At 39.8% G+C, this 144,179-nt stretch overlaps 1 protein-coding gene across 1 annotated transcript; it reads right to left on the bottom strand.

The window, feature by feature from the left end:
- Positions 1–52,274: 52,274 nt before the first annotated feature.
- OXCT1 (3-oxoacid CoA-transferase 1) lies at positions 52,275–137,862 on the bottom strand. The gene is made up of 17 exons (XM_058864832.1): positions 137,529–137,862; positions 133,897–134,005; positions 132,405–132,495; positions 121,526–121,661; positions 117,179–117,328; positions 115,369–115,475; positions 108,840–108,900; positions 93,230–93,337; positions 90,570–90,681; positions 90,011–90,105; positions 89,197–89,245; positions 85,918–85,990; positions 85,079–85,154; positions 70,173–70,262; positions 64,408–64,488; positions 62,249–62,350; positions 52,275–56,044 (listed from the first exon to the last, which is right to left on the bottom strand). Exons 1-17 carry the CDS (start codon positions 137,598–137,600, stop codon positions 56,009–56,011), a joined length of 1,548 nt encoding a protein of 515 aa, XP_058720815.1. The 5' UTR covers positions 137,601–137,862; the 3' UTR covers positions 52,275–56,008.
- Positions 137,863–144,179: the final 6,317 nt, after the last annotated feature.

The following is a 144,179-nucleotide window of genomic DNA, read 5'->3' as shown; positions in this document are numbered from 1 at the left end:
AGGCCCCATCTCCCGGGAGACGCAGCAGGCCCGGCCGGGCAGAGCCCGAGAGGCCGAAGCTCTGCTACCTTTCACAGCCAGAAAACAAAGAGAACCACAGACTTCTGGTTGTACACTTTAAGGTGGGGTTCACAAGCTGATTCTACTTTTCAATGGCTAAAACTGCTGTCAATTCTCAGCAATGACCGATAATTGGTCAGGAGAAAAGACTCCCAGCAGTCCCCAGCAACTTTAACTTTCTTAAAGGTAAAGTAACCCCATGACAGCTGCCTTGCTATCAAGCAGTATTCCATTTCTGTATTTTTTATATAAAATCACAGGCTTCATCATTAATAGCCAGTACTATGTTTTGTCAGAAATAAATCATCTTGAGACATTTCTTACTCTGCTGACTTTGCAGGTCTGATTCAACTCCTCCTGATCAGCGCTGGTAAGGCAACACCTGGAGTACTGTGCCCATTGCAGGACTTGCCCTCATGAGAGAGAGGTGGGTGTATGGGAGAGCACCAGTGAAAGTTCTCCAGGATAATGAAGGAACTAGAGCATCTCCCCTGTTAGGAACTGCTGAAAGCACTGCCTACAGACTCTTCAACCTGAAGAAGACTCTGAAAGAGGTAATTTTTTTAAAGTATATCCATACATGACAGGATGGTGCAGAGAAGACTGAGCCAGGCTTTTTTAAGGGATGCCCAGTGACAACAGGCACAAAACAAAACACTGCAAAGCAAAAGCCTTCCCTTTGAACATCAGAAAACCTCTTTTTTGCTGTCACAGTGACTGAGCAGTGACAGATCTAGCCCAGAGTGCTGATGAGATCTCCTTCTTTAGAGAAACTCAAAAGCCATGTGACTGTGATCCCTGGCCACCAACTTTCAGTGGCTCTGCTTGAGCAGGGGAAGTTGGACCAGCTGACCTCTGGTAGTTCTTTTTCACCTCATACTTAGGTGATTCTGTGACTCAAAGCATGCTTGTGCAAGCTAAGAAAGCATGTTTGGGCTGCCTGATGTGGGAAGATTTCAATGCTCTTTATGCTCGTGAAGAGTCATGTTTCCCTTGTAAAAGTCAATCATCCATGAATCTGCTACTTTTTCCCTCTGTGGGCTTTATCAGTGACTGCACAGAAAACTAACAAGCAAATTTCTAACAAGAAAGCATGTGGGCTGTAAAGAGTTAAACATCCCTCTAATGTTACTGGTAGGTTTTCATAGCATGCATTGCATGTGACCATAGTTTTCCCAGGTGCTCATCAAGGCACGGTTTACAACTAATTCAACTTGCTGCGTGTCAGTGCTATGAGTGAGAAAGCGGGCAGCTTGATCCTGATGTGAATTCCTTGATGACAGCATCCTAACCCTTCTGCTCTGTAAAAGTCCTAGTCGTGGAGTGACACAGAGAGTATAGAGTCAAGGACAACTGTAGTTCAGTACAAAAATTGATTACAGTTTGTATTCAATCAAAGTTTGGATCACCTCTATCTTTTGACAAAGCTCCTCTTCATACCAGTCTTACTGGAAAATAAAAGTTTTCAAGACTCCCAGTAATACTGTTGAAACCTTACCTCCACACACTTCAAAACTGAACCCTGTGTGGCCAGCAAATAGTTCTGTTTAGGCCTTTGTGGTCCCTCAAACAAGTGGAATTATCAGCACAGATTAATATCTGAAATTAAGCCTGCCTACTCATCATTGCTCAGCACATCTTGCGCAGGATGGTTTTCACTGTTCTGTGGACCAACCCTCACCACTCCAAAATGATCAAGGAGAGATGTGACTGGCATCCTGGAGACAGGATCAGGACTGCTATAGAGCATGAATGCTGAAGTCCTAGTAGACAAAATAAACTCAGTACCAAGTGTTTTATACCAATTGAAACCAATGGCTCTTATCAGGGATATTACCTCAATGGGAAAGAATTGATGAAAAGGATTTCCAGCTTGTATGATGACTGTTCTAGTTACTGCCTGTACCAATACCTATTAGTGGTATCCAAACTCAATTGTGGATACAACTTCCTGCAACAGCAATTATAAGAGAAGGCAATGTACCTTGCCAACTAAAATTCATAAAGTAATCTGGGATAATGCAAATAATTTCAAAGATAATTTCCATTTTGGTGGCATCTAGTTAATTTCACCTATGACCCAGTTAGTAAAGATTTTATTCTAATAATACACACTGCTTCAGCTTACATCACATACCAAATCATTGCACAAGGATTAAATAATTGTGGCATTATTCCCTACCTGATATAGCACAGAGTATGGGTCCAGCAAAATGGGAACAAATAGCAAACTGTTCATGTTGATGCATGTGTTGCATGGGAACAACAAGGATTTATTGGTGGAAATAACATGATTAAGGCACAAGACATTTCTCTTGACACTGAACAAAATGTTTCTTAGTTTGAAATCCATCCTGATGAAAACCTTGGAACTGTGCTTATATATGTTGGAAAGAGATGTTTTTGTGTGAGAATTATTCCTGACTCCATATTGAGAAATAACATCTCTACAGAAATAAGCAAACATTTCATAATTTTCCCTAAATTAGATTATTCTGTCACAACCCACAAATTGCTGCAATCTAGCAATCTAGCTACACATCCTGTCAAGATTTATTGCCTACCCCCATTGGAATGAACCTTGCACTGGTGAAAAAACTACTGCAGCACAACAACATGTGTTGACTGCTGGAACTTGTCTGAAGCAAAGGACAGTGGACACAGAATTTAATCACTGTTCATTCTGCTATAGAAGAGGTACACCACATCTTGGAAAGAATGAAGAAAGACTAGAAGATATAACTAGTGGGACATTTTGTTCATCTTGCCACCACCAACAGCTGAACAAATGTTGCACACCATCAATAATTTTGTTGTTTTCTGCCATGTTAAGCTTATTGTTAAATATTGTTTTATATGTTAGAGTTTGCATACTAGCACTATTGCATGCATCTCCTCACATAATATTGTTCTATCACATTCCACAAGGTCTTCAAAAAATCGGATCTGGTAACCTGATAAAAAATTTTCTTCCATTTATAATTGGAGCATAATATATATCTGTTTACAACCACAGAGGCAAGAGGGTGACCATTCACTGAAGCAAAAGAAAGGTACTTTAGTCATGGATTGTGCTGGTGCTGGGGGGAAACTCACTGCAGAATGACAGATAAATCCCTACCAGCCTTCCTTGCCTTCTCAGGTGCCCTAAAACAATTGATATAAGGCTCTGAAACGTGAGGGGCAGGCAAATGACACAGTAGATGAAGATCCTTATGGGGGGGGGCTAGTCAGTTAACCCCATGCATTACAACTGATTCAAGTTCAATTTTTGCCAAAGTCAAGTTTTTAGTAGCAAAAACTGGTTTTTTCCTTCCTTTGAAACTCCATAAACATTTGGTTGAGCAGCAGGCACTGCTCTGCAATTTTAAAAGCTTTTCAATAAGTTTATGGAATTTCATGCCCCAAATCCAGATTGTGTCTAATTATTTTTCTCTATCACACAACCTGTTCAAATTCTATGCTTCCAGTGATCATCTCCAGAAGAATGAAAATTCAGTATTTTTCCCCCAGGGAAGCTGTTACAGATGTGCATTACCTAGTTTCCTTTTTTTCTTTTTTTAAAATTAATGCAATATTTTAAATATCCTGAATATAAATTTCTCTTTTCTCACTTACTACTAGTTCTGAAGGAAAAACAGGAGATGGTCTTATTTCCTTAGCAACAGAGTCAGGTGTGATTTATGCCACTGTGTGTTCCTGCAGCTGTCTCCAAGCAACAAAACAAACTGCAATGCCAACTCCTGTAGGCACAATGTATGGAGAGGGCTGAGGGAAAACTTTGGAGCCCAAATACCTGTCCCTGGCATCAAACAGGAGGTAAGACTGAACAGATGTGGAGTTTTCCTGGAAAAAGAAATAAATTGAATAGTCTAAACATATCAGTTCAGCCTGACAAATTCTCAGTATGCAAAGAGTAGTCTATTTTAAATCAGTCAGTGTTTAAGAGACAGCTGTAGATGTGTCTTAACATTTTACCAAGGTTTTGCCTTAGCTTATGAAAGTGGTACCACTGTGCTCTCTCTGAGCTCAGAGGAGACTTCTCAGAGTCTCTGCACAGCAAGAGCTCTTGTGAAAAACAGTAATTGCATGGAAAAGAAATCAGTAATAATTCACTGTTAAAGTAGTTGCCAAAATTTGCCAAACTTAATTTGCCATTTCAAAGCTGTTTCCTCTTTGAAGTCAAGAGGCTTGCATCTACAATTGTATCATGTTGGCAAACACTGTGTCACTAAATAACAACTTTAAAGCTAGTGAGGCTTGCCAAATGCAATCATGACAGATAACACTATTTTCCTGAAAAGAATTACAGTTTTAGTTAAGGTGCAATTTGGTTTGGAATCTGAGATTTTATGAGCAAAAGCTGCAGTTTGTGCATCAGTCTCAGCAAGCCAATACCTTTTAGGTGCTTATCAGGTGCAGAGCTAAGACCTGGGTGGGTGGGTGAAAGCAAGAAAGCAAGCAACCCTCCCTTACTTAAACATTTCATCTCCACTACTATCTTACTCATACTGGAAACCCATAAAACCTCTGAAATACTGGGATTTCACTGGCACTGGAGGTAGGGCACCCACGTTTCATCCCCTGGGCACATGCTGTCCATTCCAGCCCGGATGCAGAGGAAGAGTGGGCAGAGAGCATCACCCCGCCCTGGAGTTTCCCTGCCATGTCACTGTGGACTTACTGTTTTCTTTTGGCCTTTGAGAAATGGAAAATGCCCACAGGCCAGGACCCACCACTTCCTGGATGCAGCACCAGCATCCATGGCTTGCAATACCAACAAGTAGAGGGAAAGGCTTTGCAAAGACCACTAGACCAGCCCTCACTTTTATGGATTGGCTTCAAAATGGCATGAAGATGTAAGAGCTGAGTTGCTGGGGCCAGGTTTGTATCTCTACTGGAAGCGCTGGTCAGGGTTCATCCCAGCCTGGTAACCAATTAGCTGCAGTTTCTGCCTTCCACAGAGAGAAATCAATTTACCATCATCATTCAAACTTTCAAGTTTTCAATTCCTGCACTTCTACCTAAGCCAACCTGCCTCATTTCAGCACATTAGGCAATAGCTATCTTGCCTGGTACTTGTGAAAATTTCTTGGGTTTTTTTTCAATATATTTGTGCTAAATGGTTTCTTCCTTTTTCTTTTCTTTTCTTTTCTTTTCTTTTCTTTTCTTTTCTTTTCTTTTCTTTTCTTTTCTTTTCTTTTCTTTTCTTTTCTTTTCTTTTCTTTTCTTTTCTTTTCTTTTCTTTTCTTTTCTTTTCTTTTCTTTTCTTTTCTTTTCTTTTCTTTTCTTTTCTTTTCTTTTCTTTTCTTTTCTTTTCTCCTCTCCTCTCCTCTCCTCTCCTCTCCTCTCCTCTCCTCTCCTCTCCTCTCCTCTCCTCTCCTCTCCTCTCCTCTCCGAACCTCTCCTCTCCTCTCCTCTCCGAACCTCTCCGAACCTCTCCTCTCCGAACCTCTCCTCTCCGAACCTCTCCTCTCCGAACCTCTCCTCTCCTCTCCTCTCCTCTCCTCTCCTCTCCTCTCCTCTCCTCTCCTCTCCTCTCCTCTCCTCTCCTCTCCTCTCCTCTCCTCTCCTCTCCTCTCCTCTCCTCTCCTCTCCTCTCCTCTCCTCTCCTCTCCTCTCCTCTCCTCTCCTCTCCTCTCCTCTCCTCTCCTCTCCTCTCCTCTCCTCTCCTCTCCTCTCCTCTCCTCTCCTCTCCTCTCCTCTCCTCTCCTCTCCTCTCCTCTCCTCTCCTCTCCGAACCTCTCCTCTCCTCTCCGAACCTCTCCTCTCCTCTCCGAACCTCTCCTCTCCTCTCCGAACCTCTCCTCTCCGAACCTCTCCTCTCCTCTCCTCTCCTCTCCTCTCCTCTCCTCTCCTCTCCTCTCCTCTCCTCTCCTCTCCTCTCCTCTCCTCTCCTCTCCTCTCCTCTCCTCTCCTCTCCTCTCCTCTCCTCTCCTCTCCTCTCCTCTCCTCTCCTCTCCTCTCCTCTCCTCTCCTCTCCTCTCCTCTCCTCTCCTCTCCTCTCCTCTCCTCTCCTCTCCTCTCCTCTCCTCTCCTCTCCTCTCCTCTCCTCTCCTCTCCTCTCCTCTCCTCTCCGAACCTCTCCTCTCCGAACCTCTCCTCTCCGAACCTCTCCTCTCCGAACCTCTCCTCTCCGAACCTCTCCTCTCCGAACCTCTCCTCTCCGAACCTCTCCTCTCCGAACCTCTCCTCTCCTCTCCTCTCCTCTCCTCTCCTCTCCTCTCCTCTCCTCTCCTCTCCTCTCCTCTCCTCTCCTCTCCTCTCCTCTCCTCTCCTCTCCTCTCCTCTCCTCTCCTCTCCTCTCCTCTCCTCTCCTCTCCTCTCCTCTCCTCTCCTCTCCTCTCCTCTCCTCTCCTCTCCGAACCTCTCCTCTCCGAACCTCTCCTCTCCGAACCTCTCCTCTCCGAACCTCTCCTCTCCGAACCTCTCCTCTCCGAACCTCTCCTCTCCGAACCTCTCCTCTCCTCTCCTCTCCTCTCCTCTCCTCTCCTCTCCTCTCCTCTCCTCTCCTCTCCTCTCCTCTCCTCTCCTCTCCTCTCCTCTCCTCTCCTCTCCTCTCCTCTCCTCTCCTCTCCTCTCCTCTCCTCTCCTCTCCTCTCCTCTCCTCTCCTCTCCTCTCCTCTCCTCTCCTCTCCTCTCCTCTCCTCTCCTCTCCTCTCCTCTCCTCTCCGAACCTCTCCTCTCCTCTCCTCTCCTCTCCGAACCTCTCCTCTCCTCTCCTCTCCGAACCTCTCCTCTCCGAACCTCTCCTCTCCGAACCTCTCCTCTCCGAACCTCTCCTCTCCTCTCCGAACCTCTCCTCTCCGAACCTCTCCTCTCCTCTCCTCTCCTCTCCTCTCCGAACCTCTCCCCTTCCCCTTCCCCTTCCCCTTCCCCTTCCCCTTCCCCTTCCCCTTCCCCTTCCCCTTCCCCTTCCCCTTCCCCTTCCCCTTTCCTTTTCCCTTTCCTTCTTCCTTCTTCCTTCTTCCTTCTTCCTTCTTCCTTCTTCCTTTTCCTTCTTCCTTTTTCCTTTTCCTTTTCCTTTTTTCTTTTTTATTTCCTTTTCCTTTTCCTTTTTTTCTTTTTTTTTCCCTTTTCCTTTTTTCTTTTTTTTCCCCTTTTGCTTGTCTTTAGGCCTCATCCTTTAGGAAAAGGAACAGCAGTCTTACAGCAGAACATTTAGAGCATTTCCTACTTTTTTAGACCATCCCCCTTCATATATTTCTCCTGAATTTCAATGTCACATTTCTGTAGACTTTCTCTAGGAGAGCTCTCACTGAAGCAATTTTATGATACTCTACCAAAATTCTCATCATCTGGCAGCTGTTCTGTAATTTAAAAAGAGCATAAAGCTGTAATGCATAATGTTGATTTTTTTTTTTAATAACATTTTGACCTGAAGTGATAGATCATATAAGCTTGGATTTATGCTGAATATTGGATGAAAAAAAAATTAAGGATTTCCTAGCTGTCTGCACATACACACTTGCATTGACACTGCTTCTGTAGATCAGGTCTCACTGCAAATTTCAATATTTAAAAAGAAAATATACTATATCCTTGAGACATGATGCAGTATCAAAATCAGACTTGTTCTCCCATTCCCTTTTTTTACCTAACATAATCAAATACAGAATTTTACATCAAAAAGCAGTCCCTAGGAGCTTCAAGAAATGCTAACTGGCCTTATCACTACAAAACAGTAAACATGAGAATTTTAATCATATGACTAGCATCACCAAATCTGTGGGACTACCTCTATGTCTGGTACTGTCAACAATCTCAACTAACTTTTTCTTTAATTTGAGATGCAAATTCTGATTCAGTTTTATAGCATGCACCTGTGTCCAACTCTCTGTGGTGAGGCAGATTGCTTCCCGTTGTAAAATGGCACAAGGTGAAAAAATTGAGAAGCTGATTCTCTCTAAAATACAAGGAAAACTACCTGGGTCTCCCAAATGGTCCCCAAAGTGTCTTTAGGTCCTTCAAGGAAAGTGAAAAACGTGAATGTATAAATATATAGACATGAAAAAGATTTTCTGGTATAAAACCTCTTCAAAAGGAGAACCTGTGGAAAATACAAACCCATTTCAGATGTTTTAATACTTATCTTCCTATTTTTTGTATATGTATTTTTACAAAAATTTATGTATTTGCAATATGAAGTTTGAGAGTATCAAAATGGAAATTAAACTCTCTTTTATTCTTTCCCTGGGTTGCAGTTTCTCATACATAAAAGAACGAAAGAAAATGCTTCAAGACACCCAATTTTTGGCTTGGATGGTTGGGTTTTTTGCTTTGATAATCCCTCCTGCAGGAATATTTAAAAGATGAGTTAAAAGTGTCAAAATTTTTACTATTCATCAGCAGGTTATCCTATTCATTAGCTATTATGTCTCATGCATACTTGTTTGCTTCTAGGAAGCTCATTTTAAATGGCATGTCTCTGGTTTTGTTCCTTACTTTAATTAAAATAAGCACCCTGCGATTGTTAGAGCTAAGTTTTTATCTTAATCTTTTCCCCTTTCATTTGTTTATAAATACCAATTTCTTCAGTGTCCTAGTGAGGCTTTTCAGTCAGTGTTTAGTGCTGTGTATCCAGAAGTCTGACTATGGGATAATAAAAGACTGATTTCTACACTGCCTTATAGAACTCATATAGAACTCATATAGAACTCTATACTGCCTTGTAGAACTCATTAAATTTGGAGATGAAACAGGCTGTCAGCAAGTCTGCTTGTTGCAGTTCTCTTAGAGAAGTTGGAGGTAGTCTTTTCTATCAGAATGCTCCAAATCACCTCAATTCTAGTAGCAAGTTGGTGCAAAAAAAAAATCCATCATCTGAGGAGCCTGGGAGGAAGATGAGTTAAAAGCAACTCAGACCCAGCTACAAAGTCTGTATGGAAATTGTGGCCCACAAGCCTGGACAGCAGCATTGGGGGATCCAAGAACCAGCCAGCAGGTCCAGATTGGTGGATGCCCACTCTAAAATACAATGATCTCCATATCCTTCCCTCTCCTCTCCTCAAAAGTCCTGAAGCAGACTTAAGGTCCACCAGGCACCTCCCCTCCCCATAAATCCACAAAGCTATGGTTTGTCATGAGAGGAAAGGTCAAGAAAAGAACACTGTCCTATATCCACTCTCTTTGTTGGACCAAAAAGATGGGATGATGGCAGACAAACACTTCCCCTTCCAGAGTGACCCAGTACACCTCAGGAAAGACACAGTGAGCAGGCTGTGCTTCTGAACACTTCAAGGCAGCTCAGCATTGGACTCTTTGTGTCCCGAAATCTACAGTTTCTGCTTTTCCTTCCTTTCCCATTGTTGTAGACATGAAAAAGCATCTGTGAAATGTCTGTGCTTTGACATTTCTGAGATAAGTTTCCAGCTCTTCTAGCGGCAGTTAGGTATGTATCTGGCAATTTGGACTGAGGGGAAGGTTTGAGATTGGTTTGATTTGGTTTTTTCTTTAACTTCCATTGAACTGTGCTGCAGGTTTGCAAATTTCTCTCAATGACATACACATTCTTTCCGGAACATTTTTCTCCAGCCTATGTGACTTGAAAAAGTGCCTAATGAAATAGTGTTCTGTGCCTGCACCATAAACACATGTTAGCCCTAAAGGTAACAATTCCCAGTTGATATGCAAAACCCATCTTTAAGCTCTTGCTTCTTTACTCACTCTCTAAAAGAGTAATTTCTCATTCCCTGATGAAGCTTTAACCAGTAAAGGATCACAATGGCTCCATTTAAAATTTCCCTAAACAGCAGTAAAACATTATTAATCCCTGCTCCCTCTCTGGTCCCAGATCAACTAACAGCCATCATAAACACAGCAAACTGGGCTATTTGTCTATGCTTCAGCTCATGTAGGAATAATTTTCTGTTTGTTTCTTCAATCAGATCTGCAGACTTTCCATCAGCTGCCTCTTTTATTCTCAGCCCACACAAGACAGTAAAATTGTCATCTTTTAAAAGCAAATATTGTACCTTCCCAGTTACATTTTCATTTTAAAAATAAATCAATAGTTTGCAACTGATAACCAGATTGTGATTGCTTTTAAGATTCTGCTATCTTTCCCATGAGATAATCAGACAGCACAACAAAATACATCTATTTATTATGAGGAACACTCACATATTCAATCAGCCTGTTTTAAAAGGGGCCATAAATGAGTTTAAGGATTTTAAACAGCCTGGGTAACTTTCCATCCTCTTAATTTCCAGTAACTTCCAGTTACTTCCAGTTAAGTCCTTTCCTGAGAAAGGTTTTTAAGAATGTTTCTAGACTTTTATTTATGTACTTCTTATGGATGTGCATATCCTGACACATATAATTAAGTAAGAAACTTCTTTTGGTGTTTCTTTTACAGAAACCATAAAGAGGTGAGCCACTTTGTTCTCTGCACAGCTTATCTCAAGACATCCCTCTCTGCATTGTTCCTCTCTACAACCTTCACCACCAGCCTAAATGCAGGCACTGATCTCTGCCTTGAAACACCTTTTCTGCAATCCACCCAAAAGCAGAAGCAAATAGCATCTCTAAAATAATTACCTCAAATATTGTCCTAGTATTCTTTGTCTTGCAACATAGGGCTGTTGTGCTTTCACAATACAAGGGAAGTATTGTTTTCACTCTGGGTTTGGAAAGGAAAATGGATTAAAAAGAAGACAGAAGATGCATGCAAATATATTTTCCATAGGTTTCTGTAACACTTCAAAACACTGTTCACTGGATGTTTCAGCTTAAGTCTGAGCAGATTCACTGGGAATTTTTGTCATTAAAGAAGAGTTAGGTCTGAAGTGCAATATTCTCATGCTTTAATGTTACAACATTTCATTGAAAAGATTCAGGTGCAGACATCCTATCTGTGATTATCTCCAGCTGTGGACATGAAGAAGCTGAGTGAAGGCATTTGGCATCCTCTCAGCATGTGGCCTGTGATTCTCCTCGTTTCTTGAGCGGACTAACCAACAGAGTCGTAACTGCCCTACAGCATGGCATAGCCCTCGGTGCTGGCAACAAAACTGAGTGCCAAATTCCTGCTTTCACTTGGTAACCTTGCTGGAAAGCCATAGTGCTTTAAACAATTAAAAACAGGAAAAATACAGTGATAGGAACTCTGATAGGTTTTCTTTCTTCTCTCCCCTACATTGTATTCTGTTTTCTTGACTGCTGATTTTACTACAGGCACCAAATCAGAATCAGACTAATCCCACTGCAGTGGAAGCAGCGCTTTAATGTCAGAAAAGACCAGAAAGCCCCCCTTCCGGAAGCAAGAATTTTCCCTGGAGTGAGACACAGCTTCAATGCAAAAGACCCCAGAGCTAAGCCACTTACATCCAACTCCCCAGATGGAACACGGGCAGTCAGAGTACACCCTCTGTTAGAAACATTACAAGCTGTATATGTTACAGCACTCCCGGTGCTGCTCGCTGGCCCAAGTCAGCCCTGCAGTGTTAAAACTCCAAGGAAGGCAAGAGGAGCGCTGCTGGCTCATCCCCTGCATCACTGCTTGGGGGCTGCATGGACTCTGGCCAAGCTCAGGGTTACAGCTACTTTTACATTCATGCTTTGTCAGAGCTGGTTTTGGCTTAATCTCTGTCAGAATCTCTGGCTTAACCAGAGATGCAGGTTTAAGTTTTTCAGCTTTAGAACTGCTTGTTCCAAGCAATTTGGTATTATTGTGGGCTCCGACCTGCAGTGGCTTTCAGCACAGCCGGTAATCCAGCTCTGCTCGGGGGCTGTGCACACCGTCCCATTGCTGCATGGCCACAGGTGCTGCTCTTGCAGTGCCACGGCTGGGAACAGCAGATCCCTGATGTGGGACGTCCTGGTGAAAGTAGACATGTGCTCAAGCTCCCTTAGCGTCTTTCTTCCCGCAATCCTCCAATGTTTGTTTCCCCTGTGGAGCTCTGGCTACTTAGGAGTGTTAAGTGCGTTTCATTGCTACTTAGCAAAGGCAAAGACACACCCCACTGTGCCAGTGTTATTGTATACAACATTCCATAATGCTCAAAGTACACCAGACCAAGTCAAAAGCCTGATCTGCATGGTATGTTCAGGATGAATTGATGTAAAATACCATAACAACACCACAAAAGAACTATTCATTCGTGTTGTTATGCATTTTATTCTTGTTCTCTTTTTCTTTTGCTAATGAAAAGTTGATTTGTGTTGTGAAGCTATAATTATATGTGAATTTTCATCTGCTATAGGTCTTTCACTTCTCTAGTTCCCTCACTAGATTTTATAATTCTAGTGAAAGGAACGATTCATACAATGTCTTCACAAGATTAAATAAGGCCACTTAACTATGCTAATCTAGTTCAATAGTGGCCTACACAAACGTAAACACAGTGTGCCCTGTCTCAAAGAAACTTCATATTTTTGTTACATCAAAGCAACATTTAAATGGAAATGGGAAATCAGACAAATTACATGTAGAAGAATTTAAGACTAGTTTTATTTGATAAATTACCTTTAATTTTCTGGGCACAAATTAAAAATATAGCTTATCAAATCATATCCCACATTAAAAGCTGGTTTATTATGAAATGAATATTACTATGAACTGAACAGATTGTTCCTGGTGACTATATCTTCCAAAAGTTTAGAACCAATAAATTTCTCTGAGTTCCCCTCCATCTTGGCGCTAACAGGGTAGAAGATCCATTGCTTCTTGAGATGTGGATAGTGGGTGTGCCTGTCTAGGGGATGGTACAGTATGGTTCCACCAGCCAGTCTTCTCAGACTCTCTTTTAGTACTTCTTGGCCTTTCTCCTCTTCCCCTCAGCTCTGCCACCAGTCTGAGCAGACTGGCTGTCTGGTTGCACCTCACACAGCTGGTGTTTCTGCAGCCACCGGGTCCGGCACATTTCGCTCTTTTGGGCAGTGCCCAGCTCTGTCCCTCCCTGCCCCGGCACCTGGAGTCCTGCTCATGTTTGCGGGCACTCACTCTGGGTCACCTCGTCCTTTCTGCTGTGCACAGGAGATGTGACTTCTGAGAAATGGACGAGTTTGGACTCGTGGAGTTTTGATGAGTGGAAACCAAGCCTGAGCTCCTTGGGTGGTGCTTGACCACCATCCGAGCTCAGTGCCAGGGCCCTGCACACTCTCTGGCTGCGGCAGCCTGCGCTGCTCCGCACCCCGGGGGCATCACGGTCCCCACGCGGTCACTGCACGGTCCCTGCGCTATCAGAGCTCCTCTGGCCCACGGCTCCACCATGTCCCGCTGGCACATTTGTCTCTTTTCCAGTATTGAGGCCTTGTCAGGTGGAAAAGCTCCACCTGCCCTGAGGCACAGGGATGTGACTCGCTCCTTTGAGCTCCAGGAGCTTTGAGGTCCAGGAGGGATCCCAGGCTGGGTAAATGCTGCTTTGTGATCTGTTCCTAAGCAAGCACCTGAGGAAATCTTCACAGCAGCATTTTGGGATAAGGATCAAGCTCTTAGAGAGTTCCAGTATCTTTCCCCCCCTCTGAAACAGAGAAATTGAGAATTAGGAATTAAGCATAAATAAATGCCTGACCAGAAGAGAGGGGGAGCTGACAAGAGCAAGAAAAGAGTGAGACTGCAAGATAAAGAGCTAGAATACACAAACAAGATGCAAAGACAAAGGCACCACAGGATAAGGGGATTCTTTGGACCTCTAAGCTGGAAAGAACGGTATCAAAATCCAAAAAGTGGTCAAAGGACTAAAAAGAGCATGTGTGAGAAGACAAGGTGAAAGTTCAGCCAAGGAGAAAATTGCTGACCTCATCCCAAAGACCCCCAGACAGCCACCAAACTGACCAAAAATGGCCAGTGTGCAGCCACAAAGGGGCGTGGAGCTAATTGTAATATGAAGTGAGGAGAGGCGGGGTTAGGAAATTAATATGTATTAGGTGTATTGTGCAACCCTAGTTTGTAAAGGATAAAAAGATAAAGCCAAAGCTCAAAAGTGTGCATGTTTTTCAGATGCTTTTCAGTGCTGAATAAATTCATTTAACTGTTATAACTATTCTGCAAGTTACAGAGTTTTTCTATCTGCATATCACCTCCTCTCCTCCTACTTCTCCTTGTCCCTCTCCTCTCGTCTTTCCTCCACTTTCCCCAGAAACTTTTGGGAACTTTGAAGCTGGCAGAGCAGAAGTGTAGCTCAAGAAGACAATGTTTAGAGTAGTTACAGTGTCAGGTGTACATGCTCCCTTCCCCTTTGTGAGAGGGGACACAGGTTATCACTCAAAATACGTGGCAGAGTTGCACATTTGAAATGTAACTTCACAGGATAGTTTTGGACTCTTTCTGTTTTGTACTCATTTATGCTCTATTCTTTCCCTTTCACTTCTCTGCTGCTCAAGACAACACCTCACAAACAGAGCTACAACATCACCATTTGCTTACAAAATGATCATGGTTCCCACCTTATCTCATAAATTCAGATGCAGCTCAGAGTCCAACAAAGGTGTCATCAGATTAACTAAAATCAAAATTGCCCTGCATGGGTCTTAAAAGCAATTGTTGATGTCACTTCATCTGAAGGGGAAGTATTTTCTCTGAAGGTTATTTAGCAGTCATTGCCCAAATACAGGAACTCACAACATTTCTCATACCTTTGATTGCAGTAGTTTATCCCCTGTCAAGAACAAACTATTAAGAACAAACTATCACAATAACATCTTATGATTTGATTTTTAACTCTGGTAGCATCTCTGTGTTTGCTTATGCATAAATAACGAAGATGTTCTCTGCAGTTTAGTGTGAGGAACCCCACTGGTACCTTATGCTTCTCAAGCTGTAGGAAAAAAAACATGACCTTGTTCTCAAGCATACAACCAAGAGAGCTGCAGCTAAGACATTTATTGGTCTTAAAGAATCCTTCACTGTATAAAGCTAGGCAGATAGGAGTGTTGGTCCAGATCAAATAACCCTTTCAAAAAATATCTGATTTAAATGTGAGACAAAAGTCCCTTTAAGTTCTTGATAATCTTCAGAAATTTCCAGAAGAATGGATGAAAATCACACTATCTCTGACCTGACCCAGTAGGGTGTCATAGTCATGTACAGCCCAGACTGTAGACTTCTAGAAAAGATGAGAAGTAGAAACAGTTTTCAATGTGGCTGGAGAAATCGTATGGTTACCAGGTTGTTGGTAAGACAACTACCAAGAAACTTGTCTGTGAAGAAGTAAAACTCAGTTAACAGCTCAGGACATTACCAAATGGGCATCCTTTCCTGTCAGTGGCTCAAGAGTAGCATAGTGTATGCAGTCTCTTTGGAGGAGAAAAGCACAGATGCTGACTCTTTTACTTGAGCTCCAGGAACTAGACAGGACAATGAAGACATACAGAAAAACACAGCTAGTGATGGTCCACTCTGGGACCAAGATGATATCAAACCAAACTAGACAGATGGGAGAAAAAAAAGCTTGTCTCCATGTTTTCTGTCCCCAAGAGGGTGACAGGCTATAATAGAGACATGATAGAAATAATGGAGACACATCATTAGTCATATTAATAGAGTGAAATGGGTTTTCCCAGGGTACTAAACAGAAAGATTTTTTTAAAGACTGGGTGACCAGTATTCACTGTGTTGCAGCAGTAATTATTGGGAATGGAGGGAAGTGGAACACTAAGGAAAGGGGTGGTGTAAAAATAGGAATATGTAAATGAGACAAATGTAACACAGACATTAACTCAGCAAATCACAAACAAATTGACCTGCAGTGACAGAAAAAGTGCAAAGAAATAGCTTTCCAATTGATAGAAATTGCAGCAAGAAGCAAAAAAAATTGGAAATTTCTTATTTTAGGGAAGATACTTAATATAATTGACATTACAGACAACTAGTGGGAGGAATTGCATGTCTAGAATGTTAAAAGCATTGCTTTTAACCTGGGTAAGAGAAATAAAACAGGTGGAACGCGGGTAGAACAACTACAGTATGTGTCACAGGAACCATTGCTCACCTTAGAGACTTTAAATTACAGCCCAGAGTACGCACACACACACACACACACACACACACACACACACACACACACACACACACACAGAAGGACTGGACATTAGTTATATCACCTATGAATTGGTTTGATTTTCCTTTTTTATGTCTTTTTTTTTTTGTGTTTGACACATAAAAAAGATTGAACTTTGCAAACCAATGAGAAGAGTACGTATGTAGACAATAAGACCATCTACTCTGAAATTTGCATCTTTGACTTGAACGCTACCTGATGCTGCTGGATCCTGTGTGTTCTGTTCTTATCCCATCTGTTCATCCCTTCAGACTGCTAAGTGGTATTTCTCTGGATTTGCTTTGTTTGGTTGTTTTTTTGGTTTTTTCTTTGGTGGGGGGTGGTGGTGTTAAGCTTTCTGTAAATGTTCACACACTTTATTTCATGTTAAAAGGTAACTGAGAAAAAGTTGGGTTTTGTCTCCCCAAAGTTTCATTGCATACATTCCCATTTGGAAGTATTCAAGGTCTTACAGTTTTAACTGTTCTAGTTCTTTCTGAATTTTGCAAGACAAGAATCATGGATTTGTGACAGTGATAAAAAGGAGACAGTTCTACTGTCACATATGAGGATAGTTTTAGGCAGCTTCATTTGAAAGAAAGGACCAGACAAAAGAGAAGGGACAAGAATGGGTATTGTCATTCTTTGAGAAAAGTTTTAGATGGTCAAAAAGCTACAATTGAGGCAGAGAAAATTTTTTGGTCAAATAGTCCTGTTAAATAAATACAAACCAGATAGAAGTTATATATACAAGAAAGGAGACAAGGAGGAATAGGTACAATTAATATGTAGTCTAGCTTAGAGTATAGGAAGGTGTAATAAGAGAACTTAATATGTTACATAAGACAGGCTTGGCAGAGAATGTTTAAATATTTTAAGAAAAAAATAAATTAAATCAAGTTGGGCACCTGTTTAATTAATGCTACTTTCTATCTCATTAGGAGCAACCTTTATAAAATAATTCACAACTTTGCACCTGGAAAAAGGCAAGATAAAGTACTTGAAGTATTTTCCTGAGAAGGATGAAAAGGTCAGCAGAAAAACCACACTGATCTTATAGCAGATAAACACTTGAGACAATACAGCCAGGTAACTTTTTCCTTCATGAAGTGAATCTTCTGTGGAATGTTCTGGACAGTTGATTTTATATAGAAAATAAGTTCTAGCAGAGGCCAGAACAAATGTCTGATGCCTGGAAGATCTGCAACATTGTCCACACTTCAGCCAGAGCAAACAGAATGACAGATGGTGGCTTAATTTGATAGCAATCTCAGGCAAAATAGTGGAAAATCAAATAATCAATTGTAGGAGATTCAGCCGACAGAAAATGAACCATCTTGCATCTACCATGGCAACACATCTGCCACGGCTGTTCTTTAATCTGCCAAAATGCTTAGTGAAGGTTTTTTGCTCTCCAGACAAGAGGAAGATACAGCTAATCTCAAAGGTTAAGGTCTTCGTGGTGTTAACCCCAGCTTTCTGTATTCTCCATGTTTCTTTCTCCCTTTCTTCCATTTCCCACAGTAAATGCTCTTTAGTTGTAGCTGGAGAAAGAGCTTATCCATTGAACTTGGAAAACAAGTTTTGCCAGACGGAGGATTTAATTATTGAGTGGCAGAAGGTAAAGATAACTTGAAGTCTTGAATGGTGGTGGCAAATTTTGCTTGGCTCTTCATTGTAAAGTCACAATTGAAAAATGAGTGCTCTAAAATATCTTCCAAGTGCTGGCTAATGTGTTGGAATATTTCTTCGAAGACAATAGGAAAAATGTTGCCTGAAGTCTAAAAAATCATCATCAGCTGCAGTTGCTAGAGCTCCAGTGCACAGCAGCTTGCTTGTAACCTAAGCAATGAGCTAAAGCATGAAACAGACTCAATTACAGAGTAAGTTTGCATGATAGCAGCACAAGACTGTAAACAAGATACAGTGCATTTGAGAAATCAGCAGAGAGCAGAAATACACAGAAGAATCCTCACTGAGGTAATCCCCAAGCTGTGAAAATTCAGTCACAGAAGAAACACTCTTTTGACCCAACTACAAATGCAAATACATACTGCACCAACCTTACAGTGTGAGCTCTATGGCTCCAAGGGACCCAGTTGAGTTTTGAAGACTGATCATTCTGATCAGATAAAAGAAAGCAGATCATGTTAGTCAGAGGGGTGTGTGTATATGTGCATATATATATAGATATAGATATATATGTGATATATATGTGTGTGTGTTTATATATATATATATGTATATATATATAAAAAGACTGTTTGCAGTGCCTGATAAAACATCTTGAGTTTCTTAGCTTTTTAGAGAGAACTGTTTCTTAAGGAAGTTTTGAGATACTGAAAAGCATGACATGAGTGTGTCACAGCATGAGTCAGACATTGAGTGGAAAATGGGCTAGCAAGGTTTTCAAACTATAAATTGGTTTAAAAACCAGAGTGAATAAATATAAAAGAATCTTACATGGATAGGACTGGAAGAGATTGCATGGCTTTAAGCAAATAGTCATGGCACAGAGTTGTCCCTTTTCTCTTTTCTAAAGGGCTTTTGTAGCCCAGTCTGGAAGAGATGATGGTACCCAGTGCAGCCATCTGCTCAGAACAGCAGCAGCAAGAAGGTCAGATCATGTGGCTCAGGGCTTTCTTCAGACCAATTCTGAAAGTTCCAAGAAAACAGACCCCACTGCTTCTCTTTGCAATCTGCTATACACTGGATTGTCCCTACAGTGAAAAATGTTTCCCTTTGTATATAATGTGGACTCCTCCTGTTTCAGCTTAGACATACAGTCTCATCCTGCTGCCTTGCACTGTTGCAGAAAGCATGTTTCCATCTTCTCAGTGACCTGCCCAGAGGCAGAAGGGGGTTCGGAGGTGCCTTCCCATCTCCAGTCCTGTCTGTCAGGCTCCCCTTGCCAGGCTCACTCTCCCTACTCAACCTCTTCTTCAGGTTTTGTTATTCCATAAAAAAAGAAAAAAAGGTGCTCCCATCAATTTCAGAGATCTATAACTTAAAACAGACTACTGTTGATCTGATAGTATTAGGAGAGAGATATTGTATTCATTGCTTATATAAACTTGTAACAGCTCCATTGGTCAGGCAACATCTGTAAGGGAATAATTTATATTTCAGGATGCTGACAATTGTTGGTCTTGGTATCTTGTAAAAGACCCTTTTAATAATAAAACTGATTGGGCTTCTACTAATTATGGATAGAGGCAATTTTGGCTGGACATAAATTCATCAAACTTTTTCAGAGTAATGAGTAGAAACTGTTTTATAACTTGGGAAGTTAATTAGTTAATCTACTGCTGAGGAGAAGAAAATCCCAGCAAAACAAAATAAAAACAACCACCACCACCACCTCCACCATCAGCCTATGTGTGAATATTCATTTAAGATTGTACAATAATTTCACCTGATCACAATGGGGTCTCTTTGTATTTATGAATAAAATATTTGTGAGCATTCTGTTCAATTTATTTACTCTATGGTCTGACAGGAAATGCACTGATGTTAAGGTGCTTGGAGTGGTAAAACCTTTGGCCTGGACTTAGAAGCTTAGACTTATATGCCATGCAACATATGCATTATATTAAAACAACTCAAGACAATTACATTTCAGAACTATTTACTCTTCAAAAAAACTATTTCAAAAATACATTTGGTAGTCAATAGGAACTTAGTAGTCCATACTAAACCAAATAGATCTCCATTTCTGGACAACAGAAAGTGAAAATACGTTGTTCCAAACGTATCATCTTCTTCAAGTCTCACATGCAAATCTCTTACTCTGAAATACCAATTTTCTCCTTCAGCTCTATTTTTTTATGCTCAAACCAAAACACTGGGCCCAATGTAAGCTGCTTCTTAAAATTTTGCTTCATATTAAAATAATTCATAATAATCACTGTCTTGTATTTTTGAAGTATTGGAGACAACAGAAACATTACAATAGAGATATTACATCTTCTTAAATGGGAATCAGATTCACCCAGAATGAATAAACCCATGATAGATGCAGTGCACATTGTGCTCAGAGAAAGCAGTTCTCTTCCACTTTGAAAGGGGACTTATTAACTAATTACACAGTAATAATCAGAACATACTGATCCCAGTGAGTGAAGACCAGAAGGGTGTGATTTTGTCTGTGCACACCTTGACCCAGCAAGCTCTGAGTCATCCATCCTCAGGAAACTGCATCATTCTTATTGGAAAATTAAACTGCATATAGGAGCAGAGCCTGCAGGTGTATGGACAGCTTAGTATTACTGGCTACTGTGGAAATAGTTGTGTGTACAGCAAAGGGAATGAATATCATGTATGTCAAACGTTATGTATGTCAAATTAATTGAGAATAATCCCCAGACATTCTAGTCGCTTAATAATCACAACAAAATTTCCAGTAATAACACAACTGATTTCATTGCACACCACGGTACTTATTACAGTAGGGTTGGTTTTGGTTTTTTTTAATAACAGTGGTCTATATGAAACCTGAAATCTTTGGTGCTTACTGATCTCAAAATAGCAATTGCAGTCATTCATGAAATTACAAAACTTTGAAGAAGGAAAGAGCAAAAAGGGAATTTTCTGAATTTTTCCTGCTGCTAGCAGGACTTGCTTTCACAGAGGACCATCTCCCATTAATTAACAGCAATTAGAACCATGATCCAAAGTTCCTGGAGAGCTGTGGAATGGCAAGTCCTTGCAGAAAACAGCCTCTTTCCTGAGGGAAATAACCATTAGGCAAGGGCACAGTCTCTTTCCTGCTGAATATGTTTTTCCTTCAACATGATTTTCCACAACATAAAATATAATAGAACTGCTTTGTTAAACCTCAGCTAGACTAAGTAATTTCTTGCAACACGGTTTTCTAAGACAAAATAAAAGGAGCTGAACATATTCCCAGACTTGAAATACAGTGCTAGTGCTATTGCATCTAAAACTCGATCTAATGGCTTGTTTTGTGAGAAGCAGCTTTAGCATGTGGTTTCTTCAGCTCTGCATTTTTCAGCGGCAGTTATTACTGGCAGTTTAACCAAGGCATGGATTGTTACTGGCAGCAATGGCTTGGTCACATTTGTCAGCACAGTGTGACACACACCATTGTGGTAACCTTTCAGACAAACACAAGTGGAACATATGCTCTGGACTTGTGCCATTTTTTAGAAATGATGGTCTTATTGTTTATGAAAGAAACAGTATCTAAGCTTTGGACGTGCCTTCTTGAGAAAGGCAGGCTCAATGAGAAAAATGGGATAGCTGTTACTCCCTAATCTAGTATAGAAATATGAGAATGAACAATTCTACAGTGACATTCAGCCAAGGTGCTCCAAGGGGTTTAATTAAACATATCTTGAATTCTTTACTTGTCCAACATTTGTAATTTTAGAAAACAATCTTTGATATTCATGTATTAAGTTTGATTTTATCTGAGTAGCCTATAGATTCAAAAGCTATTAGTATTTTTTCCCATCATTATGTTATCCCAGTCCCTAACAATCATTCATTGACATAATTTAATTTCCTGTGAATAAAAGACAAAAGCAATATTTCAAGCTGTAATTTTACAAATGAGGTAGCAAGGTCCAGACAGATTTTGAAAAATGGACAAGAAAAGCCTGGGGACAGCAAACTGATCACAAGATCTGCTTCCTGCTTGCCTGGCCTGTTTCCTTCCCTACAGCAGGGTGTGAACATAGATAAAAGGAGGTTTGGTGTCTTGGCTTTTTTTTATTGTTGTTGTTGTTATTGTTTTTTGTTGTTTTTTTTCATGTGTTATAACCACAGAATGGTTTGGGTTGGAAGCAACCTTAGAGATCATGTAGTTCCAACCCTTTTACCATAGTATTGGTTTTCATACCAATCCCTGGTTTTAAAGAGGAATGTGCTATACACTTCACAGCAAGGCTCATGGTCAGCTCACTCCTCCCTCTTCTACAGGGATACTCAACTGAAGATTTCCTGTGCACCTCAAGAACCTGTCCCAGAAGTATCATCTTGCCTGGAGCATGGAATTTTCTGGATGATGGAGAAGTCCCTCAAGCAGAAAGCTTATGATTATTCTGGCAGTGATTTTGTCAATGAAGATGAGGATTTTTGAACTCTGAAATGAAATTGTGAATTGTGAATTGCACACCTCATATATCATTGTTTTTGAGACACATTAGCTGTATGCTATACAATCATGGCCTCTCATAGCATTCATATTAAGAAGAGGAAAAAAGGAGTTGTGAGAACCTGTACTAGATGTGACAGGAATAAGGATCAATAGAGATGTTTCTTTGCTGGAAAAACAAAATAAGAAGTTTCTGGACTATTTGAAAACTTCCTGACCAAAACATGAACACAATGCTATACTTACTTTGCTAGCCTGGTTTGAGGTGCTCAAAACAAGTGAGTGAGACAAAAAGATGAATTTGGGTCCCTAGGTGTTTCCTAACACTGGTACACTAATGCTTGTGTATGTCTTGACTAGGTAAAAACTCCATCAACTGCTCTCTGCCCATAGGTTTAGAATTTCCAAGTGCTGGGGTTTCTGCCAAAAGGAAAGGATAGAAAACTATTTCTAATCTCTACAGAAGTATGACATAAATGTCTTGCTTCACATCCCTGAGGATGCATGGTGGGAGGGAGGGAACGGAGTGGGGAAAATAGAGCCTGAGTGACTCAACGAATATACAGACCTATATAAACAGAAGTGTCTGTCTAATGAGGATCCAGAAAGTTTTCTCTCTGTGCATGGAGATCTTCAAGTCCTCACTTATGGTCTATTACACACCTTGATATTACAGGTTCGCTGATGGAGGTGAGGCACAGCTTTCCACAGATGCATAGGTACTCCTGATCTCCTGTGCTGTGAACAGAGATTCAGCAGACCATGAACAGCCTTCTGCATTTCTGTTGGGAGATGGCAGATCTAAGTTTCAATAAGGCTATTTCTTGAGTTTGTTACATCTAAGCAAAAATCATTGTAGTTTTGCCTTAGAAACAGGAAGAGAGCCTTAACAGTACAACTGTCAGGCAGGACTTTTCACTTGTGTGCTGCATAGAGCTGTTAGAGTAATTAGAATTTCCCTGATAGCTGTGCCTGAGAGAGAGATTATTTATATACCTGTTGGAATGGCAACACAGAAAGACATCAAGAGTTTTCAGCTGTGCTGATTTTGAGTCAGAATGAGTTTTCTTCAGGGATGCTGATCTTCATTTTTTTTGCCCCCTACTTTTAATATACTTATGACAAAACAATGAAGAATTGTGGGGCCATTGAAGTGTAGTGGGTTAACCTGGGCCAGATGCCAGGCCCCCACCTAAGCTGCTCACTCCCTCCCCTCTCCAGCTGGACAGGGGAGAGAAAATTTAATTAAGAGTTCATGGGTTGAGATAAGAACTGGGAGAGATCAGTCACCAAATACCATGACAAAACAGGCTCAACTTAGAGACTTGAAGTGAATTTATTACTAAAAAAATCAGAGCAGGTTAATGAGAAGTAAAATAAGTCCTTAGAAACACCTTCCCCCACCGTATTCCCTCCTTCCCCAGCAGCACAAGGAGACAGGGAGTGGGGGTTGTGGTCAGTTCATCACCTGGTGCTTCTCTCACTGCTGAGGGAGAGGAGACATTCCCCTGCCGCACTGTAGAGTCCCTCCCACAGGAGACAGTTCTCCATGAACTTCTCCAATGTGAGTCCATCCCATGGGCACCAGCTCCCTGCAAACTGCTGCAATGTGAGTCCATCCTATAGGCACCAGCACCCCTCAAACCGCTGCAGTAGTGGGTCACTCTTCTGTGAGGCGCAGTCCTTCAAGGACAGGCTGCTCCAGCCTGGGAGCAGGGCCCTCTTCCCACAGGTCTCCCCCAGGCTCCTCTCAGGCACCCACCTGCTCTGGTGTGGGCTCCTCCAGGGGCTGCAGGTGGATCTCTGCATCCCTGTGGACCTCCCTGTGCTGCAGGGGCACAGCTGCTGCACCAGGGGATGCACCAGGGGCTGCTCCAGGGGCTGCACCAGGGGAATCTCTGTTCAGGTGCCTGGAGCACCTCCTGCCCCTCCTCCTTCACTGACCCTGTGTCTGCAGGGCTGTTCCTCTCATATGTACTCACCCCGCTCTGCTCTCACTGAAATTAAACCTGCACAACTTTTTGTTTTGATTTCTTCTTAAACACATTCTCACAGAGGCGTTACCACCATCTCTGATTGGACCAGCCTTGGCCAGTGGCACCTACATCGTTGAAGCCACCAGGGATTTGCTCTGCTGGACATAGTGGAAGCTTCTGGCAACTTCTCACAGAAGCCACCTCTGCTTCCCCCTTCCCCCCCCCACCCCACACCCTCCCCACCTCCTCAAAACAAAGCTGTGCAAAACCAATACATGAAGAAATGCAGCTGGGTTTGGTCTGACATGGTCAGGTTCTGTGGTATTTCTTCGGTGTATCAACATGTTCATCTCTCTGGTAGTGAATTTTCTCCTGTGTTTGAATTATTCTCAGATTATGTTTTTCCTCCAAAGCACTGTCTCAAGACTTTCAAATAAAGGTCAATTATCTGATTTGTCCTTTACTAGGTGACAGATCTGCTTCTGAGGTTTAATCTTCAGTCAAAAATAAGGGGCAAACTTCTAATTGCAGCTAGATTGTCTTAGCATAATATATTCATTATATAATTTAAAAATTGCTATGTATTTTTGGACTGGATAAACAACATAGGGTTTTGTAGAACTACAGAGCTCAAAAGGTGCATAAGGGGTCCCTTTGCCATCTGCTGAAATACAACCATCGGTAAAGAAGAGCCATCTCAGTCACAGACCAGAGTAAAATAGGAATGGTTGTCAGACATCTCCACCTTAGAGTGATGATAGCTCCAAGCCTGGCAGGTGAGGATGCTGACAGCTGGAACAAAGCACCAAGAGACACTGATGTTCAGCCGTCACTTGGTCTCGCTAAATCAAGACTGGGTATTCTTCTGGAAGATAAATCATTTATAGATCAATGAGTCAGGGTGAAGCTTTATAACATGTGGCATATGGGTTGGACTAAGTAGCTAAAGGTGTCCTCCAGCATTTATGTTGATCAGTCAGCTGACCAGAGGAGTGAATGACAGATCACGTGTTCAGTGAGAACCACAGGAAGGAGCCAAGGCAGGCAGGGCGAATGAACTCTGACCTTCCACTGTGCAAATCACTGCCCCTTAAACAAGTAAAGCCATAACATTTTATATAGAAAGGTACACAGGATCCTGATTTCACCCCTGTGTGGTAGGGCTTTTTTCCTTAGGAAACTCTCTGTTTTTCTCCATGCTTTTTGTTTGTTTATTTGTTTCATTATGAGACAAAGCATAGGAGCAGTATGCGACTTTCTTTTGCAGCTCATGATTTTATATCCTACATCTGAAAATGAAATGTAGCATGAAATTTACTTTTTGTAGTAATGTGAAATTGGATCAAGTAAAAGCAATTTCTGTACTATTAGCAGAGAGAGCCCCTTAAAAAGGCTGAAAAGGCCTTCATTCAGTTTAAAAAAAATAACCATCAGATTTGTACCTTGTTTCACAGTGATTTTATTACCATCTGATATATGACTGATATTGAATTACAGATGGATCACCATATCAAGCCACAAAATTATGAGATTTTCCTTTTTCTCTAATGTATTGTTCAAATTCTTGCTCTCTCTGACTCAATAAAAAGCATCAGGCTCTACACAGCTGCAGCTAAAAGAACTTCCACCATAAAACATTGGCTCTGTTTGCAGCAACTTGGACAATGGTTTTTATTTTAATAACAGTGTTCAGTGATTCATGTTAATAAAAAGATCCTCAAGAAGTATAAGCCTTCAAAGCTTGGATTTTATTTTTTTTAATTAATTATTCTCCTGTTTGATTATGATAGTACAGTTCAGAAATCTCTGGAGAAAGTGTCATATTATGACAATTATTGTTATTCACCCTCAGGTTAGCAAAGCAGATGACCTGTTTGGGAAGTTGCAGCAAAGTAAGGAGGAAGCATTGTAGCCTCTTACCCAGTGGCTTCCATTTGCCCTTGGTCCTGCTGTGCAAGCTAGGTGACAAAACAGGAGCTGTCACAGCACTGCCCAGCTCCCCTCACACATCTGCCTGGCAGCACCACGCAGCAGCATATGCTCTGCCACAGCCCACAAGGTACAAAACAGCCCCGGGGTACAACAAGAGAAGCTCTTGAACGAGCTTCTGATAAGATGCTATTTACCAACCCCATCAAAAAGAAACACAACAGACCAGACCTCATCAAATAAAACAGCTCTGAGACTAAACTGATCCCTAGAAGTCCTCCAAAATATCCTCCTCACAGTGAATATTAAATAGCACTAATACACACAAGTTGGCAGAATAAGTGAAGTGTGGGTTCCACTACGCATCTGTAATGTTGGCAGCCTGTGCATGGGGAAAACGAGCCCACTCAGAGAGCAACTCTCTTCTTTGCATTTCACATTGCCATGCAGAGTACCTAGCAATACTGCTGAGCCCCTGTGGTTTGAGTAAATAAACAGTTCCACTTTGTAATTAGCATGAAGCAGAATGATAAAATATAATGAAAAATGAGACCTTCACCAGGCCATAAATAATTGTTTCTGATACAGGACTGAAGAGTGATTTGTCCATGTACAAGAACAATGCAGGACAAACAGCAAACTGTGAGAGCTTTTATACATGAAGAAATTAAAATTATCTGGTTGGAAATACACACACACTCATAGTATACACAGAGATTTCACTGACAAAATTGATGTTCCTCTGAAACCACAGTGGTGGAATGACCAAACCCAGACAAGTACTCAGATGCTTGTCTTCACCTGCTCAGGCAGCCTTACCACAGGAAAGGGATTAGCAACCAGTAACTGCTTAAGCAGGTGCAGAACGAGCTCCCAGACAGCAAAGCTGCTATTAATTTTGAGCAAGTCTGTTTCCATGGTTTCTACAAAAATATTCCAGGTAACATCAAACCACCTGCTCATCTTCTTTCAGTGATATTCCCCCTCATGATGGTAATGGTGCAACAAAAATCCTTGCCCTAGCGTTCATGCCTTTCAACTGGAGATTGTCCATTCCATGTCAGGAAGCCACAGGCAGAGCTCCCTGCACTCTGCCATTTTGCAGAAAAAGTGGGTGATGGTGCCTAGGTCACTATGACTGGCCTGGTGTCCATGAGCCCCAGGAATGGCTCAAGGCATCACTGCATCACTGGAGCCCTAAAACTTTCCAGTTGTCACTCCAGGATGCAGTGACCTGTTTAAACCCTGTGATTCCCTCCTCACCTGCCATATTTGGTCATCACAGGGACTCTGTGTCCCTGCTCTCAGCTGGAAAGACCCTGTGGACCCCAAGGGCCTGCCCAGATCCCCATAGCACTAGGAAACCTCACCTAGAAGGGTGTGAACACCTGCCTGAGTGCTCAAGCCACCAGCTATGGGCTATCCTGGAACATCACTTTGTACAGAATAATGAAATACTCCTGAGACTGGAGAGAAGGGGAGTATAACCATGCTTCAGAATTGTGGTTGGAGCTCACATCCATTGGGCTATGGTCTTACCGCATCCAGGGGCTAATATTAAACAGTATTATTACAAAAGAGAAAAAACTGTTGCTAACATACTTTGAATTAATTTTTTTTTTTTTTTTTAGAATTTTGTTTTGTTTTGCTTTCTTGGGGTTTTTTTGGGGGGGGGAAGGTATTTTTGGGTTGGGTTTTTTTTGTTTGTTTTTTTAGATTACAACAAAAGCAATTTGCCTGCAGTATGAATTGATGTGGATTAGAGTAGGCACACATCAAAATGGGTGTCTGGTCCGTGTGAGGACACGAAACATCCTGGAGCAGTTAGCCATTGGAAACTATTGGCAAAGAGCAGTGGAATTTATCTCTTGAAATATAGATAAACTGAAAAACAGAAAGAAGAATTTTTAAGGCTAAGAGGTGTGTGTTTGGCACTACAGCAAAAGGTGAAAACTGCCATAATAGTGTCAGGAAGACAGTGGTCAGCCACAAGAGTCTCTGGAGCAGTCTCTCAGCCTGGACAATGGGCAAGATGACATGCAGAAGTGGGCTTGGTAGACATGTGAATAGGAAAACAAGAAGTGACAGACAGGGATAGTGGGAGACTTTATTTAATAGCTCAGGAAGGCTTGATTTCTATTTGCGCATCTGCAGGCAGACAAAGTTCAGTCTGAACTTTGCCTTGTTTTTCATGGTGCTGATGCTGAGTGGCACAAAAGGACAGTGCTTTTATCCTTGTTGTCTCTGCAAGAGGTTCATTCCCATCATCACATACGACTCAGCCTCAGCTTCACAGCTTTTTATTAAGGCCACCAGAACTGTAGCCATTAATAGAACCCATAACTCAAAACGGTTCATGTCTAAACAAAGCAAAATGCTTTTCTGCAACTGCATTTTTCTATCTGATGACATACTACAGAATGACCCATACCTGGGTGAAGCACCATGGAAACTCTTCAGACACTACACTGGTGGGGGTTCTGTAAATGCCTATGTAAAATCTGCACAATCCTGTTTAGAAATGTGTACACAGAAGGGAGACAGTAATGCTGTGCATTAGAGTCTCTGCAGGAACACACTGTGAATTGCTTTGTGAAGTGCTTTCTAAAGTTTATTCTTTGGTGTAAATCTAAATCTGGTGAAAGAAAAAAATCTCTGTTCAGATCATCTGGGAAAATATTATATGTTAATGTCATTAATATTATAAAAGAATTAATTACAAGCCCACTGTTTCTTGTACAAAGCAGTCCAACTCTCTATACTCAAGGGCTTTTTGAAATATCCTTGTAGCCACATCACTGGAAGAGCCTGGTGGTGTCTCATAGCACTCTCTCCACAGCCTGCTTTGGCCCAGCACTGGGCACTATGCGGACTTTGCTGCATTGGTGTCCACAAAGAGTCAGGGTGTTCAGTGCAAAACCTGTGTCTTTATAACAAGGCAGAAGGCTGTTGCTCAGCCACGGTCTCTAAGGCTTGAAAGCATCAGCAGCAGAGAGTGCATGCGTTCATGCATGACTAGTGTGTGAGACTAAACATCCATGAACATTGCATGATTTTGAAGAATAAACAAGTAACATTGGGTGCATTCACTGCCTGGATAGTCCAGAGAAGCCTTCATTTTTCACTTTGAGTGATGGCATGGGTCATGTTCTGAGTAGAAAGAGGGAATTGCATCTTAGGGGTTACTAGCATACATACCTTAATTGCTATTTAATGAAAGGCTGCCCTCAAAGGACAAGGCAATTTGATTTGATTTTGTTTATGGACAATGACAAAGCTGTCCCAAAAACCCCACCTAACACAGCAACTCCTGCTGTTTCAAGACACGAGAGTTGCATGCACACATGAAAGTGTGGTACACCCCTGAAGAAGATGCTGACATTACAGATCCACATTCTTCTCATTTAGGGAGATGGCAGGATGTTAAATGGGAAGCTTTTAATAATCCTTGGTCACAATTTCTATGCAGACTCTTTGTAAAGCATCCCTAAACCATGTGCCAGACTCCCATGGCTACTGTTAGAGATGGTCCTATGGACATCTACAATTATAGGTAATTATTAGCCATAGTTATGAAGAATTTATTGACCTTTTGGATTTGTTTATTAAGTTAGCTATGATTATTTTACTAGCTTAGCCATGGTAAAGTGCTTAAAATCAAAAATGTAATGTTAAGTAAATATATTTCTTTCAAAACTGTGTTTTTCAAACAAAAACAAGAATTCCCTACTGAAAGATAAAAATGTCAGTAAGATGTATTGTTGTGAAAAAAGGACAACTGCTGCCCCTGACACACTACATCTAGCTGCCTGCATGTACACAGACATGCCTGTTCAGTTCCAGGCTTTGGAATTTCCCAGAGACTTGCATCCTTGCTGGGCCATTGCTCTCACTTTCTGTCTGACCCTGCTGGCATTTCCAAAAGAAATCTCCCTGACAGATGAACTGGTTTGGTCTTTTATCTTCTATTAACCAAAACCGGTCACTAGAGTACCCTGCAACAGAGGAGGACAGAGCTAGGCAGAGCTGAAGACCTATTGACTGACCTGATATTCAGATACTGAATCAATGCTTTCACAATATTTTTCCTCACAGTTAAGCTTTTCCTTTCACCCTCCTGCCATGCACAAAAAAAAAAAAAAAAACGAACAAAAAAAAAAAAGAAAAGAAAAAAGCACGGTTTCATGCTGCTAATGCCACATGGGAAGCTTCACAGCTTCCCTGTGTCTGCTTTCCATGCAGAGCAAGCAAATCATACACAGCAGCAGCATAAGTAGTAGGAAAATGGACATTCTGTCTCATTTAACATTCCTTCATGGTTCTAGAAGTTGTAGGTGCTGCACCCTCAGTCTGTAGTGGGTTATTTATGAAGTTTTCAGAAGACATTCAAGCAGTTAGTGCAGAAGTAAACAAAAAGAACATGTTTTTTTAGAACAGACCATACTCTCAGACAATGCTGCATCACGTTCTCACAGAAACCCTTAACTATCAAAAAATTCAGCATTGTTTCAGTGTGTACACATTCTTCTCAAAATTCCCAATTTTTTTTTTATTTTTGGCAAAATTGTTTATTCAGTAGCATTTGCCTACCCTTGAAGAATATAACAGAAGAAGATAGCTAAAACTTGTTTGTCTGCTCCCAAGGACTGAGCTTCCACTTTTTATGGAATTTTTAACTTCCACTAGTCAATGCTACACACACTGCACCCAGCAGCTCCTTTGACTTACTGTGGGAGCAGTCTAAAATCCAGAATTCCATCCCAGGCAAAGACAGCCTGCTGAACATTAGAGAGACAATTAAACAAGAAGCTTTTTTGCAAACAATTCCCTCTTGGTGGATGTTATATTTTGAGCTATCACAGGCCTGGTTGATAAGAGTTAGCATGTTCAAAGAGAAAGGTCTTTCTAAGCAAAAAAACTTCATTTATATAGAACGTTGTGGTTTCATGAAGGAAGGCTAGAAAAAAGTGCACAGCAGATGGATACAGGAGGGCAATTTTATGTGAAGATTCAGCCTGGAATAAAAACCTCACAAAGTATCATGTCCTGCTTTTCAGAGGTATCAGCAGGGCAATGGACAGTGGTACTCAGTTCAGACAGGAATGCCAAGCCAGGGGGACTGTCATGATGACGAAGGGCAAGGCAGCGAGTGTCAAACTTAGAGGAACCCCAGGACATCCACCCATCTGCCAAGATTTTCTCAGGCCACAACCTCAAGACCTATGATGATAAACCAAGATTCACCCATAGGAAGAGAACAAGAGACAAGGGGGCATCAGGGGCCCTCCAGTAACTGCAAACTGCTGTGCTATTGAAGCTGTTACTATTTCCTGCTGTTGTTTAAACCACTACAGAGTTTTAAGCAGAACGAGACAAGAAAACCTGCACTGAGACTCACTGAATGGCCCAGCAGCAGCACTGCATGATACCAGTGCCCTGGTTCTCCAGTCACTGTCTTGGGTAAAGCCAAAGAGAAATTACTTTTCAGAACCCCAGAGAGCTCAAACACGAGTAATGACATTACAAAAACTGTGTCAGCAGTGGCACAAACCTCATCGCTTTTCTCTGAGAGCTCCTCCCTTCATCTGTTCTGCCCCTCACATGGGACCATGATGCTCCATCTTATAACAAGCCCAAGCCCTCCACTTCTGTGACCAAATGAGCTCCTCACAACTTGCCTCTTCAGATACCCAGAAACTGTGTATGAAAGTATAAATTTATCCATAACCAACACATAGTCATTTGATCCTGAGTTAATAATATGTGTCAGCTCAGAAAGCTATTTTCCTCTCCTCAGCATTTACCTCCCAGCATATTTATTAAGAGATATTATATCTCCTCTGACCTTTGTTTGACCTGGCTAAAGGAGCTAAGCTCATCAGAGGAAATGTTGTCATTATTTCAAAATACAATTACCAGTTCTGCTAACAAGAGAGAATAGAGTGACTACAAAGTTATGGGACTTCAGTAATAACAATTAAAATGGGAAGGTGCCTTAGAGGTTTTAGCTGGAGACAATCATTAATTTCCCAAATACATGTTTCCCCATGAGACACAGAAATGAATAAGTCTTCTGCTAAAGATAAGGATAATTCACTTTACACTTCACAGTATGAAACCTGTCCAGCATCCAGCCAGCCTCCAGCTGGAACAGCTCTTTGCACGTCTTCTGGTCTTTGCCAGCCTGGATCTCAGGAGGTGCCTCCAGCCATGGGGCAGGCAGTGCATGCATGAACTGTGGCAGGAGGCAGAATATTGGCAGTGCCAAGGAGCCCTGTTCCACAGGTTATTAGTGAATTTGTTTTCCACTGACACAGACCATTAGACCCACTTGGCTTTAGGTCCAATCAAGTATCTTTTCAATCTTTTTTGAAAGAAAAATCAACTCCCAATTTCTTTTCTTTATCCAAGCTGTGATTTTAAGACACTTACATTTTCACTTTGACATGTCAGAAGTTGTATGGCAGCTAAAAATTAGCTGGGAAATCTGCCCCCACACTGGGGAAGGGGCCTGTCATTAAATCAGAAGCAGTCCATATGCCAAAAACTCCATTTCCAAGAAAGAACAGCAGGAAAAAAGTTTCTGAATTAAATGACAGTCTCCTCCAAGAGGTCACTGGCTGAACTAACTGGACATGAAGCTATGCCTGGGGCATGACACTGCTCACCAGTGCAATGGGAAAAGGTGCTCTGGAAGGACACCCTGGAGACATTTGCCTCCTTGTTCAAATTAGAGTTCTTCAGAGGTGGTGGGCACATCACTAATACAAACCTACTCCAACAAGAAGGATTAATCAGCTGCTGAACCCTCTACCCTCTCTGTCCCACTGTGCTTAAATCATGGAACATCTCCATGTGTCCAATAAATGTATTATATGTAGATAGATAAAATGTGTGAAACCATGTCTTGGGTTAAGCTCACCTGGCAACTACGCACCACACAGCCACTTGCTCACCCTCCACACCCCAGCCCCTCCCTGGTGGAATGAGAAGTAGAATCAAAAGTAAAACTTGTAAGTTGAGATAACTAAAAAGGAGCAAAATATAACAATAATAAAACGAGATATAACTCAAGAAGAGAATAAGTGATGCACAATAAATTGCTCACCACCTGCTGACCGATGCCAAACCCTGTCCCCAATACCTGGCTGACCCTTTTTCAGGTAATTCCCAGTGTTTATGTGCTGGCCATGTTGGTCTGTGTGTGGAATATCCCTCTGGCCAGGTTGGGTCAGCTCTCCTGGCCGTGCTCCCACAGGCTCTTGGGCACCTGATCACTGCAGAGCACAGGACACTGAAATGTCCTTGACGCTGGGTGAGCATTAATTACAACAATCAATACAGCACTGTGCCTCTAACATTATTCTCATACTGAATCCAAAGCACAGCACTGTACCAACGAAGAAGAAATTATCCCAGTTAAAGCCAGGACAAAGTTTCTTCTATAAATGCTAGAGAAACTGCTTCTATTTGCATAGAGGAAGAAAAATATCTTTGCCTTGCAGTCTGATAAAGCTTGTAAAAGCTGTAGGAGATTACTTCTCTTCCTCATCTGTACTTCATTTTTCCCAAACTGTTACATGGCCTTATGGGCCTTTGGCCTAGTCCTGGTACATCTCAGGGAGGTTATAAGAAAGGACACAGCTTAGAGTTCCTGGCAGAAGCTGGAGGTGAGTAAATGGCTCCAGATGACAATTAGGCTGTCTGCAGGAGATACTGAGACACCTGAATCACACAGGAGCCTAGGGCATCACCACAGAGCTGACTCATTGATTACTTGCCCCACTTTCTGCCCAGACTGCACTCCAGAAAAGGGAGATAGGGAAAGGAAAAAACGCTTGTGTACTCATGGATACTGCCTGCATTCATATGTGTGGCAAGTGCTTCTCCTGTTGCTCAGGATGATTTAAGCCTAGTCTCTCCTAGCTTTCCAGAAAGCATGATTCTTTTGATTAATGGTCTATGAAAGAGATGCATATGTGCTCAGGGACAGTGCCTGTTCCAGTGCTGGAGCTTCTGGACACAGCCTTGGTGGCAGCCAGAGCTGAGGACACAGGTTTGGTCTGAACAAGCGATGGAGCACTTTGCTGCATGCCGAAGCATCGTACAGGATTCAAGGCAGACTGCAGGGATGTGGTGTCCATCCCCATGGCATCAGCTGCCTCTTTCATTGCAACTGCAATAGAATCAGAAATTCAAGCAACTTCATTACTTTCCTACCTGCTTCAGCTGTGTAGGGACAGCTTTAGATGGTGTAGATAATGCCACAAGAATAAAATCCTGACATAACATAATGTCTCTTGGTGGTATATAAATGTCAAGACATTCATGGAAGAGAAGTGTTGCAGCAAAACAAATGCAGTATTTTCATTTAGTGAGTGATAGATGAAGATGCAAATGTCACCAGATGGCTGAAGGGTGCTGTGCAGATAAGTGGAGGTGGCTCACTGTAGCATGCTGCCCAAGCTGATGTGCACCATTGCTCCTGGGAAGGGGACACCCCAGGAAATTTGTACTAGAGCTGCCCAGGAGGACAGGCTTTGGTCATTCATCATACACTCACTGAATAGTTTGGTTTGCTAGGGGACCTTAAAGACTGTCTATTTGCAACCCTCTTGCCATGGCCAGGGAGCCTTCCACTTGGCCAGGTTTCTCAGAGCCCCATCCAGCATGATTTGGACTGATTTTGATTTTGAGGGATGGAACACTCACAGCTTCTCTGGGCAACTTGTGCCAGTGACTCACCAACCCCACAGTGAAGAAAGTCTTCCTAATATCTAATCTAAACTTAGCTCCTTTGAGTTTAAAGCCATTACCTTGATTCCCTTTTTACCTGCCCTTGTAAAAGTCCCTCTCCAGCTTTCTTGTAGATGACCTCCATAGATACTGGAAGATATTCTACAGTACCCTCAGAGCCTTTCCTACTCCAGGCTGAAAACCCCTAACTTTTTCAGCCTCTTTGGCCTACATGTTGCGGGATACATCCCTGCAGCTCTTTCCTCACTGGATTAATCCTGCTCCAGCTGATGTGATATCTGTCTTGCACACAAATCACACATAGGCAAAAGAAAACACAGGTCCTTGAGGAAGAAATGGGCAGAGAGGACCCTTTTCCCAAAGTCCTTCACACAGTAAAGATTTGGGCACCTTGACAGTATAAGCAATGAGTAGTAACAAGATATAATCTGGTCACAGGACTTCAGTTTGAAGACGATATGACTTTAAATTAAATTAGCCTTTATGTTCTACTCAAATCATAATCTAATTTCACTGACATTTTTAGTAGTCTCCAACAATATACACAGCACAAATAATGCATTAAAAATTCAAATGGCAAATCAGGAATAAGCTCATAAATGAAGACTATAAATACTTTTCTAAAAGGGAACAACCTCTTTCTTCCTTTTGCCTCAGTTTTACTGTTGGCATTGAATGATATTTTCCATTTCAGGGTTTTTAAATATGGACCCAGGTTTCATCAGAATGCGTAGCTACAACCACTGAACACCACCAGGTCCCCAGGTCATGATCACAGCTCTGTGCAGCCTCCCAGCACCTCATCACAACAGGAGCAGCCTGAGCCTGCCAGACACAGCACAAGAACATGTGCAAGAGTTTCATATGCACCATTTACTGTGTAGCTGAGGATGATTCTCATCCCCTTCCTTCACTCCTGCTGAAAAAGAACCCAACAGCAGTAAGAAAGGCCAACTAAGACCTTGCAGCTGGAGGAACTTTTAATTTTATGCATCTCCTGAATCCCTGAGGAAATGTCCTTGTCGTGGTTTTAAACCAGTAACAAAAAAAATTACTTATTTCTTGCTGTGAGATATGGATTAGAACAAGAGCAAAACAGGCTTAAAACTTAAAAGGAATAAAGACAGTTTATTAACAAACTACAAGAATAAGAACACCAGAATAAACTTTCAGAAAACCCTTTTACCTCCGACCACTTGACCACTTGACCTTAGCTCTCAAAGCTGTCTTAAAGGTAAAGCTACCCCATCACAGTCCTGGAGTAGCAAAAAGATTATCTGCCTTTTATTCAGCCACAAAGGGATTTATCTGAGAGAGGTGCTACAACAGAGGAATTCCCTCATGTGATGATGCCAAGAAAAATTTTGATATATAATTTAGAGAAAACAGGCCAAAACTCCACATTATTCAAAGTGAGTTCCTGTTAAAAGCAGGGTTTTCATAAGCAGGCAGCTTAGGTGAAAAATCAATCATTAAAAATATCAGTTGATGGTCATCATTTAAGAAATAACAGAAACTACCAGAAAACACTGTAATTTAGACATGTTTAAACAGGCTCTAGAAAAAAATCAATCAAACTGTTTTCTCTCTACACATTAATGACATCCTTTCCTTCAGCAAAGAATTTTTCCAGCAGTGCCCTACACTGTGGGAAAATTGCAATGCATTAATTTATTTTCCAAGTAGGTGATTTAAAACAATATTAAAGCAAGACAGAGCCAAATTTTTACATTTCTTCCCTCTGAGGGACTGAAGGTCAATCTTCCCTACTGTCAGTATTTTAGTCTTTAATGCATCTATTTTCTTAAGATTTTTGTTTTCTTTTTAAATCAGTTAATCCCTTAGATAGGATAGCCTGATTTTTGCAGCTAATGCTTCAGAAGGCAGGTGTCCTTTGCCCCTTTCCCCTGTTTCTGTAGGTCTCCTGTCATGAGCACCCTCCTGCAGCACCTGCCCACAAACATGCCTGCAGGCTGTGGCTGAGAGACAGCAATGTGATTAATGGAAACAGTTTTCTTGTATTCCATGTGCAATGGCAGACATCCTGCCAGACAGGAATACAGCTCCAGTTTTGCCCACTTCCAAAAACAAAACTGCATACAGTCCTGTCCTCAGTAGAAAAGTTCTTGTCAAGCTGATGACATCCCATCAAAGGGGAGGGCAGGCCACATTTGGGGGATGTATGTGGCCACTAAAGCTACTACAGAGTGAACAGAGCCTTGGAAGGAAGAACCAGACTGCAGGGTGCAGCAGGGACTAAAGGGATTTTGGTGGAGGTTTTGTTTGGTTGTTTTTTTCTTTTAACCCTCATTTCCATTCTGTCTCACTTTGAGGTTTTTCGTCAATCTTTCTGTTTTCTGCTCAGGCCCTGGGGTTCAAAACATTTTGGCATCTCTCTCAACTGTGGCAAGGGAGTGGTGCTGCAGCTGCCCTCAGAGCTGGCACTGGCTGGAGGCCCATCAAGAAAGGGGGATCTATCTATGGGCCATTCCATTTTCATTCAAAGGCAATATGAAATAGAAAGAATGCAAAAGGTTCTAAAAGGTCATTATTTGCAATATTGTAGGCTGTGTGACTTGGAAAGGCATCTTTGGAGGTCAGCTTATCTAAACGCCCTGCTCAAGCAGGTCACCCAGGGCAGGTTGCTCAGAGCAGCACCCACTCAGGGATGGAGACTGCACACCCTCTCTGGACTGCCCAAGGCATGAGGAAGGAGCTGATAGGCATGGTATCACCGTAAGTATTTCATTTTCAGCTTTTCTAACATGTGGCAATGTAGAAAGTAATTTCTCTCTCTCAACTCATGCTTAGCACAACTAAAAAAGTCAGTTTTCACCAACTTCTGATGTGTCCAGTAAAATATATTTCCCACTAAACTAGTGAATCAGAGAAATTTTTAGCTTGGAAAAGACCTTTAAAATCAAGTCCAACTGTAAGAGGCATGGATGAAAGACGACAAAGAAATAGAAATGCCTGTTGCTGTGAGCAATTCACAATTCCTCTGGTGTGAAGGTACTTTCAGCAGCGTTTGACTCCTGTGCCAGGCCCTAGAGCAAGAAGGAAAGGCTGTTTCTGCCTGTGCAGGCTCTGCAGTGCCTGAGCATGTCATCCTGACCAGTTGATATTCTGGTTGTAGGTTTATTAGCAGATCATACACACAACACCTTGTCTTTTGCTCAGGCTTGCTCTTTCCAAATATGAATGCCTCTGTGAATTACCTTACAATAAGTCTTCAATGCCAGCAAACACTTGTCATAATACCAAGCACAGAGAACCAGTTAACCATTGACCTCCACTACAGGGTCTCTTTCCACCCCAGGGACTAACAGGAACACTCAAACACTGTTCCCTTCCACTGCCACTCCTGGCAGTGTGCTTGGTGGCTGCAGCCTCATTGTTCTCCCCAATAAATCTGTACCTACAGTGGAACAGAGCCTGTCAGCTTCCCCACAGCACCCCACTGTCCCTGGTGCCACTGTCTTGGTTTGAAAAGATAGGCGTCTGCTAAGGAAGGCAGAAACCTCCTCTGAAACAGAAAAACGTAAACAACCCCCCACCCCTTCTGAATTATTATAATCTCAGAATCAAGGGGCTTTCAGGCAAAGATATGGGAATAGGAATAACTGTTCTGTACTAGGAAAATAAAAATAAAAATGCAGTAGTACAAAAAAAGCCCCAAAACAACCAAATAAACAACCCACTGACAGAATCAGAATACAACCTGACACCCTGTTGGTCAGGGTGTTGGCAGCAGTCTGATTATGTGGTGGCTGCAGTCCTCCTGGTGTGACAGATGAGGTTCTGTTGAAGCAATGATCCTGTAGAAATGCTGTAGTTTTCCTCTGAAGATCCAGTGGTGGTGTAGATGGTGTTTCCTCTGGGAAGCCAGTGGAGAAAGACTGCCTGTGTTGTTCCAGGTTTCAGATTACATCCAGGTAGGAATGCTTGGCTCCTCCACCTGGGTGGAGCATCTGACAATGGGATGATGGAATTTTATCAGTCATGCAGTGAGACTCAATGGCCCATAACAGAAGATATCTCCCTGGAGGGAGGATGGAAGAGATAAAGAACCCACCTGGTTTTTACAGATGGCAATAGAACACATACTTCTGGTTACATCTTGCATTGTAACCTAAGACAGCCACACAGAGCAGCCCCATGGGGAACCACTGGCTGAGGTTTCACAGTTTGCTGCAGCAGCACTCCCCCAAACACTGGCAAAGGCATCTAACAGTGTTCCCAGCAGGTGCCCGCCATTGTGCCCCATCCTCACCAGTCTGTTCAGCACTTGGGAGCAGCTGCTTGGACCATGCAGTCTGGGAGGTCAGTGGGAAGTCATTTGCAGCCTGGATGTCAGTGCAGAGTCTGGTCATGGCCCTGGCAAAGTGTGCTGCCCAGTGAAGGCAAGCCCCTCAGATGCTGAGTTTAGGTTAATCTTTGCTTCCCTCTCCTTGGCTTTTTCACCTGCAGAGGAAGGGATGCTTGCAGGAAGTACAGCAGGGCTTGACCCATTCATCTTTCTATACCTCACCCTGGGCCATTCCTAATCAGCCCTACTGCACCCACTCAGTGTCATCACCACCCTCATGTTATACAGCTGGTCTGCTCGAAATCCTCTTCTGCATTCATTTATTTCACTGATAACACTGTCTAACTCCGTGGGTGCACCTGTGAGCCCCTTTAGGAGTACACCAGAGAACAGCACCATCTCCTTGCTGTTTCACCATTCCTGGATGTGCAGGAGTGTGCAACTCCTGATTTGGGGAATAAAGTTGCTGAGGTTTAGGTCAAAGTTTAAAGAAGGATCTTTTTTCTGCCTGACACAAAGCGCAGCAGATGCCTTCTGCAAGGGACCCCTGCAAGACCTGGAACGATCAGTTTCCCTGGAGAAACTCCTGCTGTTTTGGCTTGCCAAGCAGTCCCTTCCAGGGACTGGGGGGTGGAGGCTGGTGGGGAGCAGTAAAATCTGGGACAGTTTGCCTCTCTTTACAGGCCACTAAGGTTGAGGCAAGCCCAGCACCTCCATTAGATCCCAGCACAGTTCAGCCTCCATCTGATGCCTAACCTTTGCTGTGGTTTTACTTGCTCCCCTGATGTTCCAGAGATGTTTCAATTCCATACCAGGTGCAGTGATGAGTAGAAGTGGCAGAAGGCAACACACAAAGAGACGAAGGACAGAAAGAATTTCTGTCTCTTAATTTGAAGATACCAGGACAATGCCTGGTAGCTGACCCTCAAGTTATTCATGTGCCTGTCCTGTTTCCCTCAGGGAAGTTCTATGGCATCCCTTTGAAGAAGGCTATTTGGATGTATTAAAATAAAGGAAGCATTTGCCCAGTCCCTTCTGCTCTTTCTCATCCAGCAATTGCAGGCTGACATCCAGAGCTGGGCTTGAATTCCTCTAGGATCTAAAACTTATGGTTTCAGCTTCCACATTTGCAAAGCTGGTTCCACAAGTGTGTTACTGTGCTTGCTTCTCCTAGAAACATTTCTGAGCCCACAAAGGGCATGAAATCACAGATAAACCTTCTGATTGCTGGCTTTTATGAACTGAAAAAAGAGTAGTAAAAATCACCCATGCCCCCAGAGATAAATGAAGATTGAGAATGTAAAGAAGAGGGGCTGAGTCTCCTCTAGCAAGTATTCAGTGAGAAGCAGCCAGTTACCTTCACCAGGTGCCTGGGATTTTGTGTCCTGGGGCCAGGATCACTACCCAGCTGTGGAGTCAGAGAAAAGACCAGGTGAAATTCAGCAGTGAGATCTGAAAGGGAGTGAAACCAACACTGCAAAATCAGCCTGGTGTGTCAAGAGATTAAGATAGAAAGGGAGCAGCTAAGAAAGCCATGAATATTCCATAAAGCTTTGATTTACTTCCATCAGTCATTGTTACAGTGGATGCCATCCTACACGTCACCAGATGACATTTTTTGTGCTCTGGCTGTAACATGCATTACTGCAGGATAGCGCCTACCACTGTGAGGTGCTGATAAGCTGTGCTGAACTCCATATACCTTCACAGGAGAACAGTGTTTTACGGAGTTTTACATCCCGTGGTGCCCATCAGCAGCTACATCCCTCCCAAACTCCATGCTTCCCCAAGTGTTAAGCTGTGCTACTTTGATATTGTGAAAGTGCATTAAGCTTCATCAGGCAATCACGGCCCTGTTCATATTACTTCACTGATCCTGTGATAAAAAGATTTCCCTTTACTCCACCCACAAATGAAGTATTCACAGGCATCATTGTCTGCTCAGCTTGGACAAGTCCGCTCTCCACCCTGGTGATGGTTTCCAACATCCTGGGCCTGGTTAATATGTTAAGACGTGGAAAAATATGAGTTTGGTGAAGAAATAGCATTATCTTGTACACTCCAATGGTCTCCTCACACATCTGGGTTTGGCAGTGAATTTCTGAGTTCTATTCCATTAGGGTGTTGACAGTGCTCCCAGGAAGGAAAAACTCAACATGAAAAATCAAGCCTGTAAGAAAAAGGCAAAAAACTGCCTGTGGGGTGTCCAGGTAATGATGTGATGTTGACCCCTTTGGGTGTCTAAACACTATCCAAAGTGTTGAAACCCAGTGCAGAGTGTTCAGCCAAGACCCCAAACCTTGGAACACATCACTTCTGGGAGTGTTTTACTGAGTGGGATGCACACTTCAAAGAGAGTCAAGGCAAAGCAGGCAGGAAGGCAAGGGGCCAACAGGTACCCAAGCAGTTTTTCTGTCCTACCACCTCAGCATGCTGTCCAGCACAGGCTGTCCATCTGGAAAGCCCCATTGTCCAGAAATAAGCTGCTTTTCAAGCTTCAAAACCTCAGCTACTGAATCAGCTACTTTCAAAAACCCAAAAGGCTGGCTCTTTGTCAATGTGAAAAGAAACTTCTTAAAAGCATTTGTTCCCCTGCCTTGTAAGAGTTGATCAAAACCTCACCAGCACTGGAGATGGACAACTTCAGCATTTTTTGCCCAGTTATGTGCATCTTGAAAGCTGCTGTCTGGTCAGCCTTTGAAAACAACTTCCCAGAGAACATCTAGAAGCTGCTTATTTTGTTTTGCAAATACATTGAAAATAAATGCTTCTGTTGCACTACAGAATATTTTTATTTTTTTCAGTTTTAAGTGTAATTTTATTCTGAACTGTTTTATTTTGCATTTCACTGGAACAAAATGTTCTAAATAGTGGATTTGAAATTAATATTTATCTCATTTTGCAAAGGAAATTTCACGCTTTGAGCTTCCTTTTCATTTTGCTGTGAAAACAAATAGCAACAATCTGTGGCTTTCCCACAAAAAGGAATATTGAATTTCAACCAGATCTGGTTAAAAAATCTCAATTGTTATACTCTCAAGCATATGAATTGCAGAGTTTTCTTAATATCTTTACAAACAGTGATTTTTTTCCCCCCGTTTTTCCTGAACTTAACAAAGATTGGTGAGCTAGCAGAAGAGGCTAGGGAAGAGTCTAATTTGTAGCTTCTTAATGGTACAGATGTAAAACATTATCTAGATCCCTATTTACAGCTAATAGCAAGATAACATACCCGAGAGACAAATCATAGGCTCTGTAAAGTGCATGATAGCTCTGAAACACAGCACCCCACAGCATTCAGCAAATAACAAAGACTTGCAAAGGCATTATTAAGTTTATTGTTAGAGAGTAATGATGATGTGAATGGACACAGGACTATATATAATATAATTTCATGAAAGGCTGCCAAGATAAAAAATTGAAACCAGCACCATTGCGGCACGACGGCAGAAGTGAACAGGGGTGAAGCCCTGCTGAGGGTGATGGAGGAGGGTCCTGGACCAGCTGCTCTGAAAGCTGGTGGGAGGGTGCTTAGCCACTCCAGTGACCCTTACTTAAAGGGAAAAAAAATGGTCTGAAATCCCATTTGTTTTCCTTCAGTTCTTGTTCCCAGGCTTTTGCCAGTGCTGCAGTTTCCCTGAGGGGGAACATTTCTTTTGCTGAAGTGTTGCCTGGAGTGGTGTGACATGCCAGGGTGGAGGGGCCTCAGGCATGCTGAGGTGGGTGGGTACCCAAAACCAGGCAGTACAGCTTCTGCAGCAAAGCTTTCAGCTTTGATAAAAGCTAAAAAATCATGGGGTTTTTTTTGGTTTTTTGTTTTGTTTTGGTTTTTTTTTTTTTTTGCATTTCCTGCTGAGAGCAGTCTCGTTTGCCAGACGAATGCACTTTCCTCTCATGTTATCTTGTGGCAGAGCAGGAAACTTGCCCTGCTGATAATTCAGGAACAGGCGCCTCTCCCCATGTTCCATGCAGGACTTCCCTCTGGCCCCGCAATACTCTACACAGCATGATAAATCCCAAGAAGTAGTCATGTAATATCCTCATCTTTTTCTAGGGTTACTTGAGGACTTCCATTGTGAGCAATCTGGGAAACTTCCTTGAGCAACAGTATCCTCTAAGTCCCTTTAGCCACAAACGTCAGAGAAATGACCCCAGTGTAGGGGCATGAGTGAAGCTTGCACTGTCCCTTGTGCCTGCTCTCTTGGAGCAGGCTTACCCTCATCGAAAGAATGTTTGCATTGTTATACACCATAATTTTCCAGACTTACCACCCTGTGAGATTGACTGTATATTTAATTATGAAAAGGACATTTAACAGGGGGACATACAGATGGTCAAACCTGCTTTACACTCGGTAACAGCTGACATGCAGGTTCAGGGAAAGGATGAGCTTCTAATGATGCTGTCAGATGGCAGGAAAAATAAAAACTTTTCTGGTAAGAGGAAAACTACCACTATTGGCCAAAAGTTTCTGTTTAACACAAGTTTCACAAGACTTTTCCCAGCCATGGGCATAGGCAAGGAACAAATTATTCTCCTGTGTTTGGGAGTACAGCAACTGCTCCTCTCCAAAACATGTGAATTTTAAAATGAGCTGGTTCCTCTAGATAGTATTATATTTTGCTTTGTCTTTCCTTGTACCAAGATCCTCTGGGGACTATTCCAGAGCCTGAATAAAAGGCAGACTCCAAACTGAACACACACAGAACACCCTTATCCCAAGCCCTGGCCCCAGCAGGTCCTTGCCTGGAGCCTCAGCAGCCCCAAGGGCAGCAGTGACCTCAGGCTCACATCGGTACCCTGGGTCTGCCATCAGACACATTCCCCATTTTGTAATCAGATATTTATTTTCACCTGTTAAAGAATAATAATGGGAAGTAATACACATCTTCACTACTGAGGTCAGATCTTGTCCTGACAGCACTTCATGTGATTTGTCAGTTCTAACACTGTCCAAAATACAAGTTGGTGAACTTTATGCTCTTCTGTGATCTAAAAAGCTCTCAGGCTCTGAAAGCTGAACTTTCACTACTTGTTGTCTCACTCTTCTCTCTTTTTAAGTGGTCACAGGATTTTCAGGCACTACAGCTTTTAATAAGATGCACAGTGGCTTGACCAGGACAGGCAACAAGACAGTGACTTGGCCAAAGAGATTTTAAATTATCCTTAAATGATTCTGTGGCATTTCTAGTCCCATGCCACTTAATATCACTGCAACATGTTTGCACACCATCTTTTTCCCCTTTATCTTACACTCATACAGATGTTCATATGCTGAGAGGATCCTGTTAGGATCATGTGGGATAAGTGGTATTTAAAAAACTCTTGTTATAAGGAAAAAACCATTTTATTCCTCCACACAGGGAAAAGGGTGAAAAAATACTGTGTACATGACTGGGGGGGGGGGAAAAAATCAGTGGAAGAACAACGTGGGTGAGCCAACCCTGCCTGTGCTTTCTGGAGATGGTTCTTAGCTGCAGGGATTTTTTTGTTTACTAGGATTAGCAAACACCTCTGCAATCTTACTGTGAACACTCAAAAAGCAGTAAGAGCCCTCTTCTTTGAATAATATCTCAGCCACAGCTCCATGTCATGCTTAAGAACCTCTAATGTTTTGTGATGCCTTAAAAATTAGTAACAGCAACAAAGCTGGTAGAAGGTGCTAGTGGGGGCTGGCTGGCACCCTGCCACCCAGAGCCTCACAGCTGAGGCAGCAACCAAAACCTGGGGCTCACACCACCCCAGAAAATCATGCTTTGGGGAGTTAATGGTAATGTTAGACCACCAACTTAATTCACCAATAGCAGCTTTCCTTCTCTGCAGTCCTGGCTTTAGTGCCAGAAAAGAGTTAAGAACTGACCTTTCCTTCTGTCATTTCAGTGCATTTGGGTATTATCCTTCTGTGGATGAGGATGTGCTGAGTGCACCATTTCCAGCTGCATCCCCACCTCTCCCTTGGGTAATTGCACAGAGCCTGAGCACAGGACGCTGACCTCCTCCTGCTGTGACACACTTAACCACATTCCCCAGCAGGGATAGCAGTGCTGATTTATTCAGCAAACCCAGTTATCTTTTTTCATTTCCCACCTTAAAGATTTTGTCTAAGTAGTGGGACTCCAGCTGTATTCATTTCTATTACTGAAGGCTTCACCTGCGAATAGCGGTGGTAAAATTAGAGTAGAGCATGCTCCCTCTTCTCTGGCCTCAGTAGTTATGAAGATGAATGTCTGCTGCTGGGTTTGACTTGACAAAGTTCTCTTAAACTGTGAGGTACTCTGTGAATATACAAAATTTGGAGTGATAAGTGGCAAGAAATTCACAGGAAAGCCGTTCTCTTCCTACCCTCTTAATTTACTAGATCTTTACAGAAACTTTTATATTAAATCTAGTTTTATATTATATTGTTATTATATTATTATTTCAGATTATATTATTATTACATTATTTTCAGATTTTAGTGCAACCCTTCCTAATATTTGAAAGCCAAATACAAGTACTGTGTACTCAAAGATAAAAGCCCACACTGGGGAGCAGTAATCCTGGGATCCTTAGGCCACAATCTCAGTAAATTAATACACATTTAGTAGTTAATGCTTAAGTAGCTAAAATTGCTCTGGGCAACCTGCACTTCCCCATGCACCTGCCCCAGCTAAAGCATGCTGTGCATATTGTCTTGTACTAAGAATTGGGCTCCCTTTGGGGTGAAGTTGTCAGGTACTGCCAAAATTTGTCACGTCAGAAGCGCTATTCTATATACAGAAAGCCTTCAGATGTGCCCATCCAAGCCAGGGTTCAGCACTCAGCGTCTCTGGGAAAAGATGTGAAATCTCTGCAAAGCAGGCTGAAGGGTCTGCCCTGATCACACAGCTGTGCACGGCCTCGACCAGACTCAGAGATGGGAACTGGCAGCAAGGGGAGACCTGCACTGCACAGCACTTCCCAGCTTTCCTGTCCCACCATCCCTGGGAGAGCACTGTGTCCTCACACACTGCTGATTCCCCACCTGCTGGTGGGTCCTGCCTGGCCACGCTCTGCTGGAGCCAAAAAGCCCTCTCAGGTCACAATGCCTGTTGTCTGACTTCCTCTGACCCTCACCTCTAACCCCAGGCTCCTCAAGGTGCTCCTCAAGGTCCCCAAGTGCACACTAAAATCTGATAAATTTGAAGATATGTTTAAACAACATGTGCGCTTGTAGAGATCACCCCAAAGAGGATCCCATCCAAATCAAGAGCCAGGATTCATGACCTTGGTGGGTGGGTTTGCTGCCCCAGGATCAGCAGTGCCATGATGTGATGGTGCTGCTCCCTGATCTCTCTACCCCTTTCAGCTCCACTGTGAAAATAATCTGCTGCACAGTTAAAATCTTCATGGAAAAAAGTCACATGTTATTGCTTTCTCAGAGGGATTGTTTTGCAATAGGTCAGTGTCGTGGTTTTGAACCAGTAATTAACAAAAAGGGGAAAAAAAAGAATTACTTATTTCTTGCTGTGAGATGTGGATTAAAACAAGAGCAAACCAGGCATAAAACTTAAAAGGAATAAAGAAAGTTTATTGACAAACTACAAGAATAAGAACACCAGAATAAACTTTTAGAAAAAACCTTTACATTTCTCACTGCTCATCATTCTTTTGTTCACATGACAACAGAGACAAAAACTTTATAATTTTGATGGTTTAAACAATCCTAATTCCTTCTATAGTCTTTTCCTCAGTTTCTGTAGAGAAACAGAAGTTCCTTTCTGTTAATTTATGGAGTTTTTCACAAGAAAACTATTTTTGTTATAGTTTTCCGTTTCCCTGATATCAGCTGCTCAGAGCTGCTGTTATCAAAGCCCACCCCTCCCATTCCACATCACTCTGAAATGTGTTATGGGCCATTAGTTTAGGGATAGCATTTTTAAGGATAAGTTATTCAAAGGTAAAAAGTATTCTTCATCTGTTTCTGTGAACTTCACTAGAAAACAGTTTTCTCATTGCCTCTCAAGGCTTCAAATCTCCCAGCACTTCACTATACCACAATTACTCTGCTTTTTACTCAAATTTACACTTTGAACACTCTATTCCTCCCCATACTTTACCATGAATTAAAGGAGTTCTTTTCAGGACTTCATTGTCCATCCCCATAGTTTTAACAGAAAGATATTTCAGCTTAATTAAAGCATCTTCTTAATTCTCTACTTTTTTTGAAGTTTCTTTTCTTTCTTGCCACTAGTAGTTTATAAAGTCTCTTTTCATGTTGATCACTCTCCTTTTCTCTCTCTGGATAAAAAGATTAATCCGCAAGTCTCATCTGGATAAGAAAGAGTTAAAATCTTGCCCAAGCTTTTGTAGATGGTTCGGTGATTTCTGCTGAACAGGAGCTGGAGCTGTCTGCGATAGAAAGTTCCTCATGGCTGCTCTGGAGAGCATGGCCACCGTCTCTGCTTGCAGCAGGCTTAGAGCTCTTCTCTTTCTTTACTCGACAGTTTCTGGTAAATTCCATCCCAGCAAAACCTGCAGCCAAGCCAGGAACCGGCCTGGCCTGGCTTGGCTCGGAGCAAGCTCCCGCAGGCCCCATCTCCTGGCCGGGAGAACGGCAGGCCTGGCCCGGCCCCTGCCCGGCCGCATGGCCTGGGCAGAGAGCGAGAAGCCGAAGCTCTGCTACCTTTCACAGCCAGAAAACAAAAAAGCTCAAAACCACTCTGGTTTTACACTTTAAGGTAGGGTTCACAAGTTGATCCCCCTTTTCAATGGCTAAAACTGCTGTCAATTCTCAGCAATGACCGATAATTGGTCAGGAGAAAAGACTCCCAGGAGTCCCCAGCAACTTTAACTTTCTTAAAGGTAAAGTAACCCCATGACAGTCAGATAGCTTGTTTGGTAGAGATATACTCAGGGGTGATTTGGATAATTACTAACCATGACCTCTCCACTTTTGGAGTTATCAGTGATCATTCCCCTTTCTCAGTTTCTCTGTGACAGGTTACCTCCAGGCTTTTGTCATTACAATATGGCAATGTTTTTCTCAGATTGGATGAGTTTTGCAGCTCCACATCCAAAGAGGTCTGAGGCTTTCTCTGTGACTTTGTCCCACTGGTGTACCACTGATGACTTTCCCGCACAGCTGAGGAAAAGTACTTTGGAAATTATAAATTGACTTTTGTGAAGCTGTGGTTTATTTTATATTGATCTGCAGCTTCTTCTTCTTGCTGCAGCAGTTAACATGTCCTAAAAATGCTGAATTGCTCTTAATGAGAACATGGATATGCTGTTGCAGAATAATTTCACCATCCTTCAGTTTTATAGCTAGCAGATTTATGCAGCTGGGTTTATTTTTCTCTTTTTCCAGGCCAAAGGTTGCCTGAAGACAACAATCTGAAAATGCTGGTATTAATCAATACAGAAGCAGAAAATCAGCAATACCAGCCTGTAATCCTGAAGAAGTATTAGCACTACAATGAGAAGCATCTCTGGGTGGAACTGAGAGTTTCAGCAGTGGTTCTGCCACACAGGACAGAAAAATGGGTTTGTGCCAATTTAGTCCCAGATCTCAGCTCCTGCCTTCTGTTCCAAAGAAGTCCTGAGCCATTCTCAGCCTTGTCCCCCACCAGTGTATAAACACAGCCCACAAGACAAGCATCTATGATCTGAGAAGAGCCACATCCAAACCTGATGTTTTCCTTCTCGCCCCACTGGGCACTGCAGTCAGGAAAATGCCCAGGGCTTGGGTACTCAAGCCCCTGTCTCTTTGCTCAGATTCATCCTCTTCACTGGAGTTCATTATTTTAATTTTTCAAACAGAGCAGCCATGTGACCTTCAAGTTGAAATAAAATTAAAAACAGAGAGAAGAATGTACTGTGAATCTGTTTTTTTTTTTTTTCTGACAGGAGATGTGTGATTGGCAGCGCACTAGAAACTGGCCAGAACACCAGAGGTGCTGATGCTCAGCAGTGGCTCTCTAACACCATTCCCCAGCACCATCTCTGCTGTGGTGTCTGCCCTGCTATTCTGGTCTCACTTCCCCTGCTGGCGTGGCTCAGCAGAACATGGGCACACACACTTCTACTTCCTCTCCTCCCCCTAAGAACAAGCCCAGGCAAGCAGGAAAACTGATGAAATTTGGGCAGTCTTCCTTGAGCAGAGGGAGCTATTTGTTTAGGATTAGTAGGGTGCCAGAAAGAGGAAAGCATGGATGATGGGTTTTACTGGAGCAAATGCAAGATGGAATTAGACAAAAATGAGTGTCCACTCAGAGTGTCTAACTAAAGTTTGTATTTTTAGGGTATTATTGGACAAGACAGCCTTGCCTGCTATAGCATCACATAGCTTGCTTGTTTTTGGACAAATCTTAGTGAAATCTTATAGCTCATACAGCCAAATTTTCCAAACAGGTAGTGGAAGCATGATTTTGCAGGATATATGTATCAGATCCAATTCATAGTCTTTATTCACTCACGGCTTGAACAGATGAGACGGAATTTGTATTAAATTAATTTATATATTTTTAAGTGGCATGAATGTGTTGCTTCTATGGTTTGTCTTTGTTTTTTGCATGATAACATATAAGTTTGCTTTTCATGTTGTTTTTGTTCAGTTTCTGCAAACTAATTCTCCTGGCTGCAGTTTTTGCTTTTCTTGAAACAGGTTTTCCCTGCACTTAGTTTTCAGTTACCTTTTCTACCTCCGTATTATGTACTTTCCAGCTACAGAACCAAAGGAAATATTTAGGAATTTATCCAAATAATATAAGTAATTGGAATTGGCATCTAGAAACAAATTTAATTAATTTAGACAATCCAATCTTAAAATGGAAAACCCCTCTGTGTACTGTGCTGAGGTGTCACAGCAGTATATTGCTTGACCTGACAGTCCTTTAAGAGACTCCACAGTGTTGTTGCTTGCCCTGAAACACCTTGCAGGTAGGTGCCTACACATGGGGCAGCTAGAAAGGAGGGGAAGCAAGCTGCTTACACATTTGAAAGTGTGTGTTAATAAAAGAAGATTCATCCTCTGAAGGATAATTCAAGCCTTGCCACTGCTGGGCAAATGACTTGCACACTACATGAACATTTCTTGCTCCTTCTTGACTTCATTCACAACCTTGTGGCTTTTTCATCCTTTCTGCAAAAGAAGACATTACTCCCTGGAGAAGGTAGCTCTCCCACCCAGCTCCCTGGGCAGCATGATTGGTTAGGTGTTTTCCTGCGACCAGAAAGATGTACTTTGAATCCTACTGGACAGGGTTAGGAGCTGAACCTTTGCAAAAACTGTCCCTGCTGATAATACAGCGAAAGAATCATCATCACAATTTTTCAAAGGCGATGGGGCTATGCCACTTCTATGTTGCAAACAGCATGAACCTACATACATGGTGAGATCCTTTAGCAGCCAGGTGGGTGGGCACCAGCTTATGAACCTCATACAGGCACAGGTTGGAGAAAAGCATGATGATCTGCACTGCACCAAAGGCAGCATTTACCACCTGTGCAGTAGTAGCAGGGGCAATGCCTGAAAGCACTACAGCAGCTGCAGTCTAATAATCTATCAAGGATTTACACAAATTAAACAGTTTTTCTCTGGATTGCATGCTCAGGGGACAGTTTTAGGAACATGGAAATAAAAATTCTAGTTTTAGAGTCTACTGCTCCCACTAATAAGTAATGTTCTGCTTGCTTCCGCAAGCCATTACACCAATAAAATATAATCAATAGAAAGTATCATGGGAGGCAGATGGAGAACCCAGTCACCTTGAAGGCAAGGATTTTTCCCATGCCCTTACTTCTAAATGTGTACATAAACATGTGAACCAGACACAGCAATTTTTCATAACACAAACACAGTAGCTACTTTTATCTTTGCTGGAGCCTCAAAACCTGATGTCATGTAAAAGCATTCAGAAAAGGAATTTCTTCCCCATCCTGGTGTTCTCTGAAATTTCTCCATTTAAAGCTGCCAAACACACTGTGGTATGGATATGTTAAGATCCCTGGTCTCCAGGAGCAGATGGCTATGCGCAGAAGAGGGGTTCTGCTCTCAGAAGACTACTGCTGTGCAGCAAAAAAATGATGTCCTGGTCGAATCCCCTCTCATCTCCTGTGATCCCAGCCTTCTCTCTGGTGGGATGGGATGAAGAGCAGAAAAGGCATTGGCTCTGCAAAAGCACTGCTCAGGATAAGGGAGACATCCCTGAGTTATCCATCCTGAGATCAGCACAAATGCAATACACAGCTCCATACCAGCTACTGGGAAGAAATTAACTCTACCTAACCCACACCAGCACAATAGGCAAAATGGAAGACATACAAGGTACCACAAGACTTCCCAGATGTGCCTGTAACCAACTTTCCCCTCTTGTCAGAGGAAAACATAACCTTCCACATCTGTATGAGAGGATTTCAGAGCAGCAAGATTGCTGTATTATCTCTGGGGGTTTGGCACTTACCTTGTAGCCCCCTTCACAGGGATGTTGGATTTTGACCACACATATACATTATTGAAGAGTTTCATTTCTGAGAAAAACATCGGGTATTTTTTAATGACTCTAAACATTTTTCTTCACATTTATCAACCTGCTTTCTGATGATACTGAAGAGAAAATGATTCTATGACACATTTATGAATGACCTTATGACAGGTATAGAAGGATGACCCCACTACACACAGACATTTTCATCCCTTTGCAATCATCTACTTTATCATTCAGTAGGTGGTTAATGGAATTTGTCTTCATGTGTCATCTAGTACAATTTTCAGAGTGCAGCCACACGCTAACATCGATGATTAACATCTCAAATGTGATCAGTGCTACAGCAGTTTTAATCAAAAGGTAAAAAATCCCTTCTCTAAGGACTACATATGCAGTCCATTATTTAACTTGATTGAAAAACAAGTCATTTCGAAAATGAATGTGATAATTATGTTTGAGACTGACCCAACAGAGACATCAGTGAGAAGAGAGAACATGTAGAATCCAGCTGTTAACTGATTTTCGAGCTTCATTATTTCTGTTTATCAAACCCATCTACATTCAGACAAGACCTTGAGTTCTTGCTGTTTTCTGAGGTGTGACATGCTAGTGTGAACACAAGCTAAACTTTCACTTCTCCCAAAAGCAGAACAAAACACCACAAAAAAAATGGTAACAGACAAATTAATAGACAAAATCTGCCATTTCAAACCTTTATTTATTGTTTTGCAAATACATAGGAAGTACTTTGATGTTTAGTTTGCAGAGTTTACAGCACAGCTATGTTTTCTATGCTTTTTTTTTCTTTTTTCAGGGACAAAAAGTCAATAAAATATAAAGTGAAGTACAATGTAATAATATAGCAGAATCATCATCTTCTTCAGGACAGAGTTATCCACTGTCCTTGTCTTGTGAAGTGCTGTCAAGCAGGGAATTATTTCAGTCCCAATAAACCTTCATCCCCACGATACTGACTTTTGCAACTACTGCTCAGAGTATGCCTTACCTGTGAACCACACTTGTGTCCACAGAGAGGGAAATACTTAGGAGTGCTTTAATTTTTATTTTGCTTAACAAATGAATTTTAAAAGTGGATTCAAAGCTTGTTGCAATTAGCTTGTGCGGACTCATGACATTTTCATCACAATATCAATATTTTACCACAATCTTTTGTCCTCAAGGTAAAAAAAGTCACATGTGACATACATATCTTGTCTCCTGTTGCAACAGCATCATTGCTGTGTATGGAGAGAGCCTGTTCTCCTTTTATCCCCAATTTTCAGCACCATGGACTTCTGCTCTCTTGCATTAACACTGACACAAATAAGACACAGAACTCAAATGTACAGCACGTATGACAGTCTTCAAGTACTCTTCCACACTCTTGATCAAGTGTGATCCCCAAGTTGAAGAAAAACAAATAACCTCTTGCACAGACCTAAGCTTCTTTTTCCTCACAACATCCCTGTGAGGTAGGAAGAAAAACATCCCCTTTTCCAGCAACAGGAGACAAGGCAGAGAACACAGCTTTCATTCCACAAGGCAGTAAGTGGAGAACCAGAAAAACTGGAAATCAGGAATTCTTGGGTCCTAATTCTTTGATTCAGAAACCAAAGTGCTAAACTTCCAAACATTACCAAGTCATTAGTCTTTTTATAGCCATGTATTAATGACAACAATGGCTGCTGTGCGTGTACCAGCAAAGCAAAGCTCTATGGCAGAAACAGTATACACCTGCTCCTACCCTCAGACACTTCTCCTGTACTTTACAGATGTGTAAATGTTCACTGTAATTAACTAATCAATCCTACAACTAATGTAGCATAGGTAATTACAATAGATCAGCATTTTCATTTATAGATTTCTTTAAGACTTGCCCATCTATTTAAATGTTTGTGTTCTTTGGTCTTTTTGTTTTTGTGGGGTTTTTCCCCCCTCTGGATAAGTTAACAGTAACTGCCTCCCCCTGTATAATAGTTTTTGTAATTCTCCCCTAAAACCATCATCCATTTTGGGTACTCTATACAAGAGCTTTGAGTGAAGATGAACTAAATGCTTTCAAGGATTACACCTCAGAGTAGCTCTTCACCCATCTCTGGCCCTGAAGGCAAAGACAGGCACATTTTGCTGTGCACAGCAGCACAAGGGTCAGAATTGCCACTGAAGTTTCTTCACGGATTAGGGAAGAGGCCTCTGGGTTGCTCTATTCAAAAATGAAACTGTTTACAGTGAGCTAAAATAGTCAGGTTTTATTATATACAGATTTTTAATCTTCAAAACCTCTGTATGCAAAACTTGAGTCTGCTTTCACAGCAAAATAAATGGTCAAACTTGTATGGAGTGAGTGAGTAACACAGGGACTACATCTAAAGAGCCTAAATAGTGAAAACATGTGAAAACTAACATGCTGTGTTAAGATATCTGGAGCACTACAATAAATGCAGTTTCAAGTCTTCGATGCAAATTACATATCAATCAAATCACTTGTATATGTTAATCATGAAATTAGCACTGGTCTTTCAGTGTACAACACATTTCTTTCCCACAGCATCAGGTCTTGACTATAGATTCAGGCTACACAGGGCCTACCACCCACTACCAGCCACGAGTTCAAGTCACAGCTTAGTACTATGGGAACACTTTTGTACTGGCATAACGGTGTTTACAAAGGCATTTTGTTTATTTCTTTCTGGGATGAAGGGTAGCCTGTTATGATACTGACAAGAGATTATCACAGAATTGTTTAGGATAAGTGCAACTTCACAATATAATACCTCCAATCAAAGCAGTTTTACTGCTGTAAAACACATGTGTGGATCAAGTGAAATTTTGTAACTGTTCCATGAAAGAGAAGCATTTAGTGTTTTAGAATGGAAAAATGCTGTACAAAGGCTAGTACAAGAGCTAAATATTTCACAATATTTTGTGAATTTTGTCTGGTTGCCCAAGAAATGTGTCACATTCATTCCACAACACGCATTGACTAGGGTGAATCCCTTATTCACTTAGTATTAGAATGCCTTTCTATGTCATGTGCTTAACATGCTTATTACATGTATGATAGGCATTATGTAAATGTTTCCTTGTGCATCTACATTTTACTCGTTTTTCAGTAACTTAATATGCTCCAGTCCTGATGTCACACATTATGTCAGGAATTATTTTAACTGAAGTGTTTTACATGCTCCTATTTATACAAATGACAGAAATGACAGAAACCATTATATTGCAGAGAACACTGTATTTTAGTAAACGTCGATTTCCAGTCAATTCGTGCTCTGTATAATAAAGACATATTGTACTGATTTGGTACGTGAGATCCAAAGCTGTCATACTATCTGTTTGCAAAAGTAACAAACTATAAAAATGATTTTGTAATTAACAGGGAAAAGAAGGCCTTCATCAAAATTACTCTGAGATAATGTCTTTTTGCTTTGATTGTTATAAGTTATAATGAAATTGCATTCCAAACTCTTTAGATTTTGCTGGTGCCTTGACTGACAAGTGGTGCATATTGCTTTTACCCTTAACCATCTGTATTCCCTTCAGAAGAATCTTCAAAGTGTCCACGACCTTCTCTTCCCCTGTTTGTCTGTGAGACACTGGAAGGACAGACCTGACTCCAGAAACAATATTCATTTGGGAGTTGGGGAGAAGCATTACATCTGGAGAATAAGAGCAGTTCACATGGGAAATTGTGCAGCTACCAGTTGTCTGCATGAGGACAGACACTTTTTCATCTTCATCTTTCACACTAGCCCCATTCTAGCTTGTATGACTGAAACATGAAGGGTCATAGTTGGACCTTGGGAGGTGTAGGCCTCTCAATACCAACAGCCACACACTGTGGAAACAGCAGATATATTTAGGTCCCAATTATTTCCACTTGTTTAAACAATTTTGTTACAGACCGATGGAAAGGTTCAGGAAAAGGAACATCCATATTCCAAATATCTCTCTACAGGATACATATATTTGTTATAGATCACTCCAGAAAACAAAAACCAACACCTTTACAGGAAAATGGACATGGTAAGTGCTGCAGTTCCAGAGTAACAGATTTCAGGAAACACAGAGGCAATCATAAGTTTTGCATGTTTTTTTCTAATTCTATGTAAAAATACCTAGTATTTGGCAGAGACACTACAAGGCATTTTTTTTTTCTTTTTTACAATGACCATTAACATTTTACTATAATATGATTCAAAACTTAGAGAATATATTCACCAACCCAATAAAGTTGCTAATGTTATGAAAGCAGAATACAATTAGGCTTATAGTCACAGCCTGAGTTGAACTATCTGGAAACTACTTAGAGAGCCCTTAAAAATAAGAAAAGGAAAAAAAAAAAAGTAAAATTGCAAGACAGTCATCAATTTCTTCCATTTGCAAACAAGCCTTCTTAGGAATTAAGCCCAGTCTGTAATTCACATTTAAATCTGCCTCATTGGTATTAGTTTCGGTGAAACCTAGCAAAAAGGAGGGAAAAAAAACCAACAACAGTTGTCATACAGATAAGATCTAGCAGTCCAACCCACCCTTCACTCCCACCTGTATCAGCTATGTACCACTGAAGACTAGACACTATACTTATTTAACCTGCCATATTTGCAGTATGTCAGAGATAAACACTATCACAATTAAATTTTCTGATGCAAGAATTAAAGATATGTGTGGTGCTAGTACCCAGACTCCCAATTTCATTTATTTTGAGATAGGTTATTGGTGTAAGAATGCAAGCATACTAAAGTTGGGCAAATTAACCTGTACTTGCACCCTGCAAAGTCTTCTGTACAGAAACAGTCAACTGAGTTTTAGAACATGCATGTTAGCAGGGGATATGCAAAGGTATACATATACAATAAACACTCTGCATCTATTGTATGTCGATACATTTGATAGGATTATTTGTTTGATGATATCATACAATATCAAATTTATATTTCCTTTTTTTAAATGCCTTTCTTCCGTTCACACTCAATTTTATCTCTTTAATGATTATGTAGTTAATGAATTCAAATTTTGCTTTTTTTGAAAAAACTTTGCATTTTCCCATTCACATTTATTTTTTTTATAAGGATGCATTTATGTATTCTATTGTTTTAATTCATTCACTCACAAAATTAAATAAGTGATATTGTAAGATGTATAGCAGACAAAAAATGAAATACAGTAAGCCTAAATGGGAAGGTAGATGAGGGAAGAAGGTGTAAATAGTAACAATACAGAGAAGACTTTATAGACCAGCAGTGGTTAACATTTGCTTGAACTCTCACTACAGGTCTACACAAAACCCCTGAAGAACAAGTCTCCACAGAAGATCCAAGCCTCTTTAATTACATCCTGTTCCCAGCACAGTGCCCCAGATCAGTAATAACTCACGTGATCTTACTTTTTCAGAACGAAAAACAGTTCCGTGGCTAATCTGGCTCCTAGTTGATTAATGTGCCCCACAGAAGCATCACCTACTGCATCCTCCTGACTCCATAACCCATCTTTTTCAGTTAATAGTACTAAAGAAGCTATTAATGAAAGAATATTATGCAAGCACCTTTTCAAGCATTAATGCCTCTTTCTTTTAGAGGTACAGGGCTGAATTTTCTCTACCACTTAGATTTCCACCTGACCTTTCCTCCAGCCGCTATGTATCATCATCTACAACCTTATGAGAATAGCCACAGAGGAAAACTTAGTTCATGAAGAATGTGTTTACTGTATCAAATGGTAATGAAACATTTTCAGTGGATGGCAACAATTCATTGATTTTTTTTCAAAGTTGTGTGTGAACTAGAATAATAAATACATTATTTATCAGCATTCCTGGATTAGTTCCAGTAGTGTTTCAACATTTCAAAGTCCATGTTACTATGTGCCTCACTTTATTTGGGCTTATTTCTGCCACAGCCAGGGATGGTTCCATCAAAATAAAGCTAAACACTGGAGGATGAAGATAGAAGCACTAAAATTTGTATTCTGCAAACAATGACAAAGGCAATTATTGGAGAAATTTCTATTTTTTTCTGATGTTGTAGATTTCATTACCATCAAAACCTCAAGCATTTTACATTTGACGAGCATATTACATTAAATGTGGTGTCTGCACATCTGACGCTAACAGCTGTCATTTGTGTGTACCACTCTCCACTTCAGATGGGTCTGATGCCCATGAGTCTGATGTGCCACAATGTCTGCTCAAGATAATGGAGGTGGTGAGAGCCCAGCACCACACAGAACTGGACCCAAATGCAACTTTTGCTCTAACTAAAATGTGATTAAAACAAGCAGAAAAATGCCAATGCAAATGGCTTGTGCTTGGAAAACAAGGAGTAATCAAGTCTGAAATATAGAAAGCATTTCAGGACTCCCTGAGTCCACTGCTTTAAATCTCACTAGAGACAGTCAATCAAGTTTCACCCTGTGCTAAGAGCACAGCATTTAGTAAGGGCTGAAAGGGCTTAATGCAAACTGTATTCACAGTGCAGAGCTTCAGAGATGCTACTTTCTTATGGTACCTCCTAAGCAACATATTCTTAATATAATTTCGCTTACAGGAAGAACACCTCGGAAGCTTCAAATAGTTTGCTAATGCTAGACAGGTAATGTCTAAATTTAGCTAATGCTCTGGGAGGAGTTTGCCTTTGTAGTCCAGTGCATGGCCTCCCAACTGGTAAGAAGACACCTGGGCTCTGGGGCTTGCTGCAGTTCAAGCCTGTTGAATCTCTGATTCCCAAACCAAAGTACCCTTTTCAGCTACACAAACAGCCCTCTGCTTATTTCATTGAATATCTATGAAGTGAGCATTCTTTAAGGTTCTGATTCTGAATGAGGCTGAATCCTGGTAAGATCCACTGACCTTAACAAGTAAGCAACAGCAAGTTACTGTTTAAAAATTTAAAATGAGCCTCTGAAAAAAAAAAGAAATAAAATAAAAAGCATATTTTTTAAATTAATAAAACTTGCTTACCTCTTATTAACACCTATTTTTTCATTTCAGAGAAATGCAAACCCCAACTCTAACATCAAATATATATATATATATAATATAAAAATCTCTTCTTACAGGTTTTTGCAGCAGGGGTTATTGATCAGGAAAAAAACCCCACAAACCTCCATTTAAAAATCAACTCAATCTTGCAACAGCCTCAAAAGAAAATGTTCCTCAAAGGAAAATATATTTCCAGAAAATAAAATCTATATTCTGTATCATTTTGAACTCAGTGGTTGAACTTGGACAGACAATTCCTTATTAAACATACATTAGCCTTGGCAGATGCTTTTTCTATACTCCATGTTATCTTTGAAGAACATTTTGAAAAAACAAGCTTTAAGATTAAGGGGAAAAAAAGATTGTGGTGGGGGGATTTGTGACTTATCCTGATAATTTTTATAATTAAATACATCTGCAAAAGTATGTTCTGTCACGGTCTCATCAATGGTAAAAGGCAGTACAAGTCCAAACAGATTGCCTGCCAAGGTGATCTATATGCTAGGCTACAGCAAATCTTATTTAAGCATGCAAGATAAGCCAACATTTTGTCTTCACAGCACAGTAAAATCGAGGGCGGATTGTTTATTTTTTAAATGATGCCAGTCTATAATGAAGATTGTTGACTCTAAATCATGTTTCTTTTGACATTTTGTTTTGCAAATGTTCTTTGGGAGATGTTTTTCCAAGTAAGTAAGCAGGCTGTGAAATGGAATTGTATAGTCAAACATGTCTCAAATATGGCCATATAGAGCATGAAGTTCTCCTCTCCAAAGGAGAGCAGTCTACATGGGGTGAGGCAGTTACATACAAAGATACAGCCATCTCTGAGAATCTCATTTTTAGTGAACTTAGAGACATCTGTTTTATTTCAGATCATACACTGCATCTACTGGGAAAAAAGCCACTAGAAAAAGGGGTCAGCTCTTCATTTTCCCCTGATTAGTTCTGAGTTAAACTGGAAAAATATATGATCCTGCTTTTACAGTGGCAATACAATATCACTAAAGCTCCTGTCACCAATATAAATATATCCAAGATGTCTCATTCAGTGAACATAAATAATCACAAGCACAACTGTTACTCTTGCAAGAAAGCCTGAGGCAGAGTTTTGAAATGTGAAAAGAAAGGACCAAGAATGCTGCAGTCTAAATAACCACCTATCACTATGCTCAAATCCCTATTTTTTGAAATTCAAAACTAAGCAAAGAACCTGTAGTTGTTTGCTATATATGAAATTCAGGCCACCAAGGGTCCAATATTACATAACATCAACCCAGTCTTGTTGTCAAAGATTTCAACAGAAGATCTGGTAACGATTTCAGTGACAGCAGGACTGGGACACCATGGCCTGGAAGCACTCTTTACAGGATGAGTGGGGGGAAAAAGCAAGAAACGTATAGTGAGCTTCCATGCCACAGATTTAACAAATAATTGAGGTTCATATCATGCTTTCAGTCTGCAGTGCTGTAGGGACTGTGGGCACTCTTGTAAGGAGCCATCAGTACATCATCCTGACACCTGCATGTGCTCTGGCATAGGTACGCACTTTGCAAACAAGCATTGCTGTGCAAGCATTTATGCAAGCCACTGCTTTCAAGGTAAGTGCGTGTAAATGCATAAACCAAGAAGCATCTACATTTTTCATGCCCACAGCTTGTGATTTCATGCATGACTGCAGCAGCTGAACAAAGCAGACTGTGCTGGAGTTTGCTTTCTGAAGAACTAGGAAATGGTGCCTGTGAAGGGTCCCTTCCTGGTCCTAGAGCGACATATCCCAGGGAGCCAGACAGAGCACTGTTCCAATACCTCTCATCAACTCCTAACTGCAGGCTACACTAAAGATTTGAAGTTTGTATCACTCCTTTGTAACATTTCCAGGAAAGCACCAAGGAACAGTGGGTGTTGTTAATCTTTTCTTTGGACCTAACTGTCTTGCCCTATCACACCTGCTGCAAAGCCTAATCTCATAGCCTATCATTTTAACCTTATCACTTCTTTCTCTGAATTTTTTGTTTGCTTCTGCTTTCACTGCCTTGAGCATAGGCAGCTGGCCTTTACTTTGGGAAATACCACTTAACTGAATAGGTATCTCTTGTTCATCTCACCCAAAAAAAACCCAGATCCTTTCAAACGGGCAGGTTTGGAACAAGTAAGGAGTGTTTTCAGTGTCTTCTGAAAACAGCAGTCCTTTCCTGTAGTTTATATCTATTTAAAAGGTTACTAAATATTGCACCTTCAAATTCATCAGGACGTTACTCCCCAAATTAAATCCAAAAGAACAAAACAAAGCAACTGCAACAGATATAAACCTAAATGGTTAATTTTTATGTTTTACTTCTGGGTACTAGCTGCTTGACAGGCAGATCAGCCTAAGAAAAAGTAGTCCTGACATTATCACAGTTCTAAAAAATTGGTAGTTTTTTACTAGATCAAAGTCAGAAGCCGAATGAATCATTTAATTTCCATGCAGAACTGCTGTATGTGGAAGGTTGCTTCCACTTTAAATTGAAAAATAATAATGACTTCCCTAAAATATTACATGGAAAGTTAGTAACCTAACATAGTTAGGTTAAACAAAGTGATTCTGTAGCAGCTTCCTGCACTCTGTAGTTGCAGGCCACTAGTCTTTAATCCAACATCTTTTTCTTAGATAATTAAAGGTACTTTCAGCAGTGAACAGACCTTTATTTAAAATATCTAAGGAGAAACATACACAATCATATATAGTTATTAGAAATGGTCTCTTATGGACACAGTAAATATATGAAATTTCACAGGTTTATTGCTTAGAAAGTTTTCTTACTACCAAAATTATGCTCAAAGCCTAAATAAAAAACCCTTGCACATACTAAATGCTCTGCAGTCTGTCAATTAGATGCCATAGCCATGCAATGAAACTCTGCAAAAAGGAGTATTTTACTTCATTACTAAATATACCAGAACTATTTTTGCAGCACAGTTTGTACACTGTCATACTTGCTGCCCTTGCCAAAGGAGGCTTGAACTGCTTCAGTCTTTTCTGAAGAAAAGATTTTGAAATGTTGATGTAGGACAGGACAAGAAGAAACTATATTATCAACTGCACATGCAATCAGTTACACTCTAGAGTGCTACAGCTTTCAATTAGTAAAGCAGTTTTGTGTTTGCACTGCATGAGACTTAAGAATGAATGTGAATGTCAAAAGGCAGGGGCTTTCTGGATTAATGCAGAGCATAAGTTTCATTTGTACAAGGCAGTCTTACAGCATTAGTTCATGGGTACTACCAACACAGAGGGGACAACTGTAGTGACTCCTGTCAAGAAGAGTCATAACTCCACCTAAAGATAGCATGGAAACTTAGCTACAGACAGTTAGGCAAACTAACTTATACAGTGAGAAAATAAATATTTATCCGTCTCTCAGAAATTAATCAGCTCCCATCTTCAAAGCATAGAAGTTTCCCTCCTGCTTGTCTTTTTACTCTTAGTTATTTCTCCATCTCTCCTGTTTTTCCTAGATTCTGATGCTTCTGACATCATCACATTATATTAGCCCCACATTATCTTTCATTGTAAATCCCAAAGATAATCTATTCAGTCCTCACCTATAAATATGAAGCTTCAACTACAAACCTTCATGTGATAAGTATTTGTGGAGAATGTTTGTTCTGACTCAAAACTGTACTGGTTTGTAAAATTACTTACTGTGAAGTCACAGCCAGTGCTTTTCTTGATGTCATCTACTGTCAGTCCTTCCCAGATTTCTATGAGGGTCAATCCCTTCTTCTTGTCCACATCAAACACTGCCTATTAAGTTCAAAAAGCACAAAATTATTTTTTATTATTTAAAGAGAAAATGAGGATGTAAATGCTGTAACATTGTACAAAATGGTGTGCTGAAGTAGATAGTACTCCTTTGGTAACATAAGATGCCACTTTTCACTTTCATGACTGACCAATAAAGACTTCTGCTACATTTATTTGTAGCAAAAAAGAGAATCTAGAATGTGTTAGAATATCTAGAATCGAGTTTTGTGGGGATAAAGTACAACTGTTGATCACTGCAGCAAATGAGGACCATGCCTGCTGCGCCAATCTGGTGAGAATGGGAGGTTCAAAGGAAAGCATTGAGATGTCCTTTGCTGCAAGACAATGTGTCTTGCAAGACATTGAAGAACCGAGAAACCACAAAATAAACAGGGGAGGAGAATGTCTCCCTCATTTTTTAATTTCATTTCATGGCCAGCAGAGAGATCATCTTTGGCTGACTATAAGTTTCTCCAACAGCTATTGGATACCCAATGCAAATGCTAGAATTTTTAGAAGCTAGCAGTGAAAGACAAGATTCCCTGCAGTATTTTTAAAAGAAAGAGAGGAATAGGCTAAAGGAGCAAAGGCTGTTCAGTCTGATGTCTTCATAAGATATGCACTCTACCTCTGAGACTTACAAGTGCATCGAATAAAAATACCTGTAAAACAATATGCACTTAAATAGTGTCTACCAGAGGGAGATACACAGGTTGCAAGTCAGTTGCTAGGGAAACCATAAGGTCTGAAGTAATTTTCCCTAAAAATAAAAGTTTAGTAGCAAAAGACTGGCAAAGCTTGAACTTGAAATGAAAGTGAAGCCCTAAGCTTATCACAGAAGTGTCCTGAAGTCTGCTTGTCCTCTGGGCAGATGAAACTGCTTTTTATGAGGCTGGAAAAGGAAAACTTCTTTAAGTCTTAAAAGAGAAGCTGGGCATAAATAACATTCCAGGACCCTAGTGTGGAAATAGAATTTGCAACACTATGTTGTTGCACATTTGTATCATTTCCTAATAAAGGCACAAGATTTGGTAATTGATGCATATTAGAGACATTTCTACTCGTTTGTTTTCTATTAGTCCTTGTTCCCTCTCATGTTCTTTGTACCTTACATTTGTATGTGGTCAGTTGGTAGAAGACTAATTAAAAAAATTCCATACTTAAAAACAAATACCATATTTTAACGTATTATTTCCATATTTTGATATATTTTCCCTTACTTTGTGAAGAAAAATAATTTAGATTTAGCAATATCACACCATGAGAAAGCAAATTCTTCATCAGCACTTTGAGGCATTCTACTTGGCATGATAGATGGCTCACAGAGGGACTACGCTATGTCGTGGAAAATGTAAACAACAAAAATAAAAGGAGTATGATTACAGCAAAAAACCTTAAGTCACTTATTCTTTGCTGAAAAAATTCACTAATGTACTTTGTGCAGCAGCAGTATAACTGCTCATGTGTACTTCCACTGGAGAATAAATTGCTTCACGAATGGAATCAAGTAAGGACAAAAGAACTAAAGCTCTGCTACAGCCATAGGTTTCTCTGAAACAGTGTGTAATATACATGAAAGAAGATGCCAACTGTGTGCCCGCATACGTGTGCTCTGCTGAAAAAAAAACAACAAACAAAAAAAACAAAAGGACAAGCACAAACAAAAAAAACCCTACCAAAAGCAAACAACAATGCCCCTTCACCTCCCTACCTGTGATTACAGCCATGTTTGAAAATCTGCATGTCAAAGCAAATTTTCAGAAATACTTTGGGGGGAAAAGCATTCCTGAAAATAAAGGAAATTCACACTTTCCATGCCTGTTATATATGGCATCTTTGTTCTGAAGGCAGCTAAGGGTACAGTTCAGTATGCTAGATGTCAAAACTTTTAAAGGAAAAGTATGAGCTCCAAGACCTCTGGATCTGAGCTCCAAGGCCATATTTTCCCTTTGGTGACAACAGATACTGAACATATTCTTCACTTTTGCTAAACTTTGCTACTGTTTTTAGGGATAGAGGAAGAAATTATTAACAAGGAATCAAGAAAAGTACTTTACCTTTTCTGTAATGATGCGGTCAACACATTGTTTCCCGGTAAGTGGTAAACTGCATTTTTCCAAGATTTTATGGACATTGCCCTGTGTTTTACAATATAAAAATATTAGTTTTTAAAAAATTCAAATATGTTTATGAAAATCACAGCTGTAGCCATTCAATGTTATTTAAACATTCAATGTGCTCAGGACACTCTTCAAACTCACTTCTATGGCTGACGGGTAAGAACCTTACTATGCCACTGAGCGGACTCCTGAGTTTAGAAGTCCTGCACAATGCTGCTTAATAATCTGCCCTTCCTGCTACAACGTGAGTACAAGAGAAACATGAAACCTCACTGATGACACATGAAGGACAACAATTAGGGAACAACATTATGGGCAACATATTTTCCTGTCTCATTGTTTATCACAAACAGTATGTGCACATCAGCCACACACAGAGGAACTTCAAATCCCCAGAGTTCAGGTGCACAGTCACTCTCTCAAAACAGTAAATCCAGTTTATTTACCCATATGGTCTCTGGGAAAGTCCTTGTCTTTTTTTCCTTTCTTTTTCTTCATTTTGTAAAAATAATAGCTCAAAAATGGTTCTAGATTATACTAAGTTAATGTAGGCTGCAAGAATTCTGAATAGATATAAGGCAGATGGATCATTACTTTTTTTTGGTCAGTATTTGTGTTTTACAGAAGTAGCATTAAGTGCACACTTCTGCTGTTACCCCATGCTTTTATTATTCTGTCTAATTATCAATTATCAGTTACGCATTTCAAAACTCTCAGAGTATAACGTCTCATTTCACTATTTAGAATCATCAGTTTACCTTAAGGCTTAATCAGGGGCCATCTTACAGCCAGTTTGACTCCTGAGTGATAACACAATGAGCAATCCATGTGACTTTGAATTTATCTTTCTCTGTGAGGAACTATTTCTTCATTCTAGTTACTTTCAATTGATCTACTTATATCCTGTTCATCTTGAGAAAATCCTTGTGCAATTTGCCTGAGCCAAGATTAATCTGTGCTATTTGTATATCTTCAGTAACATATTGGATACACTTTTCAGTCCTGTGAAATGAAGTGTCTCTTCATGGTACCTAATTGAGGTTGAAAGGTATGGACTTAACAGAGGTGACAGGTTGACTGGCTCCTGTGACCCTGAGAACTGATACATTTGAGCTTCTTAACACTTGAGTTGAAGATTATTGTATTACATGCTAGCCTTAAAGATGAAATGCATTTCCTGATCTTTTCAAAGGTTGGACTCAATGATCTTAGAGGCCTTTTTCACCCTAAATAATACTGTGACTTTTGAAAGATATCCATTGGGGCACTGTAAGAAGAGGGATTTAAATGGAGCTGCATGATTTTTACCATCTGAATTTATTCAGATTTATTCAGGATTTGTTCAGAAAAAGGAAAAGACTATTGTGTAGATACATAAAACCTTAGGTGTTCCAGTCTGCTTTAAATAAAAACTCCTGCTGTTGAAGAACAAAAATGTCCTTAGTCTTCCACAACACTTTAAAACCAGAACTTTTCACAGTATGACAAAGGAGTTTTCAATTCAGAGTTCCATGTTTCAGTCATATCCAAATCAAGTGCTTAAAACCAGTCTCCATTCTGTTTTTCTGAACAGTGTAGACAACTCATTTCACAACAATAACCAGACAATTGTTCCCAAATGGAACAATTACCAGCCCTCTACTGTGTTTTGCAAAACATGTCAGTGGTGGTATGGGGCTAAGAACCTGACTTCTAATTCTCTCAGGCAGTACTTAGCAAATTAGACACAAATGCACAGGGACTGTTTAGATGTTAAATAACAAGCTTATATTCTATTATTCTTTTCTTCATGCCTATGAAAGAAGAGGTAATTTAGCAAAAAATACATTAAGAAAAACTAATGGATTTGACATAAGGTCCATTTGCTAAGTGTCTTTCAGTGGCCTAAACATATAGAGTAAAAATTGAAATATTCTTCAGTAGATATGCCCTCTTGGTTCCTGATATGCTATAATGCACAGATTTTCTGAGGCAGAGACTGCTTCCAGGCAGAGGTATTTAATTTGTCATTGATGAACTCATCCTCATAAAATAGTTTAGCTCCTTCTATATAGACTTAATTCCTTGAGATTTTTGCATCATTCTGCTATCATCTACAACTTCATTAGCTGGCTCTGGAAAGTGTTCTTGTTTCAACTTCTCAGTCAGTTATCCCTACTTAATTAATGAGGCAGCGGCAATTCTGCATCTACCTTCTCCATTCCCTCATCATTTTGTGTACTTGTCTCTTACCCTTCCTCAAAAGCAGTTCTTAAACTGAAAATTCTTCTATAAAGCCGATTTCATGTTTTCTCATGTATCTTCTGTACATCTTGGTTTTCATTACATGTAAAGACTTAAGTAATTTAAAATGTAATTAACTTGGGACTGAGCAGATTTGTTTATATTTTTAACATACTTCATATCAGAGTTTTAATAGAGTAGAATTCCTTGAGTATTTATGAGTAGTAAAACAGCTACTAGTTCCACCATCGTAATTTAGTGTAAATTATATTCTGCCTCTGCTGCAAGGACTCAGCCTATTTCTATGTTAAAAAGCTGCAACATATGTACTGAAAGATGGGCTATTAAACTCTTAGAAAATTTACTTTAATGTTTCACCAGCCATTCCTATTATTAAAAGATAACAAGCAACCAAACTTGAAAAGGATTAGAAGATCCTTCACAAGATCATAAATCATACAAAACTAGCACAAGAACTACCACTTGCAGCACCTCTTGAACATGTCCGTTGAAGGCATTGCCCATACCCTATGTCTTCCACTGTATTTCCATTCATCAAATCCTGACTGCTGTTGATTTACAGGAAATTTTCATGTCTGATGGTAGATTTCCTGTTTATTTGGAGAATAAGATTACAGAAACTTCCCGTTACTAAAGAGCCACCAAACACAAGAGACTGTCTCAGTACATGCAGCCTTGCTCTTTCACTCAATAGCACACTGGACTTCGAGCAGGATGAAGGATTGCTCCTCTGATCAGACATTCAGATACAGTAAGTTTTCAATAAAATACGCGGTGTAAAGAATTGAAAACCCATGAATAGAAAATCAGCTCTGGAAGATATAGTCACTCCCAGCAAAACGCTTCTCACTTTCAGAAGTGGCCTCATGGGTGCTATATTTACTTGGCTATTTAAAAACAAAATAAAGGAAGTGCACCTGAAAACTCTAACATCATTTTTGATCTCTAAGCACTAGATTTCTACATGACATCATCTTCATATCTGACCAAGCAAGAATCGCTATGAAGACCCCAGAAAAAGCCTAGGTAAGAGGAAAAGGTGCCATTTTAAAAGAAGAATAAAATAAAAATATTGCATATTGTTAATTTGGCAGTGCCTTCATACAAAACCAGAAGAAATAATTAATGAAAACCTGTAACTGGCTCTCCAGAAGTGCATGCCAGGCACACCATGCACACAAGTACCCAAAGTAGGTATACATATGCCAAATAAATAATTCTCTGCCTGACCAGTTCAAAACAGTGAACCTATCTCTGTCTTCATTCTTTTCCTGTTTCAGTACTCCTACAGACAAAACAAAAACTACCCAGCTGTTACCTCTGTCTCTCTTTTCTTTGCCTCCTTTGGGCTCTGTTCTCTGTGGATTTAACTTTCTATAGTCTCCCAGCCTCCTCTGGGCTGAATTCTCTGTAGATACAGCTCTCTATAGTCCCCCAGCCTCCTCTGGGCTGAATTCTCTTTAGATACAGTTTTTCTCTAACTCCCAGCCTCCTCTGGGCTGAATTCTCTGTAGATACAGTCTTTCTCTAATTCCCCAGCCTCCTCTGGGCTGAATTCTTCCGGGATCCTCCCTCATGGGGAGTTCCACTTATCTCAGTTCTCGTCACTCGAAGAAAGCTCCCGGACTCATTAGGTTCTGATTTCTCGGGTTTATTAAAGGATCTTTACAAAACTTGGCAGGTCCATCCAGACTAACTGCACAAGCTTAAATCACCACAGCCTGGCTCATCTTGTTCTAATGATACAAAATGGCCCCGAACCACGCAGCCTTTTCACTCTTATACTAACTTTTATCCTATTAACTACAGACACGTGTATTGTTATCATATTTCAACAAATAAGTTTTCTATATCTACTCACGTAATTAAAAGTGCGACTAACTCTAAACCAATTATATTCTGTGCTTTTATAAACTGCAGAAGCATGGAGAAGGAGGAAGAAGAAGGACTAAAAACTACACCCTTTTTCCTCCATCTTTACTCCATGTGTGGAACCCTCTTAAAACTTATACTTTCACCTCTGTGTCAAAAAAACTATTTTTCTACTTCTTATTCAATCTCCTACAAACTCTGGCTTATTCAGGGATATTTGGAAGCCTTTTTATCAGTATTATATACAATTGATGTACTCTTTAAAGAACCACATAGACAGAGAAATGTTCCTGCATTTCTAGACTCCTACACCCAGCAAACAATTTCCAAACACTGTTTTGGAAAAATATTTTAGCAATAGTAGCTTTATAAGAAAAATGGGTTTGAATAATTATATTGTGTGTGCACTCTAAGCCTCAACCTAATTCCACACTAAGTAGACATTTAACATAAATATTTATTCAGATCACATTAATACCTGAAGTATGTCTGAGCAAATGGATAACTCCCTATGTTACTACAGTTTTTAGGGGACTGTGTGATAGTGATGAAAGTCATAAAGATTCCTAGAGAATTCATTTTATACTTTCATTTATTTATTTATGCATACGAATATGAAAACTGTCAGGTTAAACTCAGCCCTGCTACTCAAAATGTGCCCCTTGAGATCACAGTTTAGTATAAATTGTGAAACTACTATCTTTTTCAATATATGTTGTTTTTATTTTCAAGTGAAAATTAATTCTTCAAATTAAAATCATTAAAATTAAATTAATTAAATCATTAAAAAAACACACAACTGTTAATAGATTTACTCTCATATTTACATATTTACTATAGTTTACCATGCAAATTCTGACAAGAGATATTACTTCGAAGAATACAAAATTAATTATTGTTGAGACATAATAAATTTGGAATAATAGAAACACAAAAGTTAATCAAAAAGTAAATTTTTAAACATTCAGGACAGAGATTTTTGTCCTTCAGTACATTTTTTTCTCCTGTGTTAGAAGTTTCAAATTAAAAGCTTCCTGTGATATTTTGGGTGAATTTCTATCTAGAGCATATATCTATATCACTGCCCCCACAAAGTCGTCTCTAGATTAACCACTCACACATTATGATGTAAGGAAGTCTGCATCTCATCATGCCAAAAAATATATTCTATTAAGCCGTCAGCACCAATTTGACTGGCAACTTCAAAGGTAAATATCTTTCCATCATAACAAGTATTTAACCATGAGAAACCTTGAGATTTTTTCAAATTATTCTGAGGCAAAGAGTAGTGTAGCATCTACTATAGCTTTGGCAATGGCCACCCCCATCAAATTTGCATGGAATAGCTACAAAAATGTGTGCAGCTTTTAAACATGAAGTGAATGTTTAATTTTTTTTCTCATGGTCCACTTACAAGAGGAAAGGAACCATATTAACCTAGCCTCCAGTTGCATCACCATAATAACTAACAGCAAAACTGTCAAATCCTCACAAAGTGGCAGAATGAATATTCCTTTTTTTCCCTGTTATCTTTTGTCTTTTGTGCAGCGCAAAACATGATTTAGAAAGAAGTGGAAGAGCCTTACCTTTGCTGAGTGCTCCATGGTGACAACCACTTTGGTCTGTGCACTGGATACCAGGTCCATGGCACCCCCCATTCCTTTCACCATCTTACCCTACAATGAAATTTTTAATGAAAATGCAATATTTATTATCATTATTATTATTACTATTACAATTATTATTACTATAATTAATTTAAAATATAATACTGTGGCTGCAAGTGACAGCACTAGATATCCAAATTTTCCTGTTTTGAAAACTCACCTATTTCATGACCACAGTATTCAAACACCAACAGAATAAAAAGAGCTGTCTCATTCTTGGCTCTATATGATGCAAACAGGAGAAGAGTGATGAGTAGAATGAGGAGAGCCACTGCCATGGCTGTTTCCCTGGGGTGTAGCCAAAATCTTAGTAGTATCACTGGCTTAGTGGAAGCACTGACACTGAGGAGCAATGAATTTAGTTCCAATGATTTGGTCCCTTGAAAAGCAAAGTGTACATCTTCCTGTTGATGGAAATCTCACTGCTTCCTCAAAAGAAATCTCTACTTATGAAATTCAGCAACAAGAACATCTGAACACTGTATAATCCACCTGACAGTTTAGAAAGTCTCTTGTATCACTCTATCAGCATAAACCAATTGTTTTTGTTCTATTCCAGATGTCTGCAGAGGTCCTTTCAGAGTATGGGCAAATATATAAATATGGCTCAGTATTCACTTCTGTTTGTCCCTCAAAACAAGCAATGCTTTCAGCCTCTGGACTCATTCTTCTCTTAAAGTGTGTTACAGTTGAAGATGTTATCAAAGCAGGTGTCTTGTGGCTTGGTGTTCAGCTACCTCTATTTTTATTTTCCGTAGTGCTATGGCATTCAATCCTGCCTGCTTCCATTACCTTAAACTGGATGCCTCTGATCTTGGAAGATAAAGAGGTCCAGACATGACACACTACTGACAGGCAGTTCTATGAGTATTAGCAGAGCAATCGTTTTTGAACAAGCACTAGACTCCAATAACCAAAGATGGCAACAGCCTCACATACCAATCCAGAGTTACCAAGCAGGAAAAAAAGCAGAGTGGAAGAGAGGTTAGTAGGAAACGTGATACAAGGAGGGCAACGAGGATGGTGAAGGGCCTTGAGGGGAGGCCATGTAAGGAGTGGCTGAGATCAGGTCAGCCTGGAGAATAGGAGGGGAGACCTTACTGCAGTTACAACTTCCTCTATAGGGGAAGAGGAGGGGCAGGCACAGATCTCTTCTCTGGGGTGACAAGTGACAGGACCCAAGGGAATGGCCTGAAGTTGTGCCAGGGGAGGTTTCAGTTGGCTATCAGAAAAGGGTTTTTCACCCAGAAGGTGGTTTTCACCCAGGGCACTGGAACAGACTCCCAAGGAAGCAGTCACAGCACCAGCTTGACAGAGCTCAAGAAGCTTTTGGACAATGCTCCAGGCACATGGTGTGACTCCTGGGCACGGTGCTGCACAGGGCCAGGAGTTAGATTTTGATGATCCTTGTGAGTCCCTCAGAATATTCTGATTCTGTGATTCTGTCAATTTTACAGATTAAAATAAATTAATTTCTGCTCCTCATGGCTTGCACTTGCCTTCGAGTGGTTATGTGGACAGTAATGCATTTACCGTTACAGATATAAAACCTAAAAGTTTATGTTTAAATGCCTAGAAAACTTCCTAGTACAAAGCTTTTCTCTTGTGTTTCCTTTTATCATTTATGTGATTCAACACTTTACAAGTATCAGTACCTATGGTCCATGACAAAAAACATACGGAAGAGACTTATCTCATTAAACTGCCAGGCCAGCTACTCATTAAGTCTCTAGATCATTCTGGTCTCTTATGTAATGAAGGCAGTTGTATTGGTTTTAGGTAGCAGGGAGACCACAAAGATGCTTCCGGTGAGAAGCTGCTGGAAGCTTCCACCATGTCCAGCAGAGTCAAACCCTGATGGTTCTGAAGAAGGACATGCTTCTGGGCAAAGCTGGGCCAATGAGAGAGGCTGGTAACACCTCTGTGATGACATTTAAGAAAATCAAAACAAAGTCACAAGGTTTCAGCTTCTAGTCAGAGAGGAGGAGGAGATGAGAACATGTGAGGAAAACAACATGGAGATGCCAAGGTCAAAGAAGAAGGAAGGGCAGGAGGTGCTCCAGGCACTGGAGCCGAGATTCCTCTGCAGCCGTGGTGAGACCATGGTGAAGCAGCTGTGCCCCTGCAGTCCCTGGGGATCCAAGGGGAGGGAATGCAGAGATCCACCTGCAGCCCATGGCAAACCATGGGGGATGCAGAGATCCACCCACAGCCCATGGGGAACCACAGGGGATGCAGAGATTCACCTGCAGCCCTGGGGAAGGTGCCCACACTGGAGCAGGTGGATGCCTGGAGGAGGCTGTGATCCAGTGAACACCCAGTGGGAAGACCCAGCCTGTCTGTGGAAGACTGCACCCCATGGGAAGAGAGCCACATCACAGCAGTTTTGGGAGGACTGTCTGCCCATGGGAGGGACTCACGTTTGCAGCAGGTGAGGTTTGGCTGTTCTCGTGAGAGTAGACCCACGCCAGGGAAGTTCACAGAGAACTGTCTCCTGTGGGAGGGACCCCACAGCCTCACGGGAAGGACTCCTCTCCCAGAGCAGCCAAAGAAAATCTTGGTGATGAACTGACCAAAACTCCCATGCCTGAATTTTCTCTGCACTGTTGGGAAAAACAGATCGGCTGGGGGGAAAATGGTGTTTCAAGGGCTTACCTTACTTCTCATTATCCTCCTCTGACACTGCTAGTAATAAATTTCACTTTGCAACTTAACATTAAGCCTGTTTTGCCCTTGAAATGTTTTCTCCTGGTCCTTATCTCACTCATGAACCCCACATTCATTTTTTTCCCCTTTTTTCTCCTCTGCCCAGCTGTGGCAGGGGAAGGTGAGTGAGCAACTCTTGTGGGTGCCTGGTGTTTGGCCAATGTCAAACCACAACACCTGTATGAACACACACAAAAATATTCTTATTTTCCTATTGTTGGCACAGTGAAGAATAAATCACATCTTCCTAAGTCTGTAAACAAGCCCTTTGGCATTGTTCAGTCAGACTAATATTTAATATTTATCACATAAATTATCATTACTACTAAATTCTTTGCAAATACAAATGTGAAAAAGATTTATCTCTGTCCTTAACTTCCTGGCACTGCTAAGATCACTCTCCATCCTGCCTGGAAAAACACAGCTCTCACAGAGACTGCAGTGACCTCTAACCTGCCTGCCAGAAATTCCATGACAAGATAATGCAGAGAAGCTGAAGATGACATATTATCTCCAGAGTAACTCAGAATACGTTTGCATTGAGGATCAAGCTATCAATACATCTATCCTGATAAAGCCATTTGCTCATTTTCCAGGTCTTTTCATTCTATTAACTACAAAAGACCTACAGCAACAAGTAAATTCCTGAGGAACTAAGTGCTGATGAAGGTCAACAACAAATGTACTGCTAAAGAGGCTGTCATACAGAATTGAGAGAAGAGACATTATCCTTTTATGTGTGAAGAAAGAGGAAAACGCTGAAGGGAAGGGCTTTGGGATCTTAAATTGCTTCATCTGCTCTTCCTCTTTAGGAAAACATATTCATCACTATAGGGTGGTGCCTGGTAAAGCAAATCACTTCAGCATCAAATGCAACTAGCCAAGTAATTACATGCTTTTATTTTGAGGAATATCCAAAGCATAAAAAACTTACATTGCTCTCAATGCACCTACCGGACTACCACAACTTAGATTTTCCTCCACACCATACTGGGGGCAGCTGCATGCTAAATTTGAATTAAAGTATTCAAGACTAAGATGATTCCATGTGATAGATTGGCATTTAAGAAACAAAGGGAAACAGCTAAGGAAGTTAAGACTGCTGGAGGCTGATGTGAGTTTTTTCTCCTGGCCAATAACTGGCCATTTCTGAGAACTGACAGTAGTTTTGACCATTGAAAAGTGAGATCAACCTGTGAACACCCCCCCCCCCCCCCGCCTCCCCCCCCCCTTTTAAACTCTAAGCCTTGGAATTTCTCTTTCTCTTTGGTTTCCAGCTTTGAAGAGATAACAGGGCTCCGGTTCAGCCTCCTCCTGCCCAGGCTGGACAAGGCAGCAGGGGGAGTGGGTCTGGCCAGAGATCTGCGGTTCCCGGGGAGGATGGAGACTGTGAAGTGGCAGGAGCCCTTTCCCAGAAGGGCTGAGCCCCCTCAGGGAGCTCACTGAGCCTTGTACAGCAGCTCTGCCAGGCCACGCCAGTTCCTGGCTTGGCTGGAATTTCTGCTGCTGCTGGCTTTCACCAGAGACTGCTGAGTAGGGGGAGGGAAGCCACTGGCTCGTAGCGTGCTGCCTCTGAGTGCTGGCCACACTCCCCCAGCACAGCCACCAAAAAATCTTCCATTGCAAACAGCCCCAGCCGCTGCCCTGGCAGAGATCATATGAGCATCCACAAAAGCTGCGCAAGACTTTAACCCTTTCACTAACCAGATGAGACCTGCAGATTAATCCTTTCTCCAGAGAGAGGGGACGAGAGAGTGATCAACATGTAGAGAGACAACATAAACTACCAAAGACAGTGAAGAAAGGAATTAAGCCTCAGATGGGGACAGAATAAGGAGATGCACTAATAAGCTAAAATACTCTTTTGTTAAAGCTATGGAGATGGACAGTAGTGTTCTGAAAAAACTCCATTAATTAATGACAGAGTATTTTGGGAGAATAGGGTATTTCAAAGTGTCGATCTAAGCAAATGGTGAAGTAGCTGTGATCTTATGAGATGCTGGAACAGAAAAATGAAATGAGAGCTGTTGAAGATTTGTGGCCCTTCAGGGACAACGAGAAAACTTCTGTTTCCAGAGATGATTACACAGACAGATGAAGAGAATTTTTGCCTCAGAATAACTCAACTTTAAAATGACACCCCTTGAATCATGGCCCACAAACACACCTCAGAGTGATGTGAAATGGGAGGAAAGGACTGATGGCAGTGTTTGCCAGGCAGCTGGCATCAGAAAAATGGAAAGCCATGAGAAAATGGTTTTCTTGTGAAAAACTCCATAGACTGACAAAAGAGAACTTCTTTTTATCTACAAAGACTGATGAAAAGACTATAGCAAAGTTGGGACTGTTTTAACCACCAGGTTTTGTCTCTATGTTGTCAATTAAACATGGGAATGGTTGGGTTGTGGGGAAAAAGGGTTTCTGGAGGTTTTATTCTGGTTTCTTAATCTTGTAGTTTTGTTAATAAACTTTCTTTATTCCTTTTAAGTTTTAAGCCTGTTTTGCCCTTCTCCTAATCCATATCTCACAGCAAGAAATGAGTAGGTTTTCTAGTGATTTTTTTTTTTTAGCTAATGCTTTAAAACCATGACATTCCAAAAAGAAACTTCACTCATTTTTGCCCTACCCTGCTCCCTCCGTTTATATATTTAAGATGATTTTTGTTAGTTTTTAATTTCAGTGGTGCTGCTAGCTTAAGAAACCTTTCAGAAAGAAAGACTTAATGTGGTGGTAGAGCACTAGTAATCTGAAGCACCGTTATAAAACCCGTTATAAAAATTTCATCAGACAGAGCTTGAAGTAAGAATAAAAGATTTTTGAATTAGCTGTGCATTTCTGGGAGGTCCACTGTTGGCAGTTATTTATACAGAGAGTTGGGTATAGAACAGACACAAGCTGCCAATTTCCTTGCAGCTTCTCAGTTACAATACAAGATGGGAATTCTCCTTTTCCCATTGTGCTTTCATCTGTTTTTTCTAAGTCTCACTCCAAATAATTCTGGAGTTCAAGACATGGAAATTTTGGACCTGATACTTTCAGGTTTTTAATTGAGATCATCAGCTTTCCTGCTTCTTTGTGTAGGTCATAAATCTACACAGTACTAGTGGAATTCTTATAATTACTTTAGCCTAACAGTAATTTCTGAACAGGAACCTTTATGTTTGTTTGGTCACATGTGGCAACCAAGACAACCTGGCATTCCAGTGGAAACTTGTGAATACTCCAATGTGGGTCAGATAATCAAGACATTTTTCAAGATAATGTGACATTTTGCCTAAACGGTATTTCAAGCAAGCTAGAAAGGTGCTATAGCAAGCAGAAAACAATTTATAAGAAAATCCAAGCAGATAAACAGATAAAGCAGAGATAGCTGCGAAAAAAGAGAAAAATTCAGGAGCCTTCTAACACTATTAGGGTCTTGAATCCATGCTGGTGCCTTAAAACCTTCCTCTATGTTGCCAGGGGGAAGGACCTTTCTTCTGTAACTGAATTTTATAACTACTCCAAACATTGTACAAAAAAAGGCACATGAACTGTTTTGCTTAAGTTAAATTAATATGATCTTTTGCGACGAACAGGTATTGCATCAACAGTGCAGCAGAGGAGATGCTAATGATGAGTTCAAGAAACAATGAAAACTTGTCAGTGGTAAATGCATCTGGAATAATTCCATTTAAAACTGAATATCAAAGCACAGGCAAGGTGAAAATGTACACCTACTTGGAAAGTAATCAACCCACTTCCCTCCTAAGAGTGCTTCCCATGTTCCCAGCTGCCCTAATACTATATTAAACAAAGACCATTCAGTCAGAAATATCTCTTTCCTTCCGTTAGATAAAAGAATACACGTGCCTCACACTATGTTCAAAGTTAGTGAAACTGCTGTTTCAAAAAGTCTTACAGAAGATAACAAGTGCTTCTACTTTAAACTGCAAGCTTTCCATTCAACTTCAATTTTCAGGCATCTCCCTGAAGACCATGAACAAGATGCCTAGGATGAAAGAGGAAAGAATTTAAAGATGTCAGCATTGTCTCTCATGGCCACAGACACGGACGAGGTGTCAGGTATGAAAGGAAAAAAGGTATGAAAAGTGTCCCTATGAAAGAAAATTATTATATCATGCCAGGGACAGACACTAAAATTCAGAGCAACTGGAACAGTATGAGCTTCGCAGAGAAAAGCAGGAGCTACGGTAATGCAGTGGATACAAGGTACTGCCATCACATCCATCAGTTGTGCTAATGCTGCAGTCAGAAGGATAAACTGAAGGCCCCTTCAAAGATCTCGGCTCTGCCCCTCTCTGCAGTACTGCTATCACACATCAGTCACACAGCTCTCCCTCTCTGTGTAGACACTGTCTGTCAGCAGAGATGGGTCAGTATCAAACAGCACAGCGCAGCAAAGGAGGTCATCAGGTCCACACATAACAATCTTATCAGTTGTGGGCTTACACCTGGATGGTTTGGGAAAGTGCATATTAGCTCAAAACATTGTTTTAGGAAAAAAACCCAAAACAAGCAGAAGGTAATATTAAAAAAATGCAGATGCATAAATCCACTCTACCTTCATAAAAATGTAGATGTATCATTTGCCCATTTCTAACAATCCTGTCGTGTATTTAAATGAGAGGCATATTTGTAGTTGATTCTGAAATGAAAGTCGCAACTCTTCCAGATTTCACTTTCCATTTTTCCAGTGAAAAAGACTGGATGAAGATTGTATCAAAAAAGATGGATAAAGCTCAAGTATTCGGAACTATACTTCCTTGTTCTATTTTACACCAATTTTATGTCCTTACATAGGTCCCACTTACAGAATTATTGTATTTATACTGTCAACTAGCACAGCTAGATTAGATTTTACTCTGAGAAAAAAACCTGGGAAGTCATTAACAGGATTTTTTCAATCAGAGGAGTTGGTAATGCAACACAACAAAGTTAATACTGGCAGAATACAATGAAACTAAGCACACTCTACATGCACAACAGGGTAAAGGTATTTTATTTTTAAAGATACTAAAAAGCCCTAGTTGTATGGTTTTGCCATACAAGAAACAGCCTGGTGTTGAAGAATCTTATCTCCTAAGACACACACAAACACATAGTGAAAAGCAAAATTAAAAAGTAAGTCTAATTTCTGAAAGAATGGAGTGTAAGTTCTTGAATTACTTCTTTTTTTGGCAAAATATAATAATAACTCTTCCCTAAAATTTAACATACACAAATATGTGCACTAACTATATTTATATTTTTATTTTCCATAATCAGAAAATTAAGGCTGCATGAAACAAGTGCAAAGAAACTTGGGAAAATTTCATTCCTTTTTTCTCCCATGAACCTAACTTGAAATAACCATTGGCAACAGGTTTGAATGACAGAGTAAAATTCAAATGAATACACTGAGAAGCTGCATCTCAGGAGCAATGCAAAACAGTCTGTGACACACTTCATTGAAATGGATTTGCTTTACAGTGATGAATTTTGATGATTTGCTTTTCAGTGTAATGGGACAATTAAGCTGTCCATTTACCTTTGCATACCATTTCCAAAACACACAGCATAGCATGCAGTAATTAAATTTTACTGCCAACATAATACTAGTCTCACTTGAAAGTGATGGTTCCATATCATAGTAACAGTTCTCACCACTAACCCACAGATCAGAAGTCCTTTGACATATGCTTGTATTTTTGAGACAGGCAGAATTTCTTCAGCTGCTCTCATTATACAGAAAGCAGAGCTGCCACTTCCCACTCTGAAAATTTAAGAGTATGAATAAAATACCAATAGGGAGCTCCTACATTCCTTCCATGCAGTCTGAAGAGAAATAAACATGAAGAAAATTGGTAGAAAAAGCCCTCAAAAAGGTGGAAGAAGTAGAGCCAACATAATACACTCAGTTTCTCCTCTTTGGCTGCAGGACTTCTGCAATAGTGATAATTTTGTGTTGCAAAGGCTCTGCAGGGCTTTCAGGCACATGTTTGTTGGGAGATAAGCAGTGTGCTGATACACTACTGTAGGTGCAATTTCAAGATGTGTGTCTGCAAAAACTTAATACATCTTCATACTAAACCATGTCCCATTGAAAAGTAGATTTCCAAGAAGACTCTGGGTAACTGCAAGTCCCATCCTTCTCCTCTGTTGAACTACATAGCCCTACTTCTGTAGTCCTAGACATCAGACAACTTGATATTACTGAGAGAAACCAAATCATTGAGCATATTTAACTTGCATATTTTCTATTCATACAGATTTTAGCCCATCTGCAGCCATTCACACATTTTATAGTTAATAGGTAAAATACTTTTCTTTCAATGCTGTACAGCTTGAAACAAAAAAACGTTTTATGCAGTCAGTGCCACAGATATTCTAGGAGAACTAGGAGAGTAACTAGACAATGGGATTCAAAATGAAAATATGCCTTGTGCAAAAACACTCCTATCCAAGCAAAGTGACAGGCTGCAGTAGGGCTCCTCAGAGAAGATCTACAGTGCTCTCAGGCATTCAGGGATGCATTCAGCAATATGTGTCCTTTCTTCCTTCATTAAAAATGGTAATTTTGTAAAAGAAAAACTCTTAGTGTGGAGCCCTCTGTTTCCAGGTTTGTTTGGCACTACAAATATCTAAATGCAAAACTAAAACCAAAAGACCCTCATGCACACAGAGAGTAGGCTGTCTCTGCCAATTTACCTTTACATTAAAAATGTCTTAACTAATGAGGTGCAAAATCTGTACTTTGAAGCTCTGTAGAAAAACTACCAATAATATATAAAATTATATCCTTAATGCCTTAAGTTATACTAATCTCTACAGACTGTAAATTAAAAGATTTATTATTGAATTTGAATGGGTTTCCTCATTTTTTTCTTTTCAGATAATCTTCTTTGATAAAGCTTAGAATTTTTTTGTAGTTTTATTTAATTCTTAACGTTTTAATCCTTTAGGTTTGGCTAGTCCAAGTTAGAGCATTAAAATCTCAGGCTGCTGAATCTAAAATTTAAGGATTTTTTTTTCCAAAGAATGATACAGATTTATGTATCCAAACTGCACCTCCTGCACAAATTACATCATTCTCTTCTTCTCTTAGTGCTAACTAACTGCACTACTTTAGCAATCTAAACATGAGTTTAGACTCCGGTAGAAGAACATAAAAAGTTTATTTTCTCTTTTTGTATTTTTTGTAGAGAATAGTGATGCTAAATAGTGTCAGGTCCTGTACCACCTCTGAGGCTGCTGCTTGTTAACTTCTGGACACTAGGCTTGGAGCCTCCTGCCTTAGGAGATGGGCAGCTTCTTTTGCACCTTTGGATATACCCTGTCTGCCCTTGTGAACTCACACAAATCCAGTTCATTAACCAGTCCTCAGTCCTCTTTGATGGTGGGTATTAAGTGCTATATCGACACATCTTCTAAATACCTCCAGGTATGCTGACTCCAACGCTTCCCTGGAGAATCTGGTCCAATGCTTGACAACCTTTTTTGTAAGGAAAGTGTTCCTAATATCCAATCTCCTGGAAAAACTTGAGGCTGTTACCTCTTGTAATATCAGTTGTTGGGAGAATAGGCTGAGCCCACCTGGCTACAACCTCTTTTCAGGGAATTGTAGAGTGGTAAGATGTTCACTGAGCCTCCTTTTCTCAAGGCTGAGCTACCCCCAGCTCCCTCAGCTGCTCCTCACAAGATTTGTGCTCCAAACTCTTCACCAGTTTTGTTGCTCTTTTGAGGATGTGCTCCAGCACCTCAAAGTCATTCCAGAACTGGACAGCTTTCCAGCCACTCCGCCCCAGCCTGTGGCCCTGCCTGTTGTGGCCCAAGACCAGGGCCCAACCCTTGACCTTGTTGAACCTCACACCATTGGCTCTAGCCCATCCATCCAGCCTGTCCAGATTCCTCTGCAGATTCTTCCTGCCCTCCAGCAGATCAACAGTCCCACCCAGCTTGGTGTCACCTGCAAACTGACTGAAGGTGCACTCAATGCCCTCGTCCAGATCATCAATGAAGATATTAAGCAGGGTTGGTGCCAATACTGAGCCCTGAGGAACTTTACCAGCGACCAGCCCCAGAAGGATGTAACTCCATTCAGTGCCACTCCCTGGAGTAAGCCATCCACAGTTCCTTACCCAGCCAACTGTCCCCCATACAAGCTATGAGCAGCCAGTTTGTCCAGAAGAATGTTGTGGGAAATGATTTCAAAAGCTTTACTGAAGTCCAGGTAGACAACATACACAGCCGTTCCAGACATCCTGTCATGGAAGAAGATCAAGTTCTCAAGCAGGAACTGCATTTCCTAAACACATCTGTCTGATTCCCTGGTTGTCCTGTAGGTCCTGCATGATGGCACTCATGATGATCTATTCCATGATCTTCCCTAACACTGACAGGCTGACAGACCTGCAATTCCCTGGATCCTCCTTCTGGCCCTTTTGTACATAGCCATCACACCTGCCAATCTCCAGTCACCTGAGACTTCCCAGGTTAACCAGAACTGCTGGAAAATGATGGAAAGTGTCTCAGTGAGCACATTCACCAGTTCCCTCAGAACCTTAGGGTGGCTCCCACCTGGTCCGGTAGACTGTGTCTTAGTAGTGCGGCAGGTCGGTGACCAGTTCCCCTGAAGTGTGAAGGTTTAATCCTGCTCCCTGTCCCTGTTTTTCAGCTCAGAGGGCTCAGTACCTGGGGGACAACTGGTCTTAGCATACAAGACTAAGACAAAGAAGGTACTTCAGCCTTTTCCATGTCTTTTGTCACTATGTCTCTCCCTGCCTCCAAGGAAGGATGGAGAACTACATTAGCCCTTCTTTTGTTATTGATGCATTTATAGAAGCACTTTTTACTATCTTCTATGGCAGTAGCCAAATGAAGTTGGACTTTGACTCTTCTGATACTCTCCCTACATAACCTCATGACATCCTTGCAGTCCACCTGAGTACACTACCTTCTCAGTAATGATTTACTACAATTATATTTTTGATGTATTAGATATATTTTGATATATCTGATGTCAAAAAGAGATTTCATCCATTTTGTGCTTTCAGATTCATCAACTTCCAGCTGCAGGGACCCTCCACTATTGTTTCTGTGCTTTTTCTGCTGGTACAGAGAGTCAGCTGTATCAGTAGTCATATCAGGGTTGTTTAATATTATGGGTTGTTCAGAAAAAGACAGAGGCTTTGATGTCACATGGGAACATGGCAGAAGTTCTGGTGTTTTGTTTTGACCTATGTCCAGCCTCTGATACACATCACAACAACCATCATAGTTGCGTGCCTTCTCTTGGGAAGGACTGGGAAAACAAAGCACTGCTTTGTGCAAGCTGCAGGTGTAGTACTTTGTAGTAAACTTGGCCCTGGCAGAAGGGCAGCAGAAACTGTTTCATAAATGCATCTATTCTTAGGGTTTCAAAAATACACTAGTTGAAAGTAACCAAAACAAAGCAAATACATGCAAGGGTATGTGCAGTCAATCATACAACTTTTAAAAATACATGTGAGACATGCTGCTGCTCTGTGTAGCTTCATGTACATGCCAAGAAGCTGCCCTGTGCTGTCTCACAAGTGTCCTGTGCTCATGAAATGAAGTGTGGCTCCATCCAGTAGCAACCAGCAGCTATGGGCTATCTGTTCTGGCCAATCTGCCTTACTCCATGTGTTTCTCTTCAGCCTCTTTTGGCTTCTCACAACTGCATTCTGTTCCCAGGGGATTCACAGAAATTTGCCTCCTTCTCCTTTCCCTCCTCAGATGCCCTCTTGTTAATTGGAGAAATACCAAAGTGAGGAAGACAAAAAGCCATTAAGTAGTAGTGCTTAATGGAATAAAATTACCAATAAATGCCAGTGTTTAGGAAGTAACTTCTGCCTAAGGAAACAGCATTGTTTACTACATGTGCTTAAAATATTCACACCCTCTCCTTCCTTTACTCACGGGATTTTTCTCTCCATTAAAAGTCAGCAGATAAGAGCAAAGAAAGGGCTGTAATTACTGCAATGAGACTTCCTCAGCTCAGTTCCTAATAATAAGTGCAAGTAAACACACACATGCACACACTAGGGCTCTAGTGTTATCAAGCTCCTATGGGACAGAAAGGACTGCTTCATAATGGTACTTGCTCAAAATATATAGAGCTATTACTTGCCTCTGAAATAATGCGAATATCATCAATACAAGAATCCAAAAGGTACAGTGTGTAAGAAATATTTAACCAATAGTACATGGAAAGTGAAAAATGTTTGAACAAAATATAGCTTGTGGTTTCCTTACACTGTGAGTTTTCAGCTAAGTCAATCTTTGTATCACCCACACACAAATCTTGTGACTGAAAAAGAAACACATCTTGCTTATAATTATATTTAACTGACAAGAGTATATCTTCTTATTTACAGGAAAAGCAGGGAGATCTGTACATCTACGGGCTGGTTAATCCCATCTGAAAAATCTGTACTGTAGAACAGTAGCAACACATCAATAAAGTAGATTAAGAATCATCCATCCAACAGATCTCCATAAAAGTAACCAAAGAGAAATTATTGCTGCTTGGACAGGTTCCTTGTTGGATTTATGAAGTGTCATTGGCATATATACTCACAAGTAAATACAAACTCACTGCAGAGGAAATTTGCAAACAGCCAAAGATTAGTAAGAGTGGAAAATGATAACAGCAAAAAGTCATGAGGATCCATGTGATGTATACTATAGTATGTAGTAACAAGGTACATCTCAAAGGTAACAAAAAGTCAAACGGTATTGAAAGTTGTATTTTATACTTTGCTGTTTTGAAAACACACCTGTTATTCATAAATTTGGGGTAGAACAGAACAGAGAGGCAACTTCATAGGTAAAATCAGCAATACCAGATATAAAAGAATAATCTTCCCAATATATATGAATGAAAATCTAAAATCACTATCTTTTAAAATAACATAAAGCACTGAGGGAAGAACATGTAAATCTGTACCATTTTGAGAGAGATTATAATCAATCTTAGCTTCAACACTTCAAGAAATGCATGTATAAATGAATGGTTTTATTATAACAAAATGCCATCTTCATCTTGATAGTTCAGATCTTGAAAGGCGCATTTCAACCTAGCCATAACCCTTTTTACTCCCTACAATTCCTCACACAGACACCTGGACTAGCCTTTCACATAACCCTTTCTCCCACATCTGCTTGTATGGTTCCCATGTCAGACTCTGCCCTCTCCCAATAAAAGTGTCTTATGCTCCAGCCACAGCTCCATGACTTCCATGCTCAAAGGTCTGCTCAAAGACTGCTGGGCTCAACTAATGCTTCTCAAAGAGACAAAAGGACATTCATTTGGGTTTTTGTCCTTCTCAAATCATCTTTCTGTTTCCCAATGTCTTTAACATTGCTCAGACAGATAGAAATACATCTCATTACTCTAAACAAGGCTAATAAGAAAATTTGCTCCTAGACATCTCCGATACAAAGTATATCTGAAAGTACCATATTGAAAGTCATTGAAAATATCAAACTTGTCAACAGTATGAAAGTTACTGATGTTGTTTAATGGTAGAACATAAAGTTCAAAGAATGGCTTAATGTTATCAGCTGCTTAAATAATGCTGGAATTAGTTTATATTTCTATCATTGAAACCTAAAGGTCTGTTTGGCTAAATACAGTATTATTGCTCTTTTCTTAATGCATTTGAAAGGGCAATGCTGCAATCTTTTGGCAGAAACACAGAAAAATAATGTAGGCTTTTTTAATAATTTATAATGAACTACATGCTGGTTTGCACTTTCCTTCAACTTACTGCTCCAGGTACAACCATACAAGAGTTGTCACTGTCAAGAAAAAGCATCAGTCCTCAGCAAAAAAAAGCGACATTTGAAAGGCATGGACATAAAAAGCAAAAAAAAATGCTCGCATAAATAATGTTTTGCTTTTCACAATGCGCAAGCATAATTTTAGAAGGCTGACTTCTGATAAGGGATTGCTTGGTGCCAGCAGTATGCAGGAGAAATACACATATCCTCTATTTTTAATACTTTTCGCTTCACAACCCCCATTCTACTTCTGCCCTTTTCTCCTTTACCTGGTCCTACATTTATGTTATCCTAAACACAATACACTGACAGTAGTTCAAAAACCTACTTACAGGAATCATCCAGTTGGCCAGGTCACCGTACTTAGACACCTGCATAGCTCCAAGCATTGTCAAATCAACATGACCTCTGGTAACAGAAAGTGTGTAATTAGCACATCATGTTCAAGTAACAGCCCACAAATCTCAACAAGCTTTTGTTCATTTGCATTCTATCAATTTAAAAATGGTGGCATATGACAAAGGTAGCAACTATTTGTTGTACATGTACTTGGGTTTTTTTCCCCCTAGATGTATCACTGATGCAAATGTCTCTTTATGCCTACTGAGCCTCAAAAATGTTCCTAGTTTTGTCTGGTTTCGTTAATTGCATGCACAGTCAATCATCTCTGAACTCATACCTTTTAGTGCACTCTTTAACATATTTACAAACACCCATTATCTTTTCAGAGCCATTAGGATTTACTGTTTGTTTGCATCCAACCTCCTTTCCGAAAAACAAACAAAAAACAGGTGCAGACATTGAATTTCCATTAAGGAGGTGGAATGAGGATCACAGTTGCAAGCTGAGCAAAGAAAATATACTGAGTACAGATACAGATTAGATACTTGGATATGACCAAAAAATAGTTGTTAAAACATCATTATAAATGTGTTTATAGATAGCCAGGTGGTGGTAGGCACAAACATCACCATGGTATCTATTAGTTCAGTGTTTTTTTTATTTCCAGTAGCTAGATCTAACTCTCTGTAAACCATCACTGATTGAGTCCATGATAATTTTACAGGTTGTTAAATGCTAACCACATTTGGAAGAAATACTAATGAGCTCAGCCACTGACGCAGTTTATTCTTTTCCTGTTTCAAAAAGATCAGTTTGTGTTGTTACATACCCTCTTATCATTGCAAATGATTCATCACTAGAGAAATAGGAAGAACCTGGAAGAACAGTGACTGTCTCCTTACCTGTAAAAGAAATAAGCTACAGTATGTACTTTGTTTCTTTGACAAATGAAGTCACAGCTATTTAACAAGAAATAAGAGTTTTTTATCAAATTCCTTTAGATTCAGTACAACTACAGACCTGATTACACTTACTACATCACATGTAAACCTAATCAATTTATTGAATTGTGAAGCAGTCTGTTCCGACTTTTTAATGATAGGATTGCCTGCTGTTTGACCACCAGCAGTTCCAGGCAAGCCAGCATGAACACCAGAGTGTACGAAATATCTATGGACTTTAGCTTTCTGCTCCATTCACAGAAAAAGTGAGAACTAACTCTGTGTCTTTTGGAACAGAGAAAGATTAAGTCTTCAGGACACAGAGAGGCTGCAAAGAAAAGAAAGCAGATCAAATTGAACAGTTTATAGTGCTAATGATGAAAAATACATAAAAAATGAATGACAGGTCTAGCCTATTCTTGCTTTTTTTAAAGGGCACAAGAAAATGTGCTTCTGTGTGCTGTACTGTTCTCTGAACAATGCTTGAGTCAAGCAATGGAGCACACCTGGAAGTGTCTTATTTTGATTCTGTTCAGGTTCCTTTACTCCCTTTTCTGCCTGCTCTTTGAATCAGTCTAAGCAGCAAACATTACACAAGGTGCTTCTGAAAAGTCAGAAGAAACACAAACGAAGGTGAAAAGTATAAAACAAGCATGGTAAACTTGAGAGAAAAAAAAAAAAGCCAAAATATTTTAGCAATATGTGACATAGTGAAGAAACAGTGTAGCAATAAAGGCGAAGGGGAATGATACATCATTAAACAGTTACCAGAAAACAAAGTGAGATTAACGAATGGAATGGGAAAAGGGAAAGGAACACCATATAGAACTTAAAATAGAGATCTAAGATATGTGCTTTAATTATTGAACTCATCTGAGGTGTATTTCATGCCATTCGTATGGAAATTAAATAGAATAGTATAGACTTAAGGTCATACAAAGTGAGAACTTCTCAATAATTCACCATGCTAATACCCAGACCTGCTGAGACAGCCTGAATTATCTTTCCCTACAGGGCACCCACCCAAGGCAGAGAGAGAGAAAACTCTTTGGGTTTGGAGGCAACAACATGGAGAGAGAAGTCTGGGATAAAGTGACAAGGTAATGATGAGAATAAAGACACACAGGTGTAGGAGCACAGAATAATGTAAAAAGCACCACATTACCCACTTCTTAAAATGCTCTCAGGAGGTCAGTACTTTTAAATATTCCTGCTGTAATATGGTAGTCAATCTTTCAGTTGCAGTCAAGATACACTTCATATATCATTAAGAAAATGGGACAAACAGAAAAACCCATACATACTTCAGAGCAATACAATTACATTTGCAGAAAAAAATTTGGCAAAAGCCCAAATCAGGTATATGTTTTAAAAACTTTAAACTGAACTTTGGGGCTGATACTGGATCATTCCAGTTAATGAATGACAACAAGATTAATTTCTATTCCTCTTCCATTCAGCTTCCATTTTCTTCACATGGTTTTAAAAATTTGCATGAAAAGCATCTAGAATGGTCCTAATCCAACCCATGTGACTGTTTCAGCAATTACAGGAATAATTATTTTGGTGGTAGGTCTGATGTTTGTCTATCCCATGTCCTGTTTACTGCAACTTCAGAGGGGCATGTTAAGCTCCTTAGCATCAAATTTACAATACTACAACAATCTAATTTTTCATGTTGCATTCTGACCTGTTATGTTAGCTTCATCCCTTCCAGATTAATTTTCAAAAAATAATTATCAACTATAAATAACAATTCAAGATCATCTTGATTTCCATGTTAAAGCACAACTTTTTCAGAGGATTTGTGAAGTTCTTGGATATTTTTTTCACTGTCACTCTGTTAATATATTCATTTTTCATGTGCACTTATATTAAAACTTAAATTCTAATGTGCATGCATATAATTTCACTCACAGTACTTTTTTCTTCTAAATATTTTTTTCCTTCCAGTGACTCCTCTGACACATTCCTTCATGCAGTTATCAAACAATTATGTATATACTAGTGAAATGCTGGACTCAATTTCTTTATTAACTTTTTACTTCAAACCAGAAAATGGCCTCAAATAACTCCACATTTAAAATCTAGTAGCAGAGGCAATTACATAGCATTACGAAAGTATCACTTAGCTGAGCCAAGCAGCAAATATTTCAAGTCAGTGAACAATTGCTCGACTGATATTAAATAAAATTAAAATTAAATTAGATTAAAATTATTTTATGTCGGTGCTTTAATTCCTTTGACTTTTCCGGGTTTAATTGTACTTGCCAACAGCCATTAAGAAACATACCATCTGCATACATACATATGTAGACACACATACAGGTATGGGTGCCCATACATGTATGTGTATACATACATGTATGTATGCATGTGTATTTTTGAATAAAAAATATTAAATGTATATATAAGTCTAAAATGTCAGGTCTGTAACATACACCATTAATATCAACAACAAAGTTACAAGGCCTACTTCTGTTTGTCACAATGAAATATTTAAGTGTATTTTTACATGGAGACAGAGAACGTACACAGGCACAACTTCTCCATGAAAAAAATAGAAATCAGGTGCACTAAATCATAAGAAACTTACATTTTTACATTGAATAGCATCTTCTGAGGTGAAATGCCCCTAAACAGCTGGGCAACAACAGTATGTGAGAATGGCCAGTCCCTGCTAAAAGTGGCAAAAGCAGCTGGCCAAAGCAGAGCCCTGGGTGTGCCAGGTCCCAGCCGGGCAGCTCTTTTCCCTGCCTTGGTTACCACTCCCTCTCTGAATGCAAATGAGTTATATTCCAGGCTGGGAATAAACCAGGCCATTATACACAGGATGTTTTAAAACATGTCTCAAGCATAAATCATTTTTTAGAAGTCATTTTTAAAACCATTTTTTAAAAGACTCAAGGTGAAAAGCAGCAGTAAAACAAATCCATATTCCCTTATAGGCTGCACAAAACAATCTTGCTTCTGAAAAGGATGATTTGAACTTTTACTCATCGTCCTAGAAGAGAGTCATTAAGTTACTCATGTCACTTAAAAGAAGACAAATATATTAATATTTATTATCAAATAAAACAGGACTCTAGGTTCAAATACGGTATCAAAAGAAAATTTTAAAATTAATATGGTTATTCATTTTCCACTAATTAAATTTAATTACTTACCTGCATTAATCAGATCTGGATCTACTTCATTTTCAAGTGGATAAGGACCCTAAAAACAATACAGATGTATGTCAAGCTTTATAATAAAATACCTTTAAAATACAATCAATAATTACCATAGTATTTCTAATGCTGATTACCAAAACCATATCACAGCAGACATGCATTTTTTTATCTTTTTTATCATAATTTTATTTTTTTGTCAGAAAAGAATCCTGAGATTACAAGTCACAGTTTATATCAAGTAACATATCAAGGCTGATGGACATATTGCTCAAGGATGTTAGAATTATTAAACAACCATGAAGCAAGAAGTTTCATTTGGGTTTCTTTTCGTTCTTAACGAAAGTGACATTTTTCAGAAAAATGTCATAACTGCAACTTCATTAAGCCATATGACAACAAAAATAATTTTCACTTCAAGCTTTAGTTAAAATTATGTTTTCCCAGGTTTACAATGCTTGGTGGTCTTGATGGTTTTGAGTCCGAAAACATATGTACTTAAGGACATCCTCAGCAAAGTAGCACCATAATCATAAAATGAGCATTCCCTAAAATACTTCCATGCAGCATATTTTATAATAATATAATAATATAACAATATAACATAATATAATAATAAAATGTTTAAATAATAAAATATTTTAATAATAAAATATTATTTTATGATAATACATGAGAATTATGACATTTTTTATTTTATTACCACGTGGTTTTTTTGTAATATAATAATCAACTTGGAGGTGAGCAGAAAATAAAACTCAGGTACAGCAAAATAAAAACACCATAATAACTGACCAAGATATATTCTTACCAAACCCAGGACTCCATTTTCACTCTGTAAGTGAACAGTTATGTCTGGACTAATGAAGTTACTGGCCAACAGTGGGATTCCAATACCCAGATTAGCTGAAAAGAAGTGGTTAAGGCAGAAACACTTACTGCAAACTAGTAAATTTTCAAAAATTACTGTTATACTATGAGTAGATTAGAACTGTTCCCTTGACAAGCACTTTTGTTTTTACTTAGATACCTCATATTTGTGATGAATTATTTTCACATTTGGACTGTCTAATTGCATTCTGTCAAATCCTTTACATGACAAAAAAGTCAACAGTGCAAATAAAGCCTCTTTTCCAACTTTTTCAAGAAATTCTTGTGACACATCCAACTGTGAATAAAGCCACCAGACAAAAACTCTACCTATTTTATACCATAGCATCCCTTCTATTTCAGTTGGGTATTAATAAAATGAGAAAATCACAGGGTCTGGCAAAGACAATGAGCACATTACTCAATTTGTTCTAAACAAACCAGACGGTTTCTTATTCTAGCCAGCAATCACTTTAACCTATAGCACAGCTGAAGGATACCATACATGCCATCCTCAAACTCTAAAGCAGCCCGTTTGATGATCCTCTCCCTCACATTGTCTCCTTTTTTTTGTTTCGCTGTTGAGTCTTCAGGCTTTCGGATTGATAAGCGCTGCAAAATAAGAAGTAATCCCAAGTAAAGATTTGAATCCAGATTCTTGCTTCTCAAGACACAAAAGCTGAAATATTTGGTCTAAGAATAAAGTTGTTTATTCATCTTCTTCTACAAAAAAAAGACATTTTATGCATTCAAGCTTAGCTAAGCCAATGGAGTCATCAAATATTGCCAACGACAGAGCAAAATATTATTTCTTTGTCTGTATTGCTGAGCCTGATACACAGAGAAGTGGTGAAGAAGGCACCAAGCACTAGTGCAAATACTAGCAAGTCTGAGATTCATTACCCCAGAGATATCTAAATAGATTTGTAAAATGTCAGCCAAAAATACAAATACTGCTCTCTTTCTGCATTCATTTAATTCAATGAGCTATTCTAGATTTATAAGGATGAGACAGACAAATGCCACTCATCTAAAGATAATGGGAGCTAAGAATCAAAATTTTCAAACTTAACTTTCTATAATCTTGCAAAGCCCATGAAGTTGTTTCCTGATATTTTCTCATCTTAAGTTCATGTTTTGTAAATCACATGTAGGTGAAAATGCCATGACATTCAAGAAGTCCATAGCATCTTTCTTTTAAATTATTATCTACAGGTTATGTTCTTTGCACATTTCTCATATGCATATAAAATTCCTCTGGGCAACGTCATATGTCTTCATATCCTCTCCTACTTGAGGCTACAATTAACACATCAGAAAAAATTATGGTGATTTTTCATCACCACCAAAGAATTTTTGCGGAGTCATTTTCCCCTTAGGCAGTCAGAAACAGTCAATACCAATCCTCTTGACTTTCCCATCAACTTCATTTTTATGCCTTGGCTATTTTCCCTAGAATTGCTTCACTTGTGGATTATGGCTAAAATAAGAACAATTACAGAGGGTTTCTACACAGCAAAGAGAAGGCTGGATAGAAATTCTAGCTGATGCTAGAGAGACGAATTCTGAGCCATATTAGGCAGGAACTGCTATTCAAAGCCAGTAAGAAAGTAAGTAAAGCCAGTAAGTAAAACTTCTCTTTATTTCTTATATTCCTTATCTTCTCTCACCAGTTAATATACTCACTGCTTTTCTGAGTACAGCCAGTTCAATTATGAAATTTAACAGAAGAGTAAATACATCTGCCATTTCCTCTCTATACCTATACCTAGTGAGAGGTGCCACTGCTAGAATTAAAAAATTGCATAATTGAAATTAATCTCTGTTACAATTTTGCTTGGCAGTTTATAGTAGCTTTCTCCCTCACCCCTGCCCTACTTTTTTCTGAAGCATATAGGGCAGGGGGCAGATGACTAGGTAGGTATTCTTCAGGTATTCAGTAGGTATTGACTAAACAGATATTCACTTATGCATCCAAGATACAGCAGAAGCAATTATTAAATAAATGAAAAAAATATTTGTCATAAAAGGTAAAAAGCTTTTCAGGGAGATAATGCAGCCATTCAGAAGAAGAGATCAGGCCATTAATTGCAATCTAACCCAACAAAACCAGAGGAAAAAAAAAGTTTTGACACATCTGTTTGCAGTCAATTACTCAACAATATGCAATATACTTTTGCAGAATGAACAGATGGAATGAAAAAAATGCTTCTTAACCTTAGCATTCACAAAAGAGAATGCTTGGAGAAAAGGTCTTTTATGACTTCCCAGGACTTTTTGACTTGATTTTAATAACAGAACTTTAATTATTACAATTCCTTTCTGCACTTTTTTCTTGCAGAATTTTTTTTTCCTTATGTCATATATTTTCCATTCTACCAGCTTTTCTGATGATATTTTGAGCAATTCCCTCTTCCAGAGTATCAGGAGACAGAAGAAATACAGAATTTTCAACTGCACTGTAAAAGCATTGTCACATCACCAAAATGAATATAGGGACATAGCCTGAGTGTGGCAAAGCCACAGAAACAAAGAACACCCACATTATCATAGTTTTCTTGGGTGTTTTCAGTGGTGGAATATTATTGCAGCAATTTTAATAGCTACTGACATATTTTACTCAGAACAGAAAGGCTACCAGTTTAAAAAGTTCCCAATTAAAGAAAAGGGAACAAAGGTTTCCAGAACCTTTGCAACATAATTCAGTACACAACATAAAAGGGACTGAGGCTGGCCCTGTGTGCCCACATTAAAAGCTGTCCAGTGGAAAAGAAAGTATCTACTTGTCAAAGTCAGATCCTGTTCTAGGTGTTCCCCTGTTGTGTCTACAGCAGGTGAACTGAGAGAGGGAAGGAGAATTTAGTAGCATTTTCCACTAGATTTTCAACTGCAGTAAAGTTATTCAGGGTTGCAGGCAATTGCTCTAAATTATTCAGGAACTGAACTATAGGGTCTGAAGTGTAAGAAAGAAGGCCCAACCCCCAGGCCCCCACCTAACAATGTAAGTACCTACCTAAGCTCCAGTTTTTAGCAGAACTTGATGGGTCTTTCTCACACTACTTTCTTAGTGCTAGGACTTGGTGGCTAGACTAGAAACCATGTAAATTTTAAATACAGCCCAAGCTAAAATATGCTGTGACTGAGAAGCTCAGCTACTTACTTCAATTCTCTTCTCAAACTTCTCTCCTTGTAACAGACGATCAACGTAGATTTTGGGAACATGAATATCTTCTGGGGCAAATGCTCCTATGTCAACAATTTCTTCTACCTACAGAGTGAAAAGGAAAAAGGAAAATATTTAGAAAAAAATTACTTAATGAGAGGTTTTAATACCAATTAAGTTTTGAAATGAAATATTAAATATACAGCAGATCACATCAAGAAAATTAAGGAATAGGACAAAATGGATACCATCTTTAAAACAGGTTAACTTAGATGCTTATCTGTCCTTTTCTTCCATTTCTTCATACAAAGTGAAGGTAATTTATGTTTTAATAGGCCCATTTGTATGACAAACTTGAAGAAATACAGTGTGTACAGTTACATCAGAGTTGTTTGTAACTACAAAAGATGTCTACTCAAACAGAGGAGAACAATATACTAGTAACAAAATATCAAAATAATAAGGCAGATTTATTAATTTTGAGGATACAAACACAGAAGGTGAATAAAAAGTTTTCCATGGCGTACTCAAAACAAAAATAGAAAATATTTGAACTGTAATAATGGATTGCAAGAAAGAAGATAAAAGATGAAGATCTAGAAGTCTTTACAGTTAGTGAAACAGATTCAGCACAAAATGACATTCATGCACACGTAGTAGATTTGAAATGTCACCTATCAGGGGCACCACAGACAGAAGGGGTTTCCTTCCTTCTGTGCCTGAGTTGGGGGTGATCTAGTTGGAGACCCTGCTGAAAGACAGATACCTGCAGCACAGACCCTCAGCCATGGCTGGTGCTTTCCCTGACAAGTCTGAGGTACATAGAGCACATCTCACTCTGCCACAAAACAAACACTAATGTTAGTGTTGTTTGCAGTTGAATCCAACCACCAGGAAAACATGCAATGTTAGAGCAACAGTCAAAGATAACACACAACAATCTACTACACAGGACATAACAATGTACTCAAAGATTAAAAGACAATTTCCAAACTGGGAAATTATCACCAGGGATTCATTAAACTCTTAGGAATGTACAAAGCCTAATAACCCCAAAACAAGACCTGGGTTATAGTAAGTGTAAATCTCTCAACAGCTGTCACCAGTGACGCAACACTAAAGTGTTTAAAACTCAATCTGACATCCTACTGGACAATATGATCAATACTAAAATCTATAGTACATCTGATAGACAATTACCTTCCTACTGTGCCTTGTGACACATAACAAAATAAAATGTGACAATAAACAAACGAAGAAACCAACCAATCCACCCTAAAAACAGGAGAAGGTGAAGAAAAATTGAAAAACTAAAGATCACAGGATTGGGTTCAGATGATCCCTAAAAAAAGTCCTGGGTTAAAGAGACAGAAAGGATGTGTTGTGAAATCTTCAGGGCAAACATCCTAAGCAAAAGGCAATAACAGCTACAGCAACACCATCTCCAGTGCTCATGGTGACGGAGCCCCACATCCAGGAAACCCTTATCCACAAGATAAGGAGAGACATTCAAATCAGTATCTTGGAAATTCTGATTTGGGTATTCATAAAAAAATGCTAAAGTTACATCCATCTCACTTGACGTTTCTAATTTGCTACACTTATTTTAAGATTAATATGGAGACCAAGTCAAGCACAGGGTAAAATTAAAAAGTCCTGAAGCACACAGCTGAAGCACACTGCACTTGTGATAAAGTGACTACTGTCAGAACATCCTCAAAAGGGAGGAGAAGCAGGAGACAAGACTTTCCAATGAAGCAATAGGCAAGCAGATGATCTGCTACCAGCAGAATTCCCAAATTCACCCTTTGTAATTAAATTTGTCTTCACTTATCAGATGAAAAACTAGGCCTGGGGAATACCAGTTGCTCCTGATTTGAACTTTCTCACAGAATAACTACATTTATTTGCTGCAGCAGCTGAGATTATAAAACCAAAATATTGGCACATTTCAACAAGCTTGAACAGAATTATGCTGTCAGAAAACTTGACACACTGAGCCTCTCCCCCCATAGAATACACAGAATAAATTATTCATCCAACAATAAATTGTTGGATTTTGTTATCAGTTACGCCATTCTGCTAATTGGTTTGTATTTTGTCTCTTGGGACACAGCAGTCAGCCTGATAGCTTTTCCTCTATTATCTCCAAGCATTATCCTAAATGAACGAAACACTACAAACTGTATTTTGTCCTAGGGACTTCAGATAAGCCTAAGGATCCCTCATGACTGGAACACCTTCCAATGTTCTACCATTATGTGGAACATGCATCAAATGTAACTAAAATTAAATATGTTCAAATATCTCCACAGCAGTAAAGAGGAATTTTGAAAAGAAATTACGAATTTGCATGAGATGTATAAAAAATTAACTGTCTTCCAGTCCTGCAAGTGAAATAATCAGCACGTTTACATGGAAAAGGGAGAATTTACACAGGGGAAGTACAAATGCCATCTGAGTGCTCAAGCTCTCTCTCCCAGGGAGCTGGATGATGAGGCACCACCGTACATGGGCTGCCTGCCATCAGCATTGCCAGAGATGAAGCTGTACCAGCTGAAGTGACATCAGGAAATCTGATGGCTATGGGAATCAGCACCTTAGTGCCTGTGGCCAGCACAAGGCATTGTCCGAGTATCTTCCTAGACAAGAATGATACTGCAAATTTAATAGTCTCACCACTGGGCGTATTCACTTCCCTTTCAGGATTCATATTTCTTTATAAGTCTGCTCTGTGGACGAAGCCTGAAGGAGAAAGGCAGGAGCATATCCATATTAATAATTCAAAGGATATGTGTGAGTTTTTCTCCTGTCTGTTCTCATCTTACCTATGCTTCTGTTCTTTTCTGTACCTACCCTGCCTCAGGCTTTATTTTGTAACATACAGAAGAATCTTTGTAAACATCAAAAATCATTATGTGTCATCCCACCCGAGAGACACCAAATCTGTCAAAGCATAGAGAGGGAACTAATCAGGGCAGACCACCTCCTGCACTCTTTGTAATTAGAAAATCAAAATCCTCTGGTACCTTTTAGATTGCCTTGATCACATGCATTCATCTTAAAGCTTCATTTCATCAATGTGCAAAAAGACAGAAAATGTTTACATCTTTGCTATACAGGTAGAGCTAAAAAGTAACTCCAGGAGACCACGAGGGTTGACTTCCGTCTTCTGGGAAGGCTCTGACGCTTTACTCAAATTGGAGGTTTCTTCCTGGGGATAGTGTTCTTGCAAATCTTCTCTGATTGCTGACAATGGAAGGAGGATGCATGGATTCAGTCCTTTCTGAATGCTGGTTTATCTGTCAGTACCCCCAGAACATAAACACTGTTCTCCACTATGATGCACAAGAGCCTTCTGCCATTCCTTTTGGTATCAGCACTTACAGAGGCAGTGGTCAATTGCTTCACAATATCACTTCCTTCTGTAATTTACATCTATTTTTCCTTTGTAAAGCAATTTTAATTCCTTTTCCTTACAGAAAATCAGCTATTGTTCTAGTTTTATTTCAGAATTTCTGAAAGCCTCCAAAGGGAAAGTGAACCTTGAAGCTTCTGAACTCTTGACAGCACAGGGATCCCCCTGTGTCCAGTGAATGACCACTGCTTTGGTGCTTTTGGCTTCCAGAGAGAAAAAGGGAACAGTGATAGTTATGGCCTTCTAGTAAAAAAAATAAAAACTATGATTCCTTAATAAAAATTGGTAAGGAAATAACAACAACAACCTGTTCATGCCAAAATACTCAAAAATAAAAAGGCCTTCGTTTTGAGTATGCTCCTTTTATCTATATCTGCAGCCTAATTATGTACTTCGTGATATGTTAAATGTTTTCAGCTGGTTTAGTTTTTATTTCAGTTTTCATAAAACTAAGCTATAATCAGAAATTATAATTCCTTATTACAGAAAAAAAAATCAAAAACATTTGTGTGTGAAAGAAAGAGATGGGGGAAGAATCAGAGCTGAACAAACCTAAGTAATTTTAAGTAGCTTATTTTTTTACTAACTTTATCAAATCTCTCTATCAACACCTTAATTATCTTCATTCTCTTCAGTTCTTCAAATATGAAATAATGGTCATTCCTCGCAGAACGTTAATAAATTAAAATATTACAATTGGTTAAATGTCCAGAACAACAAGAGGAATGAAATAAAATTTAACCACATAGATGCTCAAGACAAACTCATCAGTCCATATCATCAGTTCACTACTAGAAAAGTCAGGATGTCACTGCTAAATTCATTATAACATTTATAAAATCTTAAAATTAAAAAAAAACAACCTTAAAATACATAATAAGGGCTATAAGAATAAATTTTATGTGTCTGCATTCAAGACCACAGAAACTGATCAACCACTCATGATGGTTAATGACAAACGAGGGGGGAAAAAAGTAAATACTAATTGTTTAGACTGAATTTCACAAAAAGCTTTGATATTTTAAAACTGTGAACTACACTCTGAAAACAGTAAAAACCTGTAAAGTTCATATTTGTTAGAGAACCTTTCACACAATAAGTCTGGACTGGGTCACACTGAAGGTATACTTAGCCAAATAGCCCTCCTTCTCAGCAACAGGATCTTAAAAGGCAGTATGGTTCTTCTGGTTATATTCTCCCAGCTGCTAGCAATGTGTCAATTTCAGGATGCCCTCAGTCAGAGGCTGGACCTACATCACCTTCTTCATAGCTTCTGATGAGCCAGGAACTAATTACTTTCTTAGAACCCAAGAGACTCTATTGATGCATTTCTTAAATTCAACTATTATGAAAAACATTTCTTATTATCTCTTGTAATTTCTCTGTGTGCTCCCTTCTCTGTGCCATACAGGAACGGCACACAGCAGTTCTTTATTTGTCTGTTTCATGCTGTTGAAGATCTTATGTACCTTTATGTGTTTTCCTTCTTTCTAGTAGACTCTTATCCTCTGTAATCACCACGGAGAAAAACAGTGAGATCTGTTGCCAGTATGTTGTTTCTGACGATTAGGAAAGCAAAACTGACATAAATCTCCTACATTTGTCTCCAGGTTTTTTGTCATGTGGCTACAGATCCTCCTAAATCAGGAGCCCCTGCTAGAATATACTCAATTCACTTTTGTTTTCTCTGTTCTAAATCTCCTCAATTACCACCTCCACTTGTAGTTGCCTGAGGCTTAATCTCCTCTCACACTTCTCCACACCTGCTGCCTGTTTCCTCCAACGGCCCCTTTCCATTCCCCGCATTTGACATCTTCCTCCATGCTGTACTGCTGACAGCAGAGAAGAAAACAGACAGCAGCAAATTACCTGCTCTAGGTACTCATACACAGCAACTGCAGGATAAATACCACAAAGAAAAGAGGAAGCATACTTGATTATCTGCAAAGGTTATGTGTATGCAAAGTTATGTGCATGCATGGAAAAATATGAAAAATTTAACCACCAGTCTCTGAAGAGGTTGTCCCATACACCTAGAACTACACTTCAGAAATTTTTAATCTAGTCACATATTAGCCCAGTGAGGATACACAATAATCTTAAATTTTAAGAACATGTTCAAAATCTGAAGATACTGACATTTCTCAAAAAAGTTCCTCCATTAAATTGATATACTTGCTTGTTTGATGACTTGCACTAGTATATCTATATATTTCTGTATCCACTAAAAAGTGGATATAGAAAGTGAAGCAAAAGTGAAAATAGCTGTTTTCTTATCTCCTTAAATCCATTCCTTTGGATTTTATTCTATTATTTTGTGGTAAAATTACCGGTATTGAAAGCATGAGAGATTACTTTAAGATCCAGCAGTCCAGCAGCCCCGGCATTACCAAACAATCCAGGCTCCTACAGCAGGCACACCTAGGGAGTGATTCCTTCCTAAACCCTGTGGTTGCTCTCCTGTAAGTCATCACTGAACTCCTGCTGGCTGTGATCATACTTAGTGACTTCTGCTTTCTTGATGAAGTAATAAAGCACACAATTTGTATTCAATACCTAGGTTCTTAACACAAAATAAAACATAACCATCCATGTGGATTATACACAAAATCTTCTTACATCTGGAGATGGAAATTTTGGAAAATAGCTTTTTAGATTACATTATGTAATTATTTTTCAGTCATAGAATTCAATAATGGGAGAAGACCCAGAAGACAACAAACGAAACTCCCACAATCAGTTACTATGGTCTTCATTTGCTAAGGGCCAGTTAATAGCAGAAGAACCTATTAAATCCATACTCTGCTGAATAAGGGGACTGACCCCATCCCAAGTACTTCCACAACAGAATAACTGCTAACAATATTAACTCTGTTTGCTTTTGCAAACAAAACATACATTGCTTTAAATACATTATTGCTGTACTTTGTTACTTATTTTCAAAGTGCTTTAGACTGAAAGACTTTGAACTTACTAGAATGTAAAAATAAGTAACTGATATTTTTAATTAAAATTATTCACATTTTACCAACAATAATTGAACCCCATAAACCCCAACCATAATCATAACAAAAGATTTTATTTTCTTACTTACATCAGAGAAATGACAAATGAAAGGAGACTTGAAGAACTCTCATATCCTATGCATTCCAAGAAACGTAACTTAAAGGTCAGGAGATAAATTTCAGCTTTACTTTCAAAAATGAACTTAAGTGGAATTTAAATATTGAAGCAAGATGTAGAAAAGTAAAATAAAAATTAAAAAAAAAATAAGCAGAGATTTAATTGCACTCTCCAAGAAGGTGGGTTTTGTACTTTACAGTCTATTTAAGTGCAACTAAGCCCCCCTCAGATTCAATAACTATCTTTAACTAAGGATCAGACCAGAGCATGCTCAGTAGAAGATATATAGCAAGGTAATGCCACTAAAACAATGTATTAGCAGCTAATATGCAGTTAATTATGTTGCTCATTCTGTCCAGTAAGAAAAAGAAACCCTGCAGATATTTCAATAAAGGTAGCAAAAAGGTAACTTCATCCCAAAATGGCATTGTCTACGCAAACATCTATTAGTTCTCCTTATTTCAGTTGTTCATTAGAGACAGTGGTGATCTACAAAGAGTTCTGAGAAGTACTTGACATGGTACCACTTTGTTTCTCAACAAGGAATTTGTGTGGTCCATTTCACCTTCAGAATCACATCAGATATCTCAACCCCATAAAATATTCAAGATAAATAAACTTCTATGCAGTTTTGAGCAAGAAGGTCAGGGTACCTTTCAAGGAAAAGTTTGAGAGAAAGAAAATAATTGATGTGGTTTAGACACTTTGAACAGAGCACAGATATGTGGGAATAAAGAGATTGTCAGTAACAAATTTTAAGAATCAAAGTTTTTTTTGCACTTAATCATTATCCTTCCTAAAATCTACCTGGAAAAGAGAGCAATAGACACATATGGAAATTAAAAAAAATAAAACAAGAATAAAGTGCTTTATAAAAGCATTTCATTATTATTTGAATCTGGAAGAAAAAATTTAATCAGTCCTTCAAACTATAAACATGGAATTTTTTGCTTATCATAGCCTAACAAGAAAATCCTGATTTCACTAGAAATGGTGAAATACTGTCTTGAGCACAAGTGCTCCTCATCCCATTGCTTACACAGCCAACTGGCTACATACCTCCCCCTTCTAATCAAGATTATTTCACAGAATCATCTGAGTCAGAACAGACCCACAAGAATCATGGAATTAAACTTTTAAGTGAATAGCCCATATGGGGATCAAACCCACAACTCTGGCATTACCAGCACCATGATCTGACAAACTGTGGTAATCTCGCTCTGCTCACTCTGTAATCTCAAAGACTGCTCATGTCTTTGCCTTTCTCCACTTTTTTCAAAAAGAAGAAGAAAACTGATAAAATGCATTTGACTTATTCAAAAGGTTAACAAAAAGGAGGAGTGTGTTTGCTACTCTATAATAAAATCCCAGGAACACCTGTTCAAACATGAAGTCGCTTTAAGATTTGTTTAGTTACTGCTTTCTCCAGATGAATCAGAAATGGCAAACTAAGGATCTTAGCCTCTAATTCATGGGAATATAAATGGGAGTGCATTTCTACACACTGAACACCCTGAGTGGGAGTTCTCTATAACAGAACTTTATTAAGTTTTGAGGAAGAAACAAAAACAACAACAATGGAAAACTACTCTGTTGTCCTTGTTCATTCTTTTGCCAATGTCTGCAGCCTGAAAAATCAGCGTGATTTAAGTCAGTCTTGTTATCTCAACCCATTACTTCTCTTTAAATATCCACTTTTTTTACTGAGTAATTCAATAGCATTTGCAAAGGAGGCATGCTGTAAGAGCTAAAAGGATGCTGCTAAAATCTGAGCTACTGATTCAATTACTCAAAAATTTTCACTCCCGCAATAGTTATGTGGTGCAGTTTTTCAAATCTCATATGTTGATCACCTGAAAAGATACATTTTCTTCATGTCAGAAGGCAATTTTTTGAAGATTTTCAATTTGGATGCTAAATCTTTGAATGTTAAATCATTCTATACTCATGAAATCTTCATCAGAGATGTTAATAGCATAGAAAATAAATTAATGCTTTAAGACACCAGGATATATGTTTGTAAATTCCTTGGATCACGCCTAAAACGCTCACATTTTTTCAGTGCTATAACAGTGCATGATTTTAAATGCAATGACAGGTAAATCACTGATTGATTTACACATCTTATACACAAAGCAGAGCTGAAAAGTGCATTGTATTGTAAATTTAGTTTTCAAATTCTCATGATAGAAGACATGAGTACTGTTCATTAAACATACTTTAAATGCACAATCTATGAGGTTTTCTATAAAATGTTATGAAAACCCCTCTAAATTTAGCTTTAGAAGCAAACAGAGGCTTTCCATCAGTTTCTCCAGCACACTGACTTCCTGGCAATCTACAGTATCTACTGATCAACCACGACCTTGCTTTTTCTTGTTCTTTTTGAATGTAATATTTGTTCTTAACATATGTGACAAGGATAAAAGGATTTTTTTGCACTGAAGATTATATTCACATCTGCAATGAACTTATAAAGCTGAATGCTGAGAAAACTCACGGTACGCATTCAAGAAAGTATCATTTAGAAAGGAATAAAATATAAGAAACAGATAAAAGAAAAACAAATTCAGATCTTCCAGCAGTATGAGTAGGTAAAACTACCTGAACAGCAGTCAGCAACAATTTGATCTGCTATGAATTTTAACTACTTAATATTCACTACTTGAGCAATGAAATGCCAAATCTGAAGCCATTTAATTAGATGTTATATATAAAAGAAAAACAACTGTAAGGGGGGGAAAAAAAACCAAAACAACAGCCAGGAAATAAAAGAACAACAATAAAAAAAACAGCAAAAAACCCATCCAAACAAAAAAACATGAACAAACCCCACATATCAAAATTAACTATTAAAGAAGTTTATTTCCCTGGAAATCATAGAATAGAACAGAGTCACAGAATAGAATATGTTGTGTTGGGAACGATCCAATAGGATCATCAAGTCTAACTCCTGGCCTGGCAGAGGACACCCCAACAAATACCATGAATTAGAAGTATGTTAACTAAATGTGACAAGAACTACTATATAAACTTCCTTCTAGGCCAATACTACTTATATTCCAGTACTTTTCTAATCATTCTAAGATGGTCTACACCACAGCTGTACAAATGTTTTGTTTTTCTATTCTGTTTTTAATAAGCATATGCACACACAGAAGCAGGGAATCAAATACAATGAAGGGAAATAAAACAACCAAAGAGTATTCAAGTCTGGGGGGTGGGATTCTTTTTGGCCAACTAAAATTGTTATGGCAAGGGTGTGCAAATGTCTCTAGGAGCTGCTTTTCCAAAACAATACTAGTAGTCCCTGAATTTCAGCTCCAGTCCTTCTCTGATTTGCTCTTTAACTTTTTATGACTGGCATCATTATAGCCAACAAACTGGCTGTTAACTTTGCTCAATACTGTAGGAGAAATGGCATTAAACACTTCAGCCTGCACTGTAATCTTATGAATCTGATAATCTTAGTCCCTTCACTGCATGGTGAAGTATTCTTGGTCTCCCAGTGCACTATGTAGGTATTCTTGCTACTCTCAAATATTCCTTGTTTTGTACTAGGCATGATATTTCTTAGAAGCTTAAGCTTTTTGGTTTGCTTTGGCTTTGTAATGCTTAATCTCAGACATCTGACCTTGGCTCTTACTTTCTATCGTGTTTGAGATTACAATGATTGTGATCAAGGTCAAAATCCTATTGCTCTTTCAATACTTCCTCCATGCTGGAAAATTTTATTCTCAAGCTCATTAAGACAGTCTTTCCCTAACTTCATTTCTTCTTTGCTATACCTCCAAGAAGGCTTCATCAATCCAAGCCTTTGAGCTTATGAAATCAGACTTCCTAAGAGACATTCCTGATATTTTGCTATCTTCCATTCTGTATTTTCTAAGGATCATGAGCTTGTATTTCAAAGTTGCTCTTCCACAAGTGTCTACTCAATTCTTTCCACAAAGATTCCTCTGGGAAATGTTATTGTAATAGCTATAGATTATATTTCGGTTATCTAGATTCAGATCTACAGGCATCCCTGACTCAGGATTTAGCCAAGGCCTAGGCATGTAAATACATTTATGCAGTCAAAAGCCCTGGCTAACAACTACCTAGATGTTCAAGATACAAAGTTTTCTATACTTACAATATCCATTCATCCATCCATCCATCCAGACATACATATATACATATGCATATACATATACATACTTATATACACATATATACATACATATACATATACATATACAAATAGATAGATACATAGGTAGATAGATAGATAGATAGATAGATAGATAGATAGATAGATAGATAGATAGATAGATAGATAGATAGATATAATGTATAGGAGCGTGTTATGGCAACTAGAATTCTACTGTCACTTGTGCCAAAAGCAGCTGGTAATGTGGCAGGACTAAGAAGTTCAGTGTCCATCCTGTGACAAATGGGATTCTCGAAAAAAACCTTTCCCCCACTGCAGATCCATGGGACACCCCCTCACAACCATTGCCTAAGCACACACAAACTCATCACTGAGCAATTAATAATATCACCAAAAGCTACAGCAACACAAAAGCTCAGTGGTTACAGCATTTGCACAGAAGGACTTCAATTCTATGTCCTTCATCCTGATCTGTGGTTTCACAGAAACACACACTAATGTAAAGTCTGTGCCCATCCCAAGGCCATCCTCTACCAGGGTTCACTTTTGAGTTCCATAGCTGGAGCACAGAGGTAACAAAACAACTCTATTAGTTGATTGTTTCACCTTAAAGTGGTACTTACAGGCTTTTTATTGTAAACTGTCACTGTACAAAAATCTTGAAGAGTTCCTCAGAACAGAATTGTGCATGTGAGGAAAGTTTTGCCATTGTTAAAGCATTTGGAGGAATAGATATGCACACACAAAAAAGGTTCATTTCCAGTTTCCTCAATAAAACCAAATGCCATGATTTAGCACAGATAACGGAATACAAATAGCTTATTTCAGTCTGATTCTGTCCCTTAGTGCCACGCAGTTCATTGTACCTGAGAAAATGGTGCTCACTGATGTGGCTGTGTTGTTACTAGGCAACCAGAGATAAAATGCAGGGCTTAATGATTTTTATTTAATGCATTTTTATGAGAAAGTATACTCTCTTTTTTTCCCTCCCCTGATATTATTTGAGGTGTAAATGCTATTTACCCAAGGAGATATATTTAGCCATCTTCTGTGATCTGAACAAGAAAATTATTCAAACTGGATATTCAAACAGCCAGTCAATAAATATTTCTAAACATATTGACCATTACCACTACCAAACACTTTCACTGTGGCAGTGGCTAAGATCTCAAACCACTTCACCATGGAAAAATATTCATCAGGTCTCACAGCAGAAAATAACAAGAAAACAGGTACGAGCTCAGGGTCATTTTGGACAGTTGCAGACATTTATGTACTCTTCTGTATCAGAAAGCAAGAGCCCAAGCCTATATCACCCTTTTCCCATGCTGTCATGACACCACATGGTGTGGCAAGGTCACACCATGTTTTCTCCTGTGGCTTTGGGTAGACCCTATTCCATAGAAAAAAGAGCAGTCATGACCAAAAGCCCCAATGGGGCTCTGCTCAGAGGTGTCTTTACAGGGAAATGCACATGTTAAGAAGCACCCTGTTATCACAACCCTTGCCCTAGGAGTCTTGGCACGCATCCAAGGGCTCCCCACAACTCCAAGCTGCTTCACAGCTCATTTCCCATCACAAAATTCAATGTCCCTGTTGAAGGTCATGACAGCAGTACCACCTCCTCAATTCAGCTTGACCTTCATTCAACATTGTTGGAAGTGTTACCGCATCTATAATACCACACAACCTCTCAATTTTCTTGGCATGCCATGCTCTTCCTCTCAATCTTTACAAGGGCTGGTAACTTATATGTAACTTCTGACCATTTAGTTCCTTTTGTATCGGCCAATTTCTCAACTCTCCCATCTTTGCTACAGGAGCAGGAAAGTATTCATAGAACTGAAAAAAACCTGAAAGCCTCAGGCTGAGTGTGTGTGTGAGAGCTCAGGTTCAAACAAAGCTACAAGTCTGACTGCATGCTTAACTTCTGCAAGCTCTGCAAGCCAAAGTGAGAAGCAGATAAACTCCCTGCATCATTTCACTTTCACATATAGATAAAGCCAAAATAACGGATGCTGCAAACATTATTTAGCATTTGTCTCTGTAAAGGTCAGCTTCCAAATAAGAGGAACCATGCAATTCAGTTGAAAAAAATTTTTTGACCTTTAATAATGGGTCATCTTCAAATTAAAGTAGAAATTCCATTGGACTTGGCACAGTTAGATTTTTAAAGGCAGTTTTCTGTTCCTCAGAGAACCCATCCTTATTATCTTGATAGAAGATTCTACTCCCTCTCACTTAGATAAACAAAAGAGATGCATGCAACAGTTCAAAAAATTTGTGCAGATTAGTGAACATTTCTTGCATTTCATTAGAAGCTTACAATTAATGTAATACTGATCCCAAAATGAGTAATGAATGACCACTTCTGACCATTTCGCTATTCAAAATAAACAAGGCTGAAAGTTTAACCTGACATTTTAAAAATCAGTAATTCTTCACTGTGTGTCCCAAACATAACAGGTAATAGTACAGTCTGACTTCCTGCTTCTTCCTATGCCTCTATGCACAGCCAATCTCTCTTCTCACAATACAAGAAAATTTTTAAGCAAACAATAGCTATCAGTCTGTGAATTTGAGAAGTGGGGGTTTTGATCTCTTACCTCTTTTTTTTTTTTTCTCTTATCCTTCACATCCACAAAATTTGTCCACCTCTGAATTGTTACAATTATTCAGTGTCTGTCTGTATTTCATGTAAGAGTGTATAGAACACCACACAGACTAAAACTAGGGAAGAGCAGCATTAAGTAAAGAAAAAAGTCTTCCACTGTGTATGCACGTCAGATTTCACAGCTCTTCAGATTAATTTCGCAGGACATAGTAACTCCTATTTTCAACAAGTTCACAGATATCTTGAGATTGGATTTCCAGTAGTTTATGTTTCATTAGTATCTTACTATGCCAAATGCTATTCCAGATTTGTATCAATGATCAGAAACTAAAGTATATCTAAGGAAAGTGGGAAACAATCCTGAAAACCCCAGTTAATCACTTTATCTTTGAAGACAAGCCTGAGCTGTAGCTATTTTGATGAAAAGGAGAAGGGCTGGCCTCAAGTCTCTACTCCTAGAGACTAGAACTGTCTGCTTAAATTCAGTTAAATGTTCAGTCAGTGATAAACAGAAACAGAGCTGGGAACAAACACCAGAATTTTGAAAACCATGCTGCCAAAGCAGTACCTGAATTACTACCCTACACAAACTTTTTTCTTCTCCCTGTAAATGGGATTGAAGATTTCAATCTTCAGCCTTGGACAACATTAACAAAGGAGTCAGGCAAAACTAAAATTTTTAGTTGCCTCAGTTCCCTATTGGTGAGCTAAAATAGCTTATAGTGCTCAGTACTGAAGATGTACTAGACAGCATATAGAAATATTTCCTCCTGATTCCCTGGGTTTTAACTCTTAAACCAAACACAACATTCTGAATTCCACTTTGAAAGAATGATATTCAGAAGTTAAGTCAAGGATGGTTCAAACTGTTTGTCCTAAATTTGTGGTTTTGCATCTTCATCTAATTTTGTCCATAAAAACCAGAATTGTAAAGTAATATTAATAATGCATCTTGCACAAAGATTGACAGTTTTTTAAATGGTATTGAAAATGCAGTAAGACTCAAAGTGGACACAGTACACAGTAGATCTACTAACAACTGATAAATAGAATTACAACAAGAACGATGTCACATCGCTTGCTCACTGACAAGAAAATTCTATGCTATCACACGTGGATAGAAAAGCAGAAAGAGAGAATGAGATGTAATGTAGGTGGAAGGCTTTGATCTACTTAAATTCTTTAAATGCCAGACTGAACAAGGTATAAAGGACAAGTGTCTAGAAAGAAGGAGTCTTTATTTAATTTTTAAATAGAAAAATGCTTGAAACCTTTCTAAAAACAAAAACATGAAAATATTTTGCTGCATTGTCACTGTAAGTCATGTGGCAAATATCATGGTATTTTTTGTGATAGTTCTATAAGGCACAAAGAAATAACTGAAGTTCTCAAATGTATTATCCAGAGACGCTTATATAACAAATGTATTTCCAAATAACATCTTACATACAAACAAACAAACAAAAGCCCAAGCCAACCTCCAAACAAAACAAACAAAAAACCCTGAAGAAATAAAAGCCTCTTCCATAAACCATTTACCAGAAATAATCTAGAAGGGTTTGTCTTGATCCTACTGCCAAACTGTATTTAGCTTTTATTAGGCATACAAAAAAACTTACCAGAGGGTGAAGAAAACGCTAATAGAGCAGTCTACCTTCTACCTATTGCTATGCCCTAGCAACTCTCCAGGCACCAATATTTTTCCAGTGTAGGCTGCTTCATGTTTTCAAATATTATCATTTTCGACAAAGAAGAAGGGCAAAAAGATTGGAAGAAACTTCTAGATTAGGTAGTCCATCCTCTTTCTCAAGACACAGCCAAATGCCTGTACGTCACTGTGGACTGATATTTATGTAATTTATTAAATTTTAGAGACCACAACTGTGATAGCTCTATGGTTTGCCTAATCTATGTTGTTACATACTTGATTCTATTTTCAAGAAGCTTTGCATAAAGTGTTATGTGAATCTTCTAAAGCACAGCCTAAGCCTATTTTCCTTTTTCATCCACATATTACTTTAACAAATTTGAAGGCTCTTGCTTTGTTTCCCTTTCAAAGGCTGATCACAGTGAACACAAAGTCGTGGTCAGCATCAGATGTACAGCAGCAAAGGAATTAATCACCAAAGCAGAGCATAATGTCAGGAGCAGGCAATCCAAGGAGAGGACAGAGCGCTGTCCCTGATTTGAAATCCTGCAATGATCTGAAATTCCCCCAGCCTGCCTCCAGAATACCATGGAAGATAAAGGGGTATGTTGACCATACCCATATAGGGCTTACTATGTTTCAATTCCCTACCTCTACTACTGTTGTCTTTGCAGCTTTGCACATAGGTTGGTTGAAGTTTCTTGCAGTTTTCCTGAAAAGAAAAAAAAGAAAATTAATAAATATTACAGGCTGTAATAGTACAATGTAAGACTTTTCAGAGATAAACTACTAGAGGAATGTCTGTATTTTAAGCATCACAAAAAATTTTGCCAAATAGCTGAAGAAATAATAAAAAAAAAAAGTACAAGGGAGAAAAAAAAGTATTATGGAATTGTATAAGATGCATCGGAAATGAAATCATATTTTGCTACATTAGAAAGTATTTATTACAGCTCTTTTGACTTTCAATCAGCACACTGTTTAATTGAAATTGGTTATGTTACTGATATCTTCATTTATTGGATCCAAAAGCAGCAGCAAGCTGGACTTTGTACAATGCCATTATTTCACTGCACAAAGAACGAAATTAATCTCCACAGGGGACCAGCACCAGGCCTAACAATCACTCAAGTATGCTTTCCTAACTCAGACTAGGACTTGAGATAGCACTTTACCCAGTAGTAAATGTAATCCAATTATCTTAAGTAAAAAAACAAAACAAAACAAAGCAAAACCACCCCACAAAAAAAAAAAAACCAATTTGTGTCAGTTTTGGCACTTATTGTAAGACTTTGGCATTCACCCTAAGCCTTCCCACAAAGCATTTCTGTACCAAGGAAAAAGAAGCTCTAGAGAACAAAAGCAAGACTTGACCTGTATACCTGTGTTGGGAGCTGCACCAAGATCCTCCTGGGCATAGGGGAAACAAGTGACCTGTGTCAGCCACTCAATGCGTTTTTCAGAAACCAAACAAAACTGCATGGCACATTCAATAATTAAGAAATGCTATGAAGGTTTTACTGGTTTTTCACTGGTACCTTCTCAGCATTTTTCTCTGTTAAAAAGCAGAATTCTTTAAAATTTTTCATCCAAATCCATGAAACCAGGTTTCAAAACAAGATAAAACCTCCTTTCCCACATCATTTTTACACAGAAGCATTCTTTTTTCCCCGACCATCCTTATTTCACAGACTCACGGAATCATTAAAGCTGGGAAAAAGCCCAAGGACGAGGGAGTCCAAGGGCTGACCTGCAAGGCGCGCTCCCCTCGCTCCTTGCCCCGGGGCAGGAGAGTGCCGGTGCCGCAGCCGCCCGGAGCCTGGGCGCTGCTGCCACCGCGTGGCTGCGGGGCGGCACGGCAGGGACGCGCCACGGCCCGACGGCAACGGGCTCCTCTGGCCGGACTCCGGCGAGCACACCGACACCACCAAAGCTATACCTAAAGACACGTGTCTCGGGGAAACGCCGTTTTGCTGGCAATAATGAGAAGCTGTGAAGCCTCTAACAAAGGGCCAAGCCTGTGCTGGGGGCATCAGGGACGGCATCGACAGCCGGGCAAGGGAGGGGATTGTCCCGCTCTGCTCTGCGCTGGGGCGGCCTCAGCTCGAGTGCTGGGTACCGCAACATAAAAAAGGTATAAAACTATTAGAGATTGTCCAAAGGAGGGTCACAAGGATGATAAAGGGCCTTAAGAGAAAGCCAAATCAGAAGTGGCTGAGGCCGCTTGGTTTGTTCAGCCCGGGGGAGACTGAGGGGAGACTTCACTGTAGTCACGGCTTTCTTGCGAGGGGAAGGGGAGGGGCAGGCACTGATCCCTGCTCTGTGTGACCAGTGACATGACCCGAGGGAACGGCCTGAAGCTGAGTTAGGAGAGGATTAGAAAAAGGTTGGCTATTAGAAAGAAGTGTTTCACCCACAGGGTGTTTGGGCACTGGAACAGCTCCCCAGGGCTGTGGTCACAGCAGCAGCCTGAGAGAGCTCAAGAAGCGTTTGGACAACGCTCTCAGGGATATGGCGTGACTCTTGGGGTGGTGCTGTGCAGGGCCAGGGGTTCGACTTGATGATCCTTGAGGGTCCCTTCCAACTCAACATATTCTATGATTCTATGAATATCTTCTGCCCATGGGTCTTCTTGGTGGCTGTACAGACCCAAAAGGATGTAATAATAAAAAATGAAACAAAAACAACCCACAACATGAATGTATACCCTTCTCCAAGAGATGAATACACTACTAGTTAGTAGTGATCCAGGAAAAACTACTCTAAGCTAAGAAAAGTAGCAAATGAGAAGAAAAATAGAGTTACAAAATCTGTATTAAAACAGCTGAGAAATGGATACAGATGGGGGAAAGGAACATGACAAAACTAATAATTGAGTATTTCATCACAATGTAGCTACTTTTCTGAGCTAAAGACTTTCTAAAAATTGTAGTGGCTACTCTGCCAGTAAAAGAAACTGATATAAAATTATTTTTACGTAGGGAAAGAACTTCAAGAAAACATTTCAATGTTAATTTGACATTAAGAAGAGCTAATGGCCTCTAATCTGACATAATATATAAATGCTTCTGCCATTTAAACTGTCCTTGGGTTAGTAAAGTTGTTTCAGAAGCAGCAGTCTTTTACAGGATCAAAGGCTTCATTTCTAAAGAACACACCATCCAGAATTTTTATGGGATCAAAGGCCTTATTTCTAAAGAGCACATCATCCAGGAGGAAAAAAACCAGAAGCACTACACATATTTTCCAGCACAGAATAATGTTAAGGGGTTAGCAGTAGGAAACTTTAAAAAATAACTAGTAAAAGTTGCCTTTTTATTTTAAGAAAATTTTCTGGACATCTAGACTCAGCAACATCTGCAAAGTTCTATTGTTTCACTGGATTTCTAAGCTGACCCAAAGGCGTGACATCTTTTCTCCCAGAGGCAAAGTGTAGCAAACTAATTCATAGCAGATTAAAACAACAAACTATATCCACTACATACCTAATGATATGAAGGTGCAGAGACATCTCAGGACATCTCATGACCTGAATTTATATATTGTAGAACCAGTTGAAGCATGAAGAGATTACCAGACATGACTGTGACAGAGGAGGCTCCAACTCAGGTTATCCCTTCAGCATTTCTGCTTCTTTGTTAATAGTCTATTTTCATCACCAACAAGTCACATATTTGCTTGTAAAGTCAAAGTACATTGGGCTAGAAGAAGTAGCAGAATGGTACCAGATGAAAAGGGAGGGGAGCCAAAGGAGGCAGACAAACCACTCTCCATGATATTTGAAAAGTCATGGTAGTCAGATGAAGTACCAGGTGATAGAAAAAGGGAAAGTTGGTTCCCATCTTGAAAAATTATATAAAGGAGGACACCAGGAACTACTGACCTGTCAGCCTCACCTCTGTGCCTGAGAAGATCAAGGCACATACTCCTAGAAGCTGTGCTAAGTCACAGGGAGGACAGGGAGGTGATTCAGGACAGCCAGCAAAACTTCACACTGGTTAGGTAAGTCCTGCCTAACCAATATAATGGCCTTCTATGATGAAGTGACTGCATCAATGGATGGGAAATGGCCATGGATGTAATTTTCCACACTTCTGTAAAGCCTTTGACATGGCTTTACAGCCCCACCACATCATCTGGAGAAGCATGGATTTGATTGCATAGACCGTTTGGTAGATGAGGAATTGGTTCAACACTCATATCCAGAGGTTAATGGTCAATGGCTCAGTGTCCCAGTGGACATCAGTGACAAGTGGTGTCCCTCAGGGGTTTGTACTGGGATCAGTGTTATTTGGTATCTTCAATAATGACACAGATGAAGAAATCGAGTGCACCCACCGCAAATTAGCAGATGACCACAAGCTGGGTGGTGCTGTTGACACTCCTGAAGGATGGAATGCCATCCAAAGGGACCTGGACAAGCTTGAGAAGTGGGTTCATTGGAATCTGATGTGGTTTAACAAGGCCAAGTGCTGGTGCTGCACCTTGGGACACCCCTGTTGTCAGCACAGGCTGGGCATGAACAGACCCACAGCAGCCCTGCCCAGAGGGACCTGGGGGTGCTGTGGGTGAGAGGCTGGACATGCCCCGGCCATGGCACTCACAGCCCAGAGAGCCAAACGTGTCCTGGGCTGCATCCAGAGCCCCGTGGGCAGCAGGGGAGGGAGGGGATTCTGCCCCTCTGCTCTGCTCTGCTGAGACCCACCTGCAGCACTGCATCCAGAGCTGGGGTCCCAGCACAGGAAGGACATGGACCAGCTGGAGCCAGTCCAGAGGCTATCAAGATGATCAGAGGTCTGGATAACCTCTCCTACAAGGAAAGGCTGAAGGAATTTGAATTGTTAAGTGTGGAAAAGAGGAGGCTTCAGGGTGACCAAATTACAGCTTTTCAGTACACATAGTTACAAAACAAGGGAGAATGGCTTCAGATTGAAAGATGGGAGGTTTAGATTTGATATCAGGGACAAATTCTTTACTGAGGGTGGTGAGGAACTGAAACAGTTTGCCCAGAGAAGTTGTGGATGCCCCATCCCCAGAAATGTTCAAGGCCAGGCTTGATGAAGCTCTAAGCAACCTGACCCAGTGAAGGGCGTTCCTGCCCACAGCCGGAGGCTGGAACTGGATGATATGTAAGATCCCTTCCAAACCTGGCCATTTCTGGATTCTCTGACTAGCCACAGAAGCAGTGGCACTCCCTGATGTTGTTCCTAATGAGCAAAGCCCCAAGGGAAGTTAAGACCTTTGTTAGGGAAGAGCTAACCATTGCTAAGTGGTGCAGAATAGTCCACTAAGCAAGAAGATACCTGAAATGAAAGCCACCACAACATGCTATATGGAACAAATATCTGGGGCTCAGGAAGTATAACTTTATAAAACAAACAAACAAACAAACCAAACAGTTTTAAAAATAGATTTCTAAAGAAGTTGGTGCAATTCTGAATTTCAAGAAAACAGAATAGTTTGATGTATGAGCATAGGAAAAAATTAATGCCAGCCTGTGGTCCAAGTGTATTAAAGTACATCCTCTAAATTTATCAAAGCTCTTAGCTTGAAGGTGATTAACAATTTGGCAGACACACCATTGCTACTGGCTTCACAGAGTCAGAGGAAACACACTATGGATAGTACCACACTGCTGTGAAAGTGTTAGCAGATGGCAAGTTTTAAGATGATCCTTTTCTCTGTTCTATGTTATCACATAATCATGTCTCATCCAGAAACAGAATACCTTACTGCTTATCATAAGCAAATTCCTCTGAGCTAGCAATATTCTATATGGACTAGGACACCAGATGATGATTAATTTCCATCTTCACTTAGTTACAGTTGAAGGGAGGAATGAAGATTTTTAGGTCTTCACTACAGATGGAAGTAGTATCTGTTATCAGCTGTATTGTGTGCAAGTGGGAAACATAATGAAGACTCCTGAAAGGAACAGGAAGAAGGAAAGTCATAGAGAGCAACAGGACATAAAGGAAGAGGGTAAAAGGAGAACACAACCAGTCTGTTTCTGTGAAGAATAAAAGAACTTTTGAGAAGTATCTACTATGCATCAGTAGAAACATGCAGGATAAAAGCACAGAGAGTAGTGGCACAGGATCAAACAAAGACAAGGCAAAGGGGGAAGAGTGTTTCCTGTATTCATTATACCAGAGCCTAAGGAGAGTAGTTTAGCAGCCATCAAATTCATCTGCACACACACAGAAGAGCCCAGCTTTCAATCAGAAACCATATTGTCTTGCCAGTGGGCAAGTCAGGATGTCAAGAGTTGGTAAAACAAAAACTTATTTATTAGTTTTCAAGTATTTAAATTTAGTATTAATTATGTGGATATATAAATACACACACACATACACATATATATACATAAAGAAAAGCATTACTTATCAATACTTCATGGGGTAAAATGTATTATTTTATATACATATTTTTTTCAGCTGTTTTTCCAGTTCTTTGTTTGTTCTAATACAGACTCTCAATCAGCATGTGCTGAGTAAGAAACTGTAAGTGATAACTACAACACTTACCTTTTCATCTGATAGCCATAAGACAAACAAATAAAAACCAGGCATTAAACATAAGCAAACCTCTCTCCTGCTTTAGATCAGGACAAACCAGAACACAAACTGAGCCACTCATATGAAAGATTTTCTCAGCAATGCAACATCAAACTTTTCATTGCAAAGATGTTTATATTCATATGATGCCTTTTCCTACACCACTGAGAAGAAATCAACTTTAAACACAGTTTTCTTTAGACAGAATCAGTTTTCCCATCACTAACTAGCCAGAAGACTGACACACATGTCAGTACATGAACCTGTACTTCTTGGGTTAGCCTTTAATTGCTCAATAAAAAGGAACCAAACTAACATGAAAACTGAAAGAGAACGTCACTACATTTCTCAACAGTCATCATAACAGCTTCGGTCTGCTGTGACTCATTTTTAACTATGAATGCCTTATTTCATAGCTATGTTTGAAGTCTCAAAAGTCATCAGAAAGAGCAATTATATTTTGGTGTTTTATAGCAGTGTAATTTGACAGTAGGGAAAGGCAATATGAAAGAATGTGGAATCAGTAAAACACTATTTTGCTGTAACACATCAGACAGGATTCTCCTTCTCATTCATTACCTAAATGGTAAAATAATCTTTTCTCACCAGTAAACAAGTCATACCTGAAAATTATGTTTCCGGCACGATCAGCCTTCCATGCCTTCACAAGAGCAAAATCTCCTGTAATCGATTTCTCCAGAATAAAGTGACGGCCATCAAACTCCCTCACCTACAGAGAAAAGTACAAAATTGAGATGTAGGTTTCTTCCAACAGATTTCACACATAATATTTGTTTTACGGGTTAACTTTGCAGACTATCATATTTCAACTTCTTTTTGTACTCTGTTAAGTTTTAACTGAAAAACTGTATCATAACACAGGGGCATGGAAAGGCTATAAACCCCAGTTTTATCACAGTATCTAGAGAAATCATGAGAATACATATTCCTCCTGCTCCATCTACTGGAATTAGACATGTTTTGTCCTGCACATCTACCAGCTAACCAAAAACTGAAGTGCTAAAGCAGAATTACTGAAAAAGTTCATAACCACTGCTCACCATCAGAAATCCCAAATCCAAAATGAATTTGAGATAGACTACTCAGATCATGTCATCTAACTGGCTGAGTTTCACTTGGTTTTCCCTGCATTTATGATCAATAATTGCAATGAATGATACTGTGCCTAAAGCCTAAGTATAGAACAGGGTCAGAGCTGGTCTTTTAATCCTATAGAGAGAGATGAAAGAATACCACTCTTAACAGTGTAGAAGGTATGAGTATACACAAAACATTACTTGGAGCTTGTTAAAATTGCTGAAAGGGGAAAGAAGTATGAGAAAAGTGTATCAGACATCAGTTTGCCTGTACCATAAAATGAGATCTGAGCCTTTATAAAATGTCACTTCCATGCAAAATGGATGTGGAGAATCAAACTGACCAAATCATGCTAGTCATGTTATTCGCACCCCATAGTTATTAGACTGAGGAGAGAAAGGGAGATTTTCCCACAAATGTCAAAAGAAAAACAAATGAAAAAATTGTTATTAAAATTATAAGCCATTTAATGAACAAAACATTCCTCCAAATGGTAAAACATCACAATGATATGTGCAGTAAAAAAATTGAGGGAATATAAAAGACAGTATCTATTTTATACATGAAAGCCTTGGGTTAGGGTGGAATTACCTTTACCCCAGAAATGTTCTTGAGGTGAAATTTAATGTTGTATGCAGGCTAATTGGACCACACAATATTAGCCCCACCCATTTCTTCAAGAAAAATGGTGGCACTGAGATGTCTCTTCCCTTCTCCAAATTCTACATCCAATTTCAAAATGAAACCCTTGTTTCTCCCTTGAAAGCCACAGTCTATTTCATCATGGTTTTAAAAACTGAGACTAAATTGCATTTCAAATGTTGGGAAATGCATTTCCTGAAATTTGTGTCAACTGAGCTCTTCCCAGTTTAACATGAGAATCCCCCATTTCATCTAAGACTGAAGCTCCATGTACAGCTGCAGGGCTGCTTACTGCATGGGGCAGTATTTCAAGAGCACCTGCCCCACTAACAGGAGATTGTTCTCAAACAGCTCTATGCACTATAGTTGCATGGAACAAAATTTCGTTTGAATACACAGCAAACCTGGTCACAGAACAGCCAAGTGAAGAGTAACTTAGCAAGGTAGGCTTTCACTTGGACCAGGTCTTGATGCCAAATCACTCTAGAACTTCTAAAAACTTGTAACACATTACAGAGGACAGCAGTAAGCAAGTGGAAGCAAAGCTAACATGTCTGGTACCATAGACATCCAGTTAACTCAATACAATAAGGTTAAACTTAACTCCTTCTTAAACTCCTGCTTATCTTATAAATATGTTAGAAATTAGTTTTTCAATGCTGAAGGCTTCCTAATGGCAATCAGACCTCTTACCTCTCTTGGCTGGCTGGCAATGGCAATAGTGCCATCTGTGTTGTACTTGATGGGTGCACCCCCTTCCTGCACCAGTGTCCCATAGCCAGTACTGGTGTAAAATGCTGGGATTCCTGCTCCTCCTGCTCTAATACGTTCAGCAAGTGTACCCTAAGCGAAAATACATTTAAGAAATCATCATTTGGGAACAAAAAATCAAACTTTGATGAATGACTTGCATTAACTTTACTTTATATCCTGTCATTTGTAGCTTTTCCTTCTGGACACAGTAGACACATGTGAACATGTATTTCTTCCTCACATTTCACCTTCCTGTGTGAGACTAGTACTGGATATGGCAAGAAACGCTTGACATACAATCATTAACTGCTCAAGATAACACCGTCATACAACTACATGCCAAATACCAGGGGCCAGCACTTGGCTGTATCTCCTCTCTTTCACTTTGTTTTCCATCCCATTATTCTCAAGAATAGTACAGAGTTCTTTTCCTCTTTCCCACCTGGCAACATACCCTAGAAGGGTTTTCTTCTCTAACAGTCTTAAACATTGGTGTTCATTCTTCAACATTCTAAGAAAAACTTCAGAACCCACTCCTAGCTGAAACAGCCAAGCATGGCAGATTGAGAAAGGAAGAGGGAGTTCAGTGATCTGGGCTGCCTGTGCCAAGAATACCAAAAAGCTAATAGAGTAGTTTTATAGTCTCTTTGACCACCCTGTCTGCACTCTTCTCTATGTCCAGCTATAGTACAGAATACTAACAGAAAAAATTCCTCATTCACCTAATTCTGGACTTACAGCCAAAGATGTGTGCTTGCTTTTCATTAGATTAGTGTCATTTCCTAGATTTATTTTTTTTTAATATTCCCTTGGATTTAAAGCAAGACAAGAACGTCATGGTCAATTATCCAGTTTAGCAGCCTCTACAATACAGATTTTATTTTCCTCAGTTATCCTGCAAGAAGCACAATGGCTTTTGGGTAGTTTTCAAAATGGTAGCAAGAGGCAGATGCAAACCATGCCACAATACAGAATCCTGTGTTCTAAGAAGCCTTAGCATTTCAGGATCTCACTGTGACCTCTTCCTTATTGTGCAACAGTAACACAAAAGTCTCCCATTTTGCCTAAGGTTATACCAAACTATTTTAGGAAAGACTCTTTTTCTTGATACAAATATTTCAAATCCCCACATCTCCTAGCAAGTCATTAATTCACCTTAATGTTTCCTATTATATATTGTAGACCCATTATTTCCATGCTGCATCTGCATAGCTTATCTGTAGTCCACAGAGCCAGCTACATGTCTAAGGAGCTCACAGTGAAAGTACTGAACATTACATAGAGAGGAAAAAATGCACTGTGAGATTTGTGACATTTGAAACATCAGACATGACAAGTGTCTGGCTATTTTCAGGTCTGCTGACTGGGTATAAAATGAACTTTTCCACTCATGTTCAATTCTAAGAAACATTCTCTCACAGCATCCTCATAGGCAAGCTCAGGAAGGGTGGACTGTATGGGAGGGCAGTGAGCTGGACTGAGAACTGGCTGGACAGCTGATCCCAGAGCATTACAATGAGTGGCACAGGATCTAGCTGGAGGCCTGTCACTAGTGGTGCCCCCCAGGGCCAGAATTGTTTAATTTATTCATCAATGGCTTGGGGGGGGGGGGGGCGGTCAGAGAGCTGTGCAGCCCTTCAGAGGGACCTTGACAGGTTGGAGAGATGGGCAGGGAAGAACAATGGGAAATTCAGCAAGGGAAAATCCAGGGTCCTGGACCTGAGGAGGAATGATCCCAAGCACCTTTACAGGCCAGGGCCTGACCTGCTGGGAAGCAGCTCGCTGGAGAAAAACCTGGGGGTCCTGGTGGGCAACAAGCTGACCATGAGGCAGCAGTGTGTCCTGCGGTGCACCAGGAAGAGCATCTTCAACAGGTCATGGGAGCTGACCTGCCCCTCTACTGAGCCCTGGTGAGGCCATGTCAGGAGTGCTGTGTCCAGCTCTGGACTCCTCAGGACAAGAGAGACATGGAACTCCTGGAGTGGGTCCTGGAGTGAAGGGTAACAAAGATACTTAAGGGATTGTAGCATCTCTCTTATGAGGAAAGGCTGAGGAAGTGGACCTGTTCAGCCTTGAGAAGAGGTGACTGGGAGGGGACCTCAACAATGCCTACAAGCATCTGAAGAAGAAGTGCCAAGAGGAAGCAGCCAGGCTCTGTCCAGGGGTCCTGAGCAACAGGACAAGAGTCAATGGGCAGAAACAGATGCATGGGAAGTTCCACCTAAACAGGAGGAAGAACTTTTTTACTGTGACACTGACCATACACTGGAACAGGTTGCTCAGAGAGGTCGTGGAGTCTCCCTCACTGAAGATAACCAAGCACCATCTGGATGCAATTCTGTGCTTTGTGCTCTGGGATGACCCTGCTTGAGCAAAGAGGTTGGACCAAATTACCTACTGTGGGTCCTTCCAACCTGACCCATTCTGTGATTCTAAGATTCACAAGAGAGGCAGATCCAGACACTATTCTTAATAAAAACTTAACACAGCTGTTTTTCCCAGAAACTTCTATAAATAGCTGTTTAAAGCCCAAATTTTATGTGTCACCTCTGAAAATGCCACACACTACTATGCTGTAGGCTTTAAAGTTAGAGCACCAACTTCATAGAAGTTGATCTCAATAGAACATAACTGACATCCATGATTTTAGGATCTGATTGCATTCATACTATTTGGGTAACTTGGCAGTGCAAAATAATTAAAAATACGGTGCTACAAAGTCAATTTTTAAATTTACTCCTAACAGTATGCACAGATTAATTTTTTTAAGAGTTAATGAACAAGCCAAAAAGGGTTTTGGCTCAAAATGAAGGAAATCTCTGGATTTGATTCCTGTCCACTAGATGGCAGGCATTGCACAGGCAACAGTCCCAAAACCTGCCACCAAGATGGGGACAGAGTAGCCCCTTGACCTCCCTCCTTTTATATGGTGCTACAGTACTGAGCACATTTTATGACTTTTTCTACAACCTTAAAAAAAAATCTACATATGTGTGTGTATATATATAGATAGATAGACAGATAGATAGATAGATAAATGTCAGATGAATACAATCTATTATTAATTAATTAATGCCATTGAAGGAATGGCATTAATACACATATAACAGACAGTCAGTTCTTCACAGATGCATGACCCTAAGATGGTGTATTGGTTTTGCAAGGTTTTGGTAGCTAGAGGGCTGATTTCTGTGAGAATATGCCAGAACCTTTCCCCAGTGTTCACAGAACTAGTGCCAGCTGGTTCCAAGGCTGAGCCCATCAGCAACAGTGGTAGTGCCTCTGGGACAGAGTGTTGAAGAAGAACCTCTTGCACAGATATATATATATCCATCCAGAGCAGAGAGGAGTGAGAATATGTGAGAGGAACAACTCTGCAGACACCAAGGTGAGGTGAAGGAGGAGGGTTAGGAGGTACTCTAGGTGCCAGAGCAGAGATTCCTCTGCGGGCCGTGGTAAGACCGCAGTAAGGCAGCTGTGACCCTGCAGCCCATGGTGGGCCACATGGGACCATAAATCCATCTGCAGCCATTGGAAGACCCCATGCCCAAGCAGGTAAATGCCTGAAAGAAGGCTATGACCCCATGGGAAACCTGTGCTGGGGCAGGCTCCTGGCAGGACCTGTAGCCCCATGGAAAGAAGAGCCCACACTGGAGGAGGTTTGATGGCAGGACTTGTGACCCTGCAAGGGATCCACGATGGAGCAGCCTGTTCCTGAAGGACTGCATCCTGTGTAAGGGACCCACAGTGGATGGCAGAAGAGCATGAGGGGTCCTCTGGAACAGGAAGAAGCTGCATAACATGTCATGAACTGACCACAACGCCCCATTCCCTCCTCCCCTTGTGCTACTAGCAGGGAGTGGGTAAATTGTGAATTAAGTTACAGCCGGGAAGAAAGGAGGGTTGGGGTGAAGTGTGAGTAGGGGAAGGGGGTATTGAGATTTGGTTTTATTTCTCTCAGCCTACTCTGATTTGATTGGTATAAACTAAATTAAGTTCCCCAAGCTAAGTCTATGGTGCCCATGATCTTAACTGGTGAGTGATCTCTCCCTTTACTTATCTCAACCCATGAGTCTTTCCTTATATTTTCTCTCCCCTGTCCAGCTGAGAGGAGTTTAGAGTGAGGCTTTAGTAAGCACCTGGAGTCCAGTCATGATCAGGCCACCACAGATGGCAAGTGCCTTCCCCACACAAGCAAAACATTTGGATTGCAAAACAATTTCATAAGAACATGTCAGCATTATTCTACAAAATATTTTAGATGAAAAGAGATCACCCCTCTCTTACCTGTGGTGTAAGCTCAACTTCAAGCTCACCAGATAAATACTGGCGTTCAAATTCAGCGTTCTCTCCAACATATGATGACACCATGCGTTTTATCTGCTTTGTCTGAAGCAGAAGACCGAGCCCAAAATTGTCAACACTGTGTAGAAAATGCCAGACAATATATTTTGATATAAATTTTGTATTATACATCAATGTATTTTCATGCAAATGAAGCACTTAATAAGCTGTAATGACTTAACAAGAAAAAATAGAGTTATCTCCTCCACACATAAGGATTTGAAGACAAAAAACAGATTCCAGCTTTTAGAGGGTAAAGCATCAAAGCTATCATTAAAATTTAAGACCTCAGTGTTCAGACCTCATCTCTTCCAAGGCACAAAATACATCCAAAACTTCTGTTTAAAGTCATTTCACATGTTAACAATATACAGCTTGACAAGTGGTATTATTTGACATATCATATTCTTTAAAAAGCCTTACCAAATTAATAAAAAGTCAGACATGGCTTTGAGTGAATAAAGTCATATTTTTGTTTACACTCCTACTCCCTAGGAAAAAGTGATTGCTTAGCAGCCCAAGGAGAAAGACATTGACATTTATAATGCTAGTTCCTATATGAGGTAAGAAAATGTTTGTATTTAAATTTTCTTATTATAGTAAATAATTTAATCTCTTACTAAATAATCACCTACTCCAACAAAGGATTTAAACACTAGAAACAAGATTTTTTTGTCTGTGTCAGCTGAAACTGAATGCCAGAGATGATGTATAAAACATTTTTCTTGTGCCAGTGCTTCTAAAATTCTGATATCCTCCATGATGTTTATCATGCCATATTGTGTACTATTGGATTAGGAACATTTTTCAGGAGTTCCTGCAACCAAGGTTGCTCTGTAAAAAATGCTACTTCAATTCAAGGAAATATGAGGTTAATGTATAAACATGGAAATAAACATAGATAATATTATAAAGACATGTTTATTTCACTTTTCCAGCACATTATGCAAGATTCCAGCAGACTGGTACATGTGTGTGAAGTTCCTCCACATTTATGTTGGTCTCTGTATCATATAAGCAGAGAACTCAGACCTTCCAGTCCCTCTGCACAAAAGATACCATGATCCAGAATTACCTCACAAAAAATGATGTATATCTGCCATGAGTTCTCAATTCAACATGACTTAATTATCCACACAATGGCTTGACATTTCAGGATAAGAAATAGAGAAAAATATTAAAATAATCATTTAAGATATCAATTACTCAGCACTTTGTACTTAACACACACGTGCTTACAATATATGAATCCTGTTGAAAACACCCTTCATGAAGAAGAGCTATAAAAAAAGGCCAGATTAAAAAACTTTACTATTATGCAGTATTAATTTTCAAATATAAAAGTGGTAATGCTTGCCATAGCACAGGCTGCAGTGCTGCAGGGGAAGGGAGAGGGGCTGAGGGAGTAGGACCAGCACCAGCTCTTCATCTCCAACCACAATACTCCGAGAGCTGCGTGGACAGACATGCAGTCCCAATGCCTTCGCAACTGCATGCATAATGAGCACTATTTTAAGGTTAGGACTATTTTAAGGGGATGGCCCACTTCAGTGCATACTCAAGCATTTTGGAAACTGGATGAGAGGAAGTGAAACAAGCTTCTCTGATCTGGTTCTCTGAATTTATTCTATGTTCTCTAGATACAAAATAATTTGATTAATTATAAAAGCTCACTCCAACTCTGACCGATTAAAAAAAAGTTAGAAGTCTAACTGTGATACAACCTCCAAAGTGCTCTGGTGCCAAAGCCTCGGGACTAAAATGTGCGTTGCCTAGAAACAACCCATGTTTCTAACTCCACACAAGAAAAAAACCCTGCAGTTTGAAACTAGAAGAGCTGAGAATAAAAAAGAAAGAGGAGTCTTGTGGGCAAAAGAGATTACAAAAAAGAATAAAAATAAAAAAGCCATAATTTCCTATATAGATTAATTCAAAGCAGGACAATTCCTCTCGCGTGAAAACCATCAAACTCTGACCTCTCATTATAAAAGGTAGTAAACAAATGTAAAAGACCAGCCAACATGTGATGGCAATTAAATTGGTTGGTGTACCTACAGTACTGTGTGGCAAGAGTAGAGAATTTAAACAAAACTGTGCAGTGCTTTCCGGTGCAAGAACAAGGGGAAGCTTCCTGAACTGCCTGCAAGCCAGAGTTCGCTATTTCTGTGTATCATTCAGGTGGTTAACACTGCTTTTATCTTTACAAAACTTGGAAGTTACCAAATAGAAACAAACACTTCTGCATGAGACAATGAAATACTGTGTGCATTTATGTAGGAAAGGGTCAGGAGCAGATTTGTAACAGTTAAAGAAATTTCTGCTTCATTTCATTAAGATCCACAATCCTTACTCCTACAGTCTCAGAAGCAGCTACTGAAGCATATTGTCCTCAGCAGGATTTTGCATATCATCCTGCAGGATTCCATGTGGAAACACAGAACTCCCTGATCTACTACTGTGAGGTACCTTCTATCAAATAAAATTCAGTAGTTATGAAGAAATTAAGCAGAAAGGTTAATTGCACTAAGGTTATTCTGTCATACTCATGCCACGTTGTTCTTCACTTCTTAAGTCACTCTTTCTTTCTCCTCTCCTCAAATGTAGCAAATTTGTTCAAAAACAAAATTTCTGTGAGGATCTATTACTGAGCACACAGGTCATGTACATTATTTCCCTACCACAATGAGAACAGGAATTTCATATTTCAAAAGTCATGCACCAGGAGGCTCTGCCTGCCTGGTAACACAAAATTACTTCAACTCCCACATGCATTTAATCTTCATAGCAGCACCACAAAATCTTGTTGCCATTACTCATAAAGGATTTTTTTAGATGTACAGTTATTTAAAGTAAATACACTGACATCCATCTCTTTTGAGGATGCAATCTGTATTCAGCTTTCCAGTTAAAATAATCCTTTTGCTTTCACATGCATCAGTTTTCATCTCCCTCCAAAAACCCTTTTAGAGCATTTCAGCCTATTTTATGTTTTCTATGTTTTTCTCTTACATGTCAGTGTCCCAAGAAACACACATTTCACACAGAAAACACTATCCTCACTCCTATTTCCCCTATCCTTTGATTTTCATGTGACATCTTATCCCAGATTACAAATTTCAAAAGCCCTTTGGTTTATGGAAATTTCTTTCAATATAACAGTTCAATGGCAATTTTAAGTTATTAGTTCTCCCTTTCTATATTTTGTTGCTTTCTTGATTGTGTTGTTTTAAGCACAAGAGCTTTTTGAACTTTTCAGCTTTAATTATGTTTCCCGTCAAAATGTTACCCATAAAATATTTGCCTTGCAGGCAACACTCTGTTTATTAAACAGCAATCATAAAAACAAAAAAAAGAACATTTACTGAGTGCATGAAAAGAATACACTCAAAATGCCTATTTTGAAAGCTGGATTCAGTCCTTTAAAAATTTAAACAAAGGTAAATGCAATAAATATGTGCTGCCCTCGATAGGAAGGAAGGAGGCGTGGTACAACTTGACATAATTGTCATGTGCGCTGTCAGAAAAGGGAAAGTACACGTTAGTGCTAGACGCTGAATGCATTTTTACCCTCAAAAATGTTTGGATTTCTACAAGTTTCCCCATTCTGTATTAAGACAAAAAGTGAATCAAAAGAATACATGAAACACATAAAGGAAAGGAGATAAAACTAGGCATTCATCAAGGAGGTCAGTGACCCAAGTTCCCCAAGCTATTGCTGCAGACAAGAAAAATTAAGGAGCTCTGATTGTCTAAAAACACATTCATTCCTGTTTTTTCCCTCTCAGATCTGCAAAAACTTCCTGCTAAAAACTATGTCTGCCTTTTATAACTAAAAAAATTAGCCAAATATGTCTCCTAGACAGATCTAACCCACACATCTCCAGTATACTGGAGTCAAAGGCAACATGTTGGTATTTCACTGCAGATTGTGTTAAACAATAATCTGCTGCTCTCAGCCCTTCTTCTTTGGTGGCTCAAGCATAACGCATTCTACAGCATCACAGGGAAGAAGAGATTACCTAAGTTTCCAGCATGAAAGCCTCACACATCAATAAGCCAAACACAGCCAGATGAAGCAGAAAACAGAAATTTGCATTCTTAGGCAAAAAAAAAGGCTACTTGGAATGTCACACACTCTGGCACAAAACATACAATGCCTTATTGATGGAGGGGGTTGAGTAAAAGGAGACATCACAAGACAATTACAACTCTCCCCTCTTGCTCTCTCCCTCTCTGTCTCTCTCTCTCCCCCTTTTTAAAGAAATACTTGTTTCTTAAAAATGTGGGTGTGGTCAAAACAGACTGGCTGCCTTTACTGGATGGAAAGCAGCATCAATTAGAATGAGGGCCTCCTTCTAGATTTCTTAAAGATTCTCCAGAAGCCGATATTCCTGGGAGATTACACATGACCAAAGATCATTAGTTATGAAATATTAACATGAATACCTTGAGTTTTGGAGAACTAAAACATGTTGGCGAAGAAGCTAACATGATACACCACCTCATCTTTCTCCTCTCATAATTTGGGGACTGGAAAGATAGCAGGATAAAAAAAACATCACCCCTGAAGACTACAGATTGCAAAGGAAAATCATGCAATAAGAATTCTAGGGCAAGGCTCCATCTCAGGCAGAAACTAAAGTTTCTGCAACTAGCTGTTGCAGCAGAAAAATGCACAAAAATGGTCAGTTCTATTTCTGGAAAACAGTTTATGTAAAGACACCAGTCAGCTTCTAGAGATAGACCAGGGAGTCTCTTTAGGCATTCATCAGCTCCAAGAGTTATAATGAAGCATGAAACTTGATAACAGATGGACCTGTTCTAGAAATTTTCTTGGCAATAGACTAGAAGTGGGGAAAGGAAACAACTTCCTCTGACATTCTCCATGTAGAAGATGAGAGGCTGATTTTATTTGCAACATCAGCTTTTCAGTCTTCAAAAGGGTTTGCTTCAAGTTACATGAAATTATGCCTTCTGATAGATCCACAATTCCTAAGGAAGATCAGATATGCTTCCCAACTAAGAGGAATCATTACTTGTGTGGCATTTCTTAGTAGCAGAGACTTAAGCTTTCAGGCTTACAGGGGTGACTATGGCAGGAAACTTTACCAGCATGAAGGTTATGTGGATAGAGGTACCACCTGAGTTCTTAGGGACACACATTCTAAGGTCCACAAAAATAAACTATAATCCTGGCAGCACCAGAGAGATCCCTAACAGCCTTTGTACAGAAAATGAGTAAATGCCTACTAGATGGTGTTTGCTGGAAGACACTGCAGAAAAGTGCAAGCACACCCAGGGCAAAATCAATCTAGACAATCAGTCATATAACAGTTCTTTATAACTCATCTTCTCCAGTCTTACAGCTGGCTCATAACAATGAGACTATGTCCCCCAATATTTTCCCCGTGTGTTACACTGTAAGGTTACTAAACAGCCAGCTCAGATGATACTGTCTTTCTCCTTCTCTGTCCCTCACTTCCAGAAGGGTATCAAGAATAAGAAGATGAGGAATAGGAGTTAACTAAAAGAGAGAGAAAAACACATTCAGCTCACAGAAAGGTAAGATATTCAGAGGTTTAATGCTTATTTGCCTTGTTGTTTTTTCTCTTTAGCGAAATGTCTTGTCACTGTCTTCAGGCACCTTCTTTTCCTAGAACATTTGGAAAGCAAAAAAGAGAGGATGAAGCTCTCTGAAGGAGGGAGGGAGGGAGGGAGGGAGGGAGGGAGGGAGGGAGGGAGGGAGGGAGGGAGGGAGGGAGGGAGGGAGGGAGGGAGGGAGGGAGGGAGGGAGGGAGGGAGGGAGGGAGGGAGGGAGGGAGGGAGGGAGGGAGGGAGGGAGGGAGGGAGGGAGGGAGGGAGGGAGGGAGAACTTTCATTGTTGTTATTCTATAACCAATTCTTCAGCCATCCTGAGTTCTGTATCTATTTTTTTCTCATTTGTCATCACAACAAGAAATTTATCTCCACAGCTGATTTCTCCATAGTTCCAGGTAGTACAAAGTTAGTACACATTTGCCCTGCCAAAATCCTAAATAACCTCCACACTAAAATTAGCTAGATGACCTAGGCAGATTTTCAGGGATTTGCAGTTCACACAGTGCCAGCAATCTAACAGCTGTAACAAAGCATCTGATTAAATCCTTTCGAAAGAATGCAGAATTCTTTTTTTACAAAAATCAAATTGAAATACTCAAATTCACTGAAATATATAGTCTCCTGATTTTGGCAACTTGCCATGCGCAAGATTTTACATAACTCCACTCTTCTCTCTATACCAAGAGAGGTAATAGTCACTGGTGACCTTGTTTCTCATTTCTGAAAGTATTTAATTTGGGATATTTGAAGAATTTCTTATGAATATACAAAAATGACACACAGAATGTAAAATACTCTGAGAGTCCACTTGATCCCATCTCTGTGTACATACAAGCCTCTTTGCCAGTTTCCTCAGACATTTTCAGTTACATTTTAACTTTCTGAATCCAACAATTATCAAATTTGTTCCACTAAGACAATATTATAATATACTTCCATGAAACTATATATAGTAGAATATATACAGAAGTATAATATACTTCCATAATACTATATGGAAGAACTTCATAACCTTCTGTGAATTTAAAATGCAATTTCCACATGATGGTATTTTTTCATATACACATTTACATTTGAATAGGTTTTTAATAAGAGTGAGTAATATAAAGACAGACAGACAGAAAGACAGATAGACAGACAGATATTTTAGTAACAATAACCATAGAATTAAGCCACGTGAGTTACATGCAAGAAAAAACAGGGAATCCATGGCAAAGATGGCAGATATATTCTGGTTTTAACAGAAATATACTATTCAGAGCAATGACTGAAAAATGAGATAACCTTAAACTTTAACTTACAGAATATTTATCAAACCTGTCTTAAATCCAAATTATTTAATTGCTAAGAATAAAAACACCTATTGTGCCTTAGAATATGGGGTGCAATAAGTTTACTACTGATTCTGATCCCATAGAGTACTGCCTTTCAGGGATTTGGGAACCACAAATAGCCCAACCCACTAGGAAAACAAGAGTATTATGCTTAACAGAGCTAAGTAATGGCATTCAGGCATCATGCTCGAAAGTGCAAATGCTTATTTCAAAGCCATCTTTTCCTTCCTAATGTATAACATTGTAACATTAAAAGACCTTAAAAAAGAATACAGATACTAAAGGTTCAAAAAGCTGGTAAGGCCTTGTAAGAACACAGTCCGAATCAGTGATAATCTGACAGATGCTGTCAATCTCCTGTCAGATGATCACCCAGGTGATTAGCAATTAAGATCTTAACTGTAACTTCTCTATTTTTAGTGTAAGTGAAAACCTTTTGTTCAACACTACTGCATTCAAAAAGAATGCATTTTTAAGTCTCATAAGCAGACAAAACCCAAATTCAATAAAACAATCAGACCACATACACAGCTATCACAAATAATGGGCTTCATTTCCATTCTGCAAAACTCAGCCTATTTAGATGGTAGATACAATGAAAATTTTGATTTCAGTATGTAATTATAGCCAAAATTATTTATCCATTTTATTAAGCACAATTAATTTAAAATAATAATTCAATGCACATTTTTTACTTTCATTTAAAATATTTGGCTATGTTGATAGTTTTTGTTGCAACACAGGTCCTTAAACAACAGGTAGCTTACATTAGGAAAGTCTTAGCAAAGGCTGAGCCAAACCATCCAAGTTCCAGGTTCCAAGTAACTTGAAATTAGTATACAAGAAGATACTATGAAATTACATGGAGATGACAAAACAGCCAAAAAGGTACAGTACACTAATCACAGCTGTGTTGGGAATTTACTGAATCAATGCTTAAAACAAGATTTTATTTATTTATTTGTTTATTTACTCATTCATTTTCATTTATTTATTATTTTTATATATATTTTATTAATTTTAACACAGGCAAATGTGGAACGAACCAAATTAGAACAAGAATGAAGACAATCTGTTATAAAATGGTTTTTGATAGCCTACTGAGAATACTCTCAATTTAAAGGGCTTACAAAAACACAGTGTAAATAAAGTATTTACACCATGAACAATATAAGCAAAACAAGTTAGAAGGTATGACAGGTCGTATTTTAGAAGTATACCCATCTATTGCAGTTATATTGCACTATTGCCCTGGTTCACAACCTTCAGTTTCCCCTGCAGCAAGTTGTGTAAATACCAGAGGTACTGGATATTTGAACTGCTTCACTTTCAAACACTTTGCCTTGTTTGGCTTGGCAAAAGAGTAACTGCTGTTAAAGGAGCTGTTTCACTGGCTAGCACACAGCATGAACACGAGCATAATGTGCAGCAGCAGACAATAAGCTGAGCAGTGTCTCAAAGACAAAGAGCACCCCATACACTACTGTACAACCTGTCACTGAAAAGCCTTGAACGGGACAAAACCAGGACTTCACCTGACAGCAATTACATTATTTGAATAAGTTTTTGCAGAAGGACTCTCCTCCCAATTACACTGCAGCACAGAACAGTAAGTAGGATGTGAACTTGTGAACAACCTAGTCCTTTAAAGTTATTTCCAGACACTGCCAAGAATTTCTAGGCTCTGCTGAGCCTTGTTTCCAGCTAGAAAATTTGGCAAGAATGTTTCACTACTTCCTAATTACTGCCTTCCCTTAGATGTAAACGAATTGCTGTCTCCATTGCTGTTATTTTAGTTATAAACAGACAGCTCTGTAACACTCCGTGGTTCTCGTATATTGAAAGGCATGTGATTTAATCCATGTAGCTGCACTGCTCTCCAGAACAGGCTGTCTGTGCATTTGGCTCCTTCCCTGCTCCAATTACAAGCTGCCTGCTAACCCCCACAGGACAAGAAAACCTGACCAATTACCTCCTATTTGCTGTAAGAGCTGGAGAAAAGAAAGCAGCTGCAGTCAAGAAACTGAAACACAGCCAGGCATCAACTGCAGCACAAGGTCACCCAAGAAAAGCACACTAAACCATATGGCAATTTGAAAGTGACAAATTACTCATCCCAGAAGGTGCCTGACACCTCAACACTAAAGGAACAATTCACCCTTTGAATACTGTACTGTACTGAATACTGACTGCTGTAGGGTATATGATTGCTGTGATACTTCAGTTGTAAAGGCATTTAGTAGTCTTGCAATATTTGGTAATACCACTACTTTTGGACACGGTATTAGAAGATACTAAGAAGATGTGTGGTATTAGAAAAGTATGCTTTTTGACAGGCTAATTAGAAGATTAGAAATGGTATCAATTGCTGTGATGGGAATTCTGACTTTATCTCTGATAAAAAGTAAACCTTCAACCTTGTTTCCATCTTGTTTCAACCTTGTTCCTAAACACTATCAAACCATAGCAAGCTAAGTTCCACACACTACAGTTATTTTATTATTAATTAAATTTCAAAATAAATTATACTATTCAATAGGAGAGTAAAACTTATATTTTTACAAACTAGACTTTTAGAAAAACCTCTAGATGCCCTTGAGCACTTTCAAATTGTTACATTGTTCTGTGAAGAACTCTCCAGACTTTTATGAATGTTCACAGAAAACTAGTTTCAAGAAAGCAGGGATTAAATTTTGCTTTCCTGCCAGCAGCCAAGAGTTTTACAGAAATCACTTCCACCTCAAAACCCAAAGAACTCTCAGGAAAGTCAACATTATTTCAACAAAAAATAATTCTAACCTATAACATCAGCAACTATATTCAGAATACAATACAAAATGTCTCCTTTTTCATCCTATTCCACAGTGCTCCTCTTTCCACTTTTTCTCATATTCAGACTATCACCTCCCCCTCAGGAACATCTATGCAATATCTCTATCTGTGAATATATGTGTTATTCAGAAATAAGACTATGAGGAAAATCAATGATGTCTCCTCTAGTGCTTGATCTTTCCACACAAAATTATTTCTGTCTCCTTTTCATCATCCAGAAAATTGTTTGCCACAATATTGTAAGGAGCTTAAGTTTGACTGTGTATGTATCAAATACCAATACAAAGAAATCGTTATCCAATTAATGTGCAATTAGTGTTTTGCATATTACTATTTTTATTTGTTTTCATTAATATTTTATCAATGCACTTCAACAGAAGCGGTTGTAGCTATCTCTCTATATGGAGATCATTACATATTGTGGAGTTTACTACAATAAACGGTTTGTGTAAAAATTAGCCTGAATGAGAAGATGAGAAATTATATATGAAAGAAGTAGTCTTAATTTCAGCCCCACATTAATTTCTTAAGGGGCAAACATTTAAAAAAATAAATCCAAAATCTGAAGACCCATTAAACAGACTCTCCATCCTTTCTTCATAGATATTCTCTGATGGTTTTGTGTTGCTTGGAGTTTTTATAAAGTTACAGAAATACAGTAAGAGGGTCAGAAAGCACCAAACTGAGTTTAAAAAATATATCCCTATTTGGAACTTCACAAAAACACACACATACACACAAAATCACTGATACTACATTTAAAGCCTCTAAGTTAGACTTTCCAATTACAATCAACCAGTTAAATATACAAAAATTTAAATATAAATATTTACAGTAATATAATTGCAACCCTCTACAGCATGACAACTGGTCCTTGAATACATGTAGTACTGAACTTCCTGGGCTACTTCCAAAAATAACAGTTTCAAACCAAGCTGTCTGGTTTATATGAAAATTATGATGGTGAAAAGAAAGATCTTTTTCTTATATATCAGCATTTTCACATAATTGGAATCTTTAGTCTGTACTTATTAAACCACAGACATATGAATACCTACCCTGCATTGTTACTGACTGCTGTTATTCCCTTTACTCCAGTCTTCAGTAAACCTCCAATAAGGTTTTCAGGAATCCCACACAATCCAAAACCTACACAAAATAAAAGAAAATTGCTTATGTAACAAGTGTTTGAAAGAACATAGAATGTTCAGAACTATGGGAATAAAAAAATCTTTTCCGAGTAGAACAAGCTCCTTAGTCAACTAAATAAATCAACATTTCCAGATAGAGTTGCCCTCTAGTACTGGAATCTCCCACTCATGAGACACTTCCCAGTTTGGATGAAAGCTCTTTACCCATCAGAGTGGGCCTTTAGGAAAGGGCTCCATGATCACAGTTCTCCTTACGTGTGCCCTCAACCCTGTACTCATTTTTCCTCCTTCTCTTCCTACCCACTTAACCTTCCTGTCTTTGCTGCACATCCTACAGCTTAGCCTGTAATTACATTGTTCAGCTGGGAGTCTGAACGCACTCGGGATAATATCTGCCTGGAATCACAATAATCTAGATTTCTACCAAGGCACAAGAGCCTCACATTCCCACCTATTATGTGTGGAGGCTAGCTTCTCAGGCAGGTCTGGCAGGCCATGGGGCCTGCAGCTTGCTCTAAAGCTAGCCTCCACAATTATGCAAGACTCCTAAAAGTATGTACTCCTACGCAAATACATCTAAAATGAAATAGCACGTCACACTACAAGCATTACCTTTTCACAGAATGACAGAATCAATTAGGTTCTAAAAGACCCCCTGAGATCATCAAGGCCAGCCTATCTTGGTCTCAAATCTTTTCTTTATGAAATAGCAACAACCAAAAAAAAAAAAAAATTCCTGCAGAAGGATTTTTGCCTCATTACATATCTCCATTGAAGTGTTTTACAATGTTACATTCATTTCTTTTGAAATATTAAAACAACCAAAGAAATAGATAAATCACTTTTTTTAAATGCAAATTGAACAGGATGAAATTGTGGAAAGCTACAATCTACAATATCCAAAAGCTCAAGTCACAGTGAAAGTTAGTATGACGCAATTTCTTGACTCTTCTGGAAATACCACACATAAGTATTAAGTGTAACATAGATAAGTATTATCTTCATTTCCTAACTCAGAAACAGGCTTTGTTCAAGGTCAAAGTGGCCCAGACAAGGCAGTCAAAAGATACAGAGAAATAATCAAGCCAAATTGTATTTGTTCACGATGAGAAACAAGAATGCTATCTTGAAAATTCCCAAGCTCATTTTCTGGATTCAAATAGAATCTTGCTAGTGAGGAAAAAATATTTTTGACGGTCTTTCCCTATGACACAACCTGGATTTTCTCCATACTGAAGGAGTACGCCTCTCATGAGCAGAATAGGAAACCACTTGTTTAAAAAGTCATTCAATTTCATGGATTCTAAAATTAGTTAATAGTAAAAGAAACAAGATAAATGAGTAAAAAGTATCTCATTAACATAACATGATTGCATCCACAAAGAATTTAAATATTTACCACCAACAAGTATAGTTGCCCCATTGGGTATATCTTTTACAGCTTCAACAGGATCAGTGTAAAATTTGGTGTTGCGATGACAGCTGGTAGAAAAATAGCATCCACAAATCTGCAACAACAGTAAAAGAAACAAGTGAATGAACAAAAGGCATTATACAGTAGTTTTGTAATGAAGACCATGCCTCTGGCTAGATAGGGGGAAAAACAGATACAAAAAGATATTGCTGCTTTAAATACTAAGCGGGGAGGGAGGGAGGGGGAATAGAGAGAAGCGGGGGGGAGGGAGGGAAGTACAGTGCAGGTCTCCGAAACAAGAGAATTACGTCCTGAATTACTGACAAATGGTGCCTTTCTGAAAACATATCTACAAACGCAATCCCTCAGCACAAGTTGGAGCCAACCACAGACTTCTTAAACCTGTATATTGTTACATGAGCTTCAAAGGCATCCCAACACTAAACATAAACAGAAACTGCTGAAAGAAAGATAACACCACCACAAAATTTCAGTGGAAGCCACAGAACAACAGGAAGGACAGCACTGTGCCGGCAGTATGGTAAGCAGGGACACCCTTCCACAGACTGAACCCTCCCCCAGTTTCCTTGTGCAATCTTGGAGCTTTCAAATGCAGTCTTAGAGATCCTCATGTTGTTGAAGAACAGCCCAGAATCAAGGAGACTTCAAGAAATGCATGAAATATGAAGGGCAAGAGGGAAATCAATACAAATCCCACCCCCAAACCTGGACCTCAGTGCAAAGCCATTACACAGTAGTCACCATAACTTATGTATGCACTGTTATGTACCTAGGTCATCTTTTTCTCTTTAAGTATTTACTACAAATACCATGCATTACAACAAATAATCAAATATTCGTTCAGGCACCAGAAGAAAAAATTGACACCTAAGTCACTATGTTGAAACAGTCTCAATAAATTCAGAAAATCTGGAAGCTAAAGTACTACCTAATGGTCTTTCAAATCCTAGCTTGATAGAAAGAGTGAAAAAATTTATACTGTGAAAAAGGGAGAAACAATAATAAACAAGGTAATTACACATTTTGAAGACAAAAGTCCAATTCTTCCCTGAAGAGTTACCTTAAGAGTTACCTACAGTTATAGCCAGGGCAACAAATTTTGGCTCTGTTTCAATATTACACAAGCTGTTCTCTTTTTATAATTAAAGCTGCAGGAGTTTATACTGAATATTAAGAAAACCTTTCTGAATGGAAGCTTACCTCCTTCCCAGTGGAGACACTGATGTTCCTCTGCTTTGATAGGGTCAATAAAAAATCAGTACATGGGTCATAAGAAACAATGTCATGTGAGAAAAACTGCAACAGCCTTGTGCATGCCAAATTATACCATGAATGTTTCTCCACTGATCCATGGTACTTGAAAAGTCACGGAGTCAGGTGCAGTCCCTTGAGACTTCCCTGAGGGAATACATTGTGCCCATCTTTATAAGAAGGGTAAGAAAAGAGGACGCCAGGAACTACCAAGCTACCAACCTCCCCTCTGTGCCTGGGAAGGCCATGACACAGATCCTCCTAGAAGTTGTGCTAAGGCACAGGGGGGATTGGGAGATGATGCAGGACAGCCAGTACAAGGACAGCCAGTGAGGGCAATCCCTGCCTGATCATACCAGACCTTCTGTGACAGAGTGACCACATCCGTGTACAAGGGAAGGGCTACAGATTCATCTGCACACTTCTGTAAAGCCTTTGATACAGTCCCCCACAACATGCTTTTCTCTAATTTGGAGAGAGATGGATTTGATTGGATGGATTTGGTGGATGGTGGAGGAATAGGTTGGATGGCCACATCCAGAGGGAAGTGGCCAATGGCTCAGAGTCCTGATGGATATTGGTGATGCATGCTGCTTCTCAGGGGTTGTCATTTCTCAATGACAAAGAGAGATCAACTACATGCTCAGCCAGTTTCTTGGTGACACCAAGCTAATCAGTACAGCTGATAACCCTGAGGGATGCAATGCTATCCAGAGGGACTTGGACTGGCTCAAATTGGCCCATAGGAATCTTATAGGGCTCAACAAGGCCAAAGGCTGGTGCTGCGCCTGCACTAGGGAAATAAGGCCTGAGTACAGACTGGGAGAGGAACTTATTGACTAACTGGTGCTGCTGGTGGGTGAGAAGCTGGACATGCCCTGGCCATGGCACTCACAGCCCAGAGAGCCAAAAGTGTCCTGGGCTGCATCAGAGCCCCGTGGGCAGCAGGGGAGGGAGGGGATTCTGCCCCTCTGCTCTGCTGAGACCCACCTGGAGCACTAGATCCAGAGCTGGCGTTCTCTGAACAGGAAGGTCTGACATGGACCTGTCAGAGCAGGTCCAGAGGAGTATAAAGTGCTGGCAGCCTTGGGAATCACAGTACTACAGGACTGCAAGAAGGTCCAAGGGCCAGGGCTGGCGGGAGGCCAAGGCCTCTGCTGTGTCCCTGTACCCACACATAGGAAAATATTTCAGAGGCCACGTGGTACCTTTTCTTTAATCTTCCCAACTGTGTGCAACAGTGGTGAACAGAGCCATATGTGTTACACAAGCGTACATTCGCAGGTAGGATGTCTCTAACAAGTGTATCTGCTCTTCTATTCTAAATATGTTCTTCTCCTAGTCTCTTTCCTACCCACCCCATTGTTTGAGAGCAATGGGCTTTAAGGGACCTGAGGCACCAGGGATCACCTATGCTTCCCTGCACACCAAGGCAGTAAGCTAACACCTCAAGAACTGACAGCAATTCTGGCAGGTTTAAGAAAGTAACCTGGGGACAGGTGAGCTCCTTCCTAGAATAATCAACAGAATTGAATTATCTGGAAAAGCAAAAGTACTACTTAGTAAAACAAAATCTGAGAGTGCTAAGATTTGACCATAAAGATATCAGTAGTAGTAAACACAGGCATGAGAAGGTGAGCTTTTTCAAGTAAAATAAAGACACAATGACACTTCTGGCTGAAGATACAAAAAAATAATTTTGCTGTAGTTACATGTGGGCTGGAAACCATTAAATATGTGAGATTTGGCAGAAGCTTCCCATGGGAAGGGAGCTGCATGTCTGCACGGCACCCGTTTATGGATAGCAGTAGATGGCGGGGCTGCCAGCGAGCCGTGCACACCTGCTGCCCACCTCCGGGAGAGGAGGCGGTGAGAGCGACATGGGAATATACAGTAGCACACTGTAAGTGTGCTGCCTTTTGAAATTACGGCGATCTAAAATAATAATAACAGTAATAATAATAATAATAAGTTAAATATAAAAACAAGACCAAAAAACCTCAAAGCCAACCCTCTGTGCCAGCCTCTCAAGGTCACCGCATCCCCACCAGCCGCCGGGCCCGGGCCTGCTGCGGGGCCGCGCTCAGCCCTCCCTCCTCCTCCCCGCGGGGCTGCCGCGGGACAAGCCCCTCGAGAACAAAGCCATCACTTTCCCTCGGGGCGGGAAGCGACTCCTCCGGGGCCGCAGGGCGGCCGCTACCCTGGGGCTTGGCTACCCCCGCCACACAAGCCATACACGCCACACACGCCGATCCCGGCGAGCCGGGTCCCCGCCAAGGTCACCCGGCGGGCAGGACGAGGCGGAGGAGCTCGGACCCGCCTTTCCCGCCGCCCCTCGCCCCTACCTCAGCCCTGCGCGCGGCGGGGAGGAGGATGCGGCGGCCGAGGGGCGGCAGGAGGAATTTGAAAGCCGCCATCTTCGCGCTGCGTGGCTGTCGAGGAGAGGAGCGGGGTCCGCGGCCGGGCCGGGCTGAGGCGGTGGCTGCGGGAGCACAACGCGGGACGCGGGGAACAGGAGCGGCGGGACGGCGGAACCCGCGGGCGGAGGGAAGGCGAGGGGCTCGGCCCTGACGTGCGCTGACGTCGGTGCGCCCTAGGCGGGGCTGCTGACTTGAGGGGGGCCGGAGAGTTGAGCGCCTCCGCTCTCCCCTCGGCAGCCGGCTCCGTCCGGGACCCGGGAGAGCTGTCCAGCCGCCCCGCGGCTGCCGAGCACAGGCAGCCCGGTCTGAGCGCTGTCCCATGGGCGGGAGCAGCCCCCACTCCTGTAGTTTCCACTGATACCTCCGCTCCATCGTCAGCCGTTTGTTCATAAAAACTATCAGAACCTGCGCAAAACATAGGTGAGCAAACTGTGTCAACCAGCAGCACATCAGTGTCAAAATCTTACAATCACTTCAGAGAACAAGAGTTTTTCCTGGTTTTCCTTCCTTTTTCCTGTTTCCTTTACCACGATTTCCACAGATGGACAACTTGGATGTGCCACCTCAGCTGTTTGCCCCGTAAAGTTACGGTGGTTTAAATTTCTGTGTTGTCACTGTGACCAAGGACTAGCAGCACAAGAATTAAGCAAAGGGCAGAGGCTATGTGGTTAAATTTCCAATGCATCAGTGTCAGGGTGACCCAGACTCCAAAAAGCACATGGTCTCCACAAGGCGCAGGGATGCTATGTTTGGGTGGGAAAATGTTACTAGAATAGATGTATACTTGAAGCAGCAGCCACGTGATGTGAACTGCTGGCCCTTTTGCTGCTGCTAGAAGGAAAATTCAAAGTATGCCTCTGCTATTATTTACACTTCCTAAAAATACCCCAAATGATCAGTGCATGCCTAAAGATGCCCAATGCAACAGAAGGATTCACAAAAAAAATGTGAGAAGCTGTTTAAAGGCAGGAAAATGGAAATTCTTCTCACGCACATGACAGGCGGTCACACTTTCTGGCAGGTCTTGCTGACCCTTGTCTTGTATCCAGGCAGTTTCCAACACAGCTGCCAGCCTCACTGTAATTTGCCATTGTGCTAATCAACATGCGGAAGAATAAGTTAGAAGGAAAACAATGTCTTCAGAGTGTGTTGCTGGCCTACAAAGTGTTTCTGCAGAACCCACCCATTTTATTCAGAACACTGGTCCCACCTTGCTGGTGGTGGTCAGTGGCCTGTGGCATGCCACTCTCTTATATAAGCATTTTGAAAACGCTGGTTCCTGTACTTACAGTTCACATAACAGGCAAATCTTGCAGATACCAGTGAAATGTGGTGAGGACACCTCCACTATTGTGAGGGTTTTTAGTAGTTTTCTACTTATTCACCATACTTAGCTAGTCAGTTAAGTCCAGGATGGTTCCAAGTGAAAAAAGCTACAAATTACAGGGGCATAATGAACTAAAACCAAAATAACAGCACAGCTTGTATTCTTCTGGGACTAAGCACTTGTATAAAATTTCACTGGATTTCTGAACCTTGGTTCTACCTAGATCTCATATAAACAAGTAAATTCCTTAAGTCATGTCTCCTTTCATAACAAAATTTCCCTAAGCATAGAAAAACTTACCTAATGAAAATTTATTCTCTTCAGTTCAGTAAGCTATCCTCCTTTAAACCAGCAGTGTGCACTCTAGAAACTATCAAAGTGTTCAGTGTTGAGTATTTTTTATATACCCAGCTAGCATTTATTTTGCATGGAGTTTGCACTATTTTGGATTCCAACAGTTTTCTCCCTTGCAAAATGAAGGAAGGGGGCTAACTGCATGCAGTACATATAGTGATGAGTATTAATTCCTCCTTGGAAAATCTATTATGCAAAACTGGTTACTCTACTTACATAAATTAGTTTATTAACTAAATTTTCCTTATCAGGTACTACAGATTACATTAATGCAATTTTTTAAAAAACTGCGAAGTTCACACTTTGGACTGCAAGCTTTTTTTTTTGGCTAAGAAAAGCTCCAAACATGACTGGAAGAAATAATAATAATAAAATAATTTGTTCTGGAGTTGTTTAGAAAGGACAGTAGATCATCAATTTTTTTAAGATGTCTGCAAGCTTTTCGCACAATGACAACTACAACGACACAACCAGTGTGAAACAAGTCTCTAAAATGATCAAGAATTTTTTATTTTATTTTGTTTAGTAAAGTAAATCACATGACAGCAGTAAATGTGAGTCAAAACATTTTCCAAATCCAACAGCATTTACAAATGAGGAGAGTTTTGAGCCCTTGGTGCCTGAAACAAGTCAGCAGGTAGACATTCTGGAGCTACCACAGGTTAATCATTATATGCACTGTATAACACCAGCTTACTTATAGTACTACCAAGCATAAGATGTCAAAGTCAGCACACCAATACAGTGAAATAATGTTGTCCAAAGAAGCCATCAAAGAGTTAGAAGGCAGTTCAGAGGTTCGATTTACCTGCACAGGGGGAAGAACTGGAATTCTGAGGTAAAGGACATCGTTTCTCAATCATTTTTTTCTTAAATTCATTTATGCTTGACCCAGGTTTAGCTAATTAAAATTTAGCAATTTACCTTTCTTTCAGACCCAGTGGAACTTGATGGGAAAATTCAGTTAGTGAGGCATGAAAACCACATATGGAGACACAGAGAAGGGAAAGCTCATTTAGGTATGCAGCAGGTAAAGACACAGAAAACACCTAAACTTATCTTCAACATGTTAATAAGCCCCAGTTCTAATAAAAAACAAGAGTTTGGTGTTTCAATGCTTTCGATTATTACTCAAAATACTAAAGTATTATTTTTATGATTCATTCAAGAGCACTTGTAATTCATCTTTGAGAAGTGCAACAAACTTGATTCCCTTGACATGGGATGGCAAATCAAAGATAATTGAAACCTTATTTCATGGCATCCTCATATTCCTGTGAGAATGGATTGCTACAGGGAAAACAAAGAGAGGATACAAAACTTGTGATACTGAACTAAAAGCATTAAATAATTACAAATATGATGAGAATATGAAAATACTTACGAGCTCTGTGCAACACATTCAACAATTTCAAGATCAACTCATAGCAATTACAGGATATATAACTAGGGGAAGACAAAAGGGCTGCTACCTGCATGATTAATGATCACACTAGGAAGCCATGGGAACTTAAATACTCAATTTATTAACAAGATTCCAGTGAAAGGAATGTCATTAAGAAGAAAAATTAATATTTACAAGTCTGATTAAAACTATATATGTTAAAAGTCAGCAGGGATTAAACGAATGAAAGTTCAAACATAATTAAATATAAATACCAAAGACAAAATCAAATTGAAAAACAAACAAACAATAACAAAAGCTCCCAAACCCTAAAAGCCATTTTCTAGATGGTTATGGAAATGTAAAGCAAATGAGAGAAGCACAGAGACAAGGTTTTGGAAGGAAACAACATCTGAACCTGTTGAGGAATCTCTTTGCTAACTGTCCTTTTATAGTCCTAAGCTTAAGGTAAAGAGGCATACCAAACTATGAAAGGACAGTGAAGCTATATAATAAGGAAGAACCAACAACCCTTTGGCAAGAGCAGTTCTTTACCCCTAAAGGATTTATTGAGCAGATAATAGTCAGTTCTCAAATATTTTTGTTGCAGTGAATATTGCAGAATAGTAGAGCTCATCTAATTAATAAAAATATTTAAAAGTTAAAAATTTAAAATTAAACTAAAATAAATTAATTCAAACCAAACAGACAAAAAACCCCAGTAACTGGAGGAGGTGTTCCATACAATGAAAAATAATCTTAAGGTTGTTGTTGCTGTTGTTGATTTCATACTTGTCTAATTTTCCTTATACCAGACTCTATTTTAGGTAGAATGCCCTACTTTCATATAAATTATACAGAAGCTTTTTATATCTTGTCAGATATATGTCAATAATGTAATATTATTACAAGCTAAGATAAGCAACTATGCAGAACTTCTTAGAAGCCACTGAATATTTTATGCTTTGCAAAATTTGAGAATTAATGTTACCAAAGCAAATTATTAACCTTGACAGCCCTTGAGAAGTAGCCACTGAAATATCATCAGTTAAATCAACAGTTAAGTAGTTACTGCAATTTGGCAGTCTTAAAAAAATGACAGAACTTCAAACTTTCTCCCCACTGCAAATGCTGCATCTCAATTCAAAAGCACAGTATTTACAAGGTTTAATCATACAGCACTTAAGGTGTCATTTTTCTTTAAATAGCACCACAGAGTCTATTACTCAGCATGATCCTTGGCACTTCTATTCATGATTATATATTACTCATTTAGTAACTGGTGTTAATACTGTCTAAGTGCAATAACCTTTGACAGTGACAGTCAGTATGTCTAACAGTTCTGGAGAAAGGATAAGTGACTTATCATTCCTTTACAGCAGGAGTGAAGAAACCCCAAAATGTCTGTTCAGCAGTTTTTGCAGACATCAACTACACAAGTTCTGTATGTTTGTGTATTGATATTTATGGAGGATGGGATAAATGCCTATTCAGAAAATGCTACTACCCTCTGCCTCCTCATGTTTGCCAGGAATTTTCTGCTGCAAGAATGTAACAAAACTGGAAAGTCTTCCCCCGCACACCTTCTGGTCAAATTGAAAGAATGGGGTTTTTTACACTCCATACCAATGGTGCTGTAAAGGTAAACATAGCAAAAGTGGCTACAGAAACAAAAAACTGTAAACAGGAATCCTGAGAAGCTGTCATACAGCAAGTCAGTTCATGTTTGGTAGCACTACAGTAACAGGCTTTTCTGGATTTTGCAATGCAATGTTACATTAATAAGCCACGGAGGGTTCATTCAAATAAACCTCAACAGAATGTACCATAAAAACAGAACCGAGGTAGGCTTTGTAAAACTTCTAGCTAACCAATTTTACTCCTTCCATTTGATACACAACATATAAAACAAACACAGAGCCTTAATAAGATTATGCAGGTATTCTTTTTCAGAGGTTGTACCCAGTAAACACACCACATGCACACACCCTATCCCACACCTACTAGTGCTACAGGGCCAAGCTGCCAGAGCTGTAAATGAAGAAAGGCAACACCTGCCTAGTCAGCAGGTTTTACCTGCAACTGTGGTTTCCTCTTTGAAACTTGAACTTTGCCATCTATTTCATGAGTGTGGAGCTTAATTAAAGCACCGTTTCTTGTCTACAAGAATCTAGCACGCAAACTCATGCACATAATCTAAGGCCTTGCAATTACTTTATCATCTATTGACAAGGGAGACAATTCTATGCATGCACCAAAAAAAAAAAACCACAAGTACCAATCCATCTTCCAACAGGTTTGGATGCTAATTGTTTTGCCTAATTTTTCTAGTCCATCCAGCTGCAGAATGAGCAGTTGCCTGGAGTGCAGAACAGCTTCCCACTTACAGTGGCAGCTTATCAATGGCTTGGTTAGTATTCTCAACAGTCCCAAAATTGCATGTCTAAAAGCAGAGAGTCCTTTACAGTGACATCTCATTTCTCAGTCACAAGCAAATTAACAGAATTAGTAAGGAATATAACAACTGGCCCACAAGATACATAGCAAATATGAAACTTTTGCTGTTAATTATTTTGGAAGGTGATTTAAAATCACCTCTCATTTCTACACTCCTAATTACTCCTACAATTCAGTTCTCCATCTTTTGAATGGCCTCTTAGAATACATTAGCCTTAGAGCTCTATGTTTTCCTTCAGCTGTCACCTGGTTTTGGAAAAGCAAATCTGATTTTAAAACTGGTTCTACAAATACACACGCAGAAGGAGCTCTGAAGCCTGCTAAGCCTAAGCAGCAAATTCCCTGCATTTACAAGCACACAGTTGCTCGTTGCAAAGCTCTTTGGGTTTCTGGCTCTCAGTTTCAGCCTATCCCACCATTTCATCAGAAATCATGATAGTTTGTTTCTCGGGCCAGTTTGATAAAGACTTCCATGCTCTGGTTTTTGAGTTTTGCAGTTCCAGTAAATAAAATCATTTCACATTGACATCACTTCCATGAGATGTCCTGGTTAAAAGCTGGACTGTACTGAGCATGTTGGTGACACCCCAAGGCAAATGGCTTTGAGGTCTGACATTTGTCTTCTCAGCACCAATGCCTGTCCTCACTTCAGAGTAGCAGGCACCAATGGACCACTACTTCTGTAGCAAGTTTGGAATAGAGAACATTCTATTCCAAACAGTAGCAATGGTAACCAGTAATGGTAACCAGACTGGATTGAAACTAATTGCTTTGGGAATGGCAAAAAGGTCTCAAGACTCCCACATAATTTTAAAATGTATAATTCACATGACTAGATCTTTTATCAAAGTGATAAGCATGATATTTTTTGCTTGTAGCACAATTATATTGAGTATATATATTATATATATATAAGAAATCACTTGACGAATTTCGCTAAGCTTGCAAGTTATGCACAACAGGAATCAGAAAATTTGTCAACAATCTCAAATTTTTTGTTTACCTCACAGGGTAAAACCTTGATTATCATTATCATGGTTTGCCATTTCAACAG

The sequence above is a fragment of the Poecile atricapillus genome, chromosome Z (assembly GCF_030490865.1).
Source record: "Poecile atricapillus isolate bPoeAtr1 chromosome Z, bPoeAtr1.hap1, whole genome shotgun sequence".
Taxonomy (NCBI): Eukaryota; Metazoa; Chordata; class Aves; order Passeriformes; family Paridae; genus Poecile; species Poecile atricapillus.
The sequence above is the reverse complement of the archived record's forward strand: the minus strand, read 5'-3'. Positions and strand labels throughout refer to the sequence as shown.

Excerpts from the sequence above, each read along its gene's own strand:
- OXCT1 (XM_058864832.1), bottom strand. The coding sequence starts at position 137,600 with ATGGCGGCTTTCAAATTCCTCCTGCCGCCCCTCGGCCGCCGCATCCTC. Across the intron at positions 134,006-137,528 it reads CCGCCGCGCGCAGGGCTGAG|ATTTGTGGATGCTATTTTTC; the intron begins GTAGGGGCGAGG and ends CTGTTGTTGCAG. Across the intron at positions 70,263-85,078 it reads TGGCCAACTGGATGATTCCT|GGTAAGATGGTGAAAGGAAT; the intron begins GTAAGTAGGTTT and ends ATTTCATTGTAG.